At 51.4% G+C, this 122,012-nt stretch overlaps 10 protein-coding genes, 4 long non-coding RNA genes and 1 pseudogene across 29 annotated transcripts; 9 read left to right on the top strand and 6 right to left on the bottom strand.

Moving 5' to 3' along the window:
- Positions 1-1,392: 1,392 nt before the first annotated feature.
- On the bottom strand, positions 1,393-3,274 carry RNASEH2C (ribonuclease H2 subunit C). Of its 2 annotated transcripts, none has more exons than XM_040543839.1 (4): positions 3,087-3,274; positions 2,297-2,418; positions 2,105-2,194; positions 1,393-1,511 (listed from the first exon to the last, which is right to left on the bottom strand). In XM_040543839.1, the coding sequence occupies exons 1-4, from the start codon at positions 3,226-3,228 to the stop codon at positions 1,464-1,466; spliced, it is 402 nt and encodes a 133-aa protein (XP_040399773.1). In that variant the 5' UTR covers positions 3,229-3,274; the 3' UTR covers positions 1,393-1,463. The 2 variants fall into 2 exon arrangements, with proteins under 2 accessions (XP_040399773.1, XP_040399772.1); XM_040543838.1 differs by having other exon boundaries at positions 2,075-2,194; positions 3,087-3,270.
- An 8,397-nt stretch (positions 3,275-11,671) lies between these two features.
- On the top strand, positions 11,672-12,607 carry LOC121063418 (olfactory receptor 14C36-like). The gene has a single exon (XM_040543837.1). It carries the CDS (start codon positions 11,672-11,674, stop codon positions 12,605-12,607), a length of 936 nt encoding a protein of 311 aa, XP_040399771.1.
- Positions 12,608-16,566: 3,959 nt separating this feature from the next.
- LOC121063436 (olfactory receptor 14C36-like) lies at positions 16,567-17,537 on the bottom strand. Its single transcript, XM_040543863.1, has one exon. It carries the CDS (start codon positions 17,535-17,537, stop codon positions 16,611-16,613), a length of 927 nt encoding a protein of 308 aa, XP_040399797.1. The 3' UTR covers positions 16,567-16,610.
- Positions 17,538-33,867: 16,330 nt separating this feature from the next.
- LOC121063420 lies at positions 33,868-39,308 on the bottom strand. The gene is made up of 10 exons (XM_040543840.1): positions 39,124-39,308; positions 38,751-38,906; positions 38,441-38,592; positions 37,933-38,080; positions 37,339-37,476; positions 36,082-36,237; positions 35,831-35,932; positions 35,325-35,427; positions 35,004-35,063; positions 33,868-34,717 (listed from the first exon to the last, which is right to left on the bottom strand). Exons 2-10 carry the CDS (start codon positions 38,844-38,846, stop codon positions 34,554-34,556), a joined length of 1,119 nt encoding a protein of 372 aa, XP_040399774.1. The 5' UTR covers positions 38,847-38,906; positions 39,124-39,308; the 3' UTR covers positions 33,868-34,553.
- Positions 39,309-50,111: 10,803 nt separating this feature from the next.
- On the top strand, positions 50,112-53,245 carry LOC121063416. The gene is made up of 6 exons (XM_040543836.1): positions 50,112-51,245; positions 51,378-51,457; positions 51,662-51,787; positions 52,038-52,117; positions 52,835-52,946; positions 53,105-53,245. The coding sequence occupies exons 1-6, from the start codon at positions 51,128-51,130 to the stop codon at positions 53,243-53,245; spliced, it is 657 nt and encodes a 218-aa protein (XP_040399770.1). The 5' UTR covers positions 50,112-51,127.
- Positions 53,246-54,103: 858 nt separating this feature from the next.
- LOC121063424 lies at positions 54,104-59,001 on the top strand. Of its 3 annotated transcripts, XM_040543850.1 has the most exons (9): positions 54,104-54,224; positions 54,383-54,534; positions 54,895-55,042; positions 55,499-55,636; positions 56,738-56,893; positions 57,043-57,144; positions 57,548-57,650; positions 57,912-57,971; positions 58,258-59,001. In XM_040543850.1, the coding sequence occupies exons 1-9, from the start codon at positions 54,129-54,131 to the stop codon at positions 58,419-58,421; spliced, it is 1,119 nt and encodes a 372-aa protein (XP_040399784.1). In that variant the 5' UTR covers positions 54,104-54,128; the 3' UTR covers positions 58,422-59,001. The 3 variants fall into 3 exon arrangements, with proteins under 3 accessions (XP_040399784.1, XP_040399785.1, XP_040399786.1); XM_040543851.1 differs by lacking the exon at positions 57,912-57,971; XM_040543852.1 differs by lacking the exons at positions 56,738-56,893; positions 57,043-57,144; positions 57,548-57,650; positions 57,912-57,971; positions 58,258-59,001 and adding an exon at positions 56,023-56,727.
- Positions 59,002-61,122: 2,121 nt separating this feature from the next.
- Positions 61,123-65,555, top strand: LOC121063423. The gene is made up of 9 exons (XM_040543849.1): positions 61,123-61,445; positions 61,695-61,774; positions 62,092-62,203; positions 62,530-62,619; positions 63,456-63,560; positions 63,687-63,842; positions 64,001-64,155; positions 64,520-64,667; positions 65,301-65,555. Exons 1-9 carry the CDS (start codon positions 61,134-61,136, stop codon positions 65,538-65,540), a joined length of 1,398 nt encoding a protein of 465 aa, XP_040399783.1. The 5' UTR covers positions 61,123-61,133; the 3' UTR covers positions 65,541-65,555.
- A 272-nt stretch (positions 65,556-65,827) lies between these two features.
- On the top strand, positions 65,828-68,125 carry LOC121063426 (maestro heat-like repeat-containing protein family member 7). 3 transcript variants are annotated; one of them, XM_040543859.1, is made up of 6 exons: positions 65,828-66,036; positions 66,462-66,617; positions 66,767-66,874; positions 67,216-67,318; positions 67,580-67,639; positions 67,927-68,123. In XM_040543859.1, exons 1-6 carry the CDS (start codon positions 65,893-65,895, stop codon positions 68,061-68,063), a joined length of 708 nt encoding a protein of 235 aa, XP_040399793.1. In that variant the 5' UTR covers positions 65,828-65,892; the 3' UTR covers positions 68,064-68,123. The 3 variants fall into 3 exon arrangements, with proteins under 3 accessions (XP_040399793.1, XP_040399794.1, XP_040399792.1); XM_040543860.1 differs by lacking the exon at positions 67,580-67,639 and having other exon boundaries at positions 67,927-68,125; XM_040543858.1 differs by lacking the exon at positions 67,927-68,123 and having other exon boundaries at positions 67,580-67,881.
- A 4,763-nt stretch (positions 68,126-72,888) lies between these two features.
- Positions 72,889-81,810, top strand: LOC121063421. Of its 6 annotated transcripts, none has more exons than XM_040543846.1 (15): positions 72,889-73,029; positions 73,162-73,241; positions 73,446-73,571; positions 73,842-73,921; positions 74,247-74,358; positions 75,771-75,860; positions 77,116-77,220; positions 77,552-78,298; positions 78,893-79,030; positions 79,449-79,625; positions 80,161-80,319; positions 80,475-80,576; positions 80,949-81,039; positions 81,300-81,359; positions 81,601-81,810. In XM_040543846.1, the coding sequence occupies exons 1-15, from the start codon at positions 72,912-72,914 to the stop codon at positions 81,741-81,743; spliced, it is 2,328 nt and encodes a 775-aa protein (XP_040399780.1). In that variant the 5' UTR covers positions 72,889-72,911; the 3' UTR covers positions 81,744-81,810. The 6 variants fall into 6 exon arrangements, with proteins under 6 accessions (XP_040399780.1, XP_040399779.1, XP_040399778.1 ...); XM_040543845.1 differs by having other exon boundaries at positions 73,162-73,571; positions 77,552-77,704; positions 77,855-78,298; XM_040543844.1 differs by having other exon boundaries at positions 73,162-73,571; positions 77,552-78,012; positions 78,151-78,298.
- On the bottom strand, positions 81,296-85,514 carry LOC121063427. The gene is made up of 2 exons (XR_005815965.1): positions 85,360-85,514; positions 81,296-85,044 (listed from the first exon to the last, which is right to left on the bottom strand). It is a non-coding gene; the product is annotated as an uncharacterized LOC121063427 (long non-coding RNA).
- Positions 85,515-85,529: 15 nt separating this feature from the next.
- Positions 85,530-99,627, bottom strand: LOC121063425 (ATPase family AAA domain-containing protein 2-like). Of its 4 annotated transcripts, none has more exons than XM_040543855.1 (6): positions 99,510-99,614; positions 97,869-98,052; positions 95,993-96,087; positions 95,646-95,842; positions 93,053-93,212; positions 85,530-87,108 (listed from the first exon to the last, which is right to left on the bottom strand). In XM_040543855.1, the coding sequence occupies exons 2-6, from the start codon at positions 97,988-97,990 to the stop codon at positions 87,068-87,070; spliced, it is 615 nt and encodes a 204-aa protein (XP_040399789.1). In that variant the 5' UTR covers positions 97,991-98,052; positions 99,510-99,614; the 3' UTR covers positions 85,530-87,067. The 4 variants fall into 4 exon arrangements, with proteins under 4 accessions (XP_040399789.1, XP_040399788.1, XP_040399787.1 ...); XM_040543854.1 differs by lacking the exon at positions 99,510-99,614 and adding an exon at positions 98,375-98,446 and having other exon boundaries at positions 86,020-87,166; XM_040543853.1 differs by having other exon boundaries at positions 86,024-87,166; positions 99,510-99,627.
- Positions 92,203-92,370, top strand: LOC121063437 (annotated as a pseudogene).
- On the bottom strand, positions 99,619-104,522 carry LOC121063428. 2 transcript variants are annotated; one of them, XR_005815967.1, is made up of 6 exons: positions 104,405-104,522; positions 103,539-103,713; positions 102,328-102,487; positions 101,386-101,471; positions 100,642-100,955; positions 99,619-99,635 (listed from the first exon to the last, which is right to left on the bottom strand). It is a non-coding gene; the product is annotated as an uncharacterized LOC121063428 (long non-coding RNA). The 2 variants fall into 2 exon arrangements; XR_005815966.1 differs by lacking the exon at positions 104,405-104,522 and adding an exon at positions 104,033-104,395.
- An 8-nt stretch (positions 104,523-104,530) lies between these two features.
- Positions 104,531-108,315, top strand: LOC121063434. Its single transcript, XR_005815976.1, has 5 exons — positions 104,531-104,669; positions 104,817-105,000; positions 105,106-105,356; positions 107,643-107,785; positions 108,269-108,315. It is a non-coding gene; the product is annotated as an uncharacterized LOC121063434 (long non-coding RNA).
- A 1,623-nt stretch (positions 108,316-109,938) lies between these two features.
- LOC121063433 lies at positions 109,939-112,188 on the top strand. Of its 2 annotated transcripts, XR_005815975.1 has the most exons (4): positions 109,939-110,203; positions 110,257-110,358; positions 111,228-111,301; positions 111,492-112,188. It is a non-coding gene; the product is annotated as an uncharacterized LOC121063433 (long non-coding RNA). The 2 variants fall into 2 exon arrangements; XR_005815974.1 differs by having other exon boundaries at positions 110,257-111,301.
- The last annotated feature ends 9,824 nt before the right edge of the window (positions 112,189-122,012 follow it).

Genomic DNA, 122,012 nt, shown 5'->3' with positions numbered 1-122,012 from the left:
TCCGTGAGGGGGGATCCCAGCTCTGGGGGGGGGTCCTAAGGGGGTGGGAGGTCTGGGCTGGGGGTCCAAGGGGGATTTGGGGGGGGGGGGGGGGGGGCGGGTAAGCCCAGGTTTTAGGGTTTTTTTTTGCGGGGGGGTTGTAGGATGGCCTGTAAGGAGGAGAAAGTATCTGGGGGGGGGGGGGGGGGGGTATGGAAAATACCTGGGTGTATGGGGGTCTGGGGGGGGGGTGGGGTGGGGTGAGGGGGGTCCTGAAGGGGTGAGGGGGGGGTCCCGGCTCTGATCCCCCCCCCCCCCCCCCCCAAACCCCAGCGAGATCAGCGAGATCACCAGCATCAAGAAGGAGGACGTCATCTCCACCCTGCAGTACCTCAACCTCATCAACTACTACAAGGTGCGCCCCCCCCACCCCAAAAAAAAAAACCAAACCCAAACCCCAAACAAGCTCCCCCGAAACAACCCCGAACCCCAATCAAGCCCCCCCAAACCCCAACCAACCCCCCCAAGAAAACAACCCCAAGTAAGCCCCCCAAACCCCCAAACAAGCCCCCCCAACCCCCCCAAAAACAAACGATCCCACCCCAAACAATCCCCGAACAACCAACCCCAAACTACCCCCCACCCCCCCCAAAACAACCCCAATGCCCTCCCAAACCCCAAAACAATCCCCCCAACCCTCCCACCCCCCCCAAAAAAACCAACCCTAAACCCCAAACCCCCCAACCCCAAACAACCCCCCCCAAACCCCAAACAACCCCCCCCAAACCCCAAACAACCCCCCCCAAACCCCCCCAAAACCCTCCCACCCCCCAAAAAAACCAACCCCCAACCCCCCCAAACCCCAAACAACCCCCCAAACCCTCCCACCCCCCAATAAAACCAACCCCAAACCCCCAACCCCCAACCCCCCCCAGACCCCAAACCCCCCCCAAACCCCCCAAACCACCCCCCCAACCCCCAAACAACCCCCCCAAACCCCCCCCCACCCCCCAAACCCCCCCCAAACCCTCCCACCCCCCAATAAAACCAACCCCCAAACCCCCCCCCGACCCCCAAAACCCCCCCCAGACCCCCAAAACACCCCCCCCCAACCCCCCCCCCCCACCCCAAAACAAAACCCCAAACGCCCCCCCCCCCGCCCCCGCAGGGCCAGTACATCCTGACGCTCTCGGGGGACATCGTGGAGGGCCACGAGCGGGCGATGCTCAAGCGGGTGCTGCGCATCGACGCCAAGTGCCTGCACTTCACCCCCAAGGACTGGAGCAAGCGGGGCAAGTGGTGAGGCCACGCCCCCCCGCCCCCCAAGCCACGCCCACCCGCCCCCCAAGCCACGCCCACCCAGCCACGCCCCCCCGTTGCCCCCACCCGCCGTTCATTAAATGGCTCCGCCCGCTGGTTACCGGACCTTTATTGGGGGGGGGGGGGGGGCAAAATAAGCCCCGCCCACACGTGGGCGGGGCAGCTCAAGGCTCCGCCTCCTCTTCGCTGTCATCGGGGACTGGGGCATGGCTCTGGGGGGGGGGAGGGAGGGACATAATTTTAGGGACCCCCCCCCCCCCACCCGCCCGGCACCTTTTGGGGTCCCCCCTCACAATGTAGGGACCTAAAGACCACCCCCTCCCCCCAACATCCCCCCACCTCCTTAGGGCCCCCCCCCCCCCCCCCCCCCCCCTAAAAATTTAGGGACAATCCCCCCCCCCCCCAAAAATTTACTCACCTACCCCCCCCCTCCCAATTTAGGGACCCTCCCCGCCCCAAATTTAGGGACACCCCCCCACCCCCCAAAAAAATTTTGGGATGCCCCCCCCCAAAAAAATTAGGAACGCTCCCCCCCCCCCCCCCCCCCAAAACACATTTTGGGACCCCTGTGTCCCCGCCCCCCCCCCCTTCCCTTGGGGTCCAAGCAGCCCCCCCCCTCATTTTCCCCCCAAGACCCCTTCTACGAGAAGCCCCCCCCCCATTTGAAGGCCGTGGGCACCCCACTTCAGCCCCCCCCCCCCCCCAATTTAGGGACCCTCCCCCCCCCCCAAATTTAGAGACACCCCCCCCCCCCCCCCAAAAAAAAAAAACGCACCGCATGGGCCAGGGGCCCCCACTGCAGCGCCTGCGCCAGCCCCCCTGCGGGGGGGGGCACGGCATCGGCCCCCCACTCCGTGATGGCCCCGAACGTCGCCGTCACCGTCACCCACTGCTCCTGGGGGGGGGGGGGGCGGGGGGGGGGACACACACAACGGTCAGGGTGGGGGCACCCATGGGTGGGGGGTATGTGGGGGGGGGGGGGGGGGGGCAGCGTCACCTTGGGGTCCTCCTCGTCGTCGCCGGGGGGGGGCTCCCGCCGCAGCAGCTCCCCCCGGTAGCCGGGGGGCAGGGGCAGCTCCCGGCCCCCCAGGCGGCGCCCGCGGAACGAGGCCCAGAGCTCTGCGAACGGGAAGGGGGGGGGGGTGGTATGACCCCCCCCCCCCCCCCAAACCGGGTCCCGGTGACCCCAAATCCCCGGAACCCCTCCCCCCGGAGCCCCCCCCCAAACCTTTCCCGGTAGCCCCCAAACCCCTGCTACCCCCTCCCGGTATTCCCCAACCGGCCCCCGGTGCCCCCCCCCCGCCCCAAGTGCCCCACAACCGAATCCCGGTGTCTCCCAATCAAGCCCCGGTGCTATGAAACCCACCCCCAAACCCCCGGTACCCCTCAACCCGCTGCCGGTACCCGGCAAACCCCCGGTACCCACCCCCGGTACCCCCCAACCGCTCCCCGGTACCTCTCAACCCGATCCCGGTGCCCCCAACCCCCGGTACCCGCCCTCGGTACCCCCTCAAATCCTTCCCGGTGCCCCCCCTAGCCCCGATACCCCCCATCCCGGTCCCCCCGAGCCGGTCCCCGGTGACCCCCGGCCCCCGGTATCCACCCCCGGTACCCCCCAACCGCCTCCCGGTACCCCCCAACCGTTCCCGGTGGCCCCCCAAACCCCAACACCCCCCTTCCCGGTGCCCCCAAACCCCCGGTACCTACCCCCGGTACCCCTCAACCCGCCCCCGCTGCCCCCCAACCAGGCCCCGGTGCCCGCCCCGGTGCCCTCCCCGGTTCCCCACCGCCGCCCGGGCCGGGCTGGGCCCTGAGGAAGGCTCCCACGGGCGCGGGGCCGTCGCGGCCGACGCGGCAGGGCAGGAGCTGGGCCCGGAGCCGCTCCCGGGCCGCCCCCGGGGCCGCCCGCACCCTCACGGGCGCCGCCATTTCGTGATGAGGGGAACCGGCAGCGCGCAGGAAGTGACGTCTGGACGCGCGCGCCTTCCCTCCCCCCGCGCGCGCGCGGGGAACGACGGGAATTGTAGTTCGGGCCTCCGGGGGACGCTCCCAGCCCCGTTTATACCCCAGCGACCCCCCTCTCACCCCCGTTTGTACCCCAGGGAACCCCTCCAGCCCCATTTATACACCAATGAACCAACCCCCAGCCTCGTTAATACACGAGGAGAAGCTCCCAGCCCCATTTATACTCCATGCGCCCCTCTCTCCCCACCCCCAACCCCATTTATACCCCATGAACCCCCCCCCCCCAGCCACACTAATACCCCATGGACCCCACCCCACAGACCCATTTATACCCCAGGGAACATTTGGGTACACCTGAAGTCCCTTTGGGAGCCTTTACACAACCCCACACCACACACAACAGGACTCTGCACTTTCTCTCTCTCCAAACAATCCTAACTGTAACCCTAACCCTAATTATGACCCTAAAAACAACGGACGGCGCCACTTTCTCCCATCAAAAAGTGCTCCCAACGGAAGCCTTTGGGTACGCCTGAACTCCCTTTGGGAGCCTTTATGAAATCCCACACACCACAGGACTCTACACCTTCTCTCTTTCCAAACAAAAGGTTTGGAAAAACCCTAAATGAATACCTAAACTTGGAGTTGGAGTTTGAGGGTTTTTTTTTTATTTTTTTTCTTTTTTTTTTTTTTCAAGTTGGGGTTAGGGTTTTTCAAGTTAGAGTTGGAGTTAGAATTAGAGTTAGCTTTGGAGTTAGAGTTTGAGTTACAGTTGGAGTTGTTGGAGTTGGAGATAAAGTTGGACTTGGAGTTGGAGTTGGAGTTAGAGTCGCATTGGGAGTTGGGGTTGAAGTTGCAGTTGGATTGGGAGTTGGAGATATAGTTGGAGTTAGAGTTGGAGTTAGCATTGGAGTTGGAGTCAGAGTTGGAGTTGGAGTTGGAGTTGGAGGTGGAGTTGTATTTGGAGTTGGAGTTAAGAGTTAGAGTTAAGAATCACAGAATCACAGAATCATAAACGTTGGAAAAGACCTCCAAGATCATCTGGTCCAACCATCGCCCTATCACCAGTGTCACCCAATAAACCCTGTCCCTGAGCACCACGTCCAACATCGCCTTAAACACCCCCAGGGACGGTGACTCCACCACTTTTCAGCAGTCTGTCTGTTTGTCCTTATCCAGCTCCTCATCTTTTTAATTTGTTTGATATTACATTAACTAATAGTAATATGTATAATTCCCTACCTATCAGTACACAACGCTCCCTGAAGAGTAATCCTTTTTGGGGAGGTGAACCTCAATGGAGCCATAAAGCTGAGGAGTGTTTTATTTTCCGGTAAATTGTCTCGTGTTTCTCTGTTGTTGGCTTTAAAATAGGAAAAACCCTCCTGTGCCTGTGTGCAGCCAGTTCTCTGAGGAAAGCAGGTGGGATCTGGAGCAAAGGAGCAGTGAAATGTGGCTGCTGATTTCAGTGGAGAAGCCTGGTGTAAGGAAGAGTGATGCAAGCCCTAGGTGGCCAAGGAGAGAAATGGCTGTTCTGGGAGGGTGAGGAGCAAGGTTCTCCATCCAGTGTCCGGCCCCAAGACACCGCGTTGCCAACCTGCCCAGACCTCCTTAGGAGAAACACCACCTAGGGAATGCTGCTGTCGCTATTTGCCTACACTGGAGAGCAACGAAAAATACCTATCTATCAAGTGCTCACTGAAGTTTTCCTCTTTACCTACACTCCCGGAGCCTCACTAATTAGGTGTACAAGATTTAAAGGCTTGAAGAAAATTGTCGGAACAGACGTGGCGTGTTAGGCCTCTCTGCATTTTAATGACCCTGTGGGGCATTTGGTGCTCTGCTACCTCAAGACACTGAGAGAAAACTGAAGAAATCTCTCGAGGAGCTAAAGTTCAAAGCAAACACCAAAGTTCCTCGGAGCATTAAATTGGCCTCACTGAAGGCCATTAAAGACAAAGCTTCCCCACGGATTTGTTAGAGCAGCTTAGCTGGAGGCAATGACTGCAGGTAGGCAAGGGCATACCCATCTCCCTTCCCCACCCTGCTCTCACCAGGGCATTTCACAGAATCACAGAATCACAGAATGGTAGGGGTCGGAAGGGACCTCGAAAGATCATCGGGTCCAACGCCCCTGCCAAAGCAGGTTCCTTAGATCAGGCTGCCCAGGTAGGCGTCCAGATGGGCCTTGAATATGTCCAGAGAAGGAGACTCCACAGCCTCCCTGGGCAGCCTGTTCTAGTGCTCCGTCACTCTCACCGTGAAGAAGTTCTTTCTCTTGGTGGTGTTGAACTTCCTGTGCTCCATCTTGTGGCCATTACCCCTTGTCCTGTCCCCACAAACCACTGAAAAGAGGTTGGCCAAATCCCTCTGTCTCCCACACCTCAGGTATTTATACACATTGATGAGATCCCCTCTCAGTCTTCTTTTCTCCAGGCTGAACAGACCCAGGCCTCTCAGCCTTTCTTCATAGGGAAGATGCTGCAGGCCCCGTATCATCTTTGTGGCCCTCTGCTGGTCTCTTTCCAGGAGATCCCTGACTTTTTTTCTTTATTTCCGTACCTTCGGAAATATCTCTGGACTCTCGCTGACTGTTCCTTCAAAGACACAGCCATGGTCTGACCCCAGACTTCCAAACGTCCTTTGAGGGACATTTCTTTCTTCCTCATTCCCACTCCCAACCTTCAGAGCTGCACCTTGTGACTCTTTATCGTCTTCCTACTGTTTTCTACTGCCAAGGAAAGCTTCCCCATCTCGGAAATCTCACCCCTCGAGCGGGTGTCCCAACTCATCAGGCTTCCTGTGGTGTATCATGAGAGCAGGCAGAAGTTGCCTCACCATCATCTTCCAAGCTCTGGGCCTAGCACTGGCCTTGGAGCTCCTTGGACAGACACGGCCAAGCCGTGTGCGTCCAGCTCTGCAGTCCTGTACTCACGTGCAAGGGACACGACAACCCGTCCCCAAGCCTTCTTCCTCTATGTGCTTATCAGGTGCTCAGGCAAAGGAGATCCCACAGCCACCATGCCAGCCACACACCTGCTGCTGGACTGTCAGGAACACTGGCAAACGTGAGCCTAAATGCACAGATCCCAGCCAGGCTCCTAGAAATTTTCATGCTAGGGATAAGGGCTAGGGATTAGGGTGAGCAAGAGGGTAAAAGCAAAGGTAAGGCTCTAAGGGACTGCATCTTGGCTTCCAGGTAAGGGTGGAAGTGCTGGGGATTAGAGTATTAGGCTCCTGTCAGGCCGAGTGGTGACATTTAGGGCCAGGCTTAGGGCAAACTTGACACAGGGTTAGTCCCTACCACGAATGCTTTCCCAGTCAGTGCTGCAGCAGTAACAAGGTGACCCAAATGCCTTTTACATCTCCAAAAAATCTTTGCTCTCCGTTGGCAAAAAACCCCTTCTCTCCCATGTTCTCACATTTCCCTTCTCCAGGCCCCTCTTGACCTCCCCATGTGTCCTCCTGTCAGGGGCAGCACTCTGAAGATTTCCACGACTTCTGAGGATCTGTCTCCTGGCAGGGACCCAGTCAGTTTCTGGGTCAGAAGGGACCTCACAGTGGCATCAAAAGGATGTGAGATGCTGTAGGAAGACCCTGCACAGCCCTTGAAGGGCCCAGACTTGGTCCATGCCTACCAGCTTGTGCTCCAGAAGGTCTCCCCTAGGTGCTGTGTCACTTGTCCCCCCGGGTGCTACAGCTAAATCAGGGCATCCTGGTGGCACTGGCCATTTTTGTGCAGGCAACCGAATCGGGACACGAAAGCCGATTTTGTAGCTCTAGACCCAGCTGGGCATCATCCACAGATGAGATGAAAATGTTCAAAATGATGTTCAAAAAACATCATCAGATGTTGTCACATATCAGGGACTTATCAGAACCAAATGTTTGCCTGTTTCAGAGCCCTGCCAAGGACATTCACTGAGTCCATTTCCCAGCCCGTTGACTGCCTCTCCTAGGTTTCCACTTTCTTCTTTCTCCTGCTCTTCTTTTTTCCTAACTAACTCTAACTCTAACTCTAACTCTAACTCTAACCCTAACTCTAACCCTAACCCTAACCCTAACCCTAACCCAAACCCTAACCCTAACTCTAACTCTAACTCTAACTCTAACTCTAACTCTAACCCTAACCCTAACCCTAACCCTAACCCTAACCCTAACTCTAACTCAACTCCAACTCCAACTCCAACTCCAACTCCAACTCTAACTCCAACTCTAATTCTAATTCTAACTCTAACTCTAACTCTAACTCTAACTCTAACTAACTCCAACTCCAATTCCAACTCTAACGGTAAAAGAAAAATAAAGAATAATCTAGGTGCGCTGATGGACGTAGCAACAGAAGGAGCAGACATTGATGAGGTTTGCCATGGTTTCTTTGCCTCCATCTTCTCTCAGGCCTCTGTGCCTGCAGGCAGGGCTCTGGAAGAGAACAGCCAGCAGTGCATGGGGATCAGTCAGGGGTTTCTTGAGCAATTTCAGCCCGTAACTGCTCATGGGAGGAACATCGTCCATGAGTGCTGGAGAACAAACCAAATAACTCAATACGAAGGGATCGGGGTAGTTCCTGAAGTCTGGCAGAAAGCCTGCAGGGACAGCCACCTTGTCTGGCTGATCTCTCCATGGCCTCTTCCAGGGGGGCCTGCAAGCACCCTCAGAAACTGGGAGGTTGGCTCCTGACTGTTACTTCTTCAGAGGCTTGCTCAAGCTTTCAGTAGCTGCAGGTCAGGAACACCTGAGGGCTCATTGTCATGCAAACTTCCAAACAAAGTAAGTCTCAGTGCATCATTTTCCTTAAGTCTTCAGCTCCTAGAAGGTTAGCTAAAGAGGTTTTAGGAGAACAGTCAAAGTGAAAAGATTTCTGTATTCATAAAGGTAAGAGAAGATTTCTTCTTCCTTCTTTTTTTCCCCAGTTTTCTTTGTTTTCCTTTCTACAGATTACGTGATATCAGCAGCCTCCAATGTATCTTGATCCTGAGTGTCTTCTAACGGAGTCTGAATATGTTGAGACAGCAAGACCTTTTCTGGCAGACATTGTGTGGGCAGGGTTCTTCCCTACCCTCAAGCCCTCATCAGTCACCTGGGAAGGCATCAACCTTGTGAAACTCTGAGCTTCCTCCACTGCACTCGGTAGCTGCTTGTTTCAGCCTGCTGGCACTGATTCCCACCTGCTTTACAAGAAGGAGTTGCATGCAGGTGCAGAAGGACTCTTAACCGCCAGCAGACAAAACGCAAGAGAGATAGAGCTGACTAAAGCACAAAAGACATTCCGCAGCTGTCTGTTTCCACGTTACCTCCGCTGAAATCCAGTTTCCACCGTGGATGGTCATGGAGCAGAAACAGAACAGAAAACACATTTTTGGGTCAAGCACAGGCACTCCATGCCCTGGACTCTGTCCATATCCACTCTTTGCACACCCACGGAAATCGGGAACTTCTGCGAATCATACAGGGAAGCAAAGCGGCCAAGTGAATAAAATGCTCTATTTTGATCAGCCAAATCAGCATTAATCTCAACATATCTGCCTTACAGGAATATCTTCAGGCAGAGTCTCAAACATTTAGACCCTCTCCTTTTTCATTCCCTGCAGGGTAGATGACATGCAGCACCGCTGTAGGTGAAGGCAGGGATGAGAGGGATCTCCTCTAGCATTGGACGCCTTGGGTGCAATTGCCCCAATTTCCTTCTCTAGTCAATGCAGAAAAAACTGTTGTTTCCGCTGAGATGCCTTGCCATCCTCTGCCTGCCCACCAGCTCCTGCTCCAGAAGGACTCCTCAATGTCCTGGGTCACATTTCCATGTCACACATTGGGTTTCGGCTGCTCCTCGGGATCCTGGCGGCAGTAGCCACCTCTGGGTGGGCAACAGAATCAACGCCTGAATAAGGATTTTAGGCAAAACCTGAATCATAAATAAATAAATAAATAGACGAATAGTCCTTGATGTAAGAAGTATGTAAGAGGTCTTTATTTTCAAAAGGTTGAGGGTCGTCTATACATTCCCGTGACTGGTTTCCTAGGCCAAGGGCACGGGCCAGCAATATGATGAGTCTTTGGCACTTCCCTTGTATGGAAATATAAATTCATCTAGCCATTACCAAAAATGCATTTCCTCCCCACTCTTTGAATGGAGACACTGTGTTCCCAGGACATTTTGTTTAAGGGCACACTGCACATCTGCATTTCCTATCCAAATGGAACTGGGAGCAGTAGAGGTGAAAAAGGTTGGCTGGGTTCTGCCACACGTGAGTGGAGAAGGATTTCGTGGACGGGACCGGTGCTGTCCCTGCGAGCCACACGGAGCTCTGTGTGAGAGCACTGGCATCTCACATCCTGCATCTCATACGGCCTGTATTTGTCCAGTTAAATGAGTAACTGCCCCGAGCTGGATCAGGCAGCGTGGGGATGTTTATGTGAGCACCGTCATTGCAGTCAGGGGTTATCTAGCAAATGCAGCTGATGGGGAACCAGGAGAGCCTTGTATCTCCCTGTTGGGAATGACTCCATATGGTCAGCTGAAAACCGGCCTGGGCTGCACAAAATCACAACAAAATGGACAGGTTCACTTGTCCTAAAGGTGAATGGACGTCACCTACCATTTGTAGGTTGGCCAAAAGAAATCTGCTCGATACTTAAAACTGATGGCCTCAGATGCTGCCCTGTCCCCCAGGTACCTGCACACACCTGGGGCCACGTCCGGAACCCCAAATGTCAGCAGGTGTTTGCATCTCAGGGAGCTGAGACAAGGAGCTCACAGGAGTGCCTCTTTTGTGCACACCTGAACTCAGCCAGAAGGAATCCCACCTCCTGTGGGTCTGTGGGGTGCAGGGGAGGGAGCTGAGTCCCCTTCCAGCCTCAGGACTGCAAACCTAGGATGAGATGCCTCAGCTGATGGAGCTGAATGCCTTCCCTTGGCAGAGGTCGAGGTGGTCTCTCCCGTCACTTTCTGGATGCCCTGCGCAGGACGGGGCAAGGAAAGATGACTCTTGAATGAAACTACTTGAGTGATGTAAGCCGTAACACTGTTGGAAAGCAGTCTCTTTCCCCAGCTGAGGGAGGGAACACGTGCGATTACTTTGTCTTGTTTCCAAGGAGGTTCCCCAGGAGCCCTGTGGACATCTCGGGGGAGCCCAGAGGGGCAAAGGAAGGGAGGCCGTGTCTGCAGACAGACAGCTCTGCCCAGGAGCAGCTCCTCTGCAAGGCACAGCAGGGCTGGGGGCACTGCCTGCACGTGGTGAGGAGATGTGAGACAGAAAGCGATTAAAAGCTTTCTGAATGCGGAATCCAACTTAGAGCTCATTGTAGGAGAAACCCGCACAGCAGCTGGCACAGCCGACCTCTTGCTGCACTGCAAGGGGGATTTTCCTGCACACACCAAGAGGAGAAAGGCATGAAAACAGCAGTCAGAACCACTGGGGCATGGAGGGATGCTGACAGCTGGCTGGAGGAGAAATCTACACAACCCTTGACATGGCAAGTCTCGGTCTGCAGGATCATGTGGATGAATATCCTGGTGGGACAGTTTAAAGCTGGCATATCCCGCATCATAGGAGATCTGTCAGGAGGGTGCTCATGGTTTCTCTGCTGTGGAGGAAAAGGATGTGAACAGACAGAGATGCCCGTGGGCAGTGCCTCTGCTTCCAGGATGTGTCTGCAGGGCAGAGAGGAGCACAAAGTGTTTGCGGTGAGCTCTGTGAACCTGTGCAGGGAGCAGACACGGGGACGGAGCAACAGCTCCCGGCAGGGCCAGCCCCAGGTAGCAGAGACATGGGCAGGGAGGGAGAGGGAGCTGCTCCCAGAAACGCAGCGTGAGTGGGGCTTGGACACCTCTCTGCCATCCCCTGCAGGGCACATTCCCTCCCTGGAGCAAGCCCCACTCTCCCCTCCTGCCCAGAAGACCCCAGGTCACGAGCCGTCACCTCTATGGCTGGACCTCCACGAGAGGAGAGGTGCCTGTCTCCTGCGGTGTGGCACACAGCCACGAAGCTAAAAGCCTCCGCCCTTCAATGTCACTGAGAGGTGGTGGGCATAGCTGGGTGAGGAAAAGGCTTCGCTGCACGCCCTTCTCCTGGCTGAATTATTGGGAGCACTGCAGTATCCATCCTTGGTTTGCCTCCTCTGGTGTGTGCTTTTGCTCCCTGGGGTGGGGTGCTGGGTGTGGATCAGCTTCCTTTCTGACACTGACTTGCCCTGGAGGTGTCCTGATGAGAATTCAGGGCGCAAGTCCACTTCTCAAATAGAAAAGCACTGCGTCTGCAGGGGTGAGGAATGGGATGGCTTGTTCCTCTTTCATCTCCAGGGGTGGGATTTCCAAAAAAATGGCAGGGGTTTTCATCAGAGGAGTCTCCCCTTAACTTGTTGTTATCATTTCCTCCTTGGACAGCTCGCCCATTCCCAGAGAAACCAAATGCCCAACAGCAGCTCCATCACCGAGTTCCTCCTGCTGGCATTCGCAGACACGCGGGAGCTGCAGCTCCTGCACTTCGGGCTCTTCCTGGGCATCTACCTGGCTGCCCTCCTGGGCAATGGCCTCATCCTCACCGCCGTAGCCTGTGACCACTGCCTCCACACCCCCATGTACTTCTTCCTCCTCAACCTCGCCCTGCTTGACCTGGGCTGCATCTCCACCACTCTCCCCAAAGCCATGGCCAACTCCCTCTGGGACACCAGGGCCATCTCCTACGCAGGATGTGCTGCCCAGGTCTCTTTCTTTGTTTTCTTCATTGCAGCAGAGTTTTATGTTCTCACCATCATGGCCTACGACCGCTACATTGCCATCTGCAAGCCCCTGCACTACAGGAGCCTCCTGAGCAGCAGAGCTTGTGCCCAGATGGCAGCAGCTGCCTGGGGCAGTGGCTTTCTCAATGCTGTCCTGCACACGGCCAGCACATTTTCACTGCCCCTCTGCCAAGGCAATGCTGTGGACCAGTTCTTCTGTGAAATTCCTCACATCCTCAAGCTCTGCTGCTCACATGCCTACCTCAGGGAAGCTGGGCTCATCACATTTAGTTTCTGTGTAGGTACTGGGTGTTTTGTTTTCATTGTGCTGTCCTACGTGCAGATCCTCAGGGCCGTGCTGAGGATGCCTTCTGAGCAGGGCCGGCAGAAAGCCTTCTCCACGTGCCTCCCTCACCTGGCCGTGGTCTCCCTCTTCGTCAGTACAGGCATGTTTGCCTACCTGAAGCCCCCCTCCATCTCCTCTCCATCTCTAAACCTGGTGGTGTCATTCCTGTACTCAGTGGTGCCCCCAGCTGTGAACCCCCTCATCTACTCCATGAGGAACAAGGAGCTTAAGGAGGCACTGAGGAAGCTATTGCAGTGTACAAGGCTTCAGCATTGCTAAGGTACCCATATTGCTCATGTTGATGGTTGGACCAGATGATCCTGGAGGTCTTTTCCAACCTTAATGATTCTATGTCACACCCAGCACAGACCGGGACAAGACAGGAACATCTTTGTTCACATATATTTCAAAGTTTTGTTTCTTTCTTGGCAATATCAGTCCTATTTAAACTGTATTTTTTTTCTTTTATCCCACTTCTACCTGTTTTTCTAACCCAAAGACCTCGGATGCATGTACAGCTGAGCTTTCTCTATAACAGACTAAATAAAGGATCCATCCGATGGGCATTTGCCTCAGCTCTGCCTTCTCATAACTTCTCTTCAGGTACTGGAATGGTTGTGGGATGAAGAACCCAGCTGCAACGTGGAGAAAAAGCCCTGCTGGCCTTTGGGGTTGCTCCATTCTGCACCATGAGACACCCCCTCTGTACAGCCTTTGAGTCAGGACTGCTGCTTTCTTGGACCCACAAACACTGACAGCAACAGGACATGGCCCTTTTGGTGCTGGTCATCCTTCTCGTCCATGCTGTCCTCTTGTGTCACCACTGAATCAGAACTGGTTAGCACCACCAGAAGTATGGTTTTCCAAACTGCAGTGGGGAAAGCACTTACTGACCTGACCTAATGTTAAAGCTCTCCCTGCTCAGAGCAGATCTCGGTACTAGAATCCTCCAGAGGTCTCTTCCAACTCAAATCCTTGAGGAGAAAAGGGGCTGGGGAGTGGAGGCAGGAGTAGGGAACGCTGCTGTGGGTTGAGGCATTGCTGGCATTTGTAATCCCTGCTCCACGTTGTCCTCGGGTTTACACAGTGAATGGGTCCATCCTCAACAGAAGGCTCTGCTCCATGGGCACCGGCTGTCCATCTGGTTTGGAGATACTGCAGAAAAGTTCTCCGAACACTGCCAGGCATTGCAGAGTCCCAGATTCACTGAGACTGGAAGGGACCTCCAAAGATCATCTAGTCCACCCCCCTACTCAAGCATGGACATCTAAAAACAGGTAGCCCAGGCCCATTTCCAGTTGGGTTTTGGGCATCTCCACTGATGGAGACTCCATCACCTCTTAGGGAAACTTGATTCAGTGTTTGGTATCCCTCACAGTAAAAAAGGTGTTTTTCTAGGTGGAATTTCATGTATTTCCAGGTCTTGTCCTGTCCCCAGGCACTGCTGAGGATGTCAGAGTTAAATATCTCATACTGAATCCAGCATCCCAAGAGAGAAGAGGCTGCTGCCACTCAGTGTCCCCAGCAAGGCCCAACCAGCAGCAAAGTTGAAGTGTTATTCCCAGCGGGCACATGCACACCGTGCACACATCTACGCTGCTGTACTGGGTTTCTGAAGCGAGGTTTTGGGGGGCTGCAGGGGTGGCCTCTGTGAGAGGAGTCCTGAAGCTGCCCCATGTTAGATAAGGGCCAGTTTCAGATGGCTCCAAAGAGACTCACCGCTGATCAGAGCTGAGCCGACAAAATGATGGTACAATTATGGAGAAGATTATTCTGGGAGTTGTTGAAAAGCACCTAAAGGACAATGCAGTCATTGGTCAGAGCTAACGTGGGCTCTCCAGGGGAATGTCATGTCTAACCAATTTAATTTCCTTCTACAATGACTTCACCCAGCTAGGTGACTAAAGGAGGCCAGGCAATGTAATCTTTCTGGATTTCAGTAAAACTTTCGATACTGTCTCTCACCGTATCCTTCTGGACAAGATGACCAGAATACAGTTAGATAAAAGCATAATAAGATGGGAGAACAATCGGCTGGTGGGTCGGGCCCAGAGGGTTCTTGTAAATGGGGTTACATCAGGCTCTTGACCTGTCACTTGGGGGGTTCTGCAGGGCTCCATTTCAGGATCAGTCCTCTTCAATGTTTGCATAAGCGATTTGGATGAAGGACTTGTAGAGTTTTTGAGCAAAGTCACGGGCGATGCCGAGCTGGGTGGAGCTGTTGACTCCATCGAGGGTGGTGAGGCCTTGCAGGGAGATCTGGACAAAGGAAAGAGCTGGGCAATCACCAATGGTGTGAAGTTTACGAAGAGCAAGTGCCAGGTCCTGCACCTGGGAAGGGGCAATGCTGGTTACACGTACAGACGGGGGGACAAGATACTGGAAAGCAGCCTCGCAGAGAGGGATCTGGGGGTTGTGGTCAGCAGCAAGCCGAACAGGAGTCGGTGCGGCCTCACCTTGAGCACTGCATGCAGTTCTGGGTGCCACGGTAGAAGAATAATATAAAACTGTTAGAGAGTGTCCAAAGGAGGGCAACTGAGATGGTGAAGGGCCTAGAGGGGAAGACGTATGAGGGGCAGCTAAAGTCACTTGGATTGTGGAGCCCTGAGGAGACCTCATGGCGGCCTACAACCTCCTCACAAGGGGGAGCGGAGGGGCAGGCACTGATCTCTTTGCTCTGGTGACCAGCGATAGGACCCGAGGGAACGGCTTGAAGCTGTGACACAGGAGTTTGGGGCTGGATATCAGGAAAATGTTCTTTACCCAGAGGGCGGTTGGCACTGGAGCAGGCTCCCCCAGCAAGTGGTCATGGCACTAAGCCGGCCAGAATTCAAGAAGCATTTGTGAGGAAACAAACACTTCCCTCACTGCCCAGGGAAGTGAGCACGCAGCTGGCTGGTGGTGCTTAGTTTCTGGCTGTGGTAAATGAGGAAGGTTCTGGCCGTGGCCCTAGGAAACAGAGGCCAGAGAAACTGCAGGACATCCAGCATGAGATCCAGGACATCTCCACCACAGAGTGCCTGTGCCCCTCAGTGGCAGCTCCTGTCCCCAGGCCATCACAATGTCCTGGCCCAGATAGAGGAGCCTGCCCTGAGCAGATGCCTGCAGAAGGAGCTTTCTCTTCCTCACTTAGTCCTCCCTGCAGGCCCAGGAAGGCTCCAGCCTGTGGACTTTCAAAGAGGGTGTCCTGAAACACACTCCAGTCTCACGTGCCTTTGTCTTCTAGCTCCTCACAGCCTCCCCTGGTGTTGCGGAGCCCTTGTCAGCCTGTGGGCTGCTCGGATTCACCTTTGGGCCACTCCATTAGATGGTCACACATCCTCGGGTTCCCCTTTGGGACACTCCATTAGATGGTCACACGCTCTATGAGGATCCCCTCTCTGCCCACACAGACTCACACATCACCCCTGGAGATCCCCTGACTTCTGGCAGCTCCAGGTCCCTGCCCGGGATGACATCTGCCATGAAATGATTTTCTGCTGGTATCTTTATTTCTGCAACGTCCCTGGTTCCTTATGCATATTAAATATGCAGGTAAAAGGGAAACAAAATAAAAAATAATCATGAAATAAAAAAATGTATTGTACACATGAAAGATTAGGAAGAAGTTGGATGAGTAATATTGTTTAATTGGAATTAATAGTCATGGGTATAACAGCAACAACAACAAAGCAAAAGTAAAAGAAAAATAGGAAAGGGAAAAAAAAGAACAACAGTTGTAGTCCTAGGCTGTAGAAAGCGAGGAGACTGAGAGCCTTGAGCTAGCAAAAGCAAAGGAGATAAGGGCTGAAAACTAGAAAACGAGGAAAAGAGCTGAAGAAAGATTCCAGACTGACCCAGAGTAACCTTTTGCTCACTGAAGGTCATTAATACATTGAAAAAGCACACCCATCAAAACGGAAATGTTTGGAAATGTGGGATTTGGTATCCCCCCCACTGATCCTCTCTGACGTGAGTGCTCAGTGGAGATCAGTTAGGTGAGCTGAAACAAGCAATCGGAAGTAGCCAGAGAAAGAGTTTCACAAATTAGCTGTGCATAAAAAACGGTGCTTCGAGTCGGAGGTGTGCTTGCTTTCTGAAAGACTGCCAAGCACCTGATTCTGCAGAATTAACTAATAATTAATGAATTAAGAGACCTTTGTGTGGATTACGACTCTGTAGGCTTACTGGCCAGGCACACCGGACACGAACCTATGGATAACACAGTTAATGCTGGGCTGTGCCTGACCTCCTGGACATCATAAGGGGATGAGGGGCACCTTAGTGATCCTGAAATACTGGATCACAAAGGGTACTCGAATATTTTCTGGAGGGCTTCCTTGAGCTTCTTGTTCCTCATGCTGTAGATGAGGGGGTTCACAGCTGGAGGCAGCACTACGTACAGCACAGTCAGAAACAGATCCAGGGCTGGGGAGGAGATGGAGGGGGGCTTCAGGTAGGCAAACATTGAGGTGGCCACAAACAGGGAGACCACGGCCAGGTGAGGGAGGCACGTGGAGAAGGCTTTGTGCCGGCCCTGCTCGGAGGGCATCCTCAGCACGGCCCTGAGGATCTGCACGTAGGACAGCACGATGAAAACAAAACACCCAAAGGCTAAACAGCCACTAAGGGCAATGAGCCCAACTTCCCTGTGATAGTCTGAGTCTGAGCAGGAGAGCTTGAGGAGCTGGGGGATTTCACAGAAGAACTGGTCCACAGAATTGCCTTGGCAGAGGGGCAGTGAAAATGTGCTGGCCGTGTGCAGGACAGCATAGAGAAAGCCACTGCCCCAGGCAGCTGCTGCCATCTGGGCACAAGCTCTGCTGCTCAGGAGGCTCCCGTAGTGCAGGGGCTTGCAGATGGCAATGTAGCGGTCGTAGGCCATGATGGTGAGGAGGGAATACTCTACCGCGATGAAAAAGGGAAACAGTAAGATCTGAGCAGCACATCCTGCGTAGGAGATGGCCCTGGAGTCCCAGAGGGAGTTGGCCATGGCTTTGGGGAGAGTGGTAGAGATGCAGCCCAGGTCAAGGAGGGCGAGGTTGAGGAGGAAGAAGTACATGGGGGTGTGGAGGCGGTGGTCACAGGCTACGGCGGTGAGGATGAGGCCATTGCCCAGGAGGGCAGCCAGGTAGATGCCCAGGAAGAGCCCGAAGTGCAGGAGCTGCAGCTCCCGCGTGTCTGCGAATGCCAGCAGGAGGAACTCGGTGATGGAGCTGCTGTTGGGCATTTGGTTTCTCTGGGAATGGGCGAGCTGTCCAAGGAAGAAATGATAACGACAAGTTAAGGGGAGACTTCTCTGATGAAAACCCCTGCCGTTTTTTTGGAAATCCCACCCTGGAGATGAAAGAGGAACAAGCCATCCCATTCCTCACCCCTGCAGACGCAGTGCTTTTCTATTTGAGAAGTGGACTTGCGCCCTGAATTCTCATCAGGACACCTCCAGGGCAAGTCAGTGTCAGAACGGAAGCTGATCCACACCCAGCACCCCACCCCAGGGAGCAAAGCACACACCAGAGGAGGCAAACCAAGGATGGATACTGCAGTGCTCCCAATAATTCAGCCAGGAGAAGGGCGTGCAGCGAAGCCTTTTCCTCACCCAGCTATGCCCACCACCTCTCAGTGACATTGAAGGGCGGAGGCTTTTAGCTTCGTGGCTGTGTGCCACACCGCAGGAGACAGGCACCTCTCCTCTCGTGGAGGTCCAGCCATAGAGGTGACGGCTCGTGACCTGGGGTCTTCTGGGCAGGAGGGGAGAGTGGGGCTTGCTCCAGGGAGGGAATGTGCCCTGCAGGGGATGGCAGAGAGGTGTCCAAGCCCCACTCACGCTGCGTTTCTGGGAGCAGCTCCCTCTCCCTCCCTGCCCATGTCTCTGCTACCTGGGGCTGGCCCTGCCGGGAGCTGTTGCTCCGTCCCCGTGTCTGCTCCCTGCACAGGTTCACAGAGCTCACCGCAAACACTTTGTGCTCCTCTCTGCCCTGCAGACACATCCTGGAAGCAGAGGCACTGCCCACGGGCATCTCTGTCTGTTCACATCCTTTTCCTCCACAGCAGAGAAACCATGAGCACCCTCCTGACAGATCTCCTATGATGCGGGATATGCCAGCTTTAAACTGTCCCACCAGGATATTCATCCACATGATCCTGCAGACCGAGACTTGCCATGTCAAGGGTTGTGTAGATTTCTCCTCCAGCCAGCTGTCAGCATCCCTCCATGCCCCAGTGGTTCTGACTGCTGTTTTCATGCCTTTCTCCTCTTGGTGTGTGCAGGAAAATCCCCCTTGCAGTGCAGCAAGAGGTCGGCTGTGCCAGCTGCTGTGCGGGTTTCTCCTACAATGAGCTCTAAGTTGGATTCCGCATTCAGAAAGCTTTTAATCGCTTTCTGTCTCACATCTCCTCACCACGTGCAGGCAGTGCCCCCAGCCCTGCTGTGCCTTGCAGAGGAGCTGCTCCTGGGCAGAGCTGTCTGTCTGCAGACACGGCCTCCCTTCCTTTGCCCCTCTGGGCTCCCCCGAGATGTCCACAGGGCTCCTGGGGAACCTCCTTGGAAACAAGACAAAGTAATCGCACGTGTTCCCTCCCTCAGCTGGGGAAAGAGACTGCTTTCCAACAGTGTTACGGCTTACATCACTCAAGTAGTTTCATTCAAGAGTCATCTTTCCTTGCCCCGTCCTGCGCAGGGCATCCAGAAAGTGACGGGAGAGACCACCTCGACCTCTGCCAAGGGAAGGCATTCAGCTCCATCAGCTGAGGCATCTCATCCTAGGTTTGCAGTCCTGAGGCTGGAAGGGGACTCAGCTCCCTCCCCTGCACCCCACAGACCCACAGGAGGTGGGATTCCTTCTGGCTGAGTTCAGGTGTGCACAAAAGAGGCACTCCTGTGAGCTCCTTGTCTCAGCTCCCTGAGATGCAAACACCTGCTGACATTTGGGGTTCCGGACGTGGCCCCAGGTGTGTGCAGGTACCTGGGGGACAGGGCAGCATCTGAGGCCATCAGTTTTAAGTATCGAGCAGATTTCTTTTGGCCAACCTACAAATGGTAGGTGACGTCCATTCACCTTTAGGACAAGTGAACCTGTCCATTTTGTTGTGATTTTGTGCAGCCCAGGCCGGTTTTCAGCTGACCATATGGAGTCATTCCCAACAGGGAGATACAAGGCTCTCCTGGTTCCCCATCAGCTGCATTTGCTAGATAACCCCTGACTGCAATGACGGTGCTCACATAAACATCCCCACGCTGCCTGATCCAGCTCGGGGCAGTTACTCATTTAACTGGACAAATACAGGCCGTATGAGATGCAGGATGTGAGATGCCAGTGCTCTCACACAGAGCTCCGTGTGGCTCGCAGGGACAGCACCGGTCCCGTCCACGAAATCCTTCTCCACTCACGTGTGGCAGAACCCAGCCAACCTTTTTCACCTCTACTGCTCCCAGTTCCATTTGGATAGGAAATGCAGATGTGCAGTGTGCCCTTAAACAAAATGTCCTGGGAACACAGTGTCTCCATTCAAAGAGTGGGGAGGAAATGCATTTCTGGTAATGGCTAGATGAATTTATATTTCCATACAAGGGAAGTGCCAAAGACTCATCATATTGCTGGCCCGTGCCCTTGGCCTAGGAAACCAGTCACGGGAATGTATAGACGACCCTCAACCTTTTGAAAATAAAGACCTCTTACATACTTCTTACATCAAGGACTATTCGTCTATTTATTTATTTATTTATGATTCAGGTTTTGCCTAAAATCCTTATTCAGGCGTTGATTCTGTTGCCCACCCAGAGGTGGCTACTGCCGCCAGGATCCCGAGGAGCAGCCGAAACCCAATGTGTGACATGGAAATGTGACCCAGGACATTGAGGAGTCCTTCTGGAGCAGGAGCTGGTGGGCAGGCAGAGGATGGCAAGGCATCTCAGCGGAAACAACAGTTTTTTCTGCATTGACTAGAGAAGGAAATCGGGGCAATTGCACCCAAGGCGTCCAATGCTAGAGGAGATCCCTCTCATCCCTGCCTTCACCTACAGCGGTGCTGCATGTCATCTACCCTGCAGGGAATGAAAAAGGAGAGGGTCTAAATGTTTGAGACTCTGCCTGAAGATATTCCTGTAAGGCAGATATGTTGAGATTAATGCTGATTTGGCTGATCAAAATAGAGCATTTTATTCACTTGGCCGCTTTGCTTCCCTGTATGATTCGCAGAAGTTCCCGATTTCCGTGGGTGTGCAAAGAGTGGATATGGACAGAGTCCAGGGCATGGAGTGCCTGTGCTTGACCCAAAAATGTGTTTTCTGTTCTGTTTCTGCTCCATGACCATCCACGGTGGAAACTGGATTTCAGCGGAGGTAACGTGGAAACAGACAGCTGCGGAATGTCTTTTGTGCTTTAGTCAGCTCTCTCTCTCTTGCGTTTTGTCTGCTGGCGGTTAAGAGTCCTTCTGCACCTGCATGCAACTCCTTCTTGTAAAGCAGGTGGGAATCAGTGCCAGCAGGCTGAAACAAGCAGCTACCGAGTGCAGTGGAGGAAGCTCAGAGTTTCACAAGGTTGATGCCTTCCCAGGTGACTGATGAGGGCTTGAGGGTAGGGAAGAACCCTGCCCACACAATGTCTGCCAGAAAAGGTCTTGCTGTCTCAACATATTCAGACTCCGTTAGAAGACACTCAGGATCAAGATACATTGGAGGCTGCTGATATCACGTAATCTGTAGAAAGGAAAACAAAGAAAACTGGGGAAAAAAAGAAGGAAGAAGAAATCTTCTCTTACCTTTATGAATACAGAAATCTTTTCACTTTGACTGTTCTCCTAAAACCTCTTTAGCTAACCTTCTAGGAGCTGAAGACTTAAGGAAAATGATGCACTGAGACTTACTTTGTTTGGAAGTTTGCATGACAATGAGCCCTCAGGTGTTCCTGACCTGCAGCTACTGAAAGCTTGAGCAAGCCTCTGAAGAAGTAACAGTCAGGAGCCAACCTCCCAGTTTCTGAGGGTGCTTGCAGGCCCCCCTGGAAGAGGCCATGGAGAGATCAGCCAGACAAGGTGGCTGTCCCTGCAGGCTTTCTGCCAGACTTCAGGAACTACCCCGATCCCTTCGTATTGAGTTATTTGGTTTGTTCTCCAGCACTCATGGACGATGTTCCTCCCATGAGCAGTTACGGGCTGAAATTGCTCAAGAAACCCCTGACTGATCCCCATGCACTGCTGGCTGTTCTCTTCCAGAGCCCTGCCTGCAGGCACAGAGGCCTGAGAGAAGATGGAGGCAAAGAAACCATGGCAAACCTCATCAATGTCTGCTCCTTCTGTTGCTACGTCCATCAGCGCACCTAGATTATTCTTTATTTTTCTTTTACCGTTAGAGTTGGAATTGGAGTTGGAGTTAGTTAGAGTTAGAGTTAGAGTTAGAGTTAGAATTAGAATTAGAGTTGGAGTTAGAGTTGGAGTTGGAGTTGGAGTTGGAGTTGAGTTAGAGTTAGGGTTAGGGTTAGGGTTAGGGTTAGGGTTAGGGTTAGAGTTAGAGTTAGAGTTAGAGTTAGAGTTAGAGTTAGAGTTAGGGTTTGGGTTAGGGTTAGGGTTAGGGTTAGGGTTAGAGTTAGGGTTAGAGTTAGAGTTAGAGTTAGAGTTAGAGTTAGAGTTAGAGTTAGAGTTAGTTAGGAAAAAAGAAGAGCAGGAGAAAGAAGAAAGTGGAAACCTAGGAGAGGCAGTCAACGGGCTGGGAAATGGACTCAGTGCATGTCCTTGGCAGGGCTCTGAAACAGGCAAACATTTGGTTCTGATAAGTCCCTGATATGTGACAACATCTGATGATGTTTTTTGAACATCATTTTGAACATTTTCATCTCATCTGTGGATGATGCCCAGCTGGGTCTAGAGCTACGAAATCGGCTTTCGTGTCTCGATTCGGTTGCCTGCACAAAAATGGCCAGTGCCACCAGGATGCCCTGATTTAGCTGTAGCACCCGGGGGGACAAGTGACACAGCACCTAGGGGAGACCTTCTGGAGCACAAGCTGGTAGGCATGGACCAAGTCTGGGCCCTTCAAGGGCTGTGCAGGGTCTTCCTACAGCATCTCACATCCTTTTGATGCCACTGTGAGGTCCCTTCTGACCCAGAAACTGACTGGGTCCCTGCCAGGAGACAGATCCTCAGAAGTCGTGGAAATCTTCAGAGTGCTGCCCCTGACAGGAGGACACATGGGGAGGTCAAGAGGGGCCTGGAGAAGGGAAATGTGAGAACATGGGAGAGAAGGGGTTCTTTGCCAACGGAGAGCAAAGATTTTTTGGAGATGTAAAAGGCATTTGGGTCACCTTGTTACTGCTGCAGCACTGACTGGGAAAGCATTCGTGGTAGGGACTAACCCTGTGTCAAGTTTGCCCTAAGCCTGGCCCTAAATGTCACCACTCGGCCTGACAGGAGCCTAATACTCTAATCCCCAGCACTTCCACCCTTACCTGGAAGCCAAGATGCAGTCCCTTAGAGCCTTACCTTTGCTTTTACCCTCTTGCTCACCCTAATCCCTAGCCCTTATCCCTAGCATGAAAATTTCTAGGAGCCTGGCTGGGATCTGTGCATTTAGGCTCACGTTTGCCAGTGTTCCTGACAGTCCAGCAGCAGGTGTGTGGCTGGCATGGTGGCTGTGGGATCTCCTTTGCCTGAGCACCTGATAAGCACATAGAGGAAGAAGGCTTGGGGACGGGTTGTCGTGTCCCTTGCACGTGAGTACAGGACTGCAGAGCTGGACGCACACGGCTTGGCCGTGTCTGTCCAAGGAGCTCCAAGGCCAGTGCTAGGCCCAGAGCTTGGAAGATGATGGTGAGGCAATTTCTGCCTGCTCTCATGATACACCACAGGAAGCCTGATGAGTTGGGACACCCGCTCGAGGGGTGAGATTTCCGAGATGGGGAAGCTTTCCTTGGCAGTAGAAAACAGTAGGAAGAAGATAAAGAGTCACAAGGTGCAGCTCTGAAGGTTGGGAGTGGGAATGAGGAAGAAAGAAATGTCCCTCAAAGGACGTTTGGAAGTCTGGGGTCAGACCATGGCTGTGTCTTTGAAGGAACAGTCAGCGAGAGTCCAGAGATATTTCCGAAGGTACGGAAATAAAGAAAAAAAAGTCAGGGATCTCCTGGAAAGAGACCAGCAGAGGGCCACAAAGATGATACGGGGCCTGCAGCATCTTCCCTATGAAGAAAGGCTGAGAGGCCTGGGTCTGTTCAGCCTGGAGAAAAGAAGACTGAGAGGGGATCTCATCAATGTGTATAAATACCTGAGGTGTGGGAGACAGAGGGATTTGGCCAACCTCTTTTCAGTGGTTTGTGGGGACAGGACAAGGGGTAATGGCCACAAGATGGAGCACAGGAAGTTCCACACCACCAAGAGAAAGAACTTCTTCACGGTGAGAGTGACGGAGCACTAGAACAGGCTGCCCAGGGAGGCTGTGGAGTCTCCTTCTCTGGACATATTCAAGGCCCATCTGGACGCCTACCTGGGCAGCCTGATCTAAGGAACCTGCTTTGGCAGGGGCGTTGGACCCGATGATCTTTCGAGGTCCCTTCCGACCCCTACAATTCTGTGATTCTGTGATTCTGTGAAATGCCCTGGTGAGAGCAGGGTGGGGAAGGGAGATGGGTATGCCCTTGCCTACCTGCAGTCATTGCCTCCAGCTAAGCTGCTCTAACAAATCCGTGGGGAAGCTTTGTCTTTAATGGCCTTCAGTGAGGCCAATTTAATGCTCCGAGGAACTTTGGTGTTTGCTTTGAACTTTAGCTCCTCGAGAGATTTCTTCAGTTTTCTCTCAGTGTCTTGAGGTAGCAGAGCACCAAATGCCCCACAGGGTCATTAAAATGCAGAGAGGCCTAACACGCCACGTCTGTTCCGACAATTTTCTTCAAGCCTTTAAATCTTGTACACCTAATTAGTGAGGCTCCGGGAGTGTAGGTAAAGAGGAAAACTTCAGTGAGCACTTGATAGATAGGTATTTTTCGTTGCTCTCCAGTGTAGGCAAATAGCGACAGCAGCATTCCCTAGGTGGTGTTTCTCCTAAGGAGGTCTGGGCAGGTTGGCAACGCGGTGTCTTGGGGCCGGACACTGGATGGAGAACCTTGCTCCTCACCCTCCCAGAACAGCCATTTCTCTCCTTGGCCACCTAGGGCTTGCATCACTCTTCCTTACACCAGGCTTCTCCACTGAAATCAGCAGCCACATTTCACTGCTCCTTTGCTCCAGATCCCACCTGCTTTCCTCAGAGAACTGGCTGCACACAGGCACAGGAGGGTTTTTCCTATTTTAAAGCCAACAACAGAGAAACACGAGACAATTTACCGGAAAATAAAACACTCCTCAGCTTTATGGCTCCATTGAGGTTCACCTCCCCAAAAAGGATTACTCTTCAGGGAGCGTTGTGTACTGATAGGTAGGGAATTATACATATTACTATTAGTTAATGTAATATCAAACAAATTAAAAAGATGAGGAGCTGGATAAGGACAAACAGACAAAGCCTCCTCCCCTCGGCCCGTGGAGAGAGAGCCCCAGCAGAGCAGCAGGGCCTTGGAGGGGCCATTTCTTCAGCTTCAGCTTCGCCGAAGAGCCCAGCCACAAGGCGTCTGCACCACTTATGCTCATGTGGGATCTTGCTCTCGGAGTATACGGATTTGGAACCACAAGGTGGCGCTTCCACACTATTTCATTAATTTTTCTTAAGATTCTGTACCAGTCGGTAAGAACTGTCAGCCTTTCTTACTGGCAGAATAGGAGTGTTAAAGAGAGACATGCATGGTTCCAGTAAACCATACTTAATCAATTCTGTTATTACTGATTTAAGACCATTTCATCTCTCAGTTGAAATAGGGTATTGCTTCTGCTTTATTGCCTCATATCCTTCCTGCATAGCTATCTTTAGTGGAGTAATATTAATTCCTCCTCTATTTCCCTCCTTTACCCACACTATGGGGTCTATTTCTTTCTCATCATCTTCTGTCAGTAACTTCATTGATACTGTAATTCCCATCTTACAACTTACTATTTGTATACCCAGTTTCATCATCAAATCCCTCCCCAACAAATTAGTCCCTGCCTCAGGTACATACAGTAATTGCCCAGTGATTGTTTTATCCCGCGGGCTCAGTTTGGTATCCCCAAAAAGTGGCACTGTTATCCCCATCCCTTCTATCCCTGTCACCCTTAGGGTTTTATCAGTTAATTTAAGCCCTGATACTTTATGGGCCAGTGATGATCTAACTGCCCCAGTATCTACTAATAATACAACTTCTCCTTCATTAGGTCATCAAGGGCTCTAGGTGGGACCAGCTTTCTGAGAACCCCTGGCTCCTCTATTCTGAATTTATAACAGCAAGCAATCTCTTCTTTTTCCAGTCTGGACACTCCCGTTTCAAGTGACCAGCCTGACCACACTTGAAGCATCTTCTTTGTCCCTGTCATGATTTAGGCTGCAACACAGGTAGCTTTCTCTGCTTGTCATTGTGCTGGTTTTACTCAGGTGGGCATATTTAACCTGTCTTAAATATGCTCTTACAGAGGCACAAACAACATTGCTTATCGTCTCAGCTCTGGCAAGCGGCAGGGCCGTTATCTAACATGGGGCAGCTTCTGGATTCTTCTTGCAGAAGCCACCCCTATGGCCCCCTGCTACCAAAACCTTGCCACGTAAACCCACTACAGTCATTCTTTCATCTCTCTTCCTCTCCCTTCTGCTCTGGGTCTGACTTCTCCTGAGAATTTCTCCCTTCATCTCCAATCCTCTGCTTCATTACCTGTTTCAGTGTGGATATCATTAGTTTTGCTCTCTGTCTTTCCTTCTCTCCCCTCCTGACATACACCTTTTGGGCCTCCTGCAGGAGGGTCTCTAGTGGCTGTTCACTCCATCCTTCCATCTTCTGGAGCTTTTTTTGTATGTCTGGCCAGGCTTTAGTGACAAAGTGTACTTTCAGAAGCCCTTGGGCTAGAGGGTCCTCAGAATTCATCCCTGAGTATTTCCTCATTCTATCCCTCAGTCTTTGCAGAAAGTTATTAGGGGATTCATCCTTTTGTTGTTGTATTTCAAATGCTTTAGTAAAATTCAGGGACTTTGGTACAGCTTCCTTAATCCCCATTATTATTATGCCCCTTATGTCTCTCATAGGAGTTCTGTGCTGCAGGTTGTTATTATTCTAATTGGGGTCATCAAGTGGATATTTCTGCTCTACTGGAATCGCTTCTGGTCCGGAGGTGGGGGAGGTAGCTCTTTCCCATTCTCGCATAGCTGTCCTCCTAATCAGTCTCTGCTCTTCTCCAGTAAATAACATACTCAGGATTGACATCATCTCCCCCCAGGAATATCAATTAGGCTGTAGAAACTGATCTAATTGTTCTGCTAGTCCAATGGGATCCTCAATTAAAGGTTTAATTTCCTTCTTAAAACTCTTAACCTCTCCGCTGGTGAGGAGGGAGTTCACATAACCTATTTGCCCTGGTCCAGTCAGGACCTCTATAAGAGGATACATAGAAGTGCCAGCACTATTAGTATCAAGAAACGGAAATTTTTCAATGTCATTTTTACATTGTTCTAATTCTCGTCGGAGCTTAGAGTGCACTTTCTTTTTAGTGACAGAATCACAGAATCACAGAATCACAGAATCATCTAGGTTGGAAGAGACCTCCAAGATCGGCCCCCTTCTCCCCCCCCCCCCCCCCCCCCCCCCCCCCTTCTAGGGCAGCTGCTGCTGCTGTCGGTACAATATTAGGATTATAGGGAGGGAGTAAATTATCCAAGGGTTCTCACTGACCAGTCCTTTCTTCTAACTCCTCTTTCCCCTGATCCTGACCCTTTTTCAGTAAAACCTGATTCACGTCCTGCACCCAGCAAGCAGCATAACTTGATTCCTCCTCCAAAAAAGGAACCTTATCATTTACATACAAATACGAGTCTGATAAACACAGTCTTCATCAGACCCGTATTTTGGTCAAAATACTGAAGTTTCTTTTATTGGCTTTTTAGGCCAGGCAATTACACAATATCTAACCATTTTTTTTTTAATCTTTTTCCCTGGTTTTTGGGTTGTTTTTCCAATTCCTTATCATTCTTCCCAAAGGACTATCTTTAGACACAATTCCAGAGTCTCCATCCCCATTCTGCTCTTCCTTGGAGCCCTTATACCCCATCTCTTCCTGACGTGCTGCTGTGGACTTTACTGTTCATGGGGGTACCACACACCTATACCTAGGATAAGGAGAAAGGTGTACTGCTGAACAGTGTACTGCTGAACACTTTACCATGCCCGGGGTACCACACAACTAAAGGCTCCTAATTCCCTTAGACTCTCTTTCGCCCTTTTCTCTTTTGCTTTGTCCGTCTCCAGCCGCACCCCTCACAGGACTATGGAACCGCGGATCAGGACTCCACACTCACTTCGCACTAAAAGTGCATCTCATTCACACTCCACAAAAGAGCCACCCAGACTTCCCCCTCCCTCCTCCCCCCCCAGGGCAATACATTAAAGCTTGTCTTACCTTGGTCAGTGCACGGAATTACCGGGTCTATTTCAATAATAGTGCATGTGCCTACTGTTCTCCCTTCTCCCTAGTGCTCCATAGAGCCTTTCTATACCATATATGCCCAATTTTATTTGATCAATCCTCTAATTTCTCCTTTTTCCCTCTTTTCTCATGATTAGAGAGCCTGTGATTTTTGTTTTTTACTGTTCTCACACTGCTCGTCCTGTTTTTCTCAGTCTTCCTCCTTATTTTGGAACAGTGAAGCCTTCTACTGTCCACTTACCTACTTAGCATTTCCCTTTGTTATAACTACACAACGATCTTTGAATACACAAGGTTAGTTTCCTACTGCAAAAACACATTCTATTTCAAAAACATGTTCTACTGCAAAAACACAACTTGGTTTCTCAAACTTTGCGGCCCAGGACACAGGAGGTTTTTGTAGAGGCGAAGCTGGGCCATCTGTTTGTGATAAAGGTGCCAATCACTGTTGATATGTAAGTATTATGTGAAAGAATTGACAAGATCCTAGCCATAGGATTGATATTGTTAGTGATGTTCAGCTTAATTGTTTGTTATGTATATATGGTGTTAAAGTATTGACTGTGCATTGTTAAGAAGTCTTAATGTGTAGTTGTGGCTATAGCCAGTATAATCATGATGGTATTACACAGAATCACATAATCACAGAGTTTTAGGGATTGGAAGGGACCTCAAAAGATCATCTAGTCCAATCCCCTGCCAGACCAGGAACACCTAGATCATGTCACACAGGAACGTGTCCAGGAGGGTTTTGAATGTCTCCAGAGAAGGAGACTCCACAGTACCCCTGGGCAGCTGTACTGGGTCTGGCTGGGATGTTAACTTTCCCTGCAGCAGCCCATACAGTGCTGTGCTCTGCACGTGTAGCCAGAAGAGCATTGGTATCACCCCACTGTCATGTCTACTGCTGAGTAGTACTGACACTGCATCAGGACTCCCTCTAATCCCCCAAGAGCCAGCAGAATGGGGATGGGCAAGAGGTGAGGAAGGAACATCACCAGGGCAGCTGACCTAAGCCAACCAAGGGGATATTCCATGCCATATTTTTGTCACACTCAGCAATAAAAGGTGGAAAATGAAAGAAGAGGGGAGGGGCGGGCTCTTGTGAAAACATCTGTCCTCATCAAGGATGTGGTCAAGCATCGCTCATTTGTGGGAAGTCAGCCTTTGCTTGTTTTTTTTATTTTTTTTTCTCCCTTTCCCCTTTCCCTTTTTTCCCTTTAGTTAAATTATTTAATTAATAATATTTTTCCCTAATAATTATCTTTTCCTTTAATTAAATTATCCTTATCTCAACCCGTGAGTTATTTCTTTCCTTTTCTTCTTCCCCTTCTCTTCTAAGGAGGAGGAATGAGGGAGTGGTTGTGGTCGAGTTCAGCTGCCTACCAAGGTAAAAACACCACAACTGTGAGGGCTACAGAGCACTGGAACAGGTTGCCCAGAGAGGTTGTGGAGTCTCCTTCTGTGGAGATATTCAAAATCCACCTGGATGCAATCCTGCGCAATGCTCTAGGTGATCCTGCTTGGCAGGGGGTTGGACTAGATGATCTTCAGAGGTCCCTTCCAACCTCAACCATTCTGTGATTAAATCATTGAATCATTTAAGTTTGAAAAGACCTCTAAGATCACCAAGTCTAACCATTAACATAGCACTGTCAAGTCCACCACTAAACCATGTCCCTAGCACCACATCCACTCATCTTTTAAATACCCAACCCAGTGGAATGGAGGAGAGAATTGGGAAAAGAAAAAAAAAATGTAAAAGCTGGTGGCTTGATATAAAGACAGTTTAGTAGGACAAAAAAGGAAGGGGGAATGATGGTGATGATGATGATAAGAATAATAGAATGTGCAAAGCAAGTGATGAACAAGTTAATTGTTACTCCACACACTCTGACTGATGCCCATCCCACCCCCAAGCAGTGGTCACCCCTCCCCTGCCAAGCCATTCGGGTAATTCTGGCACCGTGTGGGTAATTCGGGAACTACTCAGCTCTATCCCTGAACTCCAAGATGCACACCGTGTTCTCCAGATGCACATGGAACCCCATATCTCCCTACTCTGAGTCTGTTTTGCCTGTCATGATAATTGTTGAGCAATCTCCCTGTCCTTATCTCAACCCTTGTGCCCTTTGTGTCCTATTTGCTCCCCTTTTCCCTTTGAGGAGGGGGGAGTGAGAGAACAGCCGTGGTGGAGCTCGGCTGCCCACCCGAGTAAAACCACCAAAGGTTGTTACAAAGGCAGTGTAGTAGCACAAAAAAGGAAGGGAGAATAATAATAAGGATGATGATAAGAATAATAGAATGTAAAAAGCAAATGATGCACAATGCAATTGCTCACTACCTGCTGACCAGTGCCCAGTCCATGCCCGAGCAGTGGTCGTTGCCCCTGCTCCCTCCTCCCCCCCAGCCAGACACCCTATATATATTGTTCAGCATGATGCCATATGGTATGGATATCCCTTTGGCCAGTTCGGGTCAGCCGTCCTGGTTCTGTCCCCTCCCAGCTTCTTGTGCACTCACAGCCCCTCACTGGCAGGGTGGTATGAGAAGCTGAAAAGTCCTTGGCTTAGTATAAGCACTGCACTGCAACAACTTAAACATCAGCGTGTTGTCAGCATTATTCTCATCCTAAATCCAAAGCACAGCAGCATAGAAGGTACTAGTAGGAAAAGTAACTCCCGGGTCCCTTTCCTCTTCACAGTCTTCTAGCCCCTCTGCCCCAAGCCAATAGTGCTGCATGGGGTTGTTGTGGCCAAAGTGCAGGACCTAGCACTTGGCCTTGTTAAATCTCATCCCATTCGCCTCAGCTCAGCAGTCCAGCCTATCCAGATCCCAATGAAGGCCCACCCTACCCTCAGGCAGATCGACACTACCTCTCAGCTTGGTGTCATCTGCAAACTTACTGAGGGTACACTCGATTCCCTCAACTAGGTCATCAATAAAGATATTAAATAAGATAGGCCCCAGTACCGACCCCTGGGGGACAGCACTTGTAACAGGACGTCTGCTGGACTTAACTCCATTAACTACAACCTGCTGGGCATGGCCCTCTAGCCAGTTCTTTACCCAGAGAAGAGTATACCTGTCCAGGACATGGGCAGCCAGTTTCCCCAGGAGAATACTGTGGGAGACTGTGTCAAGGCTTTGCTGAAGTCTAAGTGGACTAAATCAACAGCCTTTCCCTCACCTACCAGTCTGGTCACACGATCATAGAAGGAGATGACATTGGACAAGCACGACCTGCCTTTTGTGAACCCGTGCTGGCTGGGCCTGACCCCCTGGATGCCATGCAAGTGCCGTGCGATCTCACCCAAGATGATTTGCTCCATAACTTTCCCTGGAACCGAGGTCAGGCTGACTGGCCTGTAGTTCCCTTGGTCCTCCTTACGGCCCTTCTTGTAGATGGGAGTCACATCAGGAAGCCTCCAATCCTCTGGGACCTCTCCAGATAACAATGAACACTGGTAGATGGTGGAAAGCGGCTTGGCGATTACCTCCGCCAGCTCCCTCAGCACCCTAGGGTGGAGCTCGTCTGGTCCCATGGACTTGTGACGTTCCAGATGGAGGAGCAGGTCTCTCACTATCTCTTCCTGGATCACAGGGGGTGATTTTCTACCTGAAACACAGGGGACGTCCAGGTCAGGGTGTAAAGTACCCTGAGGATAACTGATCTGACTATTAAAGACAGATGTAAAGAAGGCGTTGAGGACCTCAGCCTTATCCTTATCCTCAGTGATCACATTTCCTGCTGCATCAAGTAAAGGATGGGAATTTTCCTTGGTTCTTCTCTTGCTGTTAATATAATTGTAAAAGGATTTCTTGTTCTCTTTTACTGCAGTGGCCAATCTGAGTTCGAGCCTTTCTAACTTCCTCTCTGAATATCTTAGCAAGTTCCTTGTAGTTGCCCCAAGTAGCCTGTCCCTTCTTCCAGTGGACATAGACTCTTTTTCTCCCAGAGGCTCAACAAATGTTCACGGTTCATCCACGCCGGTCTTCCCCTCCGGCTCACCTTACAGGACTCAGGAACAGCCTGCTCCTGTGCCCTTAAGATTTCCTTCTTGAGGAGCATCCAGGCTTTCTGGACCCCTTTGCCCTTCAGGAGTGACTCCCAAGGGACCCCTGCAACAAGTGTCCCGAACAGGTCAAAGTCTGCCCTCCAGAAGATCAAGACACCAGTTTTGCTCGTTACCCTTCTGACATCACCAAGGATAGAAAACTCTACAATTTTGTGGTCACTCTGCCAAAGACAGTCCCCAGCTTTCCCATCTCCCACCAGTCCTTCTCTGTTAATGAAGAGCAGGTCTAGTGGGGCACGTCCCCTGGTAGGCTCTCATACCAGCCGTGTCAGGAAGCTATCTTCCACACATTCTAGAAACCTCCTGGACTGGTTACTCTACGCAGTATTATACTTCCAGCATACATCAGGGAAGTTGAAGTCTCCCATGAGAACGAGTGCTGGTGATCGTGTCACTTTTGCAAGCTGCTCATAGAAATCCTCATCCATCTCTTCATCCTGATGAGGTGGTCTATAACAGACCCCCACCAAGATGTCACCCCTATAGGCCTTCCCCTTGATCCTTATCTATAGACACTCAACTTATCATTCCCAACTGCAAGCTCTTCAACATCAAAACACACTTTAATATAAAGAGCCACACCACCACCCTTCCTACCTTGTCTGTCCCTTCTGAAGAGCTTGTAGCCGTCCATCACAGTACTCCAGTTGTGGGACTGATCCCACCATGTTTCAGTTATTGCAACTAGGTCGTAGTTTGCCTGTTGCACAATTGCTTCTAGCTTCTCCTGTTTGTTGCCCATGCTGCATGCATTGGCGTAGATGCACTTCAGATGAGACTTCTGCCTCACCTCCAGCTTCAGCATTGTTCCCCTAGGCACTTCTCCGGTGAGCCCTGTCTTACCGACTTCCCCTGTCATAGCTAAAGCTCCACAAGTCCTGCTAGCTACTGTGCTAGGATTTGTTTCCCTCTTTGAGACAGCTGAGTTCCATCCATGGACAACAGGTCAGGGGTCGAGTAAACTGCCCCATGGTCAAAGAACCCAAAGCTTCTGTCTTGACACCAGCCTCTCAGCCAATTATTCATTACCTGTGTTTTCCTAGCCCTCTCCATGTCCTTCACCTCCCCAGAAGGAATAGAAAAAACACGACTTGCGCTCCCCCTCCTTGAACTATGCGCCCTAAACCCCTGAAATCTCTCTTCATAGTTTGCAGGCTTCTCTGAACGATTTCATCACTGCCCTCCTGAACCATGAGCAATGGGTATAATCAGTGGGGTCAACCAGCTCCAGGAGTTTTCTAGTTATGTCCCTGACCCGGGCCCCAGGTAGGCAGCACACTTTCCCTATGGCTCGGGTCTGGTCTGCAAATGGGGCCCTCCGTTCCTCTGAGAAGGGAGTCGCCTACCACAACCGCCCTTCTTTCTTTCCTGGCGGAGGCAGCCTGAATGCATGGAGTCGACCGCTTCGTCCTTGGTAACCTCTTTGGGGAACCTTCCCGCGCCTCCCCACTTACCTCCACCTTCAGTGTTCAATGCTACAAACCCATTGCTTGGGGGGACCTGGGGACGTGAGGGAAGCAGAGGGGGGGGTCGCCCACCATGCTGAGCAGGGGCCCTCTCCCAACCCTCCCCATCCCTCAGGTTCCCCTCCTCTGCCCGACAGGGGCAGGGCAGGGCGTCCACCACCAATTGTGGGGTATCTCCCCAGCACCTTTCCCTCTGACACGCCACGGAGCTACTCCACCAGTCGACCTTCTGCTCACAGTCCCTGATGGCCCTCAGTCTCTCAACCTCCTCGATCAGCTCTGCCACCACGCTGACCAGATCTCCCACCTGCTTGCACCTCACACAGGTGCAATACCTGCCTCCCTCCCCTGGCAGCCGCAGGCTCTGGCACTCCCTGCAGCCAGAGACGTGTACGGCCATGGTTCTGGACAAGCCCTCCCTTTGGGGCACCACAGCCTTTTTGGAGCAAGCTCTCTGCTGGTGGAGACCATGGTAAGAACTGCAGTCACAGGGACTGCCCGTGTATAGGATGGACTCGAAAGGGAGGAGGGACAGCATCCCTGTGCCCTGCTGCACGGGCTCCCACACCCGACACTGCGGCACGCTGCGGGTGGTGCGCATGCGCTGGTCGCCCCTCCCTGCTCGCGGTGGGCAGCGACCTAAGAACAAGACATATGGCTCCCCACAATATCTCCAGCTTGGAGCAGTCAAGACATTTCCTGTGCAGTAGGGATCACGGGCAGCCCACAAAACCGTGGCAGACAACAGGTGCCTGTGTGTGCCCTGGGACGGCTCAGGAGGCTTGGGCAGGCTGGGCCCAAGCTTCTCTCCTCCTCCCCTTGGAGTGTTAAGGTGCAGCAGGGCAGCCAGGGGAGGTTGCTGCAAGGGCGCAGTGGCCCAGTACATGCTGCGCTGCCATGGGCTGCTGGAAAGCGTGGGCATCAGGCAGCTCTTGGGGCAATCCTCATTCCTCCAGGGGCTGCTTTTACCCTCTGTTTCCTGAAATAAAAGACTTCCACACGGGTGAAGAAACTCAGCCACTTGGAGGGCAAAGCGTAACGAAGGGCTGAACTTCTCAAACAATCCTGCAGCCAGGCTGTGCTGACAGATAGCCCACAGTGGCAGAGGCCAGGAACGGCACTCAGGCTGCTGCCCATGTGAAGGACACAACGAGACTGGATTTGCTGTTCCAGCTTTAATCAAACAGAGCCATATGCCCTGGCTATGCAGGGCCAGCAGAAAAGTTCTGCAAGCTGAACCCATAGAGGTATTGGCCTCTTAATTCGTCTTCTCAGGCGTAGGATGGTCTGAGCTGCCAGAACACAGACTGATGTATCGACATCCTCCGTGACAGGTTGGAGGGCTGCAACAGAAAGAAACAGAGCAGAGATGAAACCCACCGACCTTCAGAGACCTCCTGGCATGCCTCCAGACCACGCCAGCCCCACCTGTCTCCTTCCCTGGCCAGGGGGAGCAAGTGGGATAAAGGGATCAGCTGGAAGCTGCTGCTCAGGAGCATCCCACATGTCCCCCCACGTCCCTCTGCCACTGCAGCATTTCCCTGGAGCAGGGCAAGGCATGGCTGCACACTGCGTGGGCTCTGCCCCCTGTCCACTGGGCGCAGCACCCCCAGCACCACCCGCACTCACCTTGGATGAGCTCATTCAGCTTCTCCTCACTCTGGATGCCAGCATGGTAGACAGCAAGCCCTAGGCACAGTGTTATGGTCAGAGCCTGCTTCCCAGCACAGCCCCATGTCCAGCCAGCCTGGCTGCGTCCCCTCCAGCTCCCCGCCAAGGACGGAGCCTAAGGGGGGGCTTGAGCAAGGCACACACCAGGCCCACCTGCATGGGCAGGGGGCTGAGGGAGGCACAGGGCTCCTGGGGGTACAATCAGGGGCTTCAGGGCCCACAGGGCTGCGCCTTGCTGCCAGGCCAGGGCCCAGACAGGGAAGCGGGGCCTGGGCTCACCGATGAATTTGATAGCCTTCTGTCGCAAGTTGGCCTGAGCATCCTCCAGGTACAGCAGGCTCTGCTGCAGGTATCCGTCCACCCTGCTGCTCTTCTGCTTGAGCTGGAGAAAGCACAAGGGCGCGGGGCTCACATACCCTCCCCAGCCAGCCGGACCAGTCCCTCCTGCCAGCACCCCCCTCCCCCTTTCCCCCAGGCCATCCCCAGCTCCCAGCCAGGAGCTCTGTGGGGCTGAGGTTTGGAGAGAGTTAGGAGACCCTTCTGTCCCGCTGCCAAGGCCCAGATGGGCTAGGGTCTCCTCCCGCATCCTGGGGGTGGGGAAGGCAGGGGGGCCTGCGGAAGAGCCCTTGGGGCTCTGTGCTGGAGGGAAGGGAGCCACAGTGCAGCAGCAGGCGGTGGACTCTGGGCTGGAGCAGCGCAGGCCACGCACAGCTGCACAGCCCACAGCCTGGGCACATCGGGCAGGCTTGTCCATTTGGGGCCTGGGGCTGGGCAGTTCTCCTTACCAAGTACTCCGTAATCCTAGTGGTGTCTTCGTTCTGAGCCAGGTGCTCAAGCTGTTTCCACTTCAGGAACATTGTACAAGCGAGTAGGACTACTGCAGACGCCTGTGGAGAAGCAGAGGCAGGGAGATGGCACCACAGACACACATTCCAGGCATCTAATTGCCTGCTGCCGTGGCCCCTGATGCTCAGACCACCCCTGCGGTGTCAGATTGCCCACTGCCCACATCAATGTTCACTTCCGAAATCTGTACCTTGGCCACGCTCTCAGCCTCATCACTCATCCGGAAAAACAGTGGAATAAGGGCCCTGCGCACGGTCGTCTTCATTGCTCCTTTTCTCCACCACACCACAGACTCCATCAAGTCTTTGAAGAGGAGCATGGAGCGCTCTCGCACCTCACTGGACACCTGTTAGGGAGGACAAAAGGAGGATTTCAGCAACTGCCAGCCTCCCCCTGCCCATGGGGAGCAAGGGCCGTAGGGTGGCTGATGTGAAGGGTGAAGCCTCGTATTCGGAACAAAGGAGCTGGAGGCCCGCACAAGGCAAAGCAACAGGTTTCCTGCACGGGGTGCCTGTGCCTCAGAGTGCAGTCCCAGCCGGCCCACTTTTACTACCAGCCGCACCAGCCATGTCAAAGCAGAGCTCTCCTGGGAATGGGCTGAGGAGGAGACGTAGCTGGCCTTTGATAATGCCTCTGGGGCATGCTCAGACTGCTCAGCCTCCATCTTCCTGCCCCCAGAACAGAAGCCTTTGGCTGCCCAGAGCTCTCAACTCGACAGGGAGAGGCCACGTTGGACTGCAGAGCCCAGAAGACAGCTCACAGGAGCCCAGAGGAGCAGAGAGAGAAGAAGGCCCGGCCCGAGTGCTGCCCACAGGCCTGGGCTGAAGGGCAACGCCATTGCAGAGTGCCCATCTGCAGGGCTCAGTCACCCACAGCAGCCTTACGTTGTTGAAAAGAGGCAGGAGTCTCTCAGCCAGTGCCAGAGCGATGGGGCTGGCCTCCCTCTTCTCCAGGTAACCGATCACATTTTTGAAGACAGTCAGGGCCTTCACAGTGATGTGCGTGTTGTCATACTGCAGTGTATTCATCACGTCCGGCAGCAGGACCAACAATGTTCTTCCCTGTACAGAACGACACCATTTGGTTTTAGTCAAGAGGTGAATGGCCACCCTGGCCAAAATACTCTGATTACGGAGCACCAGACTCCTGCCCTGTTTCCTGCTAGCACTGACGGTGTTGTGGGGACAGCAGGGCACAGGGAAGGGACTTCAGGAGAGCAAAGATGCTGTATCCCCTGCTGAGTCACCCTCTTTGCCACCTGCTCCCAGGGAACCCATCGGGAAAGCTTCTGGAAAGCTCCACAGGCAGCCACAACCCCACCCCACCACAACCCGCCACACCACGACCCACCCCACCTCCTGCCTCCCAGCCAAGCCAAGCCATGGCGTTGCCTCCTACCCCAGCACCAGGCTGCCAACAGGGCTTCACTTGGCAATGTCCCACTCACCATCTTAGGTCTCTCTGACAACATGGTGAGGGCTCTGAGCACCAGCCAGAGCATCGGCAGGCTTTGAAGCCTCAGACACACCTGGAGCCTTTCTGGGTCACATAAATCCACTAGTATCTGATCCTTGGGGCGCATCATCTGAAACAAACACAGCCGTGAGAGATGGGCAGAGCCTACAGCATACCCCGCACCCTGCAGCTCCTGGCTCCGTGACCAGCGTGAGCTGGCACAAAGCAGGCACTGGAAGCAGGTGGCTACAGGTGCTACTAGTCCCTGGCCTCACAGCTTGCTCAGCCCGTGCAGAGGCCATGGCTCTGCCCCAGCCCCAGCCATTGTCCTGACTCTGCCCCAGTCATTGCCAGGAGCCGGGGTAAAGAGAGCACTGCCAGGAAAGGGGCAGGCTTCCTGTCTGAGCACACGGACCCCGCATGGCTGGTGGAGGGGTGCTGGTGCTGGCCCTAAGGGACAGCGTCCTCGTGTCCTGGGAGAGGTGACAGTTTGGGGAAGATGGGATGGGGAGAGGACTGTGCCTGTTTTCCTGGAGGAGCACACATAGCCCCAAAGGGGAACAAGGTGTGTTGTCTGGTTACTCACAGCCAAGTGAACGGTGCTTAAGTCCACGGTGTTGACTTCAAAGAAGCTGCACACCCGTTTGTCCTGGAGAACATTCTGTAGCTCTTGCAAGCTCTTCTCTGAATTCATTGGCAGGGAAAGCGTCGCCTTCCAGATGTCCAGAGTAGTGCTGCAAGCCCAGAACACGCTGTTGGCAGGGCTGCCCTGGTCACAGCGCCGTGACCCAGAACAACCCCGCAGGCCCCGGGCTGTCCTGCAGCCCTGGACCTCCCCACCCCGTGCTTAGGGAGCCCTGGGGGACCAGGCTGGGCAAGCAGGAGGGGCAGGAGGGAGCGTGATGGGGTCTCTGGGCTGCCTTGGTCCGGTCTGGATGCTGAGGCCCTGGCTGCCCCAACAGGGCTGGCGAGCACCGTGCGATGGAGGGGCCCACTCCATTGGGAGGATGCGCACCGTGCGATGGAGGGGCCAGAGATTCCCCAGGTCCTTCTCCCCACATAGAAAAAGCCCCCAGGGCAGCTGGGGCTGCTACCTGTCAAGTGTCGGAAGGTCTGTCAAGATGCTTATGAGCAGTTCCCTAGGAAACTCGTTGGCCAGTGTGCAAAGTACTGAAAAGAGTTTCAGGTGTTTTGAAGTTGTGCAGTCGCTCAGGCTTTCATGGATGAACCTCAGGATCTTTGGCACCTGGAGGAGACACAGGAGAGAATGTAGCTGCCACTGGACTTCAGCCACTTACCCAGGGGCCACTGAAACTGCTGCCCAAGAGCTGGGAATGCGAGGGAGGATACGAGCGCGGGATGAAAGGGCTCAAGGGCAGGGCAATCCAGCCACAGGCTACTTACATCCATCAGCCAGGAGGCAGGGTCTTGAACGGCTATGTCCAGAATGAATTCGGCATAATCGTACTCATCATCATCGATGCTGTGGTTTCTCATCATCTCAAGAGTCCTGAGGACGATGGCTGTCCTCTGAGAAGGCTGGAGGTATTTTCCAAATGGCTACGGAATTAAGGAAGGAAGGAAGGAAGGAAGGAAGGAAGGAAGGAAGGAAGGAAGACATGACACATTGAGTCAGGGGAAAGGAGGAGCAAAGACCCTCCCTTCAGGGCAGAGACGTGCTGATGGCCCCCACCTGTGCTGGGCCCAGGTTTGCCTCGCAGGAATCTGTGAGAAGGGAAAGGGAGATGGCCTGGCTGGTGGGTGCCTGGCTCCTTACCTCTTCACAGAAATAGCTGTGCAGGAAACCAACCAGCTTCCAGATCCTCTCCGTGGCATTTGCCTGTACAACTAGGCTCGAAGAGGTGGTGAAATACAGCAGCACCTGCGGGAAGAAAAGCTGCTGGTCTGCTCTGGGAGCTGACAACTGCTCCAGCAGAACTGCCTGGACTCGCACTGTCCACCATGGAATTCCTCAGAGCTGGAGCAAAGCCCCCTTCACACCTGGCAAGGAAAGCACGGGGGACCAGGAAAGCAGGGCGATGGCAGCTCCAGGTGCTGTCAGTGCGGAGCACAAGGACAGGGCTCAAATTCTCCCACTGCTTTGCTGCAAGGGGAGCTCTGGGGGCAGAGGAGGCCCAGAAGTGCTGGGAGGAAGCTGTGCTGTGACACAGGAAGGGCCTGTGGAGGGCAAGGGACGTTGACAGCAGCCAGGGGACACTGGGGCCCTAGAAGAGCTTGGCGGGCAGCCCCTGGCTCCCCCTAGTGTGCTGGGCACACGCCCTGCAGGCACTATGGTCTCTGTGCACGGCACAGGGGGCACTCTCCACTATTACATGTCACCTCGCTCTAGGGTGAGGAACGGCCACTGTGAAGCCCAACACTGTGAAAATTACAAACCTGCAAGATCTTATGCAAATTCTCCTCGAAGTTGGAGGCAGGAGGGTTGATCAGCAATGCTTTCAGCATGATGTCCAGCTTTTCCAGGAGCTGCAAGAAGGACAAAGTGTTGTGGCAAGGGTGAGAGGGAAGGGGTGGAGGGAAGCAGGCCGAGACCTGCCTCATCAGGGATCTTCAGTTGTTTCTAAGCAGGAGGAAACTGCACACAGAGCAGGGGATGGGGGCTCTTGTGGCTCAGCAGCACATACCATCGCAGTGAACCAAGCGTCCAGATCCCCATTTCTCAGAAGAAAGAAGACCCTGCTAATGCATGCAGCAACGAGAGACAACATTTCACCCTCCAGTGCCGTCTCCACTGTGCTGCAGAGAGAGAGACATTGTCATTGGAAACGGTGCCTCGATGACAAAGGGAGATGGACACAGTCCTCCAGTGGAAGCGTGGCCATGGGGGTTGACAAGCCCCATGGTTGGTGATAACATCAGACTCTTAACGATGAGGCCATGAGGAATGTAAAGAGTTTAGAAGGAACAAAGAAGGGTGATTCAGGAGACGCCTTGCTGGCTCGGACTGCCTGTTCTCCAGCCATTAAGACATGGAAGTTGCTGGGTGTTTGCTGTTGCCGGGCAAAGTTGTTGATCAATGAATAATTAGTAGAAAAGTACTGCTGTAGAGCGAATGGTATAAGAAGGGAGCCCGTCCTCACTAAGGGAGTGGAAGTTATGCCCTCAATAAAGAAGTTATTGATCCCTTAAAGAACACTGGTGTCCGTGTGGTCATTACGCCACATCCTCCCACGGGCAGGACTTCATAGGAGGGATGAGGAGCCCTGCTAGGGGATGCAACCTCTTCCGCAAGGCTGGCCTGGGCCAGAGGACAGTCCTGACACCTCCTGCTTTGGGGCAAAGGCTGAGATGAGTCAGGAAGCTGCAAGGCTCCCTCTGCCCTCTGGACAAGTCCCGAGCATGGAAGAGCAAAGGCCTGCCCGGATGGAGGATGTATGCTCGCCAGGGTCAGGGCCACCTGGCTCATGCCCTGGGGTTGTGCTAGCCGAGCCAGGGACGGGGTTGGGCGCGTACCTCAAGGCCGCAGTAGCAAGCAAGGCTTCCTGCCACACGTCTGTGCACAGGTAATCCACAGGCTTCTCTTCCAACAGCGCCTGGAGAGCACAAATTGGATGGGACCTGGCAGCCACAGGCACACAGCGCCAGCAGAGCCAGCACTGTCGGCGGGGTTGGCAGAGTCCCGGTGTCCCCAGCCAAGAGTGCCCCCCCTGCACCTTGCAATGCTGAGCAGCACCCGAGATCCCACTGGGGGTAGCTTGGTGTCCATGTATGTTTGCTCCCAAACACCCCGCCCAATGCCCAGGGAGCCTCGCGCCCATCCCCAGCCCGCCAGATGTCCCCTCACCTGGATGTTCTCTGCCAGCTTATTTCCGCGGCAGAAGATGTCCAGGCCCTCTAACAAGCCCTTCTCTTGGGCGGTTGTGCACACGGTGACGATGTTCCTCAGGAACTTCATCTTCTGCACCTCATCCTGGCAGCCACAGAGATTCCAAGAGGGAGCGTGAGGGGGGGAGCCACAGCCAGCAGGACCGCAGCATTGCGGGGTGCGGAGCTGTGCGGGACGCCTGGAGGGCAGCAGCTCTGCCCTGCCAGCAGCCCTCCAGCAGCCTGGCAGCAGAGCCGCGGCACGGCCAGGGCATGCAGGCACAGCCGCCATGGAAAGGGCTGCTCTTACCCTTTCCGGGTTTCTGACGTAGGCCTCGATGAAGTCCACAGCTTCCTCTTCCTCTTCATACACAGGTAGCCAGCTAGCATCTAAGACAGAAGGAGAGCAAGGATTGCTGTAGAGAGGGGCTTAAGGATGAAGCAAGGGAAGGGGCCCTGGCTTCAAGCAGGGGGCGCGGCCGGCCCCAGCCCTGCCCACCCCAGCGCAGACCCTCGCTCACCAGGCTGCAGCGGCTCCACCTCGCACACCTCGATGGGCTCCAATAGAGAGCTGCACTCCTGGGAGCTCTCATCCTCTTCCCAGGCCACCCTGGGGCGGCTTGGGGGTCTCTGCTCCATTGAGAGTGATGAGGGGTGAGGGTCAGGAGGGGGCAGGCTCGGGACTGCCACGGGCAGTGGGGAAAGACGTGGGCTGCACTCGGGGGCTCCTCGCCAGTCCCACTCGCTCCTGCCCTGTCCCCTTGCTGTCCTGACGGACACTGCCAGCACCGGCTATAGCAAGGTGTCACCAGCGTGGGTCACAAAGGGTCCTTCTGTGACCTCATGTCCCCGGCTGGGTGAGGCTGGCTCGGGACCCTCCCTTGTGCTCAGCTCCTCTCAGGGCTGCTCTTGCACGCAGGCCCAGAAAATGGCTCCGTGAATTTTAATATCGTCTTGCAGTTGATGCTATTTTTTAGGAGCCAAGGAAAATGGGATAAGTTAATGCATGCTCGAGGGTTTTGCATCTTACTGGGATCAAAAGACCCAAGCTGATTGCGGGCTGAGTAGTGATCATATCATGACATGCATTCAACCGAAATCTAAAGAGAGGACTGAGCTTCATTATATCCCCTAAGTGAAAAATGAATCATGAATATTCATGCATATTATTCTCTTCAGAGCCATTTAGAAAGAAAAAAAAATCCGTATATTTCATTTGTAAAAATATTTGCAGTAAAGATCTGTGTACCTAAATAATTCTATTTCATGAGGACATAAACCTTTAGTTCTGTGGAAACCCAGATAAATGTTTATGAACTGCCACACTTCAAACAGGACTTTAGTTGATGGATAAACGAACAGCAAAGAATCCATAAACTTTTTTTTTTTCATTTTTTTTTTCCTTAGCAAACACTGCTTTTGAAAATGTTTTTGGCTTTTGACATAGAAAGCATGATCCTCATTGTTCATCTTGCACTAGTAGATGTGCTTTTACCCATTATCAGAAATAAGCCTTTGCTCATGTGAAATATTAAGGCAGCCTTACAGTCCCCATGAAGAAATTCCGACTTTGCAGTAAGTAGGTGTTAGAGACTTAACACCTTAAGGAGCATTAGGCTCATACGTAAGCTACCATGCTGATAGTACGATGCCACCATTGCAGTTATTTTCAGTTCATACTCATGGGAAAAGCACTAGTTTCTCATGTCCTGGGGCAGATCACCTGTTGGCACCATGAGCTTCCACGTTGGCCGCCATGCTCTCATGACCCTCCAGTGGGCAGAGCCATAGGATGTCGGGGAAAAGAAACCAATGAACTTCACCAGCAATTAAAGGGGTTTTGAAGAATCATTCTTAAGCTCTTTAAAAAGCATAGAGATTTACATGACTAATGATAGAATTGTGTGAGGATCTTAAAATTTCATTTAGAAGATTTGTTATCAATATTCCCTAGGATTCTCTTCATTCAGTTTGCAATATATGCTCAGAGCCAAACCAGAGATTTTTCAGTGTTATTTCATGCTGCTTACATTCTGGAAGAGGTTAAATTTTTGAATGTTCTGTAGTTTAGGGGGAAAAAATAGCCACTATAAGTACTGTCCTTAAAGCAATAGTATTTGATTTGCAATAAAGTTCGTTATATAAGAGTTTTTGTATTCTTGGTTTCAAACTCTTAGGTTAGTGACTATTCAGCTCATCTTTACCACTCTATAGGGAAAGATAAATTATAATTGAAGTATTTTGATTTCTGGTGTTTGTACAGTCTGAGCATGTATGCTTGGAATACAGCATTTGTGCTGCATATTAGTAATGTTCTCAAAAATACATATCTTCTGTGGGAGAGCTGAATAAAATTTCCTTTGTTTTTAGATTTGCATATTTTTGTCATTTTTTTTTCTATAGAAGTTCATGATTCAGTGGTGTGGCACAACTTATTTGCAATTGCAAATGCAAATTGCAAATGCAAATCGCAAATGCAAATTGCAAATGTAATTACTCACATCCTAAAAAAACAGTACAAGTCACCCCCTCAAATTGTTTCTCCCTCCATTGACTACAGAGTGTCTTTCTTTTTCAATATACGCTTCCCTCTTAAGTGCTCGTAGTAAAGTGAATGAATTAATCTTTGTACACCTAAAGTAGAATGTGCAGACAATCACACATCACTGCAAATCTTATTAGAATTATTTACTGTAGTTGCTGCTTTGTGCTTGCTGGGCAAAGCACGTAGGAAGCTTTCAGGAAGTTGCACCAAGGTAGCAAAGTTGCCTTTCTTATTTTAAATCTTCTAGTTGCATGAGTTCAATAAGACCTTTTTTTTTTTTCCCTTATCCCTTCCAAGGAAAATACTAAATCTCAGCACACCATTTTATCCATTCTACCAGAATTGTTTAGCATTTCATGCATTTTTAGCAACACTGGAGGCTGGTGAAGCTGTGTTTTTTAGAACCGTACACTCTTGGACACACCTCCTATAGACCTGCCCCAACTGCAAAGTGAAATACATCAACTTAGAAACAGTACTTTGAATTTAGGATGGACTTGAAGTATGTGCTCAGTAGGTGTGGCCTAGCTGGTGGGAGGTAACTGCTGGGACTCACTTCCTGCATGCAATCTTCCCGGTCCACCAGCTTTGCAGTCTGTTCATGTATGGATATTGCACAACCATATAACTGTGTTAGAGTCGTTCAAAGATTTTGCATATTGGTACTCTTGCGCTGTTTCTCCACAACATGAATTTCAACCAACTTTCCGGGAATTATTAGACCCTCTTAACTGAATGTTGAAAATCCCAGTTTGAAACACGGTGATGAAGTGTAGTGTTGGGATTGTTTAATATGCTCACTTACTCTCTGACTGCCCTTAAGATGCCTGATTTTGAAGTTTGACTTGAGTGTGTGTGTTCAGAAAATGACACCACGTGCAGCATTGTGAATAGATGCTGACATTTCTCATCTGAATGTTTGCTTTGGTTCCTCAGATTAATTTCCCAAACTCCCTCTGAACTATAGGGATCATGGAATTTGCAGTATAATATGACACAGCAACAGTTTTATTTACTTTTATTCACCAAAGGCAGACCTTGCCTAACCAATCTGGTGGCCTTCTAGGATGGAGTGACGGCATCGGTGGACAAAGGAAGGGCGATGGATATCATCTACCTGGACTTGAGTAAAGCCCTTGATTTGGTCCCTCACCACATTCTTCTCTCTAAACTGGAGAGGTATGGGTTTGAAGGATGGACTGTTAGGTGGATAAAGAATTGGTTGGCTGGTCACAGCCAAAGGGTTGTGGTCAATGGTTCTATGTCTGAGTGGAGGCCTGTCACAAGTGGTGTCCCCCAGGGGTCGGTCTTGGGTCCAGTGCTCTTCAACATCTTTATCAACGACACAGATGACGGAATTGACCTGGACAGGCTGGAGAAGTGGAGAGTGCTGTCAGAAATAGTGTCAAAAGCTTTACTGAAGTCTCCACACAAGTGTCCATCGGGAACGAAAAAGAAGGTGAAAAGAGGAGGTGAGAAGCATAATTTGATTATGTTGGAAGATATAGACTCAGAATGATGGAGACCAGGGAATGAAATTCCAGTCTCTAAACCCTGGTTCCTGTTAAGACTGAGTGAGACACAACTGATTTCCTTTTAGACAGTGGCACAACCCATTCAGTAGTGACAACTGTAAAGGACCTTTGCTTGAGGCAAAAATCCAGATAGTTTGTGCTGGAGGGCAACAGGCCCTAAGACCACTCCTGCAGCCAACGGACTCTAAAAGCGGGGGAAGAATGCTAGTACACCAGTTTATATGTATGCCTGAGTGACCTCTCCCTTTGCTGGGAAGAGACAAATTAAATGTCCAAGTGAGCTTTTCTACAGACAAGATAAAAGTTAAGATTTCACCTGAAAATGCTTGGCAAGCCCAAATTTGCCTGCTGTTAGAGCTGGGAGGGCACCAGTAGGTACCTGAATAGGTTTTAAATGTAGTAACTCAATTTTCCTGGGCAGGAAAACAACCTGGGAGAGCAAAAAAATGTGTCCCCAGTCCAGACTGAGTTAAATCTGGAGCAATGGCTTTATGGGTACCCCAATATCAAATTAGTTTTGCAGCAAGAAAAGGAGAAGAGCTGTTGATAGACAAGTTTCTATCATATGGATTAATTTGTGCATGCCAGTCCAGCTTTAATGCCCCTATTCCACCGTTGAAGAAACCAAGCAGTAGAGAATACAGGTTTGTGCAGGACCTGTGGGCCATAAATAAAATAACCAAAGACATACACTGACTGGTACCTAATCCTGATACTCTTCTGGCGACTGTTGGTAATAGAAGATGAAATAATACAATATTGCTTAATATATGTTACATTTGCGATGTACTGTTCCGGGGCTTCGCTTGGAAGATACAAAATATATGTGCAAGGACAGCGTGGGAGAATGCACCAATTCATGATGCGGAGTAAGAAGGACTAAAAGAATGCTCAATTTGCAAGACATCTAGGTAACAGGGGCCTCTTGGACCATGGGAACTGGATCAAAACAACCTTGCGGTTTGGACTGAGACCGAGGGCTCAGAGAGCATGCACAAGAAGAAAAGGTTAAACAGTTCAACTCTGATGAAGACATCTTACTTCATCCCGACGACCATCTGGACGACCACCAGAGAGTAATACGCAAGTGCAGAAGGACTGATAAGATAATTAGCATACGAAGCGGGGCTAGGCGGAGCTAGGAAATGAATATGCATAGATGTGTTGTGAAACTTAATGCATATGTAATATTTTAGGAGATAAAAGAGAACTGAGTGAACAAATCAGACGAAGTTAGATTTGGGCAGGCATGCCCTTAACTTCCGGCGCCTAATAAAGCACCTTCATATAATCACTTTGTGGATTATGTGTTTTCATGTACGCTAACACGACTATATCTGATGAAGATTCATTTTCTTCAGTATTGGTTCTACAGATATACAGAAGACGTCTTCTTCTGTGTACTGTTGGAACCCAACAGTCAGACCACACTTCTTCTTGGAAGTAGTCCAGGGGATAGCCAAAGCACTAGGAGCCAAATGGGTTTTATATACCACACAGAGACCACAGGCAAGTGGACGGATACCTGTTCCCATACGCTCAGCAACCCCACAACAGAAGGGTCCTCTGAGAGACCAACCAACGCAGACAAGTTTTAATGCCCTCTGTCTCCAAGGCGTCTGGAGAGGGTTGGAATGGCTGCAGGGCCTGTCACAGCGGTTGCAGTGGCCACAGGGCCTGTCACAGGGGTGGCAGTGGCCACAGGGACAGTAACAGGGGTTGGAGTTGCCACAGGGCCACTCCCTGCCACTCATAACTATCCTGCCTCAGGACTGATCTCTGGATGGCATTCTTAAAGTAGTTGTTTAATTTTAAGCAAAACACAAAGTTTTCTTTAACATGATCAGCAGGTGCTGATCACAACCCCAACAGTGCACCGGCAGTGATATTGCACTAGACAGAGACCTGACTTCCATCCATAAACTGATTTGTCGACTGGAGAGCCAAGGAGTGACCAGCAAGACTCACTCACTCTTTAACAGTCCCATATGGCCACTGCAAAAGCCTATGGCGAGTGGAGACCTACAGTGGACTATCGTGGCCCAAATCAAGTCAAGCGCTGCAATGCTAGACACGCTCGAACTTCAATATGAACTGGAATCAAAGGCAGCCAAGTGGTATGCCACAATATATATTGCTCATTCATTTTTCTCCATCCCTTTGGCAGCAGAGTGCAGGCCACAGTTTGCTTTCCCTTGGAGGAGCATCCAGTACACCTGGAATCAACTGCCCCAGGGGTGGAAACAGGGGTGGCTGCCTCCTGGCTTTCCTCTATTTACAGACAAGTGAAGATCCTGGCAGTGCAGGGTCTTGGCCTTCCCTTCCCTCTCACCCTTGCCATCAGCCTGGATGCATCCAGTGCTTGAGGGCTGGTCTGCACACAGCAGCTTCTCTGCCCCGTGGCCTCCCCTGGGTAGCGCACGGAGCTGTGGCTGTCCTTTCTTGGCAGTAAGGGGGAATTCAGAACGCTCTCTTGGAGGGGTGTGGGACCACTGAAATCCTGCCACAACTTCTTGTCCTTCAAGCAGGCCCTGCACAATACAGACAGCATGCTGCAGATGTTGCAGATCAGCCCTCCTGCCTCCAGCCTCTGGGAAAAGTAGCAATGTTCCTCATTCCGGAGGGAGGTGACACGGTATAGTGGAGAGTACCCCCTGTGCCATGCACAGAGACCATAATGCCTGCCGGGCGTGTGCCCAGCACACTCAGGGGAGCCAGGGGCTGCCCACCAAGCTCTTCTAGGGACCCAGTGTCCCTTGCCCTCCACAGATCCTTCCTGTGTCACAGCACAGCTTCCTCCCAGCATTTCTGGGCCTCCTCTGTCCCCAGAGCTCTCCTTGCACCAAAGCAGTGGGAGAATTTGAGCCCTGTTGAGGTTTAAGCCGGCCCGGCAGCTCAGCACCACACAGCCGTTCGCTCCCCCGAGCCCCTCCTTCTCTGGGATGAGGAAGAGAATCAGAAAAAATGAAGCCTGTGGAAACACAGCCCCACCATTTGCCAGGGACTGCTCCAGTCCTTTTTCTCAGCCAGGTTCTTCCAAATGTTCATTTCTGTCCCACTTTGGGGTATATAAAGCATCTATCAGCTCAAAGTTATAATCAACAACCACCACAGGGATGTCTAACGGAACCAGTAATCGTTCCTGTATATACCTGAGGAGAGACAATAATACAGGAGACAGAGAGAGCAAATATTGACTAACCCAGTTTTCTCCCCTTAACATGCATTTGTCTTCCTTCTGTCACCAATTCATTCACAACGTATGGTTTACCATACAATAATTAAAATGGACTAACTTTCTCTTTAGCTCTAGGGGCTATTCTAATTCTCAGCAAAGCTATTGTCAAGGCCTCCAGCCATTTCACATTTTGGTCAAGATATAGTCGCCAGAAGAGTATCAGGATTAGGTACCAGTCGGTGTACTTGTCCCCAGCCTTGCAGACCGCTCAGCCTGTGCAGAGACCATGGCTCTGCCCCTGCCCCAGCCATTGCCGCAGGTTTCCCGTCTGAAGGGCAAGGCAGAGGGATGCCGGCAGATGGGAGAAAGAGACTTTTCACTGCCTTGAAAGGGGCAGGGATGCCGTCACAGCGGTTGCAATGGTTGCAGGGCCCATTGCAGGGGTTAGAGTGGCTGCAGGGCCTATCACAGGGAATGTAGTGACCACAGGGCCCGTCACAGGGGTTGCAGTGGCCACAGGGACTGTAACAGGGGCTGGAGTTGCCGCAGGGTCTGTCACAGGGGTTGCAGTGGCATTGACTGTGGCCCAGTGAGCACAGGCCAAGCCCCACCACGTTGCAGTGTTTTTTGTCTCTTTGGAAGTGCCAGGGTGATGCCACACCTTTTTCAAGCATTCTGCCAGCGTTTTAGGATTTTGCACTTGTTCAGGGGTGAATTTCCAAAGCACTGGAGGTGCCTGCTGCTCTAGAAGCCTGCCCTTATCCTCCCACCATCCGTGCCACTCATAACTATCCTGCCTCAGGACAGATCTCTGGATGGCATTCTTAAGTAGTTGTTTAATTTTAAACAAAACCCGAAGTGCATTCAGGAGACATAACAACAAGAACATGCTGGTCTGAACATCCCAAGGATATTCAAAGTTTTGAAGAGCTATCATAACTCGCCTAGAGGAGAAGAGGGTAAAGGAGAAAGGGAGAGTGAACAAGTAGGAAAAAATATCTCCCCCTGTCCACTCCATAGACTGGCTCCCTGAAGAAAAAGGGGAAAAGCTGCAATTATTAATAGTTTCTGAGGTAGGGTTTCCAAAGCATGGAGTTAACGGCAATGCTGACTACAAATACCAGATTAGTCTCATGGCCAGTAATTTTATCATATCATAAGCCAGAGTTACGCAGTACAGCAAAATAATAACCCTGTACCAACCCCCAGAAGTGATAAACAACATGACAGGGAACACATACAGTAAGTAATGTGCTATGTAACTCGGTTCAGAAAACAGGTATTTAAAATTTAACCTCTTCCAGAATGTAAGCAGCATGAAATAACACTGAAAAATCTCTGGTTTGGCTCTGAGCATATATTGCAAACTGAATGAAGAGAATCCTAGGGAATATTGATAACAAATCTTCTAAATGAAATTTTAAGATCCTCACACAATTCTATTATTAGTCATGTAAATCTCTATGCTTTTTAAAGAGCTTAAGAATGATTCTTCAAAACCCCTTTAATTGCTGGTGAAGTTCATTGGTTTCTTTTCCCCGACATCCTATGGCTCTGCCCACTGGAGGGTCATGAGAGCATGGCGGCCAACGTGGAAGCTCATGGTGCCAACAGGTGATCTGCCCCAGGACATGAGAAACTAGTGCTTTTCCCATGAGTATGAACTGAAAATAACTGCAATGGTAGCATCGTACTATCAGCATGGTAGCTTACGTATGAGCCTAATGCTCCTTAAGGTGTTAAGTCTCTAACACCTACTTACTGCAAAGTCGGAATTTCTTCATGGGGACTGTAAGGCTGCCTTAATATTTCACATGAGCAAAGGCTTATTTCTGATAATGGGTAAAAGCACATCTACTAGTGCAAGATGAACAATGAGGATCATGCTTTCTATGTCAAAAGCCAAAAACATTTTCAAAAGCAGTGTTTGCTAAGGAAAAAAAAAATGAAAAAAAAAAAGTTTATGGATTCTTTGCTGTTTGTTTATCCATCAACTAAAGTCCTGTTTGAAGTGTGGCAGTTCATAAACATTTATCTGGGTTTCCACAGAACTAAAGGTTTATGTCCTCATGAAATAGAATTATTTAGGTACACAGATCTTTACTGCAAATATTTTTACAAATGAAATATACGGATTTTTTTTTCTTTCTAAATGGCTCTGAAGAGAATAATATGCATGAATATTCATGATTCATTTTTCACTTAGGGGATATAATGAAGCTCAGTCCTCTCTTTAGATTTCGGTTGAATGCATGTCATGATATGATCACTACTCAGCCCGCAATCAGCTTGGGTCTTTTGATCCCAGTAAGATGCAAAACCCTCGAGCATGCATTAACTTATCCCATTTTCCTTGGCTCCTAAAAAATAGCATCAACTGCAAGACGATATTAAAATTCACGGAGCCATTTTCTGGGCCTGCGTGCAAGAGCAGCCCTGAGAGGAGCTGAGCACAAGGGAGGGTCCCGAGCCAGCCTCACCCAGCCGGGGACATGAGGTCACAGAAGGACCCTTTGTGACCCACGCTGGTGACACCTTGCTATAGCCGGTGCTGGCAGTGTCCGTCAGGACAGCAAGGGGACAGGGCAGGAGCGAGTGGGACTGGCGAGGAGCCCCCGAGTGCAGCCCACGTCTTTCCCCACTGCCCGTGGCAGTCCCGAGCCTGCCCCCTCCTGACCCTCACCCCTCATCACTCTCAATGGAGCAGAGACCCCCAAGCCGCCCCAGGGTGGCCTGGGAAGAGGATGAGAGCTCCCAGGAGTGCAGCTCTCTATTGGAGCCCATCGAGGTGTGCGAGGTGGAGCCGCTGCAGCCTGGTGAGCGAGGGTCTGCGCTGGGGTGGGCAGGGCTGGGGCCGGCCGCGCCCCCTGCTTGAAGCCAGGGCCCCCTTCCCTTGCTTCATCCTTAAGCCCCTCTCTACAGCAATCCTTGCTCTCCTTCTGTCTTAGATGCTAGCTGGCTACCTGTGTATGAAGAGGAAGAGGAAGCTGTGGACTTCATCGAGGCCTACGTCAGAAACCCGGAAAGGGTAAGAGCAGCCCTCTCCATGGCGGCTGTGCCTGCATGCCCTGGCCGTGCCGCGGCTCTGCTGCCAGGCTGCTGGAGGGCTGCTGGCAGGGCAGAGCTGCTGCCCTCCAGGCGTCCCGCACAGCTCCGCACCCCGCAATGCTGCGGTCCTGCTGGCTGTGGCTCCCCCCCTCACGCTCCCTCTTGGAATCTCTGTGGCTGCCAGGATGAGGTGCAGAAGATGAAGTTCCTGAGGAACATCATCACCGTGTGCACAACCGCCCAAGAGAAGGGCTTGTTAGAGGGCCTGGACATCTTCTGCCGCGGAAATAAGCTGGCAGAGAACATCCAGGTGAGGGGACATCTGGCGGGCTGGGGATGGGCGCGAGGCTCCCTGGGCATTGGGCGAGGTGTTTGGGAGCAAACATACATGGACACCAAGCTACCCCCAGTGGGATCTCGGGTGCTGCTCAGCATTGCAAGGTGCAGGGGGGCACTCTTGGCTGGGGACACCGGGACTCTGCCAACCCTGCCGACAGTGCTGGCTCTGCTGGCGCTGTGTGCCTGTGGCTGCCAGGTCCCATCCAATTTGTGCTCTCCAGGCGCTGTTGGAAGAGAAGCCTGTGGATTACCTGTGCACAGACGTGTGGCAGGAAGCCTTGCTTGCTACTGCGGCCTTGAGGTACGCGCCCAACCCCGTCCCTGGCTCGGCTAGCACAACCCCAGGGCATGAGCCAGGTGGCCCTGACCCTGGCAAGCATACATCCTCCATCCGGGCAGGCCTTTGCTCTTCCATGCTCGGGACTTGTCCAGAGGGCAGAGGGAGCCTTGCAGCTTCCTGACTCATCTCAGCCTTTGCCCCAAAGCAGGAGGTGTCAGGACTGTCCTCTGGCCCAGGCCAGCCTTGCGGAAGAGGTTGCATCCCCTAGCAGGGCTCCTCATCCCTCCTATGAAGTCCTGCCCGTGGGAGGATGTGGCGTAATGACCACACGGACACCAGTGTTCTTTAAGGGAGCAATAACTTCTTTATTGAGGGCATAACTTCCACTCCCTTAGTGAGGACGGGCTCCCTTCTTATACCATTCGCTCTACAGCAGTACTTTTCTACTAATTATTCATTGATCAACAACTTTGCCCGGCAACAGCAAACACCCAGCAACTTCCATGTCTTAATGGCTGGAGAACAGGCAGTCCGAGCCAGCAAGGCGTCTCCTGAATCACCCTTCTTTGTTCCTTCTAAACTCTTTACATTCCTCATGGCCTCATCGTTAAGAGTCTGATGTTATCACCAACCATGGGGCTTGTCAACCCCCATGGCCACGCTTCCACTGGAGGACTGTGTCCATCTCCCTTTGTCATCGAGGCACCGTTTCCAATGACAATGTCTCTCTCTCTGCAGCACAGTGGAGACGGCACTGGAGGGTGAAATGTTGTCTCTCGTTGCTGCATGCATTAGCAGGGTCTTCTTTCTTCTGAGAAATGGGGATCTGGACGCTTGGTTCACTGCGATGGTATGTGCTGCTGAGCCACAAGAGCCCCCATCCCCTGCTCTGTGTGCAGTTTCCTCCTGCTTAGAAACAACTGAAGATCCCTGATGAGGCAGGTCTCGGCCTGCTTCCCTCCACCCCTTCCCTCTCACCCTTGCCACAACACTTTGTCCTTCTTGCAGCTCCTGGAAAAGCTGGACATCATGCTGAAAGCATTGCTGATCAGCCCTCCTGCCTCCAGCTTCGAGGAGAATTTGCATAAGATCTTGCAGGTTTGTAATTTTCACAGTGTTGGGCTTCACAGTGGCCGTTCCTCACCCTAGAGCGAGGTGACATGTAATAGTGGAGAGTGCCCCCTGTGCCGTGCAGAGACCATAGTGCCTGCAGGGCTTGTGCCCAGCACACTAGGGGGAGCCAGGGGCTGCCCGCCAAGCTCTTCTAGGGCCCCAGTGTCCCCTGGCTGCTGTCAACGTCCCTTGCCCTCCACAGGCCCTTCCTGTGTCACAGCACAGCTTCCTCCCAGCACTTCTGGGCCTCCTCTGCCCCCAGAGCTCCCCTTGCAGCAAAGCAGTGGGAGAATTTGAGCCCTGTCCTTGTGCTCCGCACTGACAGCACCTGGAGCTGCCATCGCCCTGCTTTCCTGGTCCCCCGTGCTTTCCTTGCCAGGTGTGAAGGGGGCTTTGCTCCAGCTCTGAGGAATTCCATGGTGGACAGTGCGAGTCCAGGCAGTTCTGCTGGAGCAGTTGTCAGCTCCCAGAGCAGACCAGCAGCTTTTCTTCCCGCAGGTGCTGCTGTATTTCACCACCTCTTTGAGCCTAGTTGTACAGGCAAATGCCACGGAGAGGATCTGGAAGCTGGTTGGTTTCCTGCACAGCTATTTCTGTGAAGAGGTAAGGAGCCAGGCACCCACCAGCCAGGCCATCTCCCTTTCCCTTCTCACAGATTCCTGCGAGGCAAACCTGGGCCCAGCACAGGTGGGGGCCATCAGCACGTCTCTACCCTGAAGGGAGGGTCTTTGCTCCTCCTTTCCCCTGACTCAATGTGTCATGTCTTCCTTCCTTCCTTCCTTCCTTCCTCCTTCCTTCCTTCCTTCCTTCCTTCCTTCCTTCCTTCCTTCCTTCCTTCTTTCCTTCCTTAATTCCGTAGCCATTTGGAAAATACCTCCAGCCTTCTCAGAGGACAGCCATTGTCCTCAGGACTCTTGAGATGATGAGAAACCACAGCATCGATGATGATGAGTACGATTATGCCGAATTCATTCTGGACATAGCCGTTCAAGACCCTGCCTCCTGGCTGATGGATGTAAGTAGCCTGTGGCTGGATTGCCCTGCCCTTGAGCCCTTTCATCCCACGCTCGTATCCTGCCTCGCATTCCCAGCACTTGGGCAGCAGTTTCAGTGGCCCCCGGGCAAGTGGCTGCAGTCCAGTGGCAGCTACATTCTCTCCTGTGTCTCCTCCAGGTGCCAAAGATCCTGAGGTTCATCCATGAAAGCCTGAGCGACTGCACAACTTCAAAACACCTGAAACTCTTTTCAGTACTTTGCACACTGGCCAACGAGTTTCCTAGGGAACTGCTCATAAGCATCTTGACAGACCTTCCGACACTTGACAGGTAGCAGCCCCAGCTGCCCTGGGGGCTTTTTCTATGTGGGGAGAAGGACCTGGGGAATCTCTGGCCCCTCCATCGCACGGTGCGCATCCTCCCAATGGAGTGGGCCCCTCCATCGCACGGTGCTCGCCAGCCCTGTTGGGGCAGCCAGGGCCTCAGCATCCAGACCGGACCAAGGCAGCCCAGAGACCCCATCACGCTCCCTCCTGCCCCTCCTGCTTGCCCAGCCTGGTCCCCCAGGGCTCCCTAAGCACGGGGTGGGGAGGTCCAGGGCTGCAGGACAGCCCGGGGCCTGCGGGGTTGGTCTGGGTCACGGCGCTGTGACCAGGGCAGCCGTGCCAACAGCGTGTTCTGGGCTTGCAGCACTACTCTGGACATCTGGAAGGCGACGCTTTCCCTGCCAATGAATTCAGAGAAGAGCTTGCAAGAGCTACAGAATGTTCTCCAGGACAAACGGGTGTGCAGCTTCTTTGAAGTCAACACCGTGGACTTAAGCACCGTTCACTTGGCTGTGAGTAACCAGACAACACACCTTGTTCCCCTTTGGGGCTATGTGTGCTCCTCCAGGAAAACAGGCACAGTCCTCTCCCCATCCCATCTTCCCCAAACTGTCACCTCTCCCAGGACACGAGGACGCTGTCCCTTAGGGCCAGCACCAGCACCCCTCCACCAGCCATGCGGGGTCCGTGTGCTCAGACAGGAAGCCTGCCCCTTTCCTGGCAGTGCTCTCTTTACCCCGGCTCCTGGCAATGACTGGGGCAGAGTCAGGACAATGGCTGGGGCTGGGGCAGAGCCATGGCCTCTGCACGGGCTGAGCAAGCTGTGAGGCCAGGGACTAGTAGCACCTGTAGCCACCTGCTTCCAGTGCCTGCTTTGTGCCAGCTCACGCTGGTCACGGAGCCAGGAGCTGCAGGGTGCGGGGTATGCTGTAGGCTCTGCCCATCTCTCACGGCTGTGTTTGTTTCAGATGATGCGCCCCAAGGATCAGATACTAGTGGATTTATGTGACCCAGAAAGGCTCCAGGTGTGTCTGAGGCTTCAAAGCCTGCCGATGCTCTGGCTGGTGCTCAGAGCCCTCACCATGTTGTCAGAGAGACCTAAGATGGTGAGTGGGACATTGCCAAGTGAAGCCCTGTTGGCAGCCTGGTGCTGGGGTAGGAGGCAACGCCATGGCTTGGCTTGGCTGGGAGGCAGGAGGTGGGGTGGGTCGTGGTGTGGCGGGTTGTGGTGGGGTGGGGTTGTGGCTGCCTGTGGAGCTTTCCAGAAGCTTTCCCGATGGGTTCCCTGGGAGCAGGTGGCAAAGAGGGTGACTCAGCAGGGGATACAGCATCTTTGCTCTCCTGAAGTCCCTTCCCTGTGCCCTGCTGTCCCCACAACACCGTCAGTGCTAGCAGGAAACAGGGCAGGAGTCTGGTGCTCCGTAATCAGAGTATTTTGGCCAGGGTGGCCATTCACCTCTTGACTAAAACCAAATGGTGTCGTTCTGTACAGGGAAGAACATTGTTGGTCCTGCTGCCGGACGTGATGAATACACTGCAGTATGACAACACGCACATCACTGTGAAGGCCCTGACTGTCTTCAAAAATGTGATCGGTTACCTGGAGAAGAGGGAGGCCAGCCCCATCGCTCTGGCACTGGCTGAGAGACTCCTGCCTCTTTTCAACAACGTAAGGCTGCTGTGGGTGACTGAGCCCTGCAGATGGGCACTCTGCAATGGCGTTGCCCTTCAGCCCAGGCCTGTGGGCAGCACTCGGGCAGGGCCTTCTTCTCTCTCTGCTCCTCTGGGCTCCTGTGAGCTGTCTTCTGGGCTCTGCAGTCCAACGTGGCCTCTCCCTGTCGAGTTGAGAGCTCTGGGCAGCCAAAGGCTTCTGTTCTGGGGGCAGGAAGATGGAGGCTGAGCAGTCTGAGCATGCCCCAGAGGCATTATCAAAGGCCAGCTACGTCTCCTCCTCAGCCCATTCCCAGGAGAGCTCTGCTTTGACATGGCTGGTGCGGCTGGTAGTAAAAGTGGGCCGGCTGGGACTGCACTCTGAGGCACAGGCACCCCGTGCAGGAAACCTGTTGCTTTGCCTTGTGCGGGCCTCCAGCTCCTTTGTTCCGAATACGAGGCTTCACCCTTCACATCAGCCACCCTACGGCCCTTGCTCCCCGTGGGCAGGGGGAGGCTGGCAGTTGCTGAAATCCTCCTTTTGTCCTCCCTAACAGGTGTCCAGTGAGGTGCGAGAGCGCTCCATGCTCCTCTTCAAAGACTTGATGGAGTCTGTGGTGTGGTGGAGAAAAGGAGCAATGAAGACGACCGTGCGCAGGGCCCTTATTCCACTGTTTTTCCGGATGAGTGATGAGGCTGAGAGCGTGGCCAAGGTACAGATTTCGGAAGTGAACATTGATGTGGGCAGTGGGCAATCTGACACCGCAGGGGTGGTCTGAGCATCAGGGGCCACGGCAGCAGGCAATTAGATGCCTGGAATGTGTGTCTGTGGTGCCATCTCCCTGCCTCTGCTTCTCCACAGGCGTCTGCAGTAGTCCTACTCGCTTGTACAATGTTCCTGAAGTGGAAACAGCTTGAGCACCTGGCTCAGAACGAAGACACCACTAGGATTACGGAGTACTTGGTAAGGAGAACTGCCCAGCCCCAGGCCCCAAATGGACAAGCCTGCCCGATGTGCCCAGGCTGTGGGCTGTGCAGCTGTGCGTGGCCTGCGCTGCTCCAGCCCAGAGTCCACCGCCTGCTGCTGCACTGTGGCTCCCTTCCCTCCAGCACAGAGCCCCAAGGGCTCTTCCGCAGGCCCCCCTGCCTTCCCCACCCCCAGGATGCGGGAGGAGACCCTAGCCCATCTGGGCCTTGGCAGCGGGACAGAAGGTTCTCCTAACTCTCTCCAAACCTCAGCCCCACAGAGCTCCTGGCTGGGAGCTGGGGATGGCCTGGGGGAAAGGGGGAGGGGGGTGCTGGCAGGAGGGACTGGTCCGGCTGGCTGGGGAGGGTATGTGAGCCCCGCGCCCTTGTGCTTTCTCCAGCTCAAGCAGAAGAGCAGCAGGGTGGACGGATACCTGCAGCAGAGCCTGCCATACCTGGAGGATGCTCAGGCCAACTTGCGACAGAAGGCTATCAAATTCATCGGTGAGCCCAGGCCCCGCTTCCCTGTCTGGGCCCTGGCCTGGCAGCAAGGCGCAGCCCTGTGGGCCCTGAAGCCCCTGATTGTACCCCCAGGAGCCCTGTGCCTCCCTCAGCCCCCTGCCCATGCAGGTGGGCCTGGTGTGTGCCTTGCTCAAGCCCCCCCTTAGGCTCCGTCCTTGGCGGGGAGCTGGAGGGGACGCAACCAGGCTGGCTGGACATGGGGCTGTGCTGGGAAGCAGGCTCTGACCATAACACTGTGCCTAGGGCTTGCTGTCTACCATGCTGGCATCCAGAGTGAGGAGAAGCTGAATGAGCTCATCCAAGGTGAGTGCGGGTGGTGCTGGGGGTGCTGCGCCCAGTGGACAGGGGGCAGAGCCCACGCAGTGTGCAGCCATGCCTTGCCCTGCTCCAGGGAAATGCTGCAGTGGCAGAGGGACGTGGGGGGACATGTGGGATGCTCCTGAGCAGCAGCTTCCAGCTGATCCCTTTATCCCACTTGCTCCCCCTGGCCAGGGAAGGAGACAGGTGGGGCTGGCGTGGTCTGGAGGCATGCCAGGAGGTCTCTGAAGGTCGGTGGGTTTCATCTCTGCTCTGTTTCTTTCTGTTGCAGCCCTCCAACCTGTCACGGAGGATGTCGATACATCAGTCTGTGTTCTGGCAGCTCAGACCATCCTACGCCTGAGAAGACGAATTAAGAGGCCAATACCTCTATGGGTTCAGCTTGCAGAACTTTTCTGCTGGCCCTGCATAGCCAGGGCATATGGCTCTGTTTGATTAAAGCTGGAACAGCAAATCCAGTCTCGTTGTGTCCTTCACATGGGCAGCAGCCTGAGTGCCGTTCCTGGCCTCTGCCACTGTGGGCTATCTGTCAGCACAGCCTGGCTGCAGGATTGTTTGAGAAGTTCAGCCCTTCGTTACGCTTTGCCCTCCAAGTGGCTGAGTTTCTTCACCCGTGTGGAAGTCTTTTATTTCAGGAAACAGAGGGTAAAAGCAGCCCCTGGAGGAATGAGGATTGCCCCAAGAGCTGCCTGATGCCCACGCTTTCCAGCAGCCCATGGCAGCGCAGCATGTACTGGGCCACTGCGCCCTTGCAGCAACCTCCCCTGGCTGCCCTGCTGCACCTTAACACTCCAAGGGGAGGAGGAGAGAAGCTTGGGCCCAGCCTGCCCAAGCCTCCTGAGCCGTCCCAGGGCACACACAGGCACCTGTTGTCTGCCACGGTTTTGTGGGCTGCCCGTGATCCCTACTGCACAGGAAATGTCTTGACTGCTCCAAGCTGGAGATATTGTGGGGAGCCATATGTCTTGTTCTTAGGTCGCTGCCCACCGCGAGCAGGGAGGGGCGACCAGCGCATGCGCACCACCCGCAGCGTGCCGCAGTGTCGGGTGTGGGAGCCCGTGCGGCAGGGCACAGGGATGCTGTCCCTCCTCCCTTTCGAGTCCATCCTATACACGGGCAGTCCCTGTGACTGCAGTTCTTACCATGGTCTCCACCAGCAGAGAGCTTGCTCCAAAAAGGCTGTGGTGCCCCAAAGGGAGGGCTTGTCCAGAACCATGGCCGTACACGTCTCTGGCTGCAGGGAGTGCCAGAGCCTGCGGCTGCCAGGGGAGGGAGGCAGGTATTGCACCTGCGTGAGGTGCAAGCAGGTGGGAGATCTGGTCAGCGTGGTGGCAGAGCTGATCGAGGAGGTTGAGAGACTGAGGGCCATCAGGGACTGTGAGCGGAAGGTCGACTGGTGGAGTAGCTCCGTGGCGTGTCAGAGGGAAAGGTGCTGGGGAGATACCCCACAATTGGTGGTGGACGCCCTGCCCTGCCCCTGTCGGGCGGAGGAGGGGAACCTGAGGGATGGGGAGGGTTGGGAGAGGGCCCCTGCTCAGCATGGTGGGCGACCCCCCCTCTGCTTCCCTCACGTCCCCAGGTCCCCCCAAGCAATGGGTTTGTAGCATTGAACAGTGAAGGTGGAGGTAAGTGGGGAGGCGCGGGAAGGTTCCCCAAAGAGGTTACCAAGGACGAGGCGGTCGACTCCATGCATTCAGACTGCCTCCGCCAGGAAAGAAAGAAGGGCGGTTGTGGTAGGCGACTCCCTTCTCAGAGGAACGGAGGGCCCCATTTGCAGACCAGACCCGAGCCATAGGGAAAGTGTGCTGCCTACCTGGGGCCCGGGTCAGGGACATAACTAGAAAACTCCTGGAGCTGGTTGACCCCACTGATTATACCCATTGCTCATAGTTCAGGAGGGCAGTGATGAAATCGTTCAGAGAAGCCTGCAAACTATGAAGAGAGATTTCAGGGGTTTGAGAGGAGCTGAGCACAAGGGAGCGCCCCGAGCCAGCCTCACCCAGCCGGGGGCATGAGGTCACAGAAGGACTCTTTGTGACCCACGCTATAGCCGGTGCTGGCAGTGTCCACTGACACATCAGTGTCCATTCAGCTTGGTATCAATGGAGCTGATGTCAATTCTGAGTACAAATACCAAATGAGTCTCATGACCAGTAATTTTATCATATCATAAGCCAATGTTACACAGTACAGCAAAATGATAACCTTAAACCATCCCCCAGAAACAATAAATAGCACAACAGGGAACACGGACAGTAAGTAAAGTGCTGTATAACTCACTTGGGAAAACAAACACAGCAGATCTGAGATTAAAAAAATCAACATTGTGGTCAGCAACTGTTAAGCTGATCTTAAGCTGGTCTAAAACAGAAAATTAAGTCTATCCTAGCTGAAACCAAGACAACCTGGCTGGAAAAGGCTGTGCAAACTATGCAAATGGGCAGGAGCTGGTGGATGCAGGAGTCAGGAAGCCACAGGTGACAGTGGCTGCACAGTGATCTTGAGCCCTTCCTGGCCATTCTGTCTGCAGTGTTGTTGCTCTTGCTCTGCCCCAGCAGTGCTGCCCCACCTAGTGGGGGCGTGAGGTCACAGAGAGGCCCTTTGTGACACAGGCCAGTGTCACCTGGCAGTAGCTGGTGCTGGAACAATGGCCCCGCAGTGTCCGTCAGGACAGCGAGGGGACAGGGCAGGAGCGAGTGGGACTGGCGAGGAGCCCCCGAGCGCAGCCCACGTCTTTCCCCACTGCCCGTGGCAGTCCCGAGCCTGCCCCCTCCTGACCCTCACCCCTCATCACTCTCAATGGAGCAGAGACCCTCAAGCCGCCCCAGGGTGGCCTGGGAAGAGGATGAGAGCTCCCAGGAGTGCAGCTCTCTATTGGAGCCCATCGAGGTGTGCGAGGTGGAGCCGCTGCAGCCTGGTGAGCGAGGGTCTGCGCTGGGGTGGGCAGGGCTGGGGCCAGCCGCGCCCCCTGCTTGAAGCCAGGGCCCCCTTCCCTTGCTTCATCCTTAAGCCCCTCTCTACAGCAATCCTTGCTCTCCTTCTGTCTTAGATGCTAGCTGGCTACCTGTGTATGAAGAGGAAGAGGAAGCTGTGGACTTCATCGAGGCCTACGTCAGAAACCCGGAAAGGGTAAGAGCAGCCCTTTCCATGGCGGCTGTGCCTGCATGCCCTGGCCGTGCCGCGGCTCTGCTGCCAGGCTGCTGGAGGGCTGCTGGCAGGGCAGAGCTGCTGCCCTCCAGGCGTCCCGCACAGCTCCGCACCCCGCAATGCTGCGGTCCTGCTGGCTGTGGCTCCCCCCCTCACGCTCCCTCTTGGAATCTCTGTGGCTGCCAGGATGAGGTGCAGAAGATGAAGTTCCTGAGGAACATCGTCACCGTGTGCACAACCGCCCAAGAGAAGGGCTTGTTAGAGGGCCTGGACATCTTCTGCCGCGGAAATAAGCTGGCAGAGAACATCCAGGTGAGGGGACATCTGGCGGGCTGGGGATGGGCGCGAGGCTCCCTGGGCATTGGGCGAGGTGTTTGGGAGCAAACATACATGGACACCAAGCTACCCCCAGTGGGATCTCGGGTGCTGCTCAGCATTGCAAGGTGCAGGGGGGCACTCTTGGCTGGGGACACCGGGACTCTGCCAACCCCACGACAGTGCTGGCTCTGCTGGCGCTGTGTGCCTGTGGCTGCCAGGTCCCATCCAATTTGTGCTCTCCAGGTGCTGCTGGACGAGGAGCCCAGGGACAAGCTGTGCACAGTGGTGCGGCAGCAAGCCATGCTTGCTATCTATGCCTTAAGGTACGGACCCTGTCCCTGGCTGGTCTGGCACTTCCCCAGAGCATGGGCCTGGCAGATCTGGGAAGGAGGCATCCACCATCCAGGCAGGGCCTCTGCTCTCCCCTGCTCGGGGCTTGTCCAGAAGGTGTAGGGAGCACTGAAGCTCTCCGCTGGGAGGTGTCAGGACTGTCCTCTGGCCCAGGCCAGCCTCGCGGAGGAAGACGCTCCTCCCAGCAGGACTCCCCATCCCTTACAGGGAATCTTGCCCACGGGAGGTGCGTGTCCATTTCCCTTTGTCATCAGGGCACTGATCCCAGCACCATTGTCTCTCTTTCCAGCGTGGTGCAGATGGTGTTGGAGGACAAAATGATGTCTCTTGTAGCTGCGTGTTCCAGCAGTGTCTTCTTCCTTCCTCCGAAAGAGGAACTGGACATTCACCTCTACAATACGGTACGTGCTGGGTGAGCCACAGGAGCCCCCATCCCTCTGGCTCCATGCAGTTTCCCTGTGTTTAGAGATGACTGAAGAGCCCTGCAGAGCAGGGCCTCAGCCTTGCTTTACCCCATTCCTTCCCTCTCACCCTTGTCATCCGCCTGGCAGCAGCCAGTGCTTGAGGCCTGGTCTGCACACAGCAGCTTTTCTGCCCTGTGGCGTCCCCTGGGCAGTGCATGGAGCTGCAGCTGTCCTTTCTTGGCAGCAAGGAGAAGTTCAGCACTGTTTCTTAGTAGTGTGAGGAACTGCTGAAAGCCTGTCACAACCTCTTGTTCTTCTTCCAGACCCTGAACAATATGGACATCATGCTGCGAACATTGCTGATCAGCCCTCCTGCCTCCAGCCTCTGGGACAGGGTGAACATTATCTTTCAGGTCTGCAATCCGCACAGCGTGGGCTTCACAAGGGGCTGTTCCTCACCCTAGAGGGAGGTGACATATAATAGTGGGGAGTGCCCCCTGTGCCGTGCACAGAGACCATAGTGCCTGCCGGGAGCGTGCCCAGCACACTCAGGAGAGCCAGGGGCTGCCCACCAAGCTCTTCTAGGGTCCCAGTGTCCCCTGGCTGCTGTCAACGTCCCTTGCCCTCCACAGGCCCTTCCTGTGTCACAGCACAGCTTCCTCCCAGCACTTCTGGGCCTCCTCTGCCCCCAGAGCTCTCCTTGCAGCAAAGCAGTGGGAGAATTTGAGCCCTGTCCTTGTGCTCCGCACTGGCAGCATCTGGAGCTACCATCGCCCTGCTTTCCCGGTCCCCCGTGCTTTCCTTGCCAGGTGTGAATGGGGCAGAGTTCTCCTGGGACCTGCCCGTCCTGCACAGGAGCCCAGCCCCGAAACTCTGTTCTCCTGGCCTCCCACTGGCAATATCTCCACCCCAGTGCATACCCCTGGGCAGTTCATGCCCCAGAAGCCAGGCTTCATGGAGAGGGGACAGAGGGCCATGTTCTGGGGGAGGGCATGGGAAGGGAAAGGAGCTGAAGGAGCTGAGCCGCCACCAGGGGTGGAATGTACCTGTTTGTCTGGCTGCAAGGTTGGCCACGGGATCTGTGTCAAGGGACCCGGCGGCTTGGTGCCCCACTGAGGGCTTTGCTCCAGCTCTGGGGAATCCCTGATGAACAGTGCAAGTCCAGCCAGGAGTTCAGCAGCGCTGCTTCTGCTGGAGCAGTTGTCAGCTCCCAGAGCAGATCAGCAGCTTTGCTTCCTGCAAATTCCAGGTGCTGCTGCAATTCACCACCTCCGAGACAAAAATTGTACAGGAGAGAGCCATGGAGAGGATCTGGAAGGTTATTTTTTTCCTGTACATTTTTTCCGGGAAGCAGGTAAGGAGCCAGACACCCTCCAGCCAGGGACTTTGTCCCTCCTTTTCCCCTGATCTTCCCTCCCCAGGCCTTGCTCTCTGACTCAGTGTGACATGTCTTCCTTTCCTTCCTTCCTTTCTCCAATAGATATTTGGAAACTACATCCAGCCTTCTCATAGAAAAGACATTGTCCACATGACACTTGAGATCATTCGAGAATCCAGCATCGATAACGACAAGAAGCACTGGGCCAAATTCATGCTGGAAGTGGCCATCCAAGACCCTGAAGCCTGGCTGATGGAAGTAAGCAGCCCATGGCTGGATTGCCCTGCCCTCGAGCCCTTTCATCCCTTGCTCACATCCTGCCTCGCATTCCCAGCACTTGGGCAGCAGTTTCAGTGGCCCCCGGGCAAGTGGCTGCAGTCCAGTGGCAGCTACATTCTCTCCTGTGTCTCCTCCAGGTGCCAAAGATCCTGAGGTTCCTCCATGAAAACCTAAATAGCAACAGCACATCTTTACCCCGGAACATCTTCACTTCAGTACTGCATGCGCTGACTGGCCAGTTTCCCAGACAAGCGGTCATAAGCGTGTTGACTGACCTTCCGTCACTTGACAGGTACCAGCTCCGACAGTCCTCGGGGCTTGTTCCATACTGGGAGAGGGTTCCAGAGACTCTCTGGCTGCCAGAGCCAAGGAAAGCTGCAGGACATCCCTGAGATGTGGGCCCCTCCATCGCACGGTGCTCGCCAGCCCTGTTGGGGCAGCCAGGGCCTCAGCATCCAGACCGGACCAAGGCAGCCCAGAGACCCCATCACGCTCCCTCCTGCCCCTCCTGCTTGCCCAGCCTGGTCCCCCAGGGCTCCCTAAGCACGGGGTGGGGAGGTCCAGGGCTGCAGGACAGCCCGGGGCCTGCGGGGTTGGTCTGGGTCACGGCGCTGTGACCAGGGCAGCCCTGCCAACAGCGTGTTCTGGGCTTGCAGCACTACCCTGGACATGTGGGAAGAGATGATTTCCCACGCTAAAATTTCAAGAACCGTCTTGAGGGAGCTGTGCACTGTGGTCCGTAGTCGAAGGCGCCGCAAGCTTTTCCGAGCCAACACAATCAATGGCAGCATCGTTCGTATAATTGTGAGTTCCCCTAGCAGGCCTAGCTCCCCTTCATGACCGTGCGTACCCCCCCAGGAAAACCATCACAGCTCTCTGCCTTTCCCATCTTCCTCAACCTGTCACCTCTTCCGGGATTTATGGACACAGCCCCTTAAGGCCAGCACCAGCACCCCTCCACCAGCCATGCGGGGTCCGTGTGCTCAGACAGGAAGCCTGCCCCTTTCCTGGCAGTGCTCTCTTTACCCCGGCTCCTGGCAATGACTGGGGCAGAGTCAGGACAATGGCTGGGGCTGGGGCAGAGCCATGGCCTCTGCACGGGCTGAGCAAGCTGTGAGGCCAGGGACTAGTAGCACCTGTAGCCACCTGCTTCCAGTGCCTGCTTTGTGCCAGCTCGTGCTGGTCAGTCGCTCCTCAGAGGTGTGAGACCAAGAGGCTGCGGATGGCCAGAGGAAAGGAGGAGCAGGCAAAGAAAGGATGCTCTGTGTTGCCAGGCGCAGGGCACAGAGGAGCCACACAGTCCTCCGCAGGCATGGCTGCTCCAGGACGGGCTGCCTGTCCCTCATGCCCTGCCCTGAGCTGCCAGGAGAGCCAGGAGCTGCAGCGTGCGGGGCTTGCTGCAGGCGTATCCACCTCTCCCATTTGTGTTCACTTCAGAGAGTGATCTGTAGGAATCGAACACCACAGGATTTCTATGAGTCAAAGTACCTCCAGAGGTGTCTGAGGCTTCAAAGCCTGCCGATGCTCTCTCTGGCGCTCAGAGCCCTTGTCATGGAGTCGGAGAGACATGAAGCGGTGAGTAGTAGTTGGCCAAGTGAAGACCTTTTGGCAGCCTGGTGCTGGGGCAGGAGGCAACGCCATGGCTTGGCCTTGGCTGGGAGGCAGGAGGCGGGGTGATGGTGGTGGTGGGGCCTGGTGTGTGCCTGTGGAGCTTTCCAGAAGCTTTACAAGTGGGTTCCTGGGGGGCTGTATGCAAAGGGGCTGACTCAGCGGGGGACACGGAGCCTTTGCTCTCCTGACCTCCTTTTCCTGTGCCCTGCTCTCCCCACATCCCCATCACTATGTCCATGGCCACTGCCTGCCAGGAGGCTGCTGTTGAGATTCCCATGGCAGCTGCCAGGAAGTGAGCAGGAGGCTGGTGCTCTGTAACCAGAGCATCCTGGCCAGGGTGGCCATTCACCTCTTGACTGAAAATAAATGGTGTCTTTCTGTACAGGTGAGGGAAGTGCAGGTCCTGCTGCCAGAAGTCATGGAGACTCTGCAGTATGACAACACGCACATCACTGTGAAGGCCCTGACTATCTTCAAAAATGTGATCAGTCATCTGGAGAAGAGGGAGGCCAGCCCCATCGCTCTGGCACTGGCTGAGAGACTCCTGCCTCTTTTTAACAACGTAAGGCTGCTGTGGGTGACTGAGCCCTGTAGATGGGCACTCCACAATGGCACTGCCCTTCAGCCCAGGCCTGTGGGCAGCACTTGGGCAGGGCCTTCTCCTCTCTCTGCTCCTCTGGGCATTTGTGGGCTGTCTTCTGGGCTCTGCAGTCCAACAGGGCTTCTCCCTGTCGAGGTTAGAGCTCTGGGAACTATACTTTGACATGGCTGGTGCAGCTAGTAGTAAAAGTGGGCTGGTTTGGAGCACACTCTATGGTACAGGCACCCTGTGCTGGAAACCTGTTGATTTGCCTTGTGTGGGCCTCCAGCTCCTTTGATTGAAATACAAGGCTTCATCCTTCACATTAGCCACGCTATGGCCCTTGCTCCCCATGGGCAGGGGGAGGCTGGCAGTTGCTGAAATCCTCCTTTTGTCCTCCCTAACAGGTGTCCAGTGAGGTGCGAGAGCGCTCCATGCTCCTCTTCAAAGACTTGATGGAGTCTGTGGTGTGGTGGAGAAAAGGAGCAATGAAGACGACCGTGCGCAGGGCCCTTATTCCACTGTTTTTCCGGATGAGTGACGAGACTGAGAGCGTGGCCAAGGTACAGATTTCGGATGTGAACACTGATGTGGGCAGTGGGCAATCTGACACCGCAGGGGTGGTCTGAGCATCAGGGGCCAAGGCAGCAGGCAAGTAGATGCCTGGAATGTGTGTCTGTGGTGTCATCTCCCTGCCTCTGCTTCTCCACAGGTGTCTGCAGTAGTCCTACTTGCCTGTGCAAAGTTCCTGAAGTGGAAACAGCTTGAGCAGCTGACTCAGACTCAGCGAGCAGAAACCTGTATTACTGGGGAGTACTTGGTAAGGAGAAACATACAGCAATAGCCCAGCCCCAGGCCCCAAAGGGACAATACTGCAGCTGCACTGTGGCTCCCTTCCCTCCAGCACAGAGCCCCAAGGGCTCTTCCGCAGGCCCCCCTGCCTTCCCCACCCCCAGGATGCGGGAGGAGACCCTAGCCCATCTGGGCCTTGGCAGCGGGACAGAAGGGTCTCCTAACTCTCTCCAAACCTCAGCCCCACAGAGCTCCTGGCTGGGAGCTGGGGATGGCCTGGGGGAAAGGGGGAGGGGGATGCTGGCAGGAGGGACTGGTCCGGCTGGCTGGGGAGGGTATGTGAGCCCCACGCCCTTGTGCTTTCTCCAGCTCAAGCAGAAGAGCAGCAGGGTGGACGGATACCTGCAGCAGAGCCTGCCATACCTGGAGGATGCTCAGGCCAACTTGCGACAGAAGGCTATCAAATTCATCGGTGAGCCCAGGCCCCGCTTCCCTGTCTGGGCCCTGGCCTGGCAGCAAGGCGCAGCCCTGTGGGCCCTGAAGCCCCTGATTGTACCCCCAGGAGCCCTGTGCCTCCCTCAGCGCCCTGCCCATGCAGGTGGGCCTGGTGTGTGCCTTGCTCAAGCCCCCCCTTAGGCTCCGTCCTTGGCGGGGAGCTGGAGGGGACACAGCCAGGCTGGCTGGACATGGGGCTGTGCTGGGAAGCAGGCTCTGACCATAACACTGTGCCTAGGGCTTGCTGTCTACCATGCTGGCATCCAGAGTGAGGAGAAGCTGAATGAGCTCATCCAAGGTGAGTGCGGGTGGTGCTGGGGGTGCTGCGCCCAGTGGACAGGGGGCAGAGCCCACGCAGTGTGCAGCCATGCCTTGCCCTGCTCCAGGGAAATGCTGCAGTGGCAGAGGGACGTGGGGGGACATGTGGGATGCTCCTGAGCAGCAGCTTCCAGCTGATCCCTTTATCCCACTTGCTCCCCCTGGCCAGGGAAGGAGACAGGTGGGGCTGGCATGGTCTGGAGGCATGCCGGGGGGGTCTCTGCCAGTCGATGGATTTCGTCTCTGCTCACTTTCTTACTGTCACAGCCCTCCAGCCTTTGGAAGAGGATGCCCATGAGCGGATCTGTCACCTGGCAGCTGGGACCATTGAGATCCTGAGACATCATAGGCAGCAGCCAGCATCACAAAGGACTTGGCTCGCAGCACTGTGCTGCTGGCCCTGAAAAGCCACGGGTCTGTCGAGCTCCCCTGCAAAAGATGTGTCTTTATAAAACTGTGTAGTGTGTTTACGTGGCAAGGTTTTGGTATCTGTGGGCCATAGGGTTGGCTTCTGTGAGAAGAATCTAGAAGCTGCCCCATGTTAGATAAGGGCCCTGCTGCTGACCAGAGCCAAGCCAACAAACGATGTTGTTTGTGCCTCTGCGAGAGCATATTTAAGAAAGGGAAGAAAAAAAATGCTGCTACACAGCAGCTGGGAGAGTGAGGAGTGAGAAACAGCCTTGCAGGCGCCAAGGTCAGTGAAGAAGGAGGGGGAGAGTATACACTGCTGTGATCTGCATGTGTAGGTAGGAGAGCATTGGTATCACACCAGTGTTGTGTTTACTGCTGAGCAATACTGGCACTGCATCAGGACTCCCTCTAATCCCCCAAGAGCCAGCAGGCTGGGGATGGGCAAGAGGTGAGGAAGGAACATCACCAAGGCAGCTGACCTAAACCAACCAAAGGGATATTCCATGCCATATGATGTCACACTCAGCAATAAAAGGTGGAAAAAGGAAGGAGAGGGGAGGGGTGGGCTCTCATTGTGGAAACGTCTGTCCTCCCGAATAACAGGAAATTCACCCCTGAACAAGTGCAAAATCCTAAAACGCTGGCAGAATGCTTGAAAAAGGTGTGGCATCACCCTGGCACTTCCAAAGAGACAAAAAACACTGCAACGTGCTGGGGCTTGGCCTGCGCTCACTGGGCCACAGTCAATGCCACTGCAACCCCTGTGACAGACCCTGCGGCAACTCCAACCCCTGTTACAGTCCCTGTGGCCACTGCAACCCCTGTGACGGGCCCTGTGGCCACTGCAACCCCTGTGACGGGCCCTGGGGCCGCTGCAACCCCTGTGACGGGCCCTGCGGCCACTCCAACCCCTGTGATGGGCCCTGCGGCTGTTGCAACCGCTGTGATGGGCCCTGCAGCCATTCCAACCCCTGTGACAGGCCCTGCAGCCACTCCAACCCCTGCAATGGGCCCTGCGGCCGTTGCAACCGCTGTGATGGGCCCTGCAGCCATTCCAACCCCTGTGACAGGCCCTGCAGCCACTCCAACCCGTGTGACAGGCCCTGCAGCCACTCCAACCCCTGCAATGGGCCCTGCAGCCGTTGCAACCGCCGTGATGGGCCCTGCAGCCATTCCAACCCGTGTGACAGGCTCTGCAGCCACTCCAACCCATGTGGCAGTCTCCAAGGCTGGTCCAAGGAAACAAACTGTGCCGGTGTCAGTTGCCCCTGTATCCAAGATGAAACAATGGATGTCAGGTCGTTCAGAAAGCAGAGGAACTCCTACTCAGACAGGGGGGGGAAAGACAAGACAGGATACTCCAAAGTGGCTGGGCCATCAGAGGAACAGGCATATGAAGAGCAAGACATCATAAGAGCATCAATGACTACCTGATGCCTACCCAATTGTGAGCTACGAGATATGCGAAAAGCTTTCAGTCATCGTCCAAGTGAGTACCTTGTCACCTGGCTGCTCCGGTGCTCAGATAGCAGGGCCAATAGCCTGCAATTAGAGGTCAGGGAAGCCAGGCAGCTGGGATCCCTCACTAGGGAAGGGGGCATTGACAAAGCACAAATGAAAAAAGGAAAAGGAGCACAAATGTTCACCCTCTGGAGGCGACTCCTGTCAGGCATGAAGGAAAGGTATCCCTTCGAGAAAGGTCTTGCATGTCAACTAGGCAAGAGGACCACCGTGGAGAAGGGTTTCCAGTACGTGAGGGTATTAGCCATGCTGGATGTGATTTAGGATGACCTAGACAACGAACAGCTATCCAAAGATCCAGGTGAAGTCAAGTGTACACGACCCATGTGGCGGAAGTTTCTACAGAGAGCACCATCATAATATGCCAGCTCATTGGCAGCAATGACCTAGAGAAAACGAGAGGAACCTGTGATGGATGAATTGACTAGACAATTCCAGCAGTACAAAGAAAGTCTCTCTTCTTCCTGCATCTTGGCTGGGGAGAAACTTTCCCAGGAGGTCCACCAATTTAAAGAGAATATATCTTTCTCCCCACCTATGTGAACCAGTGTCTCAGCTATCAGGAGCAAGCATCCCTCTGTTCAAGAAAGGACATACAGTGGGTACATGCACCACGTGCCGTCCTGTGGTTTTACCTACGTGACCATGGAGAGGACATGAGAAAATGGGATGGAAAATCTGCCTCGACCCTAGAGGCATGGGTACGTGCAGCCCCTCCATTTGCCAGGGACTGCTCCAGACTGCACTGGAACACGGGGAGTCTCCTGAACACCTGCAATACATCGATGAGATCATCATGTGGGGTGATACAGCAGAAGCTTTTGAGAAAGGGAAGAAAGTAGCCCAAATCCTTCTGAAAGCTGGCTTTGCCATAGAACAAACTAAAGTCAAGGGACCAGAACAGGAAATCCAGTTTTTAGGAATTAAATGGCAAGGGGGACTTATTTGGATCCCAATGGATGTGATCAACGAAGTAACAGCTATGTCTCCACTAAGTAGAAAAAAGGAAACTCAATCTTTCTGAAGCATTGATGGTTTTTGGAGAATGCACGTTACAAGTTACAGTCTGATTGTAAGCCCACTCTATCAGGTGACACAGAAGAAGAATGATTTCAAATGTGGGCCGGAGTAACAGCAAGCCTTTGAACAAAGTAAACGGGAGAGAGTTTATGCAGTGGCCTTTGCGCCAGTCCAAGCAGGAGAAGAAAAGAAAGTGAAGAAGTGAGGAAAGGATCCCCCCTCGTCTCCCCAGCAGATTTGCTCCCTGAGGAGATAAGATAAAGAGTATAATTCTTAACAGTTTCTGAGAGATGGTTCCAGGAGTATGGAGGTGATGGCCTGATTTGTCTCATGACCAGTAATTTTATCATATCAGAAGCCAGTGTTACACAGTACAGCAAAATGATAACCTTACAACAGCCCCCCAGAATGATAAACAGCACAACAGGGAACACATAGAGCAAGTAACGTGCCATACAACACAATTCTGAAAACAAACACAGCAAACCCAACATAAAAAAAAAAAAAATCAACCTTGTGATCGGCAACTATTAAACTGATCTAATGCTTGTAAGAAATTTCTTTTAACACACTCAACCTTTCAGGCTCCGCATTGGGTGCCAAAAAGGACTGTTGTGGTTTAACTTGGCAGGAAGCTCAGCACCACACAGCCGTTCGCTCACCCTCCTCCCAACCCTGTGGAATGGGGAAGAGAATCGGGAAAAGAAAGAAACAGAGAGGAAAAACCAAAACTTGTGGGTTGAAATAAAAACAGTGTAGTAGGCCAAAAGGGAAGGAATATTGATGATGATGATGGTGATGACGATAGTGAAGAAGAAAATGATAAGAATAAGAATAATCAAGAATAATCAAATGTACAAAGCACTGCTCTAGATGCCTGCCCTTATCCTCCCACACTCCCTGCCACTCATAACTATCCTGCCTCAGGACAGATCTCTGGATGGCATTCTTAAGTAGTTGTTTAATTTTAAACGAGACACGAAGTGCATTCAGGAGACATAAGAATAAGAACATGTTGGTCTGAACATCCCAAGGATTTTCAAAGTTTTGAAGAGCCATCGTAACTAGTTCTTCAAGTAGAAGGGAAAGTGAAGGAGAAAGGCAGAGTGAAGAAGGAGGAAAAGTATTCCTCCCTTATACCCCCACCCAGCCCCCACTTGGCTCCTTGAGGAGAAAAGGTAAAATGTGTAATTATTAATAGTTTCTGAGATATGGTTTTGTAAGTATGGTGTTACTGTAAAAGTCAGCCAAAGAAACTCTCTAGTAATCAGTTTGGAATTTTAGAAACCAGGCATTCCTTAATTGCGGCACCAGATGCACAGGGGATCACTACACCCAGTGTGCGTGCAGTCTTCCTCACTGTGTTCTGACACACGGAAAAGAAACTTTACAACTCAAGGAGAGTTATAAAGCAGCTATGTTTATTGCAGTGCTGGGTGCAAGGGGGATCGTTCCACCTAGCTTGTGCACCAAGGCTTACTACCAGGCTGCTTATATTGATAGGATATATGCATATTCATTTCAGTTCCCCCGTAAGTCTCTTGCATATTCATTAGGTATCGGAAGAATCATTAACATAGGTTCCCGCCCCTATTTGCATGTGCGCTGGAGTCCTCGAGTGGCCGTCCAGCGTACTCTGTTGGTCTTTTGATGAAGGCCAGAAGTCCTCCTTGCTGCTGAACTTTAGTTACCGGGGCAGCTGGTAAATGGCACAGAGACGTCTTGCATGCAGCATAGTCCCCGTAAGGGAGGAGGGTACCCCACAGGCGTTGAGACAAAATATTGCTGTGAAGTGAGTTACTCCACGAGGAACACGGCCAGAGATGATACAAATAAGTTTGGTTATTATTTTAAGTGATATATTCTTGTGGTACTTCAAATCTGGCTCTGTTGTTGTGTCAAGGAAGAGACCATTTGTCCTTTCAGCTTGGTATCAATGGAGGTGATGTCAATGCTGAGTACAAATACCAAATAAGTCTCATGACCAGTAATTTTTTCATATCATAAACCAGTGTTACACAGTACAGCAAAATGATAACCTTCAACCAGCCCCAGCAGTGCTGCCCCACCTAGTGGGGGCGTGAGGTCACAGAGAGGCCCTTTGTGACACAGGCCAGCGTCACCTGGCAATAGCTGGTGCTGGCACAGTGGCCCTGCAGTGTCCGTCAGGACAGCGAGGGGACAGGGCAGGAGCGAGTGGGACTGGCGAGGAGCCCCCCGAGTGCAGCCCACGTCTTTCCCCACTGCCCGTGGCAGTCCCGAGCCTGCCCGCTCCTGACCCTCACCCCTCATCACTCTCAATGGAGCAGAGACCCTCAAGCCGCCCCAGGGTGGCCTGGGAAGAGGATGAGAGCTCCCAGGAGAGCAGCTCTCTATTGGAGCCCATCGAGGTGTGCGAGGTGGAGCTGCTGCAGCCTGGTGAGCGAGGGTCTGCGCTGGGGTGGGCAGGGCTGGGGCCAGCCGCGCCCCCTGCTTGAAGCCAGGGCCCCCTTCCCTTGCTTCATCCTTAAGCCCCTCTCTACAGCAATCCTTGCTCTCCTTCTGTCTTAGATGCTAGCTGGCTACCTGTGTATGAAGAGGAAGAGGAAGCTGTGGACTTCATCGAGGCCTACGTCAGAAACCCGGAAAGGGTAAGAGCAGCCCTTTCCATGGCGGCTGCGCCTGCATGTCCTGGCCGTGCCGCGGCTCTGCTGCCAGGCTGCTGGAGGGCTGCTGGCAGGGCAGAGCTGCTGCCCTCCAGGCATCCCGCACAGCTCCGCACCCCGCAATGCTGCGGTCCTGCTGGCTGTGGCTCCCCCCCTCACGCTCCCTCTTGGAATCTCTGTGGCTGCCAGGATGAGGTGCAGAAGATGAAGTTCCTGAGGAACATCGTCACCGTGTGCACAACCGCCCAAGAGAAGGGCTTGTTAGAGGGCCTTGACATCTTCTGCCGCGGAAATAAGCTGGCAGAGAACGTCCAGGTGAGGGGACGTCTGGTGGGCTGGGGATGGGCGCAAGGCTCCCTGGGCATTGGGCAGGGGTGACTGGGGACAAAATGCATGGATGCCGAGCTGCTCCCAGTGAGACTGTGGATGCTGCTGGGACCTCAGTGTTGGAAGGTGCAGGGGGCACTCTGGGTGCCGGTGCTGGGCTGGGGACACCAGGGCTCCTCTGGTCCTGCCCAGCAGCGCTGGCTTTGCTGGCGCTGAGTATCAACAGCTGCCAGGTCCTATCCCGGTTGTGCTCTGCAGGTGCTGCTGGACGAGGAGCCCAAGGACAAGCTGTGCACAGCGGTGCGGCAGCAAGCCATGCTTGCTGTCTCTGCCTTGAGGTACGTGCCCTGTCCTTGGCTCAGCTGGCATATCCCTAGGGCATGGTCCTGGCAGATCTGACCCTGGCAAGGAGGCATCCACCATCCAGGCAGGGCCTCTGCTCTCCCCTGCTCGGGGCTTGTCCAGAGGACAAAGGGAGCACTGAAGCTTTCTGCTGGGAGGTGTCAGGACCGTCCTCTGGCCCAGGCCAGCCTCATGGAGAAGGACACTGATCCCAGCAGGGCTCCCCATCCCTCCCTTGGAGTTCTGCCTACGGGAGGTCTGTGTCCACCTCCCTTTGTCATGGCGGCACTGCTGCCAGCACCAGTGTCTCTCTCTCTGCAGCATAGTGAAGATGGCGGTGGAGGATGAAATGATGTTTCTGTTACTTGCATCCTTCAAGAGCATCTTCTTCCTTCCTCCGAAAGAGGAACTGGACATTCACCTCTACAGTATGGTATGTGCTGGGTGAGCAACAGGAGCCCCCATATCTCTTTGAGCTACCTCCTGGCTTGCCTGTATTTACAGATGACTGAAGATCCTTGCTGGGCAGGGTCTCAGCCTTGCTTCACCCCATCACGTCCCTCTCACCCTTTCCATCTGCCTGGCTGTATCCAATGCTTGAGGCCTGGTCTGCGCACAGCACCTTTTCTGCCCTGAGGCCTCCAGTGGGCAGCGCACAGAGCTGCAGCTGTCCTTCCTTGGCAGTAAGGGATGTGGTGGTTTTGCCCCGCAGGACATCTGAGTTCCACCACAACTGCTCTCTCACTTTCCCTCCCCAAAGGGAAAGGTGGAGAAAATAGGATGGAAAGGGCTCAAGGGTTGAGCTAAGGACAGGGAGATCCCTCAACAACTATCATCAAGGGCAAAACAGGCTCAGAGTAGGGAGATTAATAACATTTATTACCTATTTCTAACAAGCTAGAGCAGTGAGTAACTCAAAAAAAAAAACGGAAACACCTTCCCCCATCCACCCTCTTCTACGTCCTCCCCCCCAGGGGAACGGGGGAATGGGGGTTGCAGTCAGTCTATAACACTTTGTCTCCACCGCTCCTTCACGGTCCCTCTCTGCCCCTGCTCCGATGTGGGGTCCCTCCCATGGGATGCCGTCCTTCACAAAGTGATCCTGTGTGGGCTTCCCACAGGCAACTGCTCCAATATGGGTCCATACCATGGGGTCCATCTGTCAGGAGCAAACTGTTCCAACATATGTCTCCCATAGGTAGCAGATGCCCCCAAATCAACTGCTCCTGCGTGGGCTCCTCTCCACGGGCTGCAGCTCTGGCCCTGGGCCTGCTCCTGCGGGGGTTCTCCATGGGCCGCAGCCTCCTCCAGGCCACATCCACCTGCTCCACTGCGGGCTCCTCCACGGGCTGTAGTGTGGAGATCTGCTCCATGTGGGACCCATGGGCTACAGGGGGACAGTCTGCTCCACCAGGGGCCTCTCCACAGGCCCTGGGGAACTCCAGTTCTTGCACCTGGAGCACCTCCTGCCCTCCTGCTGCACTGACCTTGGTGTCTGCAGGGCCGCTTCTCACTCCTTGCTCTCCCAGCTGCTCTTGTGCAGCTATATGTATATATATATATATATATACTTAATCCACCCTGTCTTAAGAATGCTCTCACAGAGGCATTTCAACGTTGCTTATTAGCCTGGCTCTGGGCAGCGAGGGGATCCCCTTGGAGCTGGTCGAAACAGGCCCTTATCTAACAAGGGGCTGCTTCTGGATTCTACTCACAGAGGCCACCCCTGCAGCCCCCCAAAACCTTGCTATGTAAACCCAGTACAAGGGGGAGTTCAGCACAGTCTCTTAGAGCTTTGAAGGACCACTGAAAGCCTGCCACCACAACAATTTGTCCTTCTTGCAGACCCTGAAAAGTATGGACAACATGCTGCAGATGTTGCTGATCAGCCCTCCTGCCTCCAGCTTCGAGGAGAATTTGCATAAGATCTTGCAGGTTTGTAATTTTCACAGTGTGGGCTTCACAGTGGCCGTTCCTCACCCTAGAGCGAGGTGACATGTAATAGTGGAGAGTGCCCCCTGTGCCGTGCACAGAGACCATAGTGCCTGCAGGGCGTGTGCCCAGCACACTAGGGGGAGCCAGGGGCTGCCCACCAAGCTCTTCTAGGGCCCCAGTGTCCCCTGGCTGCTGTCAACGTCCCTTGCCCTCCACAGGTCCTTCCTGTGTCACAGCACAGCTTTCTCCCAGCACTTCTGGGCCTCCTCTGCCCCCAGAGCTCCCCTTGCAGCAAAGCAGTGGGAGAATTTGAGCCCTGTCCTTGTGCTCCGCACTGACAGCACCTGGAGCTGCCATCGCCCTGCTTTCCTGGTCCCCCGTGCTTTCCTTGCCAGGTGTGAATGGGCCATTTCTGCCTGTTGTGGTTTAACCTGGCCGGCAGCCCAGCACCACATAGCGGTTCACTCACCCTCCCCACTCCTTCTTTGGGATGAGGGAGAGAATCAGAAAAAATGAAGCCTGTGGGTTGAGATAAAGCCAGTTTATTAGGACAGAAAAGAAAGGAAAATAATAATGATTATAGTACTACTAATAATACACAATGCAATTGCTCACCACTTGCTGACCGATGCCCAGCCTATCCCCGAGCACCCGGTCCCCCCAACCCAGCCAGCCCCCCCATATAATTGTTCAGCATGACATCAGATGGCATGGAATCCCCCTTTGGCCAGTTCGGGTCAGCTGTCCTGGGTCTGTCCCCTCCCAGCTCCTGCTGCACCCCCAGCCTGCCTGCTGGCAGGACAGAGCGAGAAGCTGAAAAGTCCTTGGCTTAGTGTAAGCACTGCTCTGCGACAATTAAAACATCAGTGTGTTACCAACATTATTCTCACCCTAAATGCAAAACACAGCACCACACCAGCTACCAGGAGGAAAATTAACTCTATCCCAGCTGAAACCAGGACATTGCTCCAAAAGCCAGCCTTCATGGAGAGGGGACAGGGAACTGTGTTTTGGGGGCGGGAATGGGAAGGAGCTAGGGCTTCCCTGAGATGGCATCTGCCTACTTGCCTGGCTACAGGGTTGGCCTTGGGATTTGTGTGAAGGGACCCCATGGCTCAGTGACCCACTGAGGGCTTTGCTCCAGCTCTGGGAATCCCTAATGAACATTGTGACTCCAGCCAGGAGTTCAGCAGTGCTGCTTCTGCTGGAGCAGTTGCCAGCTCCCAGAGCAGACCAGCAGCTTTGCTTCCTGCAGGTGCTGCTATGCTTTGCGAGCTCTCAGAACAAACTTGTAAAGGAGAGAGCCATGGAAAGGATCTGGAGGCTGTTTGGTTTCATTTCTAGCTGTTCTGATCAGGAGGTAAGGACGCAGGCACCCTCCAGCCAGGCCATCTCCCCTTCCCTGTGTTCCAGAGCAGCCTGCAGCTCAGGGGTGCCTGCGAGGCAAAGCTGGGCACAGGTGGGGGCTGTCAGCACAGCTCTGCCCTGAAGGGAGGGTCTTTCTTCCTCCTTTCCCCTGATCTTCCCTCCCCAGGCGCTGCTCTCTGACTCAATGCGTCATGTCTTCTTTCCTTCCTTCCTTCCTTCCTTCCTTCCTTCCTTCCTTCCTTCCTTCCTTCCTCCTTCCTTCCTTCCTTCCTTCCTTCCTTCCTTCCTTCCTTCCTTCCTTCCTTCCTTCCTTCCTTCCGTAGCCATTTGGAAAATACCTCCAGCCTCCTCAGAGGACAGCCATCGTCCTCAGGACACTTGAGACCATAAGAGACTGCTGCATCGATAAGAAGAAGCAGTGGGCCAAGTTCATGCTGGAAGTGGCCGTGAGAGACTCTGCCTCTTGGCTGATGGAAGTAAGCAGCCCGTGGCTGGATTGCCCTGCCCTTGAGCCCTTTCAAGCCTTGCTCACATCCTGCCTCGCATACCCAGCAGCAATTTCAGTGGCAGCTGGGCAACTGGCTGCAGTCCAGTGGCAGCTACATTCTCTTCTGTGTCCCCTCCAGGTGCAAAAGATTCTGAGGTTCCTCCATGAAAACCTAAAAAAGAGCAACAGCACATCTTTACTCCGGCAGAGCTTCTTCTTAGTACTGAGGGCACTGACTAACCAGTTTCCCAGGGAAGCTCTCATAAATGTGCTGACCAGCCTTCCGTCACTTGACAGGTACCAGCCCCAACAGTTCCCTAAGCACGGGGTGGGTCAGGGCCAGGGCTGCAGGATAGCCTGGGACCTGCGGGGCTTGTCTGGGTCGCAGCTCTGTGGGCAGGGCAGCCCTGCCAACAGAGTGTTCTGGGCTTGCAGCACTACGCTGGACATCTGGAAGGCGATGCTTTCCCTTCCAATGACTTCAGGGAAGATCTTGCACGAGCTACAGAACGTTCTCCAGGACAAACGGGTGTGCTGGTCTTTGCAAGTCCAGACAGAGCACACCAGCCTTCTTAACTTGGCTGTGAGTAACCAGAGAACACACCTTGCTCCTCTTCAGGGCTGTGTGCTCTCCTCCAGGAAAGAGGCACAGTCCTCTCCCCGCCCCATCTTCCCCAAACTGTCACTTCTTCCAGGACTCATAGACACAGCCCCTTAGGGCCAGCGCCCTAAGAAAAACTGGAAACCTGTGGCAGTGGCAGGGCCAGGGGTATTGTCACAGCAATGGCTGGGGCTGGGGCAGAGCCATGGTCTTTGCACAGTCTGGGCAGGCTGTGAGACCGGGGACAAGTAGCACCTGTAGCCACCTGCTTCCAGTGCCTGCTTCGTGCCAGCTCATGCTGGTCTGTTGCTCCTCAGAGGCATGGCAGCAAGAGGCTGCGGACAGCCAGAGGGCAGGAGGAGCAGGCAAAGAAAAGGTGCTGCGTGGTGCCACGCACAGGGCACAGAGGGGCCCTGTTTTCTTCTGCAGGCACGGCTGCCCCAGGACGGGCACCTGGACGGGCACCAGGGTGTGTGTCCCCTGCACCCTGCCCTGAGCTGCCAGGGGAGCCAGGAGCTGCAGGGTGACGGGCATGCTGCAGGCTCTGCCCATCTCTCACGGCTGTGTTCATTTCAGATGATGCGTCCAACTGAACATGTACTAGCGGATTTATGTGACCCAGAAAAGCTCCTGCTGCTTCTGAGTCTTCACAACCTGCCGATTCTCTGGCTGGTGCTCAGAGCCCTCGTCATGTTGTCGGAGAGATCTGAGATGGTGAGCCGGACTTTGCCAAGCAAAGCCCTGTTGGCAGCCTCGTGCTGGGACAGGAGGCAACGCCATGGCTTGTCATTAGCTGGGAGTCAGGAGGTGGGGTGATGGTGGTGGTGGGGCCTGGTGTCTGCCTGTGGAGCATCCCAGGAGCTTTCCACATGGATTCCCTGGGGGACATTTACAAAGGGGGTGACCCGGTGGGGGAAACGGAGCCCTTGCTCTCATCACCTCCCTTCCCCGTGCCCTGCTCTCCCAGCTACTTAATCACCACACTCATGGCCATTGCCTGACGGAAGGTTGTTGGTGAGATTCCCATGGCAGCTGCCAGGAAGTGAGCAGGATGATGGTGCTCTGTAACCAGAGCATCTTGGCTAAGGTGGCCATTTTCTTCACTAAAAGCAAATGGTGTCTTTCTGTACAGGTGAGGGAAGTGCAGGTCCTGCTGCCAGAAGTCATGGAGACTCTGCAGTATGACAACACGCACATCACTGTGAAGGCCCTGACTATCTTCAAAAATGTGATCGGTCATCTGGAGAAGAAGGAGGCCAGCCCCATCGCTCTGGCACTGGCTGAGAGACTCCTGCCTCTTTTTAACAACGTAAGGCTGCTGTGGGTGACTGAGCCCTGTAGATGGGCACTCCACAATGGCACTGCCCTTCAGCCCAGGCCTGTGGGCACCACTTGGGCAGGGCCTTCTCCTCTCTCTGCTCCTCTGGGCATTTGTGGGCTGTCTTCTGGGCTCTGCAGTCCAACAGGGCTTCTCCCTGTCAGGTTGACAACTCAGCACAGTCAAAAGTTCCCTGTGCTGAGGCAGAAAGGCAGAAGCTGAGGAGACAGAGTGTGCCCCAGAAGCCTTATCGAAGGCCAGCCATATATCTTCCTCAGCCCTTTCCCAGGGGAGCTATACTTTGACATGGCTGGTGCAGCTAGTAGTAAAAGTGGGCTGGTTTGGAGCACACTCTATGGTACAGGCACCCTGTGCTGGAAACCTGTTGCTTTGCCTTGTGTGGGCCTCCAGCTCCTTTGATTGAAATACAAGGCTTCATCCTTCACATCGGCCACCCTACGACCCTTGCTCCCCATGGGCAGGAGGAGGCTGGCAGTTGCTGAAATCCTCCTTTTGTCCTCCTTAGCAGGTGTCCAGTGAGGTGCGAGAGCGCTCCATGCTCCTCTTCAAAGACTTGATGGAGTCTGTGGTGTGGTGGAAAAAAGGAGCAATGAAGACGACCGTGCGCAGGGCCCTTATTCCACTGTTTTTCCGGATGAGTGACGAGACTGGGAGCGTGGCCAAGGTACAGATTTCAGACCTGGCCGTTGATGTGGGCACTGGGTGTGCTGACACCAGAGGGGTATTCTGGGCATGGGGGGGGGGGGGCAGGGCAGCAGGCAATCAGACACTTTAGATATGTGTGTGCGGCGCCATCTCCCTGCCTCTGCTTCTCCACAGGCCTCTGCAGTAGTCCTACTTGCCTGTGCAAAGTTCCTGAAGTGGAAACAGCTTGAGCAGCTGACTCAGACCGAGGACATCTGGAGGATTGGGGAGTACTTGGTAAGGAGAACCGCCCAGCCCCAGGCCCCAGACGGACAAGCCTGCCCGACATGCCCAGGCTGCTGCAGCCCAGAGCCCACCACTTGCAGCTGCATTGTGGCTCCCTTCCCTCAAGCACAGAGCCCCGGGGGGGCTCTTCTGCAGGCCCCTTGACCCTCCCCTCCCCAGATGCTGGAGGAGACCCTAGCCCATCTGGGCCTTGGCAGCGGGACAGAAGGTTCTCCTAACTCTCTCCAAACCTCAGCCCCACAGAGCTCCTGGCTGGGAGCTGGGGATGGCCTGGGGGAAAGGGGGAGGGGGGTGCTGGCAGGAGGGACTGGTCCGGCTGGCTGGGGAGGGTATGTGAGCCCCGCGCCCTTGTGCTTTCTCCAGCTCAAGCAGAAGAGCAGCAGGGTGGAAGGATGCCTGCCATACCTGGAGGACGCTCAGGCCAACTTGCGACAGAAGGCTGTCAAATTCATTGGTGAGCCCAGGCCCCGCTTCCCTGTCTGGGCCCTGGCCTGGCAGCAAGGCGCAGCCCTGTGGGCCCTGAAGCCCCTGATTGTACCCCCAGGAGCCCTGTGCCTCCCTCAGCGCCCTGCCCATGCAGGTGGGCCTGGTGTGTGCCTTGCTCAGGTTCCTCCTTGGGCACCGTGCTTGTAGGGGTGCTGGGGGCAGGGGGGGAGGGCACAGCCCTGTCTATACCAGGGGCTGTGATGGATCTGATTGGTGCTCTTTTCCTAGCGTTTGCTGCATTGCATTCCGGGGACCTAGACAAAGAGAAGCTGCGGATGATCATCACCTGTGAGTGAGGGCAGTGCTGGGGGTACTGGGACCAAGTGACAGGGGGCAGAGCCCGTGCAGTCTGCAGCTCTATGCCTCGTCCTGCTCCAAGGAAATGCTGCAGGGGCAAAGGGACATGCCAGTTTGACCTGTTCCTGCTGGCCCTAGAAGTATACGATGGGGTTGGCATGGTCCAGAGTGATGCTGGATGGTCTCTGTAGGTCAACGGGTTTCATCTCTGCTCTGTGTCTTTCTGTCACAGACCTCCAAATGCATTTGGAATATGACACCCATCCATCGATCCGTCACCTGGCAGCTGGGACCATAGAGATCCTGCAACGTCAAGTACAGCAGCAACCCGCATCAAGATGGGCTAGGTTGGCAGCACTGCGCTGCTGGCCCTGAACAGCCAGGGAGCCACAGAGCTTCCCTGGGGAAGATCTCTCTGAATAAAACTGGAACTACAAGACCAGTCCCTTGGTGTCCTTCTGTACGTCTTATGTGGCAAGGTTTTGATAGGGGGGTTCTGCAGGGGCAGCTTGTGTGAGAAGAGCCCAGGAGATGCCGCAAGGCAAGCGAGAACCATCCGCAGATGGCTCCAGAAAGGACCCGCCGCCAGAGGAGCCCATGGAGGAGCAGGTGGATCTGGCCTGAAGGAGGCTGCAGTCCATGGAGAGGCCCCAGAGAAGCAGACTCTGGAGTGGAGCTGCTGCCTGTGGAGAGCAGCCCACAGTGGAGCAGGAGGCCCGGGCCCCCCTTCCCCATTCTCCTGTGCTGCTTGCGGGAAGGAGGTAGAAGAGTGTGTAAGGGAGAAAGGTGTTTCTAGTTTGCTTTTGATTCTCACTGCTGTAGTTTGTTATTGACAGGAATAAAGAGAACGATGTTTGGGTGCTTCGGGGAGATGTATGTCTCCTCTGATGAGAAGCACTGGTTTACTGGAAACAAGCTCGCTTTTCCCCCCGGGAGGTGCTTGTGGACCACAGGGAAGTGCTGCGGGTCCCCAGGAAGATGTCTGGATGCCCCTGGAGGTGCTTGTGTACCTTGAGGAGATGCTACATTGCACAAAGGAGATGCTTGCGTGCTCCAGAGACATGCCTGGGTGCCCCTGTGTTGTGCTTTCTTGCTCCAAATCTATGCTTGGGTGCTCTGGGCATGTTCTCGTGTGCCTCCAGGAGAAGACTATGTGCTCCTGGAAGGTGCTTGGATGCCCTGAGGAGATGTCAGCATGCCTTGGGAAAATGCTTGGGTTCACCAGGGAGATCCTTGGTCTTCAAAGGAGGTGATTGCGTTCCCCAGCGAGGTGTTTGGCTGTCCCGTGCTGGTTTGCCTTAGGGAGATGCTTGGGTGCTACAAGGATGTTCTTGGGTGTCCCTTTTAGACAGTTGGGCACCCACAGTTGATGCTACTGTTTCCCAGGGAGGTGCTTGGGTCCTCCAAGGGGATGCTTCTTTTCTAAAGGGTGATGCTTTTGGGTAATGCAAAGAGGTGTTGGAATGCAACAGGAGAGATCCTTGAAGGATGTACTTGGGTGCCGCAGGGAGATGATTCGGTGCTCTATGCAGATTCCTAACTTCTCCAATGAGATGTTTTTGTGGTGTGGGAGAATTTTTCATTGCATCCATAGCGAGATGCTTGAGTGCTAATAGGAGATGCATGGGTCCACCAGGAAAATGCTTACGACCCCTGGGGATATGCTTGGGTGCCCTGTGGACATACTTGAATGACCCGGGGAGGGGCTCCTGCACCCCACAGAAGCTCTGGGGTTCCAAGGGAGGTGCTTCCCATGTCCAATGAGATACTTGGGTGCCCCAGGTGGTATTTTGGAGCCCTGGGGAGACGGCTGGATTCTCCAATCAGATGCAGGAGTATCTTGGAGTATGTGACATGCAGGAGATGCTTGCGTGTCCCTGTGAGATATTTGAGTGCTCCTGGGAGGAGCTTGTGACCCAGAGGCAGGTGGTGGCAGCCTCTAGGGAGGTGCTTAGGTGCCACTTGTGGTGCTTGGGGGCCATGGGGAAATGCATGCATACCTCGAGAAGCTCCTTGGGTCCTCCAGGAAGGTGCTTGGATTCCGCAGGGAGATGTTTGACTGACCCAGGGCGATGTATGGTTTCTCCAGAGAGGTGTTTCATTGCTGGAGGGAAATTCCTGGGTGCTCCCGAGAGACGATTATGTGCCCCAGGCCATTCTGTGCTCATAGGAGATTCCTGTGTGCCCTTGGAAATGCTTTTCTGCTTCTGTGGACTGCTTGGGTCCTGAAAATATTCATGCTTGGGTGCCCAGCAGTAATGCTTGGGTGCTGCAGGGAGATTCCTGGGGCCTTCAGGGACACGCAAAGTGCCTTAGAATGTTCCTTGGGTGGTCCAGAAACATGCTGGGGACACTGTGGGAGATTTTAGGATCCCCCGGTGACATTCTTACGTGTCCCAAAAAGTTATTGGAGTGTTCCAGGAAGGTGCGTGGATGCTCTGGGGAGATGTTTGGGTTCTGCAGGAATGTGCTTGTATGTCCCGACGGAGATGCTTCTGTTGCCTGGGGAGATACTTGATTGCTGCAGTGGGATTTCTGAATGTTGTGCAGAGACGCTTGCTGCCTCAAGAGAGGTGCTTGTTTCCCTTGGGAAGATGATTGGGTGCCCTGTGGAAATGCCACGCTACCCCAAGGAGGTCCTTGGCTCCTCAAGGAAGATGCTTGTCTACCGTTTGGATATGCTTTGTTGCTCCAAAGAGATGCCTGAGTGCCCCAGAGACATGCGGTGTGCCAGGCCAAGGGGCTCCAGGAGTCCACGGAGGTTTGTGGGTGACCCAGGAAGATCCTTGGGCATCCCAGGGAGATGTGTGTCTTCTCCTGGGAGGTGCTCGATGGCTGTAGGGAGGTGCTAGGGAGCTCCAAGGATGTTCTTGCATGCCCTATGGAGATGCCGGGATAGCTATGAGCAATGCTTTTGTGCCCCGAGGAGGTGCTTAGTTGCCGCAGGCTCTAGCAATTCCCTGTATGCCACAATCATCTCACTCAGGCAGGCAGGAATTTCCCAGGGAACTCAAGCATCTCCACATTTCTCTGATTCTCTCATCCATGGAGTTGCTTGTTGGCCCCACGGCCATTCTTGGTTTCTCCAGTGTGGACCTTGGGTGTTCCAGGGAGATGCTTGGTGAGTCAGCAAGAATCTAAGCACCCCTGGGGAGGTGTCTGAGTACATCAGGAGGTGCTTGGTTTTCCTGGGGATATGCTTAGGTGCCCAAAGAGGTGCTTGCGTTCCCCTGGAGGTGCTTGGGTGCTCCAGGGCAGGAGCCTGGTTCTTAACGATTGAGTGCTCCAGGAAGATACTTATGTGTGTCCAGGCAGAGAGTCAGGTGCTGCAGGGAGCTGCTTGGGTGCTCCAGGGTGGTGCCTTCTTTTCCCTGGAGGTGCTGGGGTGCCCTGGACTGATACATGAGTGCTCCACTGAGTGCTTTGTGTGATCCGTAAAGCTGCTTGCTTTCTCTGGGGAGATGCTTGAGTGCTTTGCTCTAGGAAGGTACTTGGATGAGCTTTGAGTGCTCAAACGGGGAGCTTGTGTTCTCTGGTTATGTGCTTGGGTACCCTGGGATGATGTTTTTTTCTTATTTTTCACTGCCTTGAAACTTGGGTGCCTTGGAGAGTAGAAATCATGTTGAAGACCCCATTACTTGTAATACTGGAAGACTGCGATTCCTTTCTAAATCTCCTAATAAGAAAAACAAAGACAAATTAGCAGCAAGCACAAATGAAAGCTTAAGAACACGTTCTATTACTATAAAAATAAAGACTCTGTCATACAGAGTCACTAATATTTAGCAAGATAGCGTGCTACCACCATCACAATGACCTATTACCCCTTCTAGCTTCAGATGCATCCTTATGCATCCAAAATAGAGGGTAGGATATAAACTGTATGGACCTGTATCAGCAGTGGTTTCACAACAATTAGAAAGAGTTAGAAACAGTTCCTGAAAAGCCACAACAAGCTCAAGAAGTTAATTTCTAGACTTTGAATAATTACCCGTTAAGTTCTCTCTCTTCCTACAGTACAGCACGCTCCTGACTAACTTGCACAGTGCCCTCTGAATAGGAGAGATTTGTTTGTTAAAGCTAAAGGAAGAAACAGAAAACCAAGAAAGCTAATTACTTTTAATTTAAGTATTAAAAGTTACAAAAGTTCACAGGCCCTGAGATAACACAAGTAAAGCCCTGCTCAAGCTAAAAGATCTCATTTTTTCAGGAGCGGCCTCCCTGAATCCAAAGAATCCTCTCTCTTTCACAGGCGGAACAGAGTGTCCGTTCTAACTCCTTCTCAGCTGTGGAAGAAGAGATCGAGATGACCAGTGCCTAAAAAAAGAGGCACTCTCTTTTTAGGGCAGACTGATAGGTATAACAACTTTTATCTGTTCTCAAGCACAAGCAACCCCAAGACAAATGGGTTCAAGGATCTGGAATCAGAAGACTGAATATCCAACGTATACTGGGAACACCTGACTTGGACCATGGATGCCTCATGCAGATTTCTGCTGAGTTCTGACAACTCGGAAAGCATCTTTTACAGGACGAGACCAGAGAATTTGACTCATTAGTGTAAAACTGGCACAGGCAGAAATCTCCCAAATTACAGATGGTCAAGCATATTAGTTAAAAAGAGATTAGAGTGTGACTAGAGAGAAGTCTCAAACTCTTGTTATATACTTGTGACAAAAATAGTGTTGACAAGCCCCTTTACAAAAGAGGATTCTTATCTGGTCATATTCTTCCCACACAGGATTCATGCAGCACATAAACAGCAGTCCTAATCTGTTTTGGGCCAACCTCCATGACTCCTAGCAATTTTCCTAAATTCTAATTTCCTCATTCTAATTTCTAATTTCCCTCATTCTGCTCTCCCCTCAAGATGGTCCTTACTCATGCCCTCTCCAACTCATGCAAAGGAACCTTTTTCCTCACGTACCTAGGGCCACTCTTATCCATTTCCCCCACTGGAGCCTAGGATAACCACTTTCCTCCCGTGAGGGATTGGCAAACCCTTATTACACTGCAACAGTATGGATGGGAAATCCTAATACTGCATTTTGAAGGAATTTCAGAAAAGTAGTCGCTTATCCATGGCTAGCTAGTTTATGTCAACCTGCTATCTTCAGGTTTAAAATCATCACTGCAAGAAATAAAGATCCTTTTTCAGGTTCCTAATACATCAAAGCATGCAAAAAAAAAAATAAATACATAATAAACATCCCCAAATAAAAGCCCTCAAACCCATCATAAAAATTGTTAAAACAACAATTATAACCAATAGTACTAGCAGGTCATCAGTGCGGTATTTTAAAATGCAACAAGGCCTTTTACCTTAAAAATTAAGCAAAGAAACTGTCTCCTCAACTACAGTTGACCAAAAGCAAACGGTAGCCTACAGAAATCTACACGAGGTGTGGAAACTAAACAGTCACAGTGCATTATAGGTTGAATTACTTCACAATCTATATGTCCTTCCAATTAATTGTTTTAACTGGCATTGCTTAACAACTGACTTAATTTGCAGTTGTACAGATCACAAGAATATGTCCTATTTGAGTATTAAAAAAAGTTGGAATTAGACATACTTTGAGCTCATAGTGATCCACAATAACTACATTGTCTGGCTCTGTAGAAGCTTCCACGGTGTTCTCAACACTCATCTGTTGCTGTCCTACCTGAGAATGTCCAGTAGGAGTCAGTTGAAGTGTCTAAGAATCTGGAATGACACAAATTTCTTCGGTCAGGTTTTCTGTTTATGTAGAATACAGTCTCAATGAAGTATCCTGTACCTGCAAAACAATCTCTTCCTACAAATACAGAGACAGAATTGTTATCATCTTCACTGAGAAACACTTGGCTTCTCCCTTCTTTCCAGCTAACGTCACTGCTCCATAAAAATTTGAAACTGAGACAAAAAACAAACACCCCCCAATCAAACAAAAAGCACTAGAAAAAAGGGTAATAGCGGGAAAAAAAACAGTCATGTTGCCAATTCAGGTTAGGAAACACATCTTACACTGCAACATTACGGCATAAGTCTCCTATTCCACATGTTACTCTGGAGCCACACATCTTGAAGTGCAGCTTTTTAACCTAAGCTGCTCATTATTGGAAACTGCCTCGTATAATTAAAGAATGTCAGTGATTGCTGGCTTTCAGTTAGGCACCATTCGAAAAAACAGACTTCAGAATCAAAAAAACAGCACCTACAGAAATACGTGGGCTTGGCTTACATAATTACAGGAGCAACATCATTACGGAATAAACCGTGTGATGATTCTTGAGAGCTGTAACAGAAAAAATAGAGTGAAACTGAAGGCTAGAGCTAATAAATAGTGTAATCCTCCTCAGCAAGAGTAAGGTGCTAAATGACCTGGTGGACTTTTCACTTACCACTTGAATTTTGCTCTTCAGAATTTAGAGTTTCCCATCTTAGTGCTGAATGTCCAGGAAGCTTGGCACTCTCCTTTTCAGCATCAGGTTTAGTCATATCAAAATCTCCCCCGCTTCTCTCACTGTCTATCCCAGAAAATGCTATTTCGTTGCTATGTGTCTGTTGTTCTTGAAGAACACCTTCACTTTCTTCCACAAAATAATTTTGTGTGGACTCACCTTCAGCTTGATACATGTCAGAAACATTTTTTTCCAGAAACTCTTCTTCACTACTACCATTTTGGTCATCTTCCGGTACTTCATTCTCTTTATCGAATTGAAAACTCCTTCTTCTCTTTGCTGCAGTACCTGCAGATTTGTTCCTTCTGCGCTTTCTTTCTGACTCACCCACAAAGAGACAGCATAAAAAGTAATACAAAACTTTACCAAAAGAATTCTTTCTTCAAAATCCATTATCTTCATCTTACTTGACTGACAAGGAAAACAAAGGAACTGAGGTCCCATTGTCTGTATCCCTACATATGTCGAGAAAAGAGTTGAAAGTTAATGGGGTCACTTTGCTATTAGATTTAAAAAAAAAAAAAACACACAACACAACTACATAATTTCATTCACAGAACAACCGCCTTCAAGATTTTACATGCAGAGGATTCTTACTTTGGACGGGAAGTATTAATACAATGTGAGGTTATTCGATAAAGTCACTTCCTGTCTTATTACGGGAACTAATACAGATGAACATCAGAAAAGCCTTTGGAAATAAGCTCTTCTTCGAGTCTGTTATCAAGCTGCAGACTTCAAAAGCTGAATACGTGTTTGGAAGAGTTTGATTAAAGAGACAATTTTGAGGGAATATTCAAAGGAGAAAAAAAATGTAAAGACTTATACCTCGTATGCTTCCTTATTCAGTTCACCTTTTGTGAAAAAAACAAACTTTGTGGTTTTGCCCAACAGAAAAGCCCAACATTCGTGGTATTTACAAAGTATTGCAAAAGGATATGGGGAAGTCCGTGGCAAAATTCCCACTCACACTAGTTAGACTTCCCTCCTTCAGCTGCAATCACGGTATGAGGTAGCAAAGATTTCAGCATTTGGGGAAGAGAGGGGTGGAATGGGGGAAAAATACCATTTTGCATAATTAAAAACTAGTTGACTATTCAGAAACTCCCATGCACAACATTTTTTACCTCAAGAATTAGCAATTTAGGGGCTATTAGATGTCAGTTGGGTCATCAAAGCCAGTTTTCTATATTGTAAACCAACTTTCTTTGAACTTGAGTTCATAACTATATTGAATGAATGACCTCTGGATTTCTCTCTCACATTTTGAAGTAAACTCGAAAACGTAAGGCCTCTGGCATAAAGAGCCAGGCATCAGAGAAACCTGTTATGTCACCAGAACAGAGAAGGTAGGAATGACATGAGCAACGGAATGAAATGCAACTTGCCATTACAAAGGGGTGTACCGGCATCTACAGGTGCCGCTGTCATCTTTGCATTTTCCTTACTCTCTTGACCCGCTTTGTTGTATTCAGTAGCAGGGTTTTGCTGTGGCGTCTCGGAGCCGTTACATGGAGCACGCGCTGGAGAGGTGAGACCTTGCAATAAAGAATAGGTAGCAAAGATCTTTGTCTGGCATTTTCGGTTACAAATGCAGAGACAAGTTTTAAAAACATAGCATCAAAGCACATACCTCTTTTCTCACAAGATTCTTTAAGTTCTTCCCAAAGTCACCCAAACTCTGCATCCATTTCTTTCATCACTATAGAATATGCAGTGTCTTGCAAAACATAGGCTCTGTTCCTAACGAGAGGATCTGAAATTTTACAGACATTCACTGAATATTGTCTACCAACCAATGAAACTATTTGGATGAGATGTCAGCAGCTCTGAAAGCAGATGTGAGCCTTCAGGCACGGTCCTTTCAGGAGGGAAATGCTGTTCTGGAGGCCAGCTGTGTCACCCAAGTGCCCACTGCCTGTCCCTGCCTGCAGTCCGAGCATAGCCACACAGCAGCTCTGGCATCAAGCTACAGGAGCAGCCAGGCCTTACAGGTTACGGCTGTGATGATGAGGCCATTGCCCAGGAGGGCAGCCAGGTAGATGCCCAGGAAGAGCCCGAAGTGCAGGAGCTGTAGCTGTCGCGTGTCTGTGAATGCCAGCAGGAGGAACTCGTTGACGGAGCTGCTGTTACACATTTACACTGAGCAAGGGAGCCTGACAAAACGAAGAAATGACAGTGCAAAATTTGATTACTTCTCTGACCAAAAGCCATCACATGTCTCAAAGAACACCTTCCCACGCAATAATCTGTGCTTCATTCCTTTCAGGAAGAGCTTTCTGCAGCTCCTTGACTTACCTCTGGTTGGTGCAGTGAGGGTGCCACAACAAAGCAGGGGGGCTGTACTGTGTGCTCTGCAGCAGTCAGTCCTGGTCTACAGCATCATGTAAAAGGGAACCCAGAGTGATCTGAGAAGTCCACTGGCCAGGGACATCTCCCTGTTTGCAGGACATGAGGAGAAAGTCAAATAATTCCTCAAGAAACAACAAAGGTGATGTTGGTACTGTCTGTAGGGTGAGGTTTGTGAAGGGATTTTCTGAGGTGCCTCACGGACGTGTAGCAATGCTCAAGGAGCCTTAGTCTCCAATATGGATGTTACTACTCCATTACCATCCCTCTGCCTCAGCACATGGGCAGGAAACTGAAGCAGATTCTAAAAAGTGCATTGTCTTCTGGTAGACCTTGCCTTGCAGTTCTGCTTCAGCCTGGGGATGTGTGGGGCTGTGAGTGGCCTGTCTCAGGCAGCAGGCTCTGGGCAGCAGCAGGACCCTGCCCTGCCCTGCCGGGGGCTCCTTCAACCCGCAGCTTCTCCCCACAGCCCCTGGGCAGCTCCCCAGGCAGGCTGAGTGCTGAGCCTGCAGGTGGCAGAGGCCCTGCCCCAGCACACAGCCCCTGGGGTACAGCAGAGACCCTGCTCTGCACCACATCCCTGGGTACCCCAGCCTGCACCCCCAGCTGCACAGCCTGTAGCTGGCCCCAAGAGAAGGGAGCCCTCGGGTCCTGCACACTGACCCTGCAGCACACAAGCCCTGCATGCCCTTCAACTCCAACACCGAGCATCCTCCTGACAGCTCCCATCGGCTGAGGGATGTGCCAGCTCCAGGAGAGCCTGGCAGGGCGCGCAGCGGCATTGCCCTGCACCCAGAGACTTACCGTGGGGAGGTGGCTGGGAAGATTTCTCCCCAGCGAGCTCTCCTCTGCCTTCCCCTTCCCCGCCCAGGCTGACCTGAACTTCTCTCCCCCTTCTCTCCTCTCCTCATGCCAGCTGCAGGCAGTGCCCCCAGCCCTGCTGCACCCTGCAGAGGAGCTGCTCCTGGGCAGAGCTGTTTCTCTGCAGCGCTGCCCGCTTCCCAGGAGCTCCCTCCCTCCATCCCACAAGCCATCCCAGCTCAGCAGCACAGGCCCAGCCCAAGGCATTTTACTGCCCTCCACCGCACCACCCCCCCCCACCCCCCCCCCACCCCAGTGGGTTTGGGCAGAGCCCAGGAGCCTCAGACACTGAGAGGAAATGGAAGACATTTCTCAAGTAGAGAATGCAGATGCAAACACCAAAGCCTCTCACAGCATCAATGAGTCCCACTGAGGGACATTACTGACAAAGCCTCCCCATGGACTTGTTAGAACAGAAAAGTGCAGGCAGTGATGATGGGGAGACCTAGGCCAAGTAAAGGTGGCCCTGATGCTGAGGAAACCTTGATGTGTCCCATGAAGTCCAAGAGCTGGGCCCTGACCCCAGCCTCTGGGAAGGGAGATCCTGTCCCTCCATTGGGGTTTAGGGCTCTTCCTGGGTCAGTGCAATGTGGGTAAGGGCAATGCCAAGTACAAGGCTACAGGAGGACAGCTCCTGGAGGGGGATGAGGAGGCATTGAGACCCTATTGCTGTAAGGATGAGTTGTCTCCTCATAGGCATCATTGACAAAGACAAGAGTCAGAGATCAGCAGACAAAGGTGTTCCCTCTGTTGGGGACTTTCAGCCGTGCAAAAAAAACTTGACCATAACCACCACACACTGTCCTATGCTGTCCCATGTCTACAACTGTTTCCCTGCAGGACTTTGGTATCCACACTGCTTCCCCACGTTGTTCTCACCTGAGCACCTTCCTGCCTTGACTGATGTCTCTCCATCTGCCCTCAGTAATACCTGAAACACAAAGCCAGGGGCTCTGGGTGACCTCCATCCTTCAATAAACCTTTCTCTTCCACCTCAGTCTCAGTGCCTGCAGCTGCATTTTGTGATATTCATTTCTTTCTCATGCTCTTTTCTACTGGGAGGAAAAGCACCTACATGTCTGAAACCACCCCTCAAACGGTCTCTGCGTACTGCTGTACTGCCTGGAGCCTCTATACCCCAGGGCCAAAGGAGCCCAGGTCTCTCAAACTGTCCATCTCATGTGCTTCTCGGCCTTTTGGCTAAGATCAAGTGCAGTATCTATTCTTATCAGTTTAATATCTGATACGTCCTTGATGAGAGGACTTTATATTAAAGGGATTTTTTGACTCAGGAGTTGGATCCAGAGCTTGCTCTTTATCTTCATCTTTTTCCACAAGGAAATGGTTGGCGACCTGCTACAGCACTTAGATGTACGCAAGTTGATGGGGCTGGATGGGATCCACCCGAGGGTACTGAGAGAACTGGCAGAAGAGCTGGCCAAGCCACTTTCCATCTTTTATCATAAGTCCTGGCTATCAGGGGAGGTCCCAGTAGACTGGCAGCTAGAAAATGTGACGTCCATCTACAAGAAGGGCCGGAGGGTAGACCCGGGGAACTATTGGCCTCTTAGTTTGACCTCAGTGCCAGGGAAGCTCATGGAGCAGATTATCTTGAGTGTCATCATGTGGCACTTGCAGGGCAACCAGGCGATCAGGCTCAGTCAGCATGGGTTTATGAAAGGTAGGTTCAGACATTCACTGAATATTGTCTACCAACCAATGAAACTATTTGGATCACAGAAAAATTTGCTCTCTTCATAGGCTGGTTCTGAAAGGTTATCTCAGTGAATAGTTTCAGCATAACAACATAGAAGTTAGTTATTAAAACAAAAGCACTAGTTCCTTGTGAACACAGATCCCAATTCCATGCCCAAGTAGCAAAATGCTAAAATATTTACAACCCGGTAAGAAATGTTCTCTGTGGATATCCAAAATCATCTAATCCATTCAGACTACTGTCCACACACAGCATTTATCCATCTATACATCTGGCAGATTTTTTAAACTAGGCATAAAAAGCACATCCTCACCTGCAGGTCTTTGATCTGGGTTGTATTCTAAGGCATTGTTACAGATTAGATCAATATCCTTCAGAAAGTCTCCTGCACTTAGGTATTGGGGCGAGTCAATTTTACTGAGGACTGTTGAAAGATCCATTGCCTCTTTAATGATTGTTGCATAACCAGGTACCTGCCAATCAAATAGATGTGTTCAGAGGTTTTCTACGCTGTCTACCAAATTTATTTGGAAAAACTTTCAATAAATGTCTTCTTAAAACCCCGAATACTTGTGACGCATCAGAAGATGCTGAAATTAACCACTTCACTTCTCAAAAATGGAAGGGCTCTTTCAACTGGCGTTACAGCTGCTACGAGAAGAAAAAAAGAAGTAGAGAGGTCAGAAGCATGTGCATGGTAGAGAACAAACACCGAGGGTGGGAGAGTCATTTCACTTTGCCTCAGAAAAATCACAGCGATGAAATCTGAGTAAGCCGTCCGACATTCTCTTTGTTGTTGACATTGAGAAAAAGGCGCACGAATTGCACCTCTGAAGCATCTATTCCAGGCATCTACTTTAGAATGGGATAACTGGGCTCAGGGGTGCTGATTTCTTTACTCAGACCGTAAGAGGAGCCTGATGACTAGTTTGCATGTGGACATATGTATTTGTCTAGATGTTTCTCACCTCAAGAACCTAGGAGGAAAGGGGAAGAAAAGTCAGTGGATGCCTACGCGAACAGGACTTTGCTGATACGCGGGCATATTCCAGTTACATCTGTCTTTGAAGTATATGCCCCTAGTTTAGACTTTTTGAATACATGAAAGGAGAAGAAGGGACCTAAGCAGCAAATGGGAGGAAAAAGAAAACACACAGCACTTAAGGCTGATCTCATATTGAGGAGTTCCAGATGAAACAGAGAACAGAATCTCAAAACTTCTTTTACAAACTGCTGCTTCTCCTCCTGTTCCCACGGAAACTGACAGTCCAATACAGAGCTTCAGACTTCAGTAAAATAGTCCTGTAAATACTGTTTGTAATTACAAAGAAAGATCTCTGTGCTTTTCAGTGCTCTAACATGCCTACATATCAAAGCCTTTTCATGAGCAAACTGTGTTGGCATTTGGTCTGACCAGGGCTTTCAGCGAATAATCCGATCACAGATATTGGAGAGCCAGCAGAAGTAAAAGCCCTGCCTGCTTCTTGCAAAATCACAACAGTGCAGTCCTAAAAACAAAGTTAAACCTTCCTTCCCCAAAATGCTGAGAAATACAAACCCTACCACTTACAGGGCAACCAGGCGATCAGGCTCAGTCAGCACGGGTTTATGAAGGGTAGGTCCTGCTTGACAAACCTGATCTCCTTCTATGACAAAGTGACACGCTTAGTGGAGGAGGGAAAGGCTGTGGATGTGGTCTACCTTGACTTCAGTACGGCTTTTGACACCGTTTCCCACAACATTCTCCTCAGAAAACTGGCTGCTCGTGGCTTGGACTGGCGTACGCTTCGTTGGGTTAAAAACTGGCTTGATAGCCGGGCCCAAAGAGTTGTGGTGAATGGAGTCAAATCCAGTTGGAGGCCGGTCACTAGTGGAGTCCCCCAGGGGCCAGTCCTCTTCGATATCCTTATCGATGATCTGGATGAGGGGATTGAGTGCACCCTCAGTAAGTTTGCAGACGACACCAAGTTAGGTGCGTGTGTCGATCTGCTCGAGGGTAGGAAGGCTCTGCAGGAGGATCTGGATAGGCTGGACCGATGGGCTGAGGTCAACTGTATGAAGTTCAACAAGGCCAAGTGCCGGGTCCTGCACCTGGGGCGTAACAACCCCAAGCAGCGCTACAGGCTGGGAGATGAGTGGTTGGAAAGCTGCCTGGCCGAGAAGGACCTGGGAGTACTGGTTGATAGTCGGCTGAATATGAGCCAGCAGTGTGCTCAGGTGGCCAAGAAGGCCAACAGCATCCTGGCTTGTATAAGAAGCAGCGTGGCCAGCAGGGCTAGGGAAGTGATTGTCCCCCTGTACTAGGCTCTGGTGAGGCCGCACCTCGAGTACTGTGTTCAGTTTTGGGCCCCTTGCTACAAGAAGGACGTCGAGGTGCTCGAGAGAGTCCAGAGAAGGGCGACGAGGCTGGTGAGGGGCCTGGAGAACAAGTCTTATGAGGAGCGGCTGAGGGAGCTGGGATTGTTCAGCCTGGAGAAGAGGAGGCTCAGGGGCGACCTTATCGCTCTCTACAGGTACCTTAAAGGAGGCTGTAGCGAGGTGGGGGTTGGTCTGTTCTCCCATGTGCCTGGGGACAGGACAAGGGGGAATGGGCTAAAGTTGTGCCAGGGGAGGTTTAGGTTGGATATTAGGAAGAACTTCTTTACTGAAAGGGTTGTTAGGCATTGGAGTAGGCTGCCCAGGCAAGTGGTTGAGTCACCATCCCTGGAGGTCCTTAAGAGACGTTTAGATGTTGAGCTTAGTGATATGGTTTAGCGGAGGACTTGTTAGTATTAGGTAAGAGGTTGGACTGGATGATCCTGGAGGTCTCTTCCAACCTAGACGATTCTGTGATTCTGTGATACAAACACTGAGAAATTACAAATACACACAGATAAGATGGTACGCACAGATCAACACCCGCTTACCTTCTGTGGGTCAACGGGCTTTGTAAATTCCATGAAACGTCTGTCAGTGGCAAGTCTCTGAGTAACCTCCCTTAAGAAAATTCTAAGTTCACGCAACGTATCCTCCACTTCCTCCTCCAGCAGTCCTACTTCTTCCTCTGTCGGCTCTTGAGGCTCAGCTGGTGACGCTACAGGCAGGACTTGCAATGTCCGGCGAACTTCAATTAATCAGGAAAAATTAGCCAATTCACAGTACTCACATGCAAGCATATGAAAAATTACCGATAGAAAATGACCAGCAAAGGAAATACCAAATAGCTAGTAACTTACAGTTAGGAAGGTTTTAGATGTATTTCTTATATCCTCACCTGCTTTCTTTACCGGAGGCTTAGCAGTTCGATTTAGAATTAGGTCCTCAAAAATTCTTGCTCTGTCCTCCTTACTCGTAAACTTCTCCAAATTCCTTAAGAAATCATTTTTGGATCTAAAGCAGAAGGAGAAAAAAACATTTCAGATTTAAGGCCACAAAAAAACCATATTCTATTCCAAAAAGATGAGTACCTGTTAAAATTAGTAATAACCTGAAGAAGACAAACTGAAGTTATCTTCTTGGCCTTAAAAGGCTAGATTTTCACAGCTTAGCCTGGCAAGTTCAAATATCACCTTTAAGAAACACCTGCAGAATTACATCTCAATGAAAGGATTGTACGATACACTGATGAAGTCATGGCATTCGCCACATCCAAGACCGCTTACTTTGTATTTACTTGCCTTGCTGCCCTTTAGTTAGAACCTTTATGGCTATAGAGGGAAGAGAAAGGCTTCAGTAGACAAGTGAGGGCTTTTTGCTGCGTTTTTATTTCTGTACCAAAAGAAGGTGTCTGAAGTAGCTAGTACTTCTTGGGTTTCCTCCATTATTCAATTTCTAGTATCAAAAGGTAGGTAAGGAATTTCAATACTTATTTTAGAAGGAATTTAGAACCAGCACAAAAACTTCTGCGGAAACTTAAGCACTTTCAAAGCACTTGACAATAAACACACCTAGGTAAGACCCATTTTCTCCCCCAGTAACTGAGACAAAATAATCAGAATGAGAACAGCTTGTTCCTGTTTTGAACACCTTCCTTTAATGTAAACGCTCAGAAGTCAACCAAGTTATGCATGTACTTTTACTGCAGCTTGTTTAGGAATACAACTAAAAATTGATTTCAAAGTTCCTTAAGCAGAAATTGGATCTCGGCTTTCCAGCTTAGAAAGCTTTGGCTCATATGAAGAAAGAAGCTGATTTTTTTATTAAAGCGTTTCAATTCTCTACTAAATTGCATTATTAGCAGTTTACCCAGTACAGCATGAAATGACAGACTGTCAGAAGAAATCTCTTCAGTAAAAATATCTTTTTCTCATTTACATTTCAAGCACTGCATATTTTGCACAAATTATGCTGGTGCTGTCTTCTGAGCATTTCGGATCACCTAGTGAAAAGGAATGCTTGGATAAGAAAACTAAAACACGTAGAGTAGCCTGTTAAGACGTAACTATCCAGTCATGTAACGGGTCTGTCCTTACTTGTACGGCTCACAAATGTTTTTACTAAAGGTAAAAATATTTTAAGATGGTGATGCCAAACAACAAAAAGGATTTCCTGCCTAAATGTAAAAACACCAAATCTGCTTATGTTTATTTTTTCGAGTTAAAACCACATCAGTTTGTAAATGAAGCGTTTTGTGAATTTTAATGCTTTGATTGCACATACTGCAACAGCACAAGTTGTATATGTACATGTAAAAACAAAACAAACAGAAGCCCCAGACCTTAGCTGCCTTACAGATAGAATAAAAAACAAGGCTGAAGGCTACAAAAAGTACACGACATGCGGTCTGATACAGAGCCATCTACTGGGAGCACACAGTCTTGTAAGGCAATGAGAACTACTTTCTGGATCCCACTGAGAGCAGCATTTCTTTCCACAAAGAGAGGTCTATTAACAGCACCTCCCAGCCTCCTGAGCTGCTAGCAACATCCTCACTGTAAAATTTGGTATCGAAAATGTGGATGTGTACAACATCCATAATGTTTATGGTTTTCTCTAAAAGAAAAGTGGATTTTCAGACAGAAGCAAACATAACAGCACATGAAAACAAGGCCACCTCCATTACCAATGAATTTTGCTTACCTTACTTGCAACTCAATTGATCCTTTACATACAGTCAATGAATCCTATGAGAATAAAAAGAAAAAAGATACCTCTCCGCATATTTCTTCTGGCGGTGCAATGTTTGTAAACAGAAGGGATAGGTCCAGGGTGTGAACGGGAAACTTCTCCAAAGCATGCAACACCGCGGGTGCCAAATAAGAAACCTGGCCATATCCCGCTTTTCCTACTATTAGCAGATGGGGCTGACATGATGGCGGTTTGTAGTAAGCACTCCTAGAACAAGAGTCATAAGAAAACAAGTTTAGAAATGAGGTGCTGAATAGACACACGGATGTTCCAAGTACTTTTCCTATATACTCCCCCCCACCCCCCCCGCCCCCCAAATAATCTCCATTTTCCAGCAAATAATAAGCTGTTCTGTGATCAGGAAGACTATTAAAGCCCATTTTCTTACAATCTTGTGCCATACCTCCCCCTAAGAAATCCTGTCCATCTCTATCATGTCTGCTATTCGTTTGGCTGGGCTAAGTAATGACTCCTCAAGTGTACACATGGACTGTCTAACCAAATACATAGACGACACCTGATCTGCTACCTGATATGGGGGAGCACAGCAACTTTCTCAGCACACACCAATCTGGATCTCATCACTTCCCATATACACCAGCCTTCAGAAGGTCTCAAGTTTAAGTACCTGAGAGATCTCTACATCTGTCAAGTTTAGCCGAAATGTGGCCCTAGTTACTGGAGAAGGTAGCAAGAAAGGAGCAGAACAGCTTTTCTAGAAAAAAATGGATGTGGGCGCTGAACCACATGGGCCATATCTAAAGCAGCACACAACTGGACTGCTTAAATGACAGCGGTACATTAAACACATGTAAGATTTCCAGCTAATTTATTCAGTCATTCTAATTGTTTCATCTTCTTCCCTTATGTTTCCTAGTCGTTACTAAACCAAGATTGCGAATTAATAGCCTGGCAATCTTGCTTTCCTACTAGGAAATATATTTGCGAGAAGCATTTGCTTTTTTTCCCACTACAATAAGGCTGTACCCTTACTGGCTTAAATCAAAGATGCTAGAGAGTCAACTTTGCTCAAAAGGACAACATTTTCTGGACAGCACAGCAACAGAAAGTGAGAAAAATAACTGACCTGACTGTGACAACACAATCTAACTTTCCAACCGTGGGCTTACGTGACTTCCACATTAAAATACCAAAAGATAACACAATTTGGTGGCTTAATGGTAACAAATAAAAACACCGTTTGAATTTTTCTCAAGGCGTTTTAACAAGCCATTTCTCAGTTTTCTTTCTGCTACAGAATTCACTACTCGTTTAGCAGTCCTGGAAAACAGAAGGGCAAAAGGTGGCAACACAAATCCAGAAAGTTGGCTATTTTTAGCTAAAAGGACAGACAGCACGTTTATGTGGTCTTGAGTCTTTCAAAGAATGCCATGGATTAAGTAGACATGTTCTAGTAGTCTGCGGATCACTTTGGCTCAGGAAGAGAAGCCTGGGCTCTTCCCTTTGATCATTTAGAGCAACTTACTTCATTAGAACTTTAGTCCCTTCACACTTTCTTCTTGAGAATACCGAGCACCCCTTCAACACACAAACTTCATGTTCCCCCTTCATCTACCAACCCTCACACTTTTAACAGCTGAAACTGTTTACAAAGACTCAGCAGTCCTAAGAATGTAACATAATGGGGACCCATCTTTCTTTACCTGCAGAAACAGAGGAATTTTTCCTCGGGTCTGTCAGGCATTTTATCTGGTAGTTCATCTCCAGAGATTGAGGATGCGTCGTCATCACTGTCAAGTATATCATCTTGTAAATAGGATCTAAATTGTCTGAAAGACAAAAGAGGTTTGTTAACTTTCCTGAATAGCCTGTGCCCCTTTCTCTTGCATTAATACAGCTTCTAAATCAGTGCCAAAACCCTTGCTTCATTTGAGGGCATACACCGAATGCTATTTCCTAGAGTTCATCCCACCACAGATCTAAGGAGATGGCACAAGTCTCTGTAAAGCTGTCTTAGGTCCCATTGACGTGTATGTATAAGGTACGCTACTCTGTTGGTGATTTTTTTTCCCCCTTAGAATAAAGGATTAGGAACAATTTCTGGAGCTGCTAAATAGCTATAAAACAAGACCCTTTCTTTCTGGAGGAGGTTCCCACAATGAAAGCATGGGGATTAAGGATGTGCTGGTCACAGAATTCCATTCCTCTACGACTACTGAGACCTGGCAGAGAGACCAATGCGTCTTTCACGTAAGGCTCCTTAAAGATAACTGAAGGAGAAGATAGAAGGCAGACAGCAGAGGGGGAGCGCAATTACCAATCCCCTAGCCCCTCTGCTTCCACAATCATTTAAATTAGGAGACTGGTGAAAAATCATGATAGCTAAAACAATATTTAGCTTAAACCAGTTATACTTGTATCCTGGTCCCGATGTTCTTCAGAAAGGAATTAAAAACACCAACCTAAAAATGCTTCCCCTCCAAGTAGCTGAGTTTTTATTTTTAAAGGAAAAGAGGTGCCTTACACTTCAAACCTTCAGTCAACCTCTACAAGTGCTGATTGTCTTAGCTACTGTCAGAAGCAGGATGCTTTAGCAGAGAACGCATAGTCCTCTACCGGGTGCTGAGTCATTCAGAGCTTCCATTTGGCATTTCAGTTTAGAATCCAGAATAAAACCTATGCATTATATTCCAGATATTCCCAAAATAAACACACGCACATGCAAATAATAAAATTCTACCATCATTATGTCTGAAACGTTTCTGTATGCTGATTGCACAAACCACAAGTTTTTGCTCTGGCAGAATTTTAAAGAAGTGGATGCTACGGTTATACCTTGCTGTCGGTCCTTCTTTAGCGCAAGCTCTGCATGCGGAAATGTCTTCTGCGCGGCTTGTAAAATATTCGCTACTGAATTTTCAAAAAGCGGCTTAAAAATGGGTGATAGTGCTTGTCCAGGTGAAGCCACAATCCTGTTTGAAGCTGGAACAACCTTCTTCACAGCCATCAAAAAAGCCTTTGCTTTTATTTTCATGGAATTAACGTCTAGTCGCAATTTCTCCCCACTTGCGTAGATCGGAGGATAGCGTCGACACAGAGAGCACAGCGCAGCTTCAGCACATAAGGATTTTATATCTGCACCACATTACCTTAATAAACAAAAATCAGATGTTACATTAGTCAAGGCCCACGTTTACAATAGGCAACATTTAAAGAATTTGTAATGCCAAAACTAAACAGGTTAACAGGGACTTGAAAGTGCTACCGCCCTGCAGGGAAGTTTTGTTATGCTGCTCGCTGCCTGATATCCTGTGCTTATTAAGCCAAAGCAGACTCCTCATCAAAACTATACTCTTGAGGAAGATGCCCCAAAACCATTCAATGTTCTCAGACAACAAGAAGAACGACAACAAAAAGTAAATAGATGAAAGCATCTAACTCTGATGGCTACGAAGGCGTGCCAGCTGACTCATGGACTAGTTGTGCAGCAAGGCACAAGAGCTTGGGTACTGCCTGCCACAAGCTAAGATTCTTTAGAACTTAGTCACAAGCATTAATCCATTTTGTTTTCAGTCTCACCAATGCATTTCTCAGCTAGCTCATCAAGCAACAGGTCCGGTGGCTTAGGGATCCGGTCACGAGTATGAATCTTGAAAATTTCTTTTCTAGCCTGGAAACAAAATCATCGCATTTTAGCTTGTCCTAAGTTTTCCTTGAAAACACCCACAAAAACAAACAAACCAAAAATCAAACAAACAAAAAACAATCTTCCCTCAAAACCCCTCATATATTAATACATTTTTCTTATTTGCTAAACTTTCAAGTATTGTACAGTTACGTAATATACACTCTGCATTTTCAACCAGGAAATCCAGTATTTCTTAGTTTGTTACACTGAACTTTTGATAGGAACCTGCAATGAAAGAAAAGGCATTTATACCTTCTATAATAAGTTTCCAAAATATGAGACCTAATGACCCAGAGGAAAATGCTGTAATGAAAAATTTATCCAGAAACAGATCTTTTTTCTCCAAAAAACTTCTCTAAAATTGAGCAAACTTTCATTGTGACAGTCTCATTAGTTCATCAAATTTGCTTTTCAGTCAGTAAATTCGCAGAAAGCACTTCTAGCGCTATGTTTCAAGCTGCTACAATTACCATAAAGAAGAAAATAATTATGACTCAAACTACTACCACTGATCCGGGGAACAATCAAATGCAAATACGTCCCCTATCCATTCATAAAGGAAGTATTGAGACCAAGAACACAGTGTCAAGATGAAAGCGCCCACGTGGATTAAATAATTAAGCAAACGGGAACAACTTCGGAAATCAAAGATTTGATTATAGAACTAACTACTTGGCGGTACCATCTTGACCATATATATTCAGTACCAGATTTGCCCTCCACGGTACGACACAGTGTCTCCACATATCACTCTTTTGCTCACGTTGTAAATTTTTTTTTCTATAAAGTTGGACTTTGCCACGTTAGCATTAACGTTGAATTTAAGTTCTCACCTCTTTATTTGGCAAGTTGAAGAGGAACTCTCTGTCAAAGCGTCCTGGTCTCCGTAAAGCAGGATCTGTAGAATCTAGTCTGTTGGTGGCTCCGACTACCACAATCTCCCCTCTGTTGTCTATGCCATCCAGAAGTGTCAGAAGTGTTGAGACAATGGAACTAACAGAAAAACATAATTTAGACTTACCAGTTCAGTAAATTTTGTTACATTCCACATGACTTTCTTCCATGAGTAGTCAAAAAGGACAAGCTTTTTAAGGACAAGATTCATTTTAAGACATAAAAAAATAGGTAAGTTAACACAGACCACGTGCTGATATCAGGCTTAGTGTATTGTTTTCAACTATCATTTAAAAGCACCTGAAATTTAGTGGCAATGAGTTACGAGTTTTCAGGATAAATTAATGTGTTCACAGGAAATTAAGCAGGTCATTATCCTCTTTTTTATTCCCCAAAGATCAAGCAGATTTTAGGTAGGTGCAAAAATGTACTGCCTATGAATTGGTCTTGTTTACTGCACTGCCCAGGAGCGAGGCCATCTACCTCATCAAAGAAAATAACTGAAGGTCGCATCTGATAGGCCCAGAATGAAAACACAGAGTAAAACAGCAGTATTTGAAGAAAAAATGCACAAAAACATTATGGTTGGAATGTCACCTAAACTCGATTTTTCACTTTAGCATCTGGGACCTCTACTTATAGAGCTAATGGACTATCTGGCATGACTAACAGAAGATGGCAGTCTGTGGCAACCCACTGTTACTGGGCGACACGAAACAAATCATACCAGTACTTACTACAGCTTTTGGCTACCATAAAAAACAAACAAACAAATAAACAAACAAACAAACAAAAAAACAAACAAACCACGAGTCAGAACTTAATTCAATTACAGGTTCGGGAAGCAAGCTTCCTTTATGAGTTTAAATAACCATGCTTCCAGCCTGTATCTGTTTCCCTCTCATCCAAAGCCATCATCTCTTGCCTCCTGCAGACTTTCAGTGGCTGTTTTGGTGGGAGGTAATCTCTTGCTTTGCAAAGTTTTCTCGTTTTGTTCCTTCCCCACACAACTCAGTTTCAAGCCCCTGATCCAAAGTAACAAAAAAAAAAAAAAAAAAAAAAAAAAAAAGAGCAAGTTCTACTTAAAAATGTTGACCATAAAAATGATGGTTTCAACTCTGACAGAATACATTGCACATTTCAACCTTACCTGTTCAAATAACGAGCGAAGCTGACGTTCTGATTCCCCCACCCATTGTCCCAGGCAGTCTGAAGCTTTTCTCATAAAAAACGGTATTTTCCTGTCACCTCGGCTACATTCGTTAGCAAGAGCACGAACAACCAGCGTCTTTGCCGTTCCTGGGGAGCCATAGAATAAACAGCCTCTGCAATAAAACAGATTTTCTTTTCAATCCCCCTTGCAGCTTCACCTCCAGCAACCCAAACCGGGCCGGGAACTTTTCCCCGGGGGCTTTAGCTCCGCTTCCAGCTCCCCCTTTCTGGCGCCTCCCTTCCCAGTAGCAGCCGGCTTGGGCTCAGGCGGCCCGGGCCGGCCCCGCCGGCCGGTACCGGGCCTCGGCCGGCCCCGCCGTGCCCGGGGGAGGTTGCCGTGAGGGACGCGGCTGGGACGCCCTTTCCTCAATAAATAAATAAATAAATATCCCAAATAAAATGAAAAAAGACAAATACATTTAGAAAACCGACCAAAGCCACAGCATTCCCCTCCCCCCCCCCTCCCCCTTAAAGGGGGGCAGAGCACAAGGCTGAGGAGGGCCTAAGCCTAAGGGCGGGGAGCGGGGCGGTGGCAGGAGAGCTGAGGCACGGAGGGAGGGAGGGAGGAAAGGAGAGGGAGGGGAGGAAAAAGGTGATGAGAAGGAGGCGGAGGGAACCGCAGAGGTGCAGGGCGAGAGCAACGCTAAGAACCAGGGTTAAGAATCAGTGTTTAAGTAAAAACGCTTCCTTGGGGGACTTCATCTGGTTACAGCTTTCCTTAAGGTTTTGATGGTTTGGGGGAAAACCCTGCTTTGTTCTGAGGGGCAACTTGCGTGGCTGCAGAGGCCGTCTAGTATTCCACACCGTTTCCAGCTCCGTCTTGCTGCTTCCATCCCCGATCAGCATCACTTGGAGGAGTTGGCTGCTTTAAGCGCAGCTCGCCGGAGCTAAAGCTCTGCTCTTCCCAAGGCAGGCTCCGTGCAGCGGGGCGTCCCGCATAGCCATGGCATGGCAAAGCAGAGCGGATCCGGCTCACAGCTCTTGGGGAGAGCCCTGCCTCCAAGGGATGCTTTTAGTGCCCTGGGTCTCCGTGCAGCTGAGCTCAGGATTCTCGGTTGTTTGGATTCAGGTTGTGGATTTGTTTTGTTTGTTTTGCTTTTCTCTTCCCCTCCTCTTTTCAAGACTACTGAACTAAGAAGGAAGAAGTCCTTGGGGTGGCTTCTCTTTGCAAACAGGCACTGGAGGCTGCTTAAAGATCTCGACTTTGCTTTTGCAGTGTACCTGAGAACTGGTTGTCAAAGCCTGCAAGGACTTGAGCTGCCTGTGGCACATGAAGGAAGGCTATACAAAGTTAGGCAGAGAAAACAGCTGGCCCGCTTTCATTGTGGGAACAGGAATGAGGAAGTTAAATGTAAAATTTTCCCTGAAGTGAAAGCAGAATCCTTATTATGAAATGGGTTGTAAGTTTTTGTTTGTTTGTTTTGGTTTCTTTCTTTGTGCTTTTCCCCTCGTTGCAGAACTTTCCCATGCTTCGAGGCACAGAGCCATTCTTGTTTCATTTGTAGGACTGCCAGGCTTTGCTGAAGCACTCAAATTGCGGAGACATGTAGAAGTGCCCTAGATGACAGAGATGATGATCCTGCCCCTAGCTGCGTGTTCAAGTCCTAATGTCTCTTCCCTTACTTTCTGATGCACAAAGACTTGGCAGTAGCAGCTTTTGCAGTTTCCCCGATATCAGCAAGCCGTTTATCTCCTGGCATATCTCCAGGCATATTTCCTCCATCTAGATTAAGGAGCATACAGCAGAAAGTCTAAGGTAAACTGGAATCTGATGGCTTTATCTTCTCCCAGATTTCCAGTCCCAAGGAGTCCCGTGGCAGACCGTAAGCGGCTGCTGTCCCTGTGGAGGCTGTGCCTCTCTAGCTTTACAACCCCAGTGTAATTCCTCAGGCCGAACGAGGGGGTTTTATTGTGACCTGTGCTTGACACCTGTGTGCTCCAGAGTTCCCTTTTGGTTCGGGCAAAGTGGAAAGTGGCCCTTTTCCGTGCTGAGCCTTCCTAAGTCACCTGTGCAGGGACTCGGCACCAGAGCTCCCAGCCTCGTAGGCTAAACACACTTATCTGTTTGGCTGGCACTTGAGCATCCGCTTACATCCTTAGAGACACCCAACAGCTAACTTTTTAGAAGCAATTGTTGATCGCTTCTCATAGTAGCAGGAAAGTAAGTTTCAAAATACAAAACAGTTCACAGAATTCCTTCCTCCAGTTTCCTTGTTGTTCTGGTTTAGCCACTTGCTTCTACTGGATTTCACTTCTTGCGTGATTTTTTTCACCCTTGTACGGTTGATATGAGCTAGTTCTCCTGCTCTGCTGGCAGCTTGCTGCAGTTAACGTAGTGCTTCTCAATATCTGCTGTCTCACTGAGTTGGGATGCCTTTGTAGGAGTGGAGGATGGTCAGTTAGCAACGTCCATTGTTCCTGCTTTGGCTGTGCCCTCGTTTGAGACAAGGTGAAGATAAAAGAAGAGCCGATAAAGAATAACACAAGTCCATGGCACTGTGCTTGTTGGAGAGATGTCAACAAACAAATGCATAACTATATGTACAAAGATTTCCCGAGTTACTGCACTTTTTTTCCCCCTGCTATCAATACTGGCATTCCCTAAGGGTTTGTTCTTCTTTCAGTCTGGAGTTTAGCTTTCCTCAGATAAGCTCGGGGCCACTTTCAAGAATGACATCGGAGCTGGTTTCTTTCTCCATTCCCCTCATACTTTGTGGACTGGAGTCGCACTCCATTTGTGTCAGGGAATGGCGTTTTGTCTGGGGGCTTGCTTCCAGAACTGGGCTGCGTGTGCGGGGCTGCCCAGGCAGCCCACCCTGCGCACCGCCTGAACTGTCCTGGTCCCCGCGTGCCTTTGGCCAGAGCTCAAACCGAGGCAGTCAGAGCTGACCGATGTGCTCGGGTCAGCTGGCAGCTCCTTGCGTTGCATTTCAGCCTGGGGAGCATGGTGTGCAAATAAATGCATTTGAAAATCCTAAGAGGCAGTAAAGTTTTATGAAGTTTAGGCGACGACCGCTGTCTTATAAACAATAAGTTGTAAGGCTTTCTATTCTGATTTCTTTCTTACGCCTCCCAGAGGAAAAACGTTAAACATCTCTGTGACAGACCAGGCTGGCTCTCGTCACGCTTTAGATCTTGTTACATCTCTGCTGGATCTGGGAAACAAAAAATGTCTTCAAGAGTTGTTTCAGGTGCTCGGATTCAAACACGTGCTAGGGCAAGCATCTCGTGAGGCCCCTTTCCATCAGCACAGAGAACAGGAGGAAGAAAGGCGCTCTTCCACGTGCCCTTACCAGTGCCCTCCTCTGACAGTCTTCTTCATGCCTTTGCCATTATCTTGAGCAAGCACTAACTAAGCTCTTAGTAAAGTGGTTGCCGAGGAGTAGAAGAAGAATCTTGTCTATTTTCTGACTTCAGAGCAAAATTTAGTTTGATATACTCTCAATGAAACTTCATTTTGTAAGCAGAACAAGCCCCCCCCAGGTTTTCACAACTTCCCTCCTGTAGTAAAAACGATAGTACTCATCCTTGTAGGAGCAGCAATATGACGAAGGTCAACAGCAATTAAGAAGGGTTCTAAGCTTTGATATAACGAGCCTTGCTCTTTTCTGGAGAGAGCTCCTAATAAACATATTTGGCAACGTATGGAGATGGGAGAAAAACTCTAACTAGATTTTAATTCTAGGATGTATAACGTCAGGCTTGACTGTTCCTCTGACCAATTGAAATTAAAGTGTTTTTTTTTTTGTTTGTTTGTTTGTTTCATGAAACACTAAGTTTTTGTGAAAGGTTTTGCTTATCCAAAGAATATATTGTTATTCACAAGAAAATGTTTAGTTTTGAAAGCTGTTTTTTTTTTTCTTTTTTTTTTTTTTTTCAGGGTTTTTCTTGAGCACAGCAGTGGTTCCATGGTTCAGTGGTTCTACCTGCCATTCTCCCACTACCAAGTCAGGAGAGCTAACTAAACCTGCGCGAGGCAGAATTTCTTTATCTAAATCTATGTGGTTCACATAAATAAATCCATAATTCCTTCTTTTCATAGGATTATTCTTCTGGCAGTCTTGAATGTTTCAATGGACACTGCTTAAGATCAATGAGAAAAAGCATCCTGCCACATTCAGACTCTAGCTTTGAGGAAAGCGTGGCAATATTGAGTGAAAATGTCAATAGAGGACACTTTTCAAGGTATTGTATTTCTCTATGTTCAGTCTCTGTTCAATGTATAGATTGAAAAGCAAGAGTGAAAGTCCAGTGAGTTGAGTCCTGATAAACCTCCAGCTAAAATCAGCAGAGGACTATGAGCATGCTGATGTCAGTACCGGTACCTTAAAACTAGAATCCCTCTTCTCAGTGAGTCTTCTGCTTTTCTAAAACCATGTGTTTTTTTTCCCAACCCCTTTGAGGTATCTTTTTGACTTTGGTCACTGAGCTATTGCTCATACTTTTGAGCGTTCAAGATGAGCAAGTTAGGAAATGTGTGTACATCCAGACCTGTGTACATACGGTACGCAACAGACTTGGGATCTGGATCCTCCGCGTGGTCCACAGGCTTTTCTTTGCATACCATGGAGCACTGGCTTATAAACCTGGTGAAATTTGCCATTCTCGATGGGTCTAATCCAAGAATTCTTTTCTCCCTTCTCTCCTCTGTCCTCTTTCTTAATATAGGCAGTTGACAAAGCCGAAATCAGACTGATAAAGAGAATCTAATGCAGCTAAGTGGCTGTAACTCCCTAGGATACCTATTTCTGCTGGTTACTGAAGAGGATGGCACTTGGTCACTCCATCTATTTCATTTGGCCCCAAAACCTTCTGAACCCGTCAGCTCGTTCACTCATCAGTGACTTTTCTGTGAAGAGAGGTAGGTGCAAATAGGAGGCTATTTTATGAATTCCTTGAAGGCTTGGGGAGAGAGCAGTGTGAATTCCAGCTTGTTCGTAGGCACAAAGGAATCTGTTCCTTACCTCAGGTTTGTCTATTACGTGGATTTTCTGGAGTCTGCAGGACACAAAATAATTGAAAATTGCTCTTGCAAATAGGAGGGAATACTACAGTGTTACAGTATGCGTAAGTTAACGAGTAGTTCAGTGAGGAGATGCACAGAGCCACTGATGTTTGGAAGCTTTCACTGAAGTTGAGCAGTTTGACTTGAAACCAAAGTGCAATGCTAAGTTAACAGGCACGCCTGGTGCAGTGACGCCACTTGCTGATGACTGGAAAAATCCCTTAGTTGCAGGCAGTGTCCTAGCAGCTGTGGGCCAAACGGGGACAAGGGGCCTGAAATACAGCATTTCACGTGCTGTAATTCAAATTCTCATTGTGCAAAGTAAATTGTTATTGAGTAAGCTCAAACTTAGTTTTATAGTTGGCAATCAGCAAATTAAATCTTAGCTGTGATCCTACTACCACAGTGGTGTAGCTCTTACCTTCCCCTTGTGCTCTTGGCTATTTTAATGAGAGTGCAAGCAACAAACCTGTGCCAAAGGATGCTGTATGGTAAACAATGGGCAGAGTTTTTTTTCTGAAAAGCAGTGGGTTGGAGTTATCTGGTATTTGGGTCTCTCTCTTGAAACGGTTCTTATCTCCTTGAGCTGTTAGATCATAATGCAGGAAATGAAAGTGCTGCATGCTTAAACAGGGTAATAAAACATATACGCCTTAGGAAGAGACTTACAATGTAATAGTTTTTTTGAACAGTTAGATAGAGTTTTACATAAATGGACTGAAAACACCTTGGAGAAAGGTGTTGATTGTTTTCGCTTTTCCAAAAAAGAAGTAACTGGAGTAAACTTCCCTCCTGCGTGGAACAAAAGTTGCACATCTGTTTTCGTCAGACTAGCTTTCAGTCTATGAAAAAGTTTCTCTACAGGTCACGCTTTTAAGTGGATAGTTTAAACGTGCAGAACGATAAATAAGAGGAATGCAGTGGTCATGACAAGGACTTCTAATTTGGTATTTAAAGAAAAATCAGTCCGCTTCAGGGTGTCTGTTTGTTTGTTTGTTTGTTTACATTTTACAAGAGCAACGGTGAAATCAAGATAATCCCATCTTTACTGTCTCAAAATATTTTATATGTTTCTGCATTTCAGTCACCAGAACGCTGAGGACCAGAGCTGATGCAAAAGCTGCAAGGCGAGCCCATGGAGAAAATGGGAATTTGGAGCCGAAGCTGCAGACTTCGACGAAGTCGTTACCCTACTACAAATCCATCCCTTCTGTTTGACAAACTTATAACAAAGTAAGTCGTCTTTTCTTGCAAACCTACTAAAATGATCCTTCTTAGCAAGCCTTTGTGCTATGGCACGATATTGGCCTCAACTCGCTCTTTGTTTTGACAACAGAGAGGTATTGTCACTCCTGGCATTGAGAGTTCAGTATACTCGGGTGTAGGCTGAGACTTCCTTACGTGCCCCCGTGTATGCGATGCGTTGCTACTGGTAACTACTGGCCACCAGTGACCGTTACTGGTCAGGTATCACAGGCTTTCGGACTGTTTGGTCCGAGCATTCCACTGCTTAGCAGTTTTCCTAGCTGGTGAGCGTAGGCGGTGCTCTCTTCATTGTTCTACTGACGGTCACCTCTTTCCTTGGCCTACACTGGTATGTCCTGCTGTCCTTGTTAATAGATCGATTCCTTGAAGTCGTGGTCCTCTGTAGTTTATTGCCAAGCTGTTTAACCTGACTTTTTTGGGATTGGGTAATCATGGCTCGTTAAGTCTGCCTGGACTGAGAGGGTGTGGGAGAGGATGAGCTTGGAAGGTGCTTCATGTCTAAAGAATTTGGGCCCAATTGGTTTAATTTGCCGCTGAGGTTGTAGTTGTGGGACTGCCGTTTGATGAGAGATCTTCATCCTGAGCATCTTTTATATATGGGCCTAGGGGGTTTCTGGGTTGTCTTCTGAACCAAAACGATTACTTTACCTGTGACTTTCATTCGATTTAACTTTCCCCACGCAGCAGTTTTCTTAGTATCAGAAGTGCCTTCATTTTCAATGAACTTTTTGTTCCGTACTTACAAAAGGGAATGTAACGTTTGCTTAAGAAACTGAGGACAGTTTGATACAGTCAAAGCAAAGTAGTCCTAGCGATTCTGAGTTTCTGTCTGTGGTTTATTTCTGTTTCTGAAGACAAAATTGTTTTCTGCTTCAGAATTCCCTTTCCTTTCATTTCATTGTTTTCTACAACATGAAACTTAGATTACTATTAAGAGAAGAGCAAACAGCCTTGCCTCGGTTAACAAAAAATGACTTAATGCTGCTGTGCAGAGCAACTTAAGTAGTATTAAAAGCTGACATAAATTCTTTCTAATGTCTTACTACGTTATTCAGAATTCTTATTTTCCTCCTGCATTTAAATATATGTATTTTTTAATGTGCTCAATAAGAGGGAAAACAAACCCGAAAACAGTGTATGTTTGCAAATCCTCAAACGTTTGTTCTTAAATCTCCCTCAAAAATAAAGATTTGACCTAATTTTTTGGTAATGTCTAAAATCTTGGCTAAGTATCAATGACTTTTGCTTTGTGTGTACTGTATTAAAATGTCCTATTGATGATGTGTAGCATTTTAATTTTTTTCATCCATGCCTAACTTTGCTCTTCTATGTCAACGTTTTATCTTCATACTGCAGAAGTTGTGTTGCCAAAAATGGATGAAATGGAGAAGGTCCATAGATGCCAAATCCTGAATTTGGAAGACGTTGAGGTGCGCAGCAACCCGGAAGCAAATACTCCTTTATTTCGCCATTTTTGTTTAAGTAGAGTATTTCACCTAGGGAAGTAATGTAGTTGTAATTTTAATTGAACTGAAATGTCTTCCTTCCAAAGAATAGCGTGGTCTAAAGTCTTGCTCTCTAATTCTAACTTCATGTCTTGTTGATATGGTTGTGCTCCAGATATCTTTTAAGAGTGGAGGAAGTATCTTCTGCAGAAGACGTGAGATAACAGGGAGATGCTGGAATGCATGTCTTCTATTCCAGTTTCTGAATTGCCTTCTGCTTTTTGAATGGACACTGTTTACAAACAGCTGTTTTGGACTTGGGTTTTTACTCCAAATCTTACTAAAACCTCCGACTGGGGGACTGAGTATGCCAAAAGACTGGTGCTTTCCATCACCTTGGCAGTTTAAGCTGTTTATCTTTTTATCCTTAGCTCCTAAATCATATTTCTCATCCTGCTCAGGAACACATTTCCTTGGAAAGCTTAACAAAAGTTAGTGCATAGCTGCCTGTGTTTGTCACTCACTCGAATTTTGATTCCTGTTAACATGTTTTTTTTTCTTGATAGCTCACAAAGAATCTCCAGTATCATTGGTGAGCAATTGGCTGACGGGCAGGGCTCAAAGGGTTGTGGTAAATGGGGCCACTTCAGGCTGGCAGATGGTCACCAGTGGGGTCCCCCAAGGCTCCATTTTAGGGCCAGTCCTCTTCATTGCTTTTGTAAATGATTTGGATGTAGGACTAGAAGGTGTTTTGAGCAACTTTGCCAATGACACTAAACTCGAAGGAGTTGTGGACTCTGTTGAGGGTGGAAAGGCCTTGCAGAGAGATCTGGACAGATTGGAGAGCTGGGCGATCACCAGCCGCATGAAGTTTAACAAGAGCAAGTGCCAGGTCCTGCACCTGGGACGGGGCAACCCTGGCTATACGTACAGACTGGGCAACAAAACACTGGAGAGCAGCCCCGCAGAGAGGGATCTGGGGGTTATGGTTGATAGCAAGTCGAATATGAGCCAGTAGTGTGCCCTGGCAGCCAGGAGGGCCAGCCGTATCCTGGGGTGCATCAAGCATGGCATCGCTAGTCGGTCGAGGGAAGCGATTGTCCCGCTCTACTCTGCGCTGGTGCGGCCTCAGCTTGAGTGCTGTGTGCAGTTCTGGGCACCACAGTACAAAAAGGATGTAAAACTGTTGGAGAGTGTCCAGAGGAGGGCAATGAAGATGGTGAAGGGCCTAGAGGGGAGGACGTATGAGGAGCAAGTGAGGTCACTTTGCCTGTTCAGCCTGGAAAAGAAGAGGCTGAGGGGAGACCTCATTGCAGTCTACAACTTCCTCGCGAGGGGAAGTGGAGGGGCAGGCGCCGATCTGCTCTCCTTAGTCACCAATGATAGGACTCGCAGGAATGGTGTCAAGCTGAGGCAGGGGAGGTTTAGGCGAGACATCAGGAAGAGCTTCTTCACCAAGAGGGTGGTTGCACACTGGAACAGGATCCCCAGGGAAGTAGTCACTGCACCAAGCCTGTCTGAATTTAAGAAGCGTTTGGATTGTGCACTTAGTCATATGGTCTGAATTTTGGGGTAGACCTGTGTGGTGCCAGGAGTTGGACTCGATCCTTATGGGTCCCTTCCAACTTGGCATATTCTATGATTCTATGATTCTAAAACGCTGGCAGAATGCTTGAAAAAGGTGTGGCATCACCCTGGCACTTCCAAAGAGACAAAAAACACTGCAACGTGCTGGGGCTTGGCCTGTGCTCACTGGGCCACAGTCAATGCCACTGCAACCCCTGTGACAGACCCTGCGGCAACTCCAGCCCCTGTTACAGTCCCTGTGGCCACTGCAACCCCTGTGACAGGCCCTGTGGCCACTGCAACCCCTGTGACAGTCCCCGTGCCATACAACACAATTCTGAAAACAAACACAGCAAACCCAACATAAAAAAAAAAAATCAACCTTGTGATCGGCAACTATTAAACTGATCTAATGCTTGTAAGAAATTTCTTTTAACACACTCAACCTTTCAGGCTCCGCATTGGGTGCCAAAAAGGACTGTTGTGGTTTAACTTGGCAGGAAGCTCAGCACCACACAGCCGTTCGCTCACCCTCCTCCCAACCCTGTGGAATGGGGAAGAGAATCGGGAAAAGAAAGAAACAGAGAGGAAAAACCAAAACTTGTGGGTTGAAATAAAAACAGTGTAGTAGGCCAAAAGGGAAGGAATATTGATGATGATGATGGTGATGACGATAGTGAAGAAGAAAATGATAAGAATAAGAATAATCAAATGTACAAAGCACTGCTCTAGATGCCTGCCCTTATTCTCCCACACTCCCTGCCTATAACTATCCTGCCTCAGGACAGATCTCTGGATGGCATTCTTAAGTAGTTGTTTAATTTTAAACGAGACACGAAGTGCATTCAGGAGACATAAGAATAAGAACACGCTGGTCTGAACATCCCAAGGATTTTCAAAGTTTTGAAGATGGAGCCATCGTAACTAGCTCTTCAAGTAGAAGGGAAAGTGAAGGAGAAAGGCAGAGTGAAGAAGGAGGAAAAGTATTCCTCCCTTATACCCCCTCCCAGCCCCCCAGTTGGCTCCTTGAGGAGAAAAGGTAAAATGTGTAATTATTAATAGTTTCTGAGATATGGTTTTGTAAGTATGGTGTTACTGTAAAAGTCAGCCAAAGAAACTCTCTAGTAATCAGTTTGGAATTTTAGAAACCAGGCATTCTTTAATTGCGGCACCAGATGCACAGGGGATCACTACACCCAGTGTGCGTGCAGTCTTCCTCACTGTGTTCTGACACACGGAAAAGAAACTTTACAATTCAAGGAGAGTTATAAAGCAGCTATGTTTATTGCAGCGCTGGGTGCAAGGGGGATCGTTCCACCTAGCTTGTGCACCAAGGCTTACTACCAGGCTGCTTATATTGATAGGATATATGCATATTCATTTCAGTTCCCCCGTAAGTCTCTTGCATATTCATTAGGTATCGGAAGAATCATTAACATAGGTTCCCGCCCCTATTTGCATGTGCGCTGGAGTCCTCGAGTGGTCGTCCAGCGTACTCTGTTGGTCTTTTGATGAAGGCCAGAAGTCCTCCTTGCTGCTGAACTTTAGTTACCGGGGCAGCTGGTAAATGGCACAGAGACGTCTTGCATGCAGCATAGTCCCCGTAAGGGAGGAGGGTACCCCACAGGCGTTGAGACAAAATATTGCTGTGAAGTGAGTTACTCCACGAGGAACACGGCCAGAGATGATACAAATAAGTTTGGTTATTATTTTAAGTGATATATTCTTGTGGTACTTCAAATCTGGCTCTGTTGTTGTGTCAAGGAAGAGACCATTTGTCCTTTCAGCTTGGTATCAATGGAGGTGATGTCAATGCTGAGTACAAATACCAAATAAGTCTCATGACCAGTAATTTTTTCATATCATAAACCAGTGTTACACAGTACAGCAAAATGATAACCTTCAACCAGCCCCAGCAGTGCTGCCCCACCTAGTGGGGGCGTGAGGTCACAGAGAGGCCCTTTGTGACACAGGCCAGCGTCACCTGGCAATAGCTGGTGCTGGCACAGTGGCCCTGCAGTGTCCGTCAGGACAGCGAGGGGACAGGGCAGGAGCGAGTGGGACTGGCGAGGAGCCCCCCCCAGTGCAGCCCACGTCTTTCCCCACTGCCCGTGGCAGTCCCGAGCCTGCCCCCTCCTGACCCTCACCCCTCATCACTCTCAATGGAGCAGAGACCCTCAAGCCGCCCCAGGGTGGCCTGGGAAGAGGATGAGAGCTCCCAGGAGAGCAGCTCTCTATTGGAGCCCATCGAGCTGTGCGAGGTGGAGCTGCTGCAGCCTGGTGAGCGAGGGTCTGCGCTGGGGTGGGCAGGGCTGGGGCCAGCCGCGCCCCCTGCTTGAAGCCAGGGCCCCCTTCCCTTGCTTCATCCTTAAGCCCCTCTCTACAGCAATCCTTGCTCTCCTTCTGTCTTAGATGCTAGCTGGCTACCTGTGTATGAAGAGGAAGAGGAAGCTGTGGACTTCATCGAGGCCTACGTCAGAAACCCGGAAAGGGTAAGAGCAGCCCTTTCCATGGCGGCTGCGCCTGCATGTCCTGGCCGTGCCGCGGCTCTGCTGCCAGGCTGCTGGAGGGCTGCTGGCAGGGCAGAGCTGCTGCCCTCCAGGCATCCCGCACAGCTCCGCACCCCGCAATGCTGCGGTCCTGCTGGCTGTGGCTCCCCCCCTCACGCTCCCTCTTGGAATCTCTGTGGCTGCCAGGATGAGGTGCAGAAGATGAAGTTCCTGAGGAACATCGTCACCGTGTGCACAACCGCCCAAGAGAAGGGCTTGTTAGAGGGCCTTGACATCTTCTGCCGCGGAAATAAGCTGGCAGAGAACGTCCAGGTGAGGGGACGTCTGGTGGGCTGGGGATGGGCGCGAGGCTCCCTGGGCATTGGGCAGGGGTGACTGGGGACAAAATGCATGGATGCCGAGCTGCTCCCAGTGAGACTGTGGATGCTGCTGGGACCTCAGTGTTGGAAGGTGCAGGGGGCACTCTGGGTGCCGGTGCTGGGCTGGGGACACCAGGGCTCCTCTGGTCCTGCCCAGCAGCGCTGGCTTTGCTGGCGCTGAGTATCAACAGCTGCCAGGTCCTATCCCGGTTGTGCTCTGCAGGTGCTGCTGGACGAGGAGCCCAAGGACAAGCTGTGCACAGCGGTGCGGCAGCAAGCCATGCTTGCTGCCTCTGCCTTGAGGTACGTGCCCTGTCCTTGGCTCAGCTGGCATATCCCTAGGGCATGGTCCTGGCAGATCTGACCCTGGCAAGGAGGCATCCACCATCCAGGCAGGGCCTCTGCTCTCCCCTGCTCGGGGCTTGTCCAGAGGACAAAGGGAGCACTGAAGCTTTCTGCTGGGAGGTGTCAGGACCGTCCTCTGGCCCAGGCCAGCCTCATGGAGAAGGACACTGATCCCAGCAGGGCTCCCCATCCCTCCCTTGGAGTTCTGCCTACGGGAGGTCTGTGTCCACCTCCCTTTGTCATGGCGGCACTGCTGCCAGCACCAGTGTCTCTCCCTCTGCAGCATAGTGAAGATGGCGGTGGAGGATGGAATGATGTTTCTGTTACTTGCATCCTTCAAGAGCATCTTCTTCCTTCCTCCGAAAGAGGAACTGGACATTCACCTCTACAGTATGGTATGTGCTGGGTGAGCAACAGGAGCCCCCATATCTCTTTGAGCTACCTCCTGGCTTGCCTGTATTTACAGATGACTGAAGATCCTTGCTGGGCAGGGTCTCAGCCTTGCTTCACCCCATCACGTCCCTCTCACCCTTTCCATCTGCCTGGCTGTATCCAATGCTTGAGGCCTGGTCTGCGCACAGCACCTTTTCTGCCCTGAGGCCTCCAGTGGGCAGCGCACAGAGCTGCAGCTGTCCTTCCTTGGCAGTAAGGGATGTGGTGGTTTTGCCCCGCAGGACATCTGAGTTCCACCACAACTGCTCTCTCACTTTCCCTCCCCAAAGGGAAAGGTGGAGAAAATAGGATGGAAAGGGCTCAAGGGTTGAGCTAAGGACAGGGAGATCCCTCAACAACTATCATCAAGGGCAAAACAGGCTCAGAGTAGGGAGATTAATAACATTTATTACCTATTTCTAACAAGCTAGAGCAGTGAGTAACTCAAAAAAAAAACGGAAACACCTTCCCCCATCCACCCTCTTCTACGTCCTCCCCCCCAGGGGAACGGGGGAATGGGGGTTGCAGTCAGTCTATAACACTTTGTCTCCACCGCTCCTTCACGGTCCCTCTCTGCCCCTGCTCCGATGTGGGGTCCCTCCCATGGGATGCCGTCCTTCACAAAGTGATCCTGTGTGGGCTTCCCACAGGCAACTGCTCCAATATGGGTCCATACCATGGGGTCCATCTGTCAGGAGCAAACTGTTCCAACATATGTCTCCCATAGGTAGCAGATGCCCCCAAATCAACTGCTCCTGCGTGGGCTCCTCTCCACGGGCTGCAGCTCTGGCCCTGGGCCTGCTCCTGCGGGGGTTCTCCATGGGCCGCAGCCTCCTCCAGGCCACATCCACCTGCTCCACTGCGGGCTCCTCCATGGGCTGTAGTGTGGAGATCTGCTCCATGTGGGACCCACGGGCTACAGGGGGACAGTCTGCTCCACCAGGGGCCTCTCCACAGGCCCTGGGGAACTCCAGTTCTTGCACCTGGAGCACCTCCTGCCCTCCTGCTGCACTGACCTTGGTGTCTGCAGGGCCGCTTCTCACTCCTTGCTCTCCCAGCTGCTCTTGTGCAGCTATATGTATATATATATATATATATATATACTTAATCCACCCTGTCTTAAGAATGCTCTCACAGAGGCATTTCAACGTTGCTTATTAGCCTGGCTCTGGGCAGCGAGGGGATCCCCTTGGAGCTGGTCGAAACAGGCCCTTATCTAACAAGGGGCTGCTTCTGGATTCTACTCACAGAGGCCACCCCTGCAGCCCCCCAAAACCTTGCTATGTAAACCCAGTACAAGGGGGAGTTCAGCACAGTCTCTTAGAGCTTTGAAGGACCACTGAAAGCCTGCCACCACAACAATTTGTCCTTCTTGCAGACCCTGAAAAGTATGGACAACATGCTGCAGATGTTGCTGATCAGCCCTCCTGCCTCCAGCTTCGAGGAGAATTTGCATAAGATCTTGCAGGTTTGTAATTTTCACAGTGTGGGCTTCACAGTGGCCGTTCCTCACCCTAGAGCGAGGTGACATGTAATAGTGGAGAGTGCCCCCTGTGCCGTGCACAGAGACCATAGTGCCTGCAGGGCGTGTGCCCAGCACACTAGGGGGAGCCAGGGGCTGCCCACCAAGCTCTTCTAGGGCCCCAGTGTCCCCTGGCTGCTGTCAACGTCCCTTGCCCTCCACAGGTCCTTCCTGTGTCACAGCACAGCTTCCTCCCAGCACTTCTGAGCCTCCTCTGCCCCCAGAGCTCTCCTTGCAGCAAAGCAGTGGGAGAATTTGAGCCCTGTCCTTGTGCTCCGCACTGACAGCACCTGGAGCTGCCATCGCCCTGCTTTCCTGGTCCCCCGTGCTTTCCTTGCCAGGTGTGAATGGGCCATTTCTGCCTGTTGTGGTTTAACCTGGCCGGCAGCCCAGCACCACATAGCGGTTCACTCACCCTCCCCACTCCTTCTTTGGGATGAGGGAGAGAATCAGAAAAAATGAAGCCTGTGGGTTGAGATAAAGCCAGTTTATTAGGACAGAAAAGAAAGGAAAATAATAATGATTATAGTACTACTAATAATACACAATGCAATTGCTCACCACTTGCTGACCGATGCCCAGCCTATCCCCGAGCACCCGGTCCCCCCAACCCAGCCAGCCCCCCCCATATAATTGTTCAGCATGACATCAGATGGCATGGAATCCCCCTTTGGCCAGTTCGGGTCAGCTGTCCTGGGTCTGTCCCCTCCCAGCTCCTGCTGCACCCCCAGCCTGCCTGCTGGCAGGACAGAGCGAGAAGCTGAAAGTCCTTGGCTTAGTGTAAGCACTGCTCTGCGACAATTAAAACATCAGTGTGTTACCAACATTATTCTCACCCTAAATGCAAAACACAGCACCACACCAGCTACCAGGAGGAAAATTAACTCTATCCCAGCTGAAACCAGGACATTGCTCCAAAAGCCAGCCTTCATGGAGAGGGGACAGGGAACTGTGTTTTGGGGGCGGGAATGGGAAGGAGCTAGGGCTTCCCTGAGATGGCATCTGCCTACTTGCCTGGCTACGGGGTTGGCCTTGGGATTTGTGTGAAGGGACCCCATGGCTCAGTGACCCACTGAGGGCTTTGCTCCAGCTCTGGGAATCCCTAATGAACATTGTGACTCCAGCCAGGAGTTCAGCAGTGCTGCTTCTGCTGGAGCAGTTGCCAGCTCCCAGAGCAGACCAGCAGCTTTGCTTCCTGCAGGTGCTGCTATGCTTTGCGAGCTCTCAGAACAAACTTGTAAAGGAGAGAGCCATGGAAAGGATCTGGAGGCTGTTTGGTTTCATTTCTAGCTGTTCTGATCAGGAGGTAAGGACGCAGGCACCCTCCAGCCAGGCCATCTCCCCTTCCCTGTGTTCCAGAGCAGCCTGCAGCTCAGGGGTGCCTGCGAGGCAAAGCTGGGCACAGGTGGGGGGCTGTCAGCACAGCTCTGCCCTGAAGGGAGGGTCTTTCTTCCTCCTTTCCCCTGATCTTCCCTCCCCAGGCGCTGCTCTCTGACTCAATGCGTCATGTCTTCTTTCCTTCCTTCCTTCCTTCCTTCCTTCCTTCCTTCCTTCCTTCCTTCCTTCCTCCTTCCTTCCTTCCTTCCTTCCTTCCTTCCGTAGCCATTTGGAAAATACCTCCAGCCTCCTCAGAGGACAGCCATCGTCCTCAGGACACTTGAGACCATGAGAGACTGCTGCATCGATAAGAAGAAGCAGTGGGCCAAGTTCATGCTGGAAGTGGCCGTGAGAGACTCTGCCTCTTGGCTGATGGAAGTAAGCAGCCCGTGGCTGGATTGCCCTGCCCTTGAGCCCTTTCAAGCCTTGCTCACATCCTGCCTCGCATACCCAGCAGCAATTTCAGTGGCAGCTGGGCAACTGGCTGCAGTCCAGTGGCAGCTACATTCTCTTCTGTGTCCCCTCCAGGTGCAAAAGATTCTGAGGTTCCTCCATGAAAACCTAAAAAAGAGCAACAGCACATCTTTACTCCGGCAGAGCTTCTTCTTAGTACTGAGGGCACTGACTAACCAGTTTCCCAGGGAAGCTCTCATAAATGTGCTGACCAGCCTTCCGTCACTTGACAGGTACCAGCCCCAACAGTTCCCTAAGCACGGGGTGGGTCAGGGCCAGGGCTGCAGGATAGCCTGGGACCTGCGGGGCTTGTCTGGGTCGCAGCTCTGTGGGCAGGGCAGCCCTGCCAACAGAGTGTTCTGGGCTTGCAGCACTACGCTGGACATCTGGAAGGCGATGCTTTCCCTTCCAATGACTTCAGGGAAGATCTTGCACGAGCTACAGAACGTTCTCCAGGACAAACGGGTGTGCTGGTCTTTGCAAGTCCAGACAGAGCACACCAGCCTTCTTAACTTGGCTGTGAGTAACCAGAGAACACACCTTGCTCCTCTTCAGGGCTGTGTGCTCTCCTCCAGGAAAGAGGCACAGTCCTCTCCCCGCCCCATCTTCCCCAAACTGTCACTTCTTCCAGGACTCATAGACACAGCCCCTTAGGGCCAGCGCCCTAAGAAAAACTGGAAACCTGTGGCAGTGGCAGGGCCAGGGGTATTGTCACAGCAATGGCTGGGGCTGGGGCAGAGCCATGGTCTTTGCACAGTCTGGGCAGGCTGTGAGACCGGCGACAAGTAGCACCTGTAGCCACCTGCTTCCAGTGCCTGCTTCGTGCCAGCTCATGCTGGTCTGTTGCTCCTCAGAGGCATGGCAGCAAGAGGCTGCGGACAGCCAGAGGGCAGGAGGAGCAGGCAAAGAAAAGGTGCTGCGTGGTGCCACGCACAGGGCACAGAGGGGCCCTGTTTCTTCTGCAGGCACGGCTGCCCCAGGACGGGCACCTGGACGGGCACCAGGGTGTGTGTCCCCTGCACCCTGCCCTGAGCTGCCAGGGGAGCCAGGAGCTGCAGGGTGACGGGCATGCTGCAGGCTCTGCCCATCTCTCACGGCTGTGTTCATTTCAGATGATGCGTCCAACTGAACATGTACTAGCGGATTTATGTGACCCAGAAAAGCTCCTGCTGCTTCTGAGTCTTCACAACCTGCCGATTCTCTGGCTGGTGCTCAGAGCCCTCGTCATGTTGTCGGAGAGATCTGAGATGGTGAGCCGGACTTCGCCAAGCAAAGCCCTGTTGGCAGCCTCGTGCTGGGACAGGAGGCAACGCCATGGCTTGTCATTAGCTGGGAGTCAGGAGGTGGGGTGATGGTGGTGGTGGGGCCTGGTGTCTGCCTGTGGAGCATCCCAGGAGCTTTCCACATGGATTCCCTGGGGGACATTTACAAAGGGGGTGACCCGGTGGGGGAAACGGAGCCCTTGCTCTCATCACCTCCCTTCCCCGTGCCCTGCTCTCCCAGCTACTTAATCACCACACTCATGGCCATTGCCTGACGGAAGGTTGTTGGTGAGATTCCCATGGCAGCTGCCAGGAAGTGAGCAGGATGATGGTGCTCTGTAACCAGAGCATCTTGGCTAAGGTGGCCATTTTCTTCACTAAAAGCAAATGGTGTCTTTCTGTACAGGTGAGGGAAGTGCAGGTCCTGCTGCCAGAAGTCATGGAGACTCTGCAGTATGACAACACGCACATCACTGTGAAGGCCCTGACTATCTTCAAAAATGTGATCGGTCATCTGGAGAAGAAGGAGGCCAGCCCCATCGCTCTGGCACTGGCTGAGAGACTCCTGCCTCTTTTTAACAACGTAAGGCTGCTGTGGGTGACTGAGCCCTGTAGATGGGCACTCCACAATGGCACTGCCCTTCAGCCCAGGCCTGTGGGCAGCACTTGGGCAGGGCCTTCTCCTCTCTCTGCTCCTCTGGGCATTTGTGGGCTGTCTTCTGGGCTCTGCAGTCCAACAGGGCTTCTCCCTGTCAGGTTGACAACTCAGCACAGTCAAAAGTTCCCTGTGCTGAGGCAGAAAGGCAGAAGCTGAGGAGACAGAGTGTGCCCCAGAAGCCTTATCGAAGGCCAGCCATATATCTTCCTCAG

Source organism: Cygnus olor, unplaced genomic scaffold, assembly GCF_009769625.2.
Source record: "Cygnus olor isolate bCygOlo1 unplaced genomic scaffold, bCygOlo1.pri.v2 scaffold_95_ctg1, whole genome shotgun sequence".
Lineage (NCBI taxonomy): Eukaryota > Metazoa > Chordata > Aves > Anseriformes > Anatidae > Cygnus > Cygnus olor.
Note: the sequence above shows the minus strand (reverse complement) of the source record. Positions and strands in the feature narration are given on the sequence as shown.

Coding starts and splice junctions, on each gene's coding strand:
- LOC121063420 (XM_040543840.1), bottom strand. CDS start 38,846: ATGATGAGAAACCACAGCATCGATGATGATGAGTACGATTATGCCGAA. Junction 35,064..35,324: donor GAAGGCTATCAAATTCATCG/GTGAGCCCAGGC, acceptor CACTGTGCCTAG/GGCTTGCTGTCTACCATGCT. Junction 34,718..35,003: donor GCTGAATGAGCTCATCCAAG/GTGAGTGCGGGT, acceptor TTTCTGTTGCAG/CCCTCCAACCTGTCACGGAG.
- LOC121063423 (XM_040543849.1), top strand. CDS start 61,134: ATGGCGGCTGTGCCTGCATGCCCTGGCCGTGCCGCGGCTCTGCTGCCA. Junction 63,561..63,686: donor ACATTTTTTCCGGGAAGCAG/GTAAGGAGCCAG, acceptor TTTCTCCAATAG/ATATTTGGAAACTACATCCA. Junction 64,668..65,300: donor GCAGCATCGTTCGTATAATT/GTGAGTTCCCCT, acceptor TGTTCACTTCAG/AGAGTGATCTGTAGGAATCG.
- LOC121063426 (XM_040543858.1), top strand. CDS start 65,893: ATGGAGACTCTGCAGTATGACAACACGCACATCACTGTGAAGGCCCTG. Junction 66,037..66,461: donor TCCTGCCTCTTTTTAACAAC/GTAAGGCTGCTG, acceptor CCTCCCTAACAG/GTGTCCAGTGAGGTGCGAGA. Junction 66,618..66,766: donor AGACTGAGAGCGTGGCCAAG/GTACAGATTTCG, acceptor GCTTCTCCACAG/GTGTCTGCAGTAGTCCTACT.
- LOC121063425 (XM_040543853.1), bottom strand. CDS start 97,990: ATGGCCAGGTTTCTTATTTGGCACCCGCGGTGTTGCATGCTTTGGAGA. Junction 96,088..97,868: donor CAGAAGAAATATGCGGAGAG/GTATCTTTTTTC, acceptor TGATTTCTTAAG/GAATTTGGAGAAGTTTACGA. Junction 93,213..95,645: donor AGCCCGTTGACCCACAGAAG/GTAAGCGGGTGT, acceptor TTTGATTGGCAG/GTACCTGGTTATGCAACAAT.
- LOC121063421 (XM_040543841.1), top strand. CDS start 72,912: ATGGAGCAGAGACCCTCAAGCCGCCCCAGGGTGGCCTGGGAAGAGGAT. Junction 75,861..77,115: donor ATTTGCATAAGATCTTGCAG/GTTTGTAATTTT, acceptor TGCTTCCTGCAG/GTGCTGCTATGCTTTGCGAG. Junction 79,626..80,160: donor TCCTGCCTCTTTTTAACAAC/GTAAGGCTGCTG, acceptor TGTCCTCCTTAG/CAGGTGTCCAGTGAGGTGCG.
- RNASEH2C (XM_040543838.1), bottom strand. CDS start 3,228: ATGGCGGCGCCCGTGAGGGTGCGGGCGGCCCCGGGGGCGGCCCGGGAG. Junction 2,419..3,086: donor CCAGCCCGGCCCGGGCGGCG/GTGGGGAACCGG, acceptor TCCCGTTCGCAG/AGCTCTGGGCCTCGTTCCGC. Junction 1,512..2,074: donor GGGGGCCCCTGGCCCATGCG/GTGCGTTTTTTT, acceptor CCCCCCCCCCAG/AGCCATGCCCCAGTCCCCGA.
- LOC121063424 (XM_040543850.1), top strand. CDS start 54,129: ATGATGAGAAACCACAGCATCGATGATGATGAGTACGATTATGCCGAA. Junction 54,535..54,894: donor GACCTTCCGACACTTGACAG/GTAGCAGCCCCA, acceptor CTGGGCTTGCAG/CACTACTCTGGACATCTGGA. Junction 57,972..58,257: donor GCTGAATGAGCTCATCCAAG/GTGAGTGCGGGT, acceptor TTTCTGTTGCAG/CCCTCCAACCTGTCACGGAG.
- LOC121063436 (XM_040543863.1), bottom strand. CDS start 17,537: ATGCCCAACAGCAGCTCCATCACCGAGTTCCTCCTGCTGGCATTCGCA.
- LOC121063416 (XM_040543836.1), top strand. CDS start 51,128: ATGGAGCAGAGACCCCCAAGCCGCCCCAGGGTGGCCTGGGAAGAGGAT. Junction 51,788..52,037: donor AGCTGGCAGAGAACATCCAG/GTGAGGGGACAT, acceptor TGTGCTCTCCAG/GCGCTGTTGGAAGAGAAGCC. Junction 52,947..53,104: donor ACGCTTGGTTCACTGCGATG/GTATGTGCTGCT, acceptor TCCTTCTTGCAG/CTCCTGGAAAAGCTGGACAT.
- LOC121063418 (XM_040543837.1), top strand. CDS start 11,672: ATGCCCAACAGCAGCTCCATCACCGAGTTCCTCCTGCTGGCATTCGCA.